Raw genomic sequence first — 126,545 nt, forward strand, 5'->3', positions numbered from 1 at the left:
GTGGGCATTCCCATAACTTCTTTCCTGGCCTGCCTGGAAGGAGGGATAATAAAGATTCCCTTTGAAATGTCTTGTCACACAGAAGGAACACCCTGAAACAGTGAAAATGGCTGACAACAAAATGAACCCTGTGCTGGGACAGGGATATGATGAATAATTCACCCCTTTTTTAGGCAGTGACACAGACAGCAAAGCACTGTGCTAATCTTAGTTAATTTACAAAACAAATTTCCCACACATGAAGCCAGAGGGCCTCTTTGGAGACAGAAATGACATCCCACTGTTACTGGGAAAAATATCATCAACCATTCTCTCACAGACACTGAATTACAGGTGTCCAAAAGAAGGCACTTTCTAGAGAAAGTTTCTCAGGTCCATTGCAGTAATTTCTTTCTTTGTTATTCTACAAGCAGTATTTAGTCTGTTCCTAAAAGCCATGCATACTGCTGTTCTCATGACAGCCACAATTAAGAATTGTGCCCAAAGAGCCTAACTTTTATTCTACACTAGCAAGAACTATTATGTTTATGGCTCTGTAAGCCCAACCTCCCTAGCACACAGCTAAAAAAGATGGCAGAACTGCTTATAACTCAAAATGAGGAAACCTACCCATGTCCCACCACGCAGAAAGGCCACCTGCTACTTTCCCCAGCCCTGTGCTGAGGCCTTTGTCACGCTCTGATACCAGGACAGACTCTGATCACCATTTAATAGGCTGGGAGTAACTGCTAGGGTTGTAATTTATCACAGCTGACTGATGGCCATTTCAGTTGTCCTGACTGTGATCCTTCTCCAGCCTATGCCTTTGCCTTACATCTCATGCCACATTACCCAAACACCAATTTGTGCTCATTAATCACATCTAAAGCTAAGAGAAAAGTGAATAGACACAGTATATTAATTTCTAAACAGGCAACACTGGCTTGCAAAGCTCTAACACAGCACTGTGCTCTTTTACAGTCCCCATAAAGCCTGTACTCCATCTCCCAGTATCGGTGACCCCCCAAGGGAGGAGACAGGCAGAGCTTTTGTTCTTTAACATGGGACTTAACCCAGGCAAAGGAAGGTGAAGTGTCTTCTTGTAAATTAGGTCTGATGCTTTTTGTTATATGTCACTTGTACCTGTATGCATTTATGGGACAGATTACAACTGCACTGCACAAGAAATGACCTTGCTCCAAAGAATAAGACAGAAACGCAGAAGAACAGGGGATATACTAGGAATGATCTTACTACAGTCACCAAGGGCAAATTCATGGAGTCACCAAGGCCTGGTTCAGTGCTTTCCCCATTAGATTACACTTGTTTTCTAGTAATAGTCTGACCATGAATGACTTAAACAAGAAGTGTGTTCTTTTATTATCAAATATACCTTTTTTTCACATCGTTCTATTTAGGAACTTCATTACTAGCAGGAAGCACTATATCTAAAGCATAATAGGATATGAAGTGCACACTTTCGATCACTGCCCTCAGTTCATCTCAGGTCAGCAACGACTAAGCTGACTTCTCTATTGTGTACAACAGGTGTTCTTGATATTATCTGAGTTTCACAGAAAACAGGGATCTTCATTTTAAAGACAGTGACAAATACTAACTGATCCAGCTGCTGCGGGTATAAACAAAAACTACATGACCAGAGCAAGCTAAGGAGATAGGCAGACCCTCACCTAAATTGATGGTCATCATAGAAAAAGAATGAAGCCACTGCAGAACATTCCACTCTATCTTAGCAACAAAATGGTTTAGGTGGGAAGAGATTCCCTCTCGACCCAAGCAGCATTCCCAGAAAACATGATGGTTATTACTAGAATTCATCAGAAGGACACGGAACCAACCAGCCAAGATCTAGAGGCAAGAGTTGGATGTGCAAACTGTTTTAAGGGGATGAGGCAACAGAAAAGCACCACAGAACTCCAATAAACATGGAAACAGCTGCACTACCAGGGGCAGTAACGAGCACTAAAGCTGAAGAAAAGCTTAAGCATCAATTAAGACAATTAGGCATCAAAACCTTCAGTGATAACCCAAACCAGACACTTTTTTATTTCCAGACCATTTTCTTTCAGTTTAATTTAGAAACCTGTTCAAAATTGCTTTTGCCCAATATTCAGGGGCTGTACCATGTTTTGACTCTTCAGTTTGATTTATTGTTTATACAGGAAAATGGCATTTCAAAGGATTTATCTTTCTATACTTCCACATTAAAAAATTAAAAGGTTTCAGTATTTCAAAACTGCTGCTGTCCAAGTCACCTCTTACCTGTGCAGGAGACAGCAAAGGTCCTTACGAGGAAAAAGAGGTTATGTGTAAAAGCTTACCTCAAAACTCGAACCATGTGCTAAGCAAAGCTTCCACACCAGTTTGGTCACTTCCTCTTCAGTGACTCCCTTCTCAGTTTGTTCCCTTTCATAGAGCATACTGGTCACATATAGATCCTCAGAGTCAACTGGAAAGGCATAAGGAAAAAATCAGAGACATGGTGGTTGCTGGCCATTTGCTATGGTTAAACCTAAATCTGAGGGAAAGGTTCTCTCTCAGCCATTATTTCTATATGTAAGAATCTCTCTAGTCTCAGTAAAGCCAAGGAAAGAACATGAATTTCTACAGTCAGGCTGAATTCAAGAATAGAACAGCAACAAGTTCTCACAGGCAAGGCACAGTCCCAGGATTTTTCTAGGAAATACATTTATTTTAGCAGAAACATTGTGTTACCTTTCTTGTACAGGGTCTCTGTTCCCACTTGAAAGAGTTTCAGTGAGGACTGTGTCTGTGTCTTGGCCCCGCTGCCCTTCTGAGAGAACAGTGTCACAAGGTTGGTCTCAGTGCATTTGGCCTCCGCCACTAATCCATCCTTACTGTTCTGAACACATTCCAGTTTGGAGGACAGGATCTGCTGCTCTGACTGAGAAGAACAGATTTTTCAGGTAAAATCTTGATGACCTATGTCAGCCTGCCCATTCCTTTCTCTCCCAGCTCCATGGATGATTCTAGTCCTGTGATACCATGTGTAGCCTTCGCACAGACCTGTGACATCCCACAGCCTGTGGAGGTTGAGATACTCTTTATTTTCAGATTATTTTTTTCATTGCTGAAATGCAACTGCTGCTAACTTTCAGTGTCAAATGTTCTCAACTCATTTCACTTCACAACACATCAGTGTTAAGCAGATCCTTTTGGTCAGCAGAGTTGAGAAAAACAAAAGGCTGGTAAATTATGATTAGCTAGTAAAAGAAACAAGTAATATTCACCTAATAAAAATGGCACAAGATAAAAAATATCGACTGTATTTGCCATGAACAGTGGAAAGTTGGAAGTGTTACTTTTAGGAAAGTTTCTAGCTTTTCAAAGTTTTTTGGAGATAACTTTCTCTGCACAGTGTATTTTTTTAATCTACATCTATTCTTCTCTTTCACACTCTACTTTCAGTTTACCACTATAATATATTCTAATGGCAGAGTTTAATCCACCTGCCTAATAACTTCTTGCATTTATATTATAATGCTCATTTAATGCAAATTAAATGCTCATTTAATGAAAATTAAAACATTATAGGGACAATAATATTCAGCATTTCTTTGCTAAGAATTCAAGTTTGGGCAGACACACGCTGATAAAACTTAGCATAAATGACTATTTTAAAATGCTTTAATTTACATTATGAAAAATATTGCCACTTTCCCTCTCCCAGGAATGCCTGACATGAATTGCAAACCTGGAACTGAGACTCTTCAAATTTAAAGGAAGAATCAGTGTGGTTTCCCAACACTTACTGACACATGAGGAAGAGCAACAGACTGCACAGAGGTAAACCCAGAATACCGGTGAGAGCAGAGGTTTAAGTCCCTTGTCTTGACAAGATTAGGACCCTTTCGCTGGTACCTGGTGGGGCATATTCCCAGAACATCCACCTAGCAACAAATGTACAGTGTTGAATTGCACATGCACACATACAATACAGACAGGTATTACAGATTATTACAAATAATTTTAATAGTAGTTGCTATGGGATAATAACAATGCAACACAGACCTAAATGCTCCCTTCAGGACACTGGCTTTACCACAAAAGCCATGGAAAGGCATGTAATTTTAAAGAGCTTGGTCAAACTTTGTAATAGCCAGGGTTTGATGATTTGTTTAACTCCACACTGTTAATCTGAATCAGATCATTTACAGATGTATGCTTTTACAGATGTATGCTTTTTCACTTAAGATTTCATGGGTTTGCAGGGGAGCAATAATTCAGGAGAGCATGCCTACTCAGAAGAAACATAATATATGGATGTCCCAAGCCTTATTGCAGAACACCTATTCAAGCACTGATATGTAGCAATAGCACAAGAACAAGGCAGTGCACATCGTGCTGCAGGCCAGTTTAGAGAGTGCTCTTCACAACTGGAGTGCAGCCACTGAGATATCTCAGCTGCACTCATGGAAACGCACGGGCAACAGTTGGGAGCTCTGGACTATTTCAGTGTAACAGCAGAACTTGAACTTGAATATTCAGACAAAAAATTGCTAAGATCTCTTAGCAGTCTGATCTTAAAGCCTCCTGAAATGAATGAAAAAAGTCATGATGAGTAACCATGAATAATGAATGTTGTATTTTCCCCAGAGAGCAGGTAAAGCACAAGCCCTAGTGTTGCAGCTCCTCAGAGAACACTGCAATAAACAGCTTTTCCTCAGATAACAAGGTAGAAGATTCCAACCCTCAACAAGAATGCAAATTATAGACAATTTTATAAAAGCAATCAGACAGCCACCACTGGCTGCTGACCAGTCACCAAGCAGCAAAAACTGTTAGTTATTTAAAAAAGGAATAGAGTTTACATACACAATGGCTAACAGCCACCCCAGAGTGTTACTCTACCAGTGGTCTCACCTCTTCGACGACTGCACTAGCCGTGGATGCTTGTGACGTCTGCAGGACACTGAGAATGCCTCGCTTTATGTTCAGTGCCCAGGTCTGTTCACTCCTCACAGGACAGAGCTTCAGAATTTTCCCATCATGGAGAGAAAAACGAAGAGGATGCTGTTCTAGTATTTCCCTGCAATACATTAGTTTATAGTGTCTTCCTTCAAATAGCGGCTGCAAGTCAGTTTATTACATTAGAGTTAGATTTTTCGGCACAGAGCTGTTCCTCTACAAAGGATCTGTCTTATTTTTTATCTCCATCCCTTACAGTAAGCCTCTGTTCTTCATGAATTCACCCTGACCCTAACAGCCCTTAAAAAAACCCACAAAACAACCCAAAAAGTATCAAGATTCCAACACCTGGCAAATTCTTTATAAGTAACTATACATAATGGCAACAATTCTTGTTTAATATAGGAGAGAAATACCATTCAGGTTCCCCTCTAAATGGGGAAAAATAAGCCATCCAAAGAAGGAATTCTGCAATAGCCCGATGGTCAACTCCCATACTCAGTTAACTCAGTTCACCTGTATATTAACTCAGTTCACCTGTATATTAACTGTGGAACTAACTGATTGGTTAATCAACTGGGTCACAAAGACAATGTAAGAGAAAAACTTCTAATGTATGAACACCTGGACAAAGTCTCTCCAGAGGAAGAGACTGTACACATGGAATAAGGTTTTCTGAACTCCTAGGCAACTGTGGTTGCTATGTGTGGAAATTACATGCATGTTCAGAAGACAAGCTAGACCAGTGTATACTCACAATAGGCTGAGGCAGATGCTAATAAGGTTCACTCATCTGAATAATTATTTCAAAGAGCCAAGTTTCACAGAATGCTTTCTTTGCTACCTCTATTTTTTGGCTTCTTTGCAAAGAACAAGACACAACTGCTCTTACCCCTGTGGAAATCCTACAAATAACTTCACAGAAGATATGTCTGTACCCTGATTTACACTCTGATGATACCACTACCAGTACTGTGGAAGACAAAGCTCTTCCTGGTGAATATAAAAAGCAATGCATTTACTTGAAACTTGCACTTTTTGACCCTTTGGATTGAGTCAATTATCTTCAGTTCTCAGTGTTGTTTCAAAGCTGAGAATCCAAGTGGCAGGACAAAGAGGAAGATTATAAGGCTGAGCTTAATCAGACAACAGAACTGCTTTTTTCTGAGGACACAAAAAGCATCAGTTCTCTGGGAAAATACCAGACCTCCACAGGTTTTGTTTTTTTTTTTTTTTTTTTTTTTTCTCTCCTCCAGAGACTTTTTTGTAAGGCATCTTCGCCAGAGCCTACACCTTTGCAAATCACAGGGAAAGACACTGATGTATTTTATGAATGAGCTACTGAAAACAAAAACATAAAAGGAAGAAAAGTACAAAAAGACAAATAAATGCAATTTAAATACCCTGGAAGAAAAACCCCAATGTTTTACATTGTGGAAACCCTCCAAACCAAGAATGTCTGAAATATACTTCAAAACTCAAAAGTCTGTAGAAGTAGCAACTCAGAGAACTAGTGAGCAATCCATAGGCACTGCTAGGCAGCTAGAGGCCTGATAATTTGTACCCAGAATAGCTTCAAAAATACAACTAGACTAGATTACAAGTTTTTCTACCTTAGACTGTCCATTTCCTTCAGAGGCTTCTCTCTGGATGAAAGACTTTTCTTAATTTGTACATCTTGCATCTAGAAGCAAAGGTTTTACATCAAAAAATATCATTGTCAACAGGAACTAGTGGACTTTGTCAAATAAGGATATCTGCACAGAATGTCATAGACTATGAAAACCAGCTCTGTGTTGTGAGCATTGTGACCGCAATAGCCACATCTTCAGGCTGCATATCTGAGATGGTTTCCTGAAATTTCCTCTACAAAGAAGTTTAACTCACCATTAAATACATTTTTACAGCACTATTATATCCTTTCATTTTTAAGCCAGTAGGAATCACCTACTCTGGGGTAAAGCAGGAGCCTGGATAAACACAAGTCTTTTCTACTCCAGTTGAGAAGCAAAATGACTGTGCATCTCAGCTGACCCTTGAGACTGTAGCTGGCAAAGTTCTCAGTATTCAGTAGCCATCTCACAGTTTACTTTTACTGAATTCAGAGGAGAAAATGCATACTTAAGTTCATTATGGAATTTCATAAAGTACTGGCAATTTGGCTGGTTGTGGTAGGGAAGGACTCTTCTCAAATGGTAGATTAAAAATGGTGCTGCTCTGCCCCATTTTAAGTACAGCACAGACCACAACTATTTTTTTTATCTTCTACTTTTTTTTTTAAGACAAAGCATTCACCTACAATTGTTTTGCCTATCCTAGGAAGCCTCAAATTATGATAGCTTGAAGTTGAGTAATCTGGCCACTGATATTGTGAGGCAGAAGAGAGTAATTCAATCTGAAGACAGCATCCAAATTATCATTTTTCATGTAAAATCAAAGGGCCACCAGTTAATTTTATCCATATGGCCATGGTAGGACTGGGATAACTATCCTATTGGTTGCCCTCATGTATGTGTTTATAGTACACGTCAGCCCCCTGCAAAGCTCATGAATTCCCTCTCTGTTAACCTGAAAGAAAAACAAGGCAGATGAGAGAGGTTTATTTTCCATGCTTCCCCTGCTAAAGCACTGGAGTTCTCAAACTGGCCGATGGCTGGGCTCACCCCAGGAAGAGGTCTGTAACTTGAAACGAGCGGGTTGCTCTTGTCACTGAGAGAGGGATCTCCTGTTGAGATCAATGGAGTGTTACAGGACTGAATTTTACACTGTGCTAGGAATGGCACCAATCCAGCACATCCTACAAATTTCTCAAGTTCTCTTTAAAGAGGAGCTTGCTATTTTAAAATTACTGCTACAGATATGAAAGTGCTTAAAAATAAACCAGGTTCCTTTCAAAGGGACTAGCTTCATCTCCAGTTCTGCACTTCCTATCGTACTTCTTCACCCATGACAGTGAAACTTTCATGCCACTCAGGAAAGAAAACAGTAATTTGTTTAATCTGGCCTTTAAAAATGGCAAATACTTAATTTGAAGCAGTGTCACATCAAAGCAACTTTGAAGCTCTAATTATGAGACCCAGAAATGAACTGGTATTTAATGACAAGAAAAACACATGTTTTCACTGTAGCAGTAATCCCAAAGAAAGATACGTTTGCACAACTGCTCATCCCAATCACTCAAATGATTATGACAATACTCACTTTCAAAACCATCCTGCAATTCCCCAATACTTCAATGATCACTGTGCTCTCCAGAGAGATGCCACTGCTTTTGTAAATGCTTCCTGGCAGGAATGTACTGGTGACTGCTGAATACCTGTAGCTGTATCTAGCTCTGTTGGGGAAGGATGATGCAGATGCACCATGACCTTGGAAACAAACAAAAAAAATCTTGGTTTAGTCCATTAGGCTTCCCCCTCCCCCTGTTTTTTTCCTACTTTTTAAAAGTTTGGCCACTGAAGTCTGTTAAACAAGGGGCTGGATGTTCAGAATGTTCCCTTCCCATTTGGACTTAAAATGGAAAGAACTAGGTTTCTGAAAGCACCCTGCAAGCTAGGAATAGGTCCTGTATGGAAGGTGGAAAGAATTCTCCTCTTTCCTGTTCACATAACCTCACAACTTCCATAGCGGTAGAAATCTAATATGCAAGAGCAGAAAAGGAATGCAATGAATTTATAGCATGATGCTCTTTTTGCACCTTTCAGAGAGCATCAGTGCAGGACCTTTGCAACAGCAAGAGGAAAAAGATCTGTTGATGCATTCAGTGCTCTTCATGCCCATGCTGCCTCTCTCTTCCCTCAGATGAAGATGACAACATCTAGGAAAAATGACCACTGTTCTCCCATAACTGAGAGATGCTTTTTCTCTGTGGCACTGCAACACTCCAGCACTTTCAATGACAAAGCCACACAGTGATGAATACTGAACAAATTAAGGGTCTCTGAGCTACACTGTCTGAGTAGGGCACTAAGAGGCCAGGGCAGGATCTCCATGGGAGCAGAGCATCCATGTGCTCCCCTTGCTGTTGCACTGAAAAGCACTTTTGCACATTTAAGTACCTACTGGCAACAAAAATGAGAAGCGTAAGTTACAAAGTACACTTCAAGCCATTCAACTAAACCTCTCCAGCTCATTTCAATATCCTGTCTTCCCACTGGTTCCTCCTTTACAAAACTGATGTTTTGCCCCTACTTATTGAAGGAGAATCTTCATGCTTCTTACAGGCTGGGTTTTGTCTTGCACTGGTTTCATAGTTTGCTTAGCCCTCATGTCTATGGGTTTTCTGAGTTCACAGAACGCAAATTTAAGGCAAATCTGGGCCTGGTAAAGCTTAGTGGAACTTCTCTGATACTTCCACAAACGCCAAGCAGACATAAGTACCACTCCTCCAAGAACACAAAATCCCTTTTGAAGGGGACGTTTCAAATCCCTCCTTCCTCACGGCAACCTGAATAGAGTCTTGTTTTACTCACCTACACACCCTGCAAAACAGGAAGCTTCAGAACTCTCCAAGGATCCTGCAATGACAGGTAAGATAATAGAAAAGCACTAAAAATTCATGTGCAGCTCAGGACAGCCCTGCTGCTTTTCTATTACAGTAAAGTAAGTGAAACCAAAGCATGGCCCTTAAGAAAAAAAAAGAATCCACAAGAGTTTTGCTGCCAAGTATCCAGGGACAGGACTTTGCTCTTGCCCCTTTCCACACATCTGTATACCCTACAAGCACACATGAGGAAGGAAATGCACATTAATGCACTGTACTCCCTCACATCCAGAGGCTTTTAACTTTATTGCAGTTAGGGAAAATTTCTACTCAGCTAAGATTTTCATTGCACGTGGCCATTCAAGAAATCATTCAAAGTAGCATTTTAAGTATCATTTGAAGTGGAACAAGAGCAAGCTCTACTGCCCAGGGCAAACCTTTCCAGCACAAAACTGAGGAACACTTAAAACATCAGAACTCAAGGGGGGCAGTTGGTTAAGACATCCTTTAACACTGGGAGCCTGTTCTCCAGCATGACTTTCATTCAGACTTTGACTGGGATGGCAGCAAATTCAAGGGACACACACACACACAGATGGAACTGCTTCAGATTCACATTGGCATGAACAGGGAAACAGTTGGGGCTGCTATGTACAGAGCCTCCACTCCTTCCCTTCACTCTGTGCACACACATCTGCCCAGTAAACTAATAAGGCTCTCCCTCTCATTCCCTGATACTGAATGACCTTAAATAAGCCTGGCAAAGTTAGGCTTACCAGGTCTGGCAAGCACTGCTAAACAACATGAAAGTCCCCAATGAACTAACCTGAAGAAAAATTCTGTTTTGACCGTGAAATTTTTGCCATGCCTCTGCAAGCACGGTGACTGGGCACTCAAAGGACCACACTGATAGAAATCATGCTTCAGCACCTCAAGCAAAATCACTGCAGATTGCTTTCACCCTTGGCAACTACACAGGTACTATGCTGAAGACCAGTCTACTGGTGCCCATCTGTTGATAAACTGTTGAGAGAGGAGTCCCGTGACGGACACGTGTGACATGCACATAGCAGGACCCGACCCTACACTGCTAACTCTCCCCAGCACTCAGCAAGCCCTAGGTACTGAGAGGAACCTGGCAGAATCAGTCACATCCCAGATGCTCATATGCACTCCAGTGATATATGAGGAAAAACCAAAAGCAAATAGGTGATCCTGACACACTTCAATATATGGCGCTTGTATGTACCACAGTGAAAGAAAATGCTACTTTATTAATAAACCATTTATGATGTGATTTAATGAGTATTAAAAACATTCAGCCCTAACTTGTTATTACTGATAAATCTTTTTTAAAAGTAACTCCCACAGTAAGTCCAATCACCCCCAATCTCTATGCGTTACTAAATGCTAATGAACCACCCTGTTAAGCTATAACAAGCATTCCTGTGTTGCTCAGCTTTGTCTCCCACTGGAGACAGAAGTTAAAAGAGCCTCTTTATTCTGGTTCCATGCTTTTGGATGTTTTATACATGCTATGTGCCTGAAGGAAAAGTTCTTACCAACTACATTTAAAAATCCACATTTATATTATTTATTGAAACCGTATTTTCATATCATTCATATCATTTCATATTCTTAGTCCCTTTTTTCTTTTAATGTCAAAACTATGAGCAGGAGGAAAGAAGGGAATTCACTGGATTTGTAATGAAAATAAGAAAGTGTTTGTTTCTTCAGCAGATATACATCTTTATTCCCAAGTTAAAGAGTAGACTTACATTTCTCTTTACTCCCATGCTCATACCCTCCTGCCAACAAATGCTCCTTTTTATATTGCAGAATTAATTCTCTCTTTGGAGCTTTAGACTACACATTTTTGAAGTATGAATAACATGTTCTTTTCAAGCAAACTTGGTCCTAGTGCTACAGATACCTACAAAAATAGGCAACTTGCTAGCACAGAGACCAGGTCATGTAACATATGAGAATTATATTTATAAAAAATAGTAGTCAAATGATATCTATCTATACATATAACACATACATTAACTTTAACATTCCAAATATATTGCATCTGTAGAGAAAGATAACACTTCTCAGGTGAAAAAGTCATGCCTAAGTATCTAGTGGGTCTGGTAAGAAAAGGGCTATCTATCCCACCCTTTTCTTTGAAAAGGTGGAAATAGGCAGTGTTAAGGGCTTTGAATGGAGAAATCAGTACAAATTATTCAGGAGCTTTGAAATAAATATGGTAAGACAAACTTGGGAAATTCATCTCTGTTATGTAGCATCAGATTTTTAAAATGTTGAGCATGCCTCTCACAGACCAGATTTAAGATCTCTCCCAGTTCCCATGTGGATACCTGAATGCTGCACTCCTAGGTTCTAACCCTGCTTATCACAGAGAGTGTGGCAGGCTGAGCACCACAGACCATCTGGCACACTGATAATTTTGTTAAGGTGCCTAAAGGTAGAGATTCTGCTCTTTGCTTTTTTTCCTTTTTAAACTTTAAATTTTCTTCCATAATTCATTTTGGCTCTAAAACCAGCTTGCACTTAGCTCTTTTCAGCTGACAAGCAACAAAGGGCCACATCACTGCCATTCCTGACCTACTCACACTTCTTAGAATCCTTCATCTGCCAAATACCACAGTGAGCACAATTCTAGAACACAACAGTACCGTTAGTAACGTGACAGGTAATGAACTGATTGGCACAATCTCACTGTCTCTGTTGCTTTCCCTAGTAGTGCTGAAGGAAGATGTGCTATGGAACTGCACTGCTTTATAGGCAGGGTACCCTCCCACCTGCCCAGTACCACCCAGAATGCTCAGTAAAGCAAATTGCTACTCTACACTGAAAATCAAGACAAAGCTGCTACAAGAATTACTGCAAACCACCAAGTTCTGACATCATTTACACCACCTAAAAAGTTTTGCTTGCGAGATCATTCCTTAGCACAAGTATTATGCATTGAGAGAAATCAATCTTAGCAGAGGAAAAAGTTTCTTCTACTTACTCCCTGAAGCTCCTGCCACAAAAGCACAGAGTAAAACGATGGCCTGCAGTCCCATGGCCATGGTAGTCACCTCCTCAGCTCAGAAGTTAACAAAACCCCATCAGTTCTCCTCTCAAAGGCACCTCTGAGCAAGGCAGTGAAAGCAAATTTCCTTCACAAAGCAGGAGCTCAGTGTTTCAACTCCCCTCTCCCAGGCAGAGGAGGGGCTCTGGGAAGGCAGACTGCAGAAGGGAGGGAGAGCTGTGCAGTAAGAGGGACACACACAATCATCTCATCCAGTCTCTAAGAGCATTTCAGCCTTTTTGCAAAAAGAGAGAAGTTAACCTATTAGAAATTCCACAAAAATGCAAGGAAAAGAAATTAAGTATACAGCATCACAGCACAAAGGATGCTTGGAACAATCCCATGTGGTAAGTTTACAATAAATAATTTTTTTTTAAAACAAAATCACACTAGGAATTATTCCCCAGTGACTAATCAATCAAAAAGTAAATAGGATGGAAACAAGTTTTGAGGCTGAAGGCAAGGTGTTTCTACTGGGAGTAAGCAAGTTCATGGGAGGCAGCTCATCCCCCTGACTAAAATCCCAAACAGATGAAACTGTGTAAATACACAAACCCACATAACTACAGTGCTTCTGGTAGCAATCAGGTTTTAACACGTCAGACAAAGGTCTTCCAGGGTTCACTGACCTCATCATTAAGGCCCTCCAGTCCTTCTTGAGGGAGATTCACCATCTATCCTGTGTTCTGCTGACTAATTCTTCTAGAACTGGGGTTCTAGCCCGGCAGGCTATGGCTGTGTTTACTCCTCACATGCAACAGATCGATGATCATCCCAGAGGCATTGTCCCAACTCAGCTACACTCCAAGGCCTTCTGAAGGAAGCTGCCATGGACAGAAAAAGATCTGTTTTCTCCTGCTGCCACAGCTTAACTGGTTTACCCTGAGCTACTCTTTACTTCAAACCAGACTCACAAGCACAACTCCGATAACAATCTCAGCCATCGGTACTGCTGTCCCCTACTAAGCTGGTGCTGTCACAGCCTCTTACCTGAACTTACTTCTGCTGTTGGGTAGCACCTGCTCAGTTCAAAATGTTTATTGTTTTGTGTATAGGGAAACAACCCACATGTGCCTTCCACACATCAATGACCACTAAACAAGATGGGAGACAGCAAGTGATGTCTACGAGTTCATGAAATACCCCATGACAAAAGTTGGGTCCCCATATCAAAATCCCCGATTTATCAAATACCAAAGTTGTGGCCAGCTCAGGTCTGAAACTGAAGGGAAACCCCCCCCAAACCATACAGATTTCATATAGCAGCTCAAATTTCCTACGATCAACCCAAAGTGATAACTGAGAAAGCCTTCTTCAATCTCCACTGTGACTTTTCAGAATATTCTAACTTTGAAACTGCTTCAGGGATTTCATTGTGGAAATTTTGTGACTTGCTGGGTTTGTCATTATTACTTTGCTGACTATTCATTCTAATTTTTCATTTTAAGATTACATCTCATCTGGACATAGTACTTGTTCTCTACGTTATCCTTCTCTTGATCTGTATCAGCAATATGGACAGAAGCAGGTAAGTCAGTAGCTGGGCATCGATATAAAAACATGATTCTTTTACTGGAAAATCGCTATATTGTGACAGTTCTTTTCTTGAATCACAAGGTTGGAAAACACCTTTGTGGTCCTCTACTAAACCATATCCCTGAGCACCTCATCTACCAATCTTTTAAATACATTCAGGGTCAGTGATTCAACCCCCTCCCTGGGCAGCCTGTTCCAGTGCCCAGTAACTCTTTTGGTGAAGAACTTTTTCCTAATGTCTAATCTGACCCTGCCCTGGCACAGCTTGAGGCCATTTCCCCTCATCCCATCACCTCTTGCTCAGGTGAAGAGACCAACACCCACCTCTCTACAACCTCCCTTCAGGTAGTTGTAGGTGGTGATAAGGTCTCCCCTCAGTCTCCTCTTCTCCAGGCTGAACACTCTCAGTTCCCTCAGCCGTTTACTCATATGATTTGCCCTCCAGCCCCTTCCCCAGCCTGGTTGCCCTTCTCGGGACTCTCTCCAGGACCTCAGTGTCCTTCTTATGGTGAATAGCCCAGAACTTGACACAGCACTCGAGGTGCAGCCTCACCAATGCTGAGCACAGGGGCAGGATCGCTGTCCTGACCCTGCTGGCCCTGCTGTTTCTGACACAAGCCAGGATGCCATTGGCCTTCTTGGCCACCTGGGCACACTGCTGGCTCATATTCAGCCTGCAGTCACCCAACACCCCCAAGTCCTTCATTGCCTCTGCTATTGCTTGTTCTCCATTTAGTCTTACTTTTAACTGTTTATATAGGAAGTTATTTCCAACGTATTTCATATAGTTATTGCAAAATAACCTACAAGCAGAACACCTGTGCTGAAAGTGGGAATATCAGAATTGGCATTAGAGGGAATTTCCACATTATTGTGACTCTCCTAAGAGCCTCAGAGCCCAACAGCAGCAAGTTACAAGCACTGTTTGTGTGCTGAGCATTTGCAGCCCTAACCTCATACTAAGGACATTTGTGATCCATTGGAGAGGCCAACATAAACTCCTTTCTAAATGAATGTGACACTTTATATAATAAATTTTCCACTTCATTTACATTAGCCTCACATATGGCACCAACATCTGGAGCCTGAAGGGCACATAAATAGGTGATTAATTTTAAGCATAATCACACACCCAAAATTAAGCATGTGCTCAAGTCTAAATGCTTTCTTGGAACAAGGCTGTTTCATGAGTCATTTCACCCCCTACCCTATTCAAACATCAGGATGTCTTTCAGAAACCATTTTGTCTCTAAATAGCTAGAGTTTCCTTAGAGAGCAGGGGGTGGGTTTGTCATTAAAAAAATTGATAAAATCTTCTGTTTCAGTTACATTTTTAATATTCACTCAGAATAATTCATGCAGGTCACAGGTAACTCCTTTCCCACATGGAAGCAGCTTTAGGAAAGAGGGTGGCCAGGAAAGGTTCTATGAACTACGCTGCAAAACAGTCTGCGTGCAAAGCCCCTGAACCAAAGTGGGGTCTAACCAGATGGACCAAAAATGCCAGACCTGTTCACAAGACTGCAGCACACGAGACTTTGGGATGCCTCAAAACTGCTGCTCACGTGCAGGCCAACACCACCACACGTCTGTCTTGTCATGTGGCGAGCATCTATCTAAGAGGTTACACAACAGGCATCACAGCAAGAAAACTGGACTCTTCTGGTAAGCTTTTGGTAAGATGCCATAGAGTTTAGCAAGAAACATATTTTATAGCTTTACGATAAATACATAACTACAGATACAAGCACTGTGATCATAACTTCTAGAATAACAACATTTTAATGAAAAAATAGCTGGTGTGACATAAAAAGAAGGTTCTCTAAGAACTAGCAAACAAATGTTCCCTAAAGATTCAAGTGGGAGCAACAGTTTTGTAAAAATTGGCCATTAATGGTTCTATATATACAAGTATAATCTTGTTAAATGTAAATGATCAAATAAATGCAGAGACACAACACATGCTTGAGTAGAGTTAAGAGAAATTCTAGTGTCTGGAAGAACAGAGCAGCAGCTATTCAGAAGGCTCCATCATTAGTCACCAGTGATCCCAGTGTCCAAGAACCAACAGGTCCAGCTTCAGACATCACCACAACCAGAGCATAGCTCCCTCTGATACCAAACTGAGGGTCAACAGACAGCAGTAACGCTGTGAGCCACAGGTTGAATACTGACATACAACACCTGTGCAAAATAGCAGCTGCAGGGAGTTCCTGTACGTAAATGTTAACTACAGAATGAGTTACATGTCAACATATTAAGAGACCCACAGGTCAGGTCCACGTTCATTCTCAGCTTCAGGCTGCAATCCCAAGGCATGTTATGTTACATATGGGGAGGCGTGCTGGAACTGGGAAGATCAAGGATTTGGGATTTGTCTTAAAGAAAGAAAACAGAATTCAATGTTTCCTGGTAAATGCATCTGATTTTCTATTTTGTTCAGATTCTCTTGCTCTGCTTTTTTATTTAGAGCTGAAAAATCACACTTTCCAAAATAATCAAATTTGCATTTTAATTTCAGGTTTAGCTTTGCAGCTTCCCATTTCTTAAGGAAGAAACTACTTAAAAAGGAAGAAAAAATATCCTATTGTAGGTGCATAAGCACTCTCAAGAAACTGTAAATCTGAGTTCCCTTGAATTTCAACTATTTCATACACCAAAGAAATTCCCAAAGAAAACTCTGGGGATTTTTCTGTCAGAAACATTTCAAATAGCTTTTTTCAGTAAATCACAGACTTGGGGCCCTTTGTATTGAAACTTCGAAGTCAGGAATTAAATGCCTGACATGCAGTAGACTCTCAGATGAAGCCAATCCTTTCAGATAAAACACAGCGTAACATTAGTGCCCTGTGTACCTGACTAACTTGACTTGTCTGAGCGGGTTGGTAAGTGGAGGATGCAGCCCAAGACTGAAAAATAAGCTCATCTTTTAAGCATTTTTTTTCCCTACCTCCCTCCAAATTTTATTTTTCTTAAAAAAAGTCAAAACACCACCCCCAAAACAGGCAGAAAAGAACCTCACAAAGAGAAGTTTCCACCGGGGTGCTGTCGCTGTCCTAGATAACTAAAATACTGAAGGAAAGAGGGCACATGTGCTGCAAAGACACTGCTTTAATCACACCTGGGAGACCAGCACTGGACAACGTGGTAGGTCGTGTAAGTATGTATCCATTTTAATGGATATTGCACTCACGTTAGAAGATTAATTTGACCAAAAATACCTTCTAGCACACCACAGAGCAGAGATGTCTGCAGACACCTGGAAACTCTACGCTAGTACAGCCAAGAAAAGCCTTCACAAGCCGTCACAAACCGGTAAAGCTCTTCTAAGCAAATACTCTTGTAAAACTCACGTTCCTCCCTAACAGGCAGGAGCAGGAGGCCAGTGTCCTGAGCCGGGGCTCCGAACTGGCGCCTCTCAGCACAAACCGCTGCCTCCCGCCACGGCGGCCGAGGGCTCCGAGCTCACGCGGAGCCCCGAGCAGCGCCAGGGGCCGGGGAGAACCCGCTCCCGCCCACCTGTTCTCACAACCAGCGGCTTCCTTCACCGGTTTTACCAGACCTGGCGCCTACAACAGGCCCGCGAGGCGCGGGGAACCCCTCTCGGCCCGGAACGCGGCCCCGGGCAGAGCGGCGGGGAAAGCGTTGGGAGACATCGCTCCCCTGGGGAAGAACAGAACAGAACAAAGCCCGAGTTCGTTTCCAGGCCCTTTGCTACGAGGCCAATGAAGCCACGGAGGGGCCAACCGTCTTCCCCAAGGCTGTGGCGGCCACTGCACACCTCCCCCACGGACCGACCCCAAACCCACCCCTTACCCGGCCGCCGGCGCCCGCCGCAGAACGGAGGCGAGAAAACTCCGCGGCGAGGAGGGAACGCGGCCCCGCCGCTGAGGCGGCCCCGCCCGGCCCTGAGGCGACCGCAGCCCCGCGGCAGCCTCGCCGCCCTCGCGCGCAGGAGCGCCCCCTGCCGCCGCCCCCGCCCCTACCCCAAGCAGCAGCGGGGCCGGGGCCGCGGCGCCCACCCGGCCCCTGGCCGAGGGCCTGGGCCCTGCGGGAGCTCCGGAGGTGCCTTTTTTCTCCCCGCTTTGGTTACAAAGGCCGGGCTGTCGCATGACGCAGAGCATCCAACCGCAAAAGGGCTTTCGAAAAAGCCTCCCACTCACACTCGGTTTATTCTAAACTTGAGAACGACTCGTTTTAGCATCCCCAGCCCACAGCCACCTGCTCCAACAGGCTCTAGATTTTCTTTAAAAAGCCCCAATCAAACAACAGGGCAAAAATCAATTATAGTGCCAGAAGCCCTTCCTTTGAAGTCAGGGGGGTTTCAGACGCATCTTTCTGGTGTCCTGGTTTGAGAAATCAGTGAGACACTGACTGGAGAATTCCCCACTCAGCACATGGCACCTGAGGGCATTCACCTCACAAGAACACAGGGAAAGTCATCCTACAGACAATAAAAGCCCACCACGTCGCAGCTTCATAGAGAACATAGGAACACGGAGGTTACTTTGTTATAAAACACAGCTCAGCTAAGCACACCCTTGTCGCAGGGCCGAGATTTGATTCCCAGGGTGCACTCCAACACTCACCTTCTGCTAACGAAGTTGGAGAATAATCAGCTGAGCCTGAGCACACAAATCACAATTCATTTCTTCAAAAAAGAACTTGTGGTTGAACTGTCACAAGTGCTTTCACAAGCACGACAATAATAGCATCTTCTGGAAACCACTCTGCGCTTGCTTAACCACCCCCTTTTGTAAGGTTATCAGCTGCTCTTTACTTCTTTTAAAACAGCTTTTGTTCTTGGATCCTCTTTGCATGACAAACCAAATTTGATAACTTTCTGGCACAAGCCTCATCAGAATTCACTAATTTCAATCATCCTGCAAGTTCTGTCAGGTAAAAATGCAAGTCTGATGGAAATAATACCTTCAAACCCAACAGATGAAATGCATTGTGCTGGAAAGCTCCTCAAGATGGAAAGGGAAGGCTTCACCCAAGCTTGTGGTGAGGTCAGAGGATTTCAGAGGACCAACTGCCCTTGCTTACTTAGCTGCAGAAAGTCAGCATGCTGCTTCTGCATGCATCAAGAGGAGAAAAACCTATTTGTTCTACTTGCTTATTAACGTATTAACCAAAATGTTGCTTAATAAAACCAATAAAAATCAATGCATTAGAACAAAAAAAAAGTATTAATCTTGCCTTCTGGTATTTTCTGCATTTTAGGGAAAAAAAAGTGCTACAGACATTCAAAAAGCAAAAGCAGGGTGTTATTTCATGATTACAAGGGATCATTTCCAACTGAACGTAAATTTGATACCTATTTTTGCCCTACCAGTCACTAGTATGTGCAAATGTAGCCAGATTTAGGTGTGTTTAACGGTGCTGCAAATGAAAATCTTACCCAAAGGAGTTTTAACTGAAAAAAAAAGAAGTGCCTGAGATGCAGGGAAACAACACGTTTTCATTGTGGTTCTGCCTGTAAACAGTTGGTCTGCAGGCCAGAGAATGCCATTGTCAAGAGACCTGGGCCACGTGAGACTTAAAAATTTCCTCCTGTGATTACATTTCTTGACTTAATTTTAACATTTCAGCCATTCATGTGTTTGGAAACACGACAAATGTTAAAATTTTCTGACTCCAAGCACTAGATAGGAAAGGCAAAGTTTTTATTTAAAATAAAATCAGGTTTAAAAACAAACAGTAACTTCACTGTAATCAAACACAAGGCAAGTTATATCCTGTATTTGTCTGTCTAAAATAAGTCTAACAAAGCAAGTTACTTTGGTGCTTTCTGTAGATAATTCCCTACACAAGAGAATAAACACAAGTTTTGTATTTGAGGAAACTTAAGCATAGAAGAGGCAGCACAGTTTTGCAGAATGCTCAATTAGCTGGAATAGCTACCAAAATTGTGTCCTATTCTTACTCCATAAGAGAGATGCAATGGCCTGGGCTTGTGAAATAAATCAAAGAAAACACCACATAATTGTTTTTCTGGTCAGGTTTCTTCTGCATTCTGGTGCCACAGTCTCAGATCTTCCAACCATCACTTTGTAGAGAACGGTGGAGCTCAGGGAGTAACGATTTGAGGACTCACTCACCATAGAATATGCACCAGGATCAGACTGACACAGGTACTAAAAGAACTAAAAATCCTCCCCAGCACACAAGCAAACATCAAGTTTGGAAACACTGCATGCTTCATTGCTTCTTCTTGTCTTTCTCTGATGACAACCAGACAAGAAGTAAATTTTCTGTGGAATCCAGGGACAGGAATAGGAACCAGCTTTACAGTAACATGTGACTTGTGTGTGACAGTGCCTGTGTCATCAGAACAGGTAATTCAATGGGGAATCACTCACACCCTTAAAGAACATCAAAAGCATTACAGTAGTGCAGCAGAACCCAGAAAACACCAGCTAGTGGTGTCATCAAAGTGTAAAGCTGTGAAACTAACAGCTCTTTATCTCCATCATCTTCCTGACAGTAGCTACCAAAGTAAATTCTTCTGGTACAGGGAGATGTATCATCAGTAACTTTTCCCAGATAGACAAGAATGCCATCAAACCACTGCAGACTGACCCAGAAGTAGCAACAGTTTACAGAGAACTAATTAACACAAGGCCTATAGCTTGTATTTGTGATCCACGAAACGCCTGGATTTCAAGCATGATAGGTTGAAAGACTTCTCAAAAGTTAACTTAGACCAAATACTTACAGAAGGCACATTTGGCAAGAACAGCAAATGCAGGATTTTAGATTTGTATTTATTTTAGCTTTTTATTTTACAGAGGTTAAAATAACGTTAGCATCACAGGCTTGTTTAAACACCTGCCTGCCTTTTCTAGACAGGTGTCACTCAAATGCATCAAGATGTTATTTAGACCAAGTCTGCTTAATGCATGGTAAAACACTTCAACCTCCAAAGCCTAAGTCCCCATTTTGTTTATGATCATTGTCTTAAGTATATTCAGTTTCAGAAAACACAACTTGTCTTTCAGAGAAACTTCTTAACAAACATGTTGCCTTCTTAATGAAGAAACAGTAATTAACAAATAGTTCAACAATTAAAAGCAGAGGTCCTGTATCTGTGTTTTGCAGGTGGAATTCAAGCCTGAAGACAAGGCTGAGGTTTGTTTATGATCTGTTGACATATGTAAATCTAAAAGGAAGTTTTCTAATGCTACAAGTAAGGCTCTATACGCAGTTCCACTGGGCTGGAGAGAAAAGAACATTTCACAGACTTGTAAATCAGCAATAAAAAAACCCCAGCAACACAAAAAATGCAGAAAAAGTATCTATTAAAAATTCCTGTACAAACATCTTTACTGCAGAGACATCACTAGACTTAAAAACTGGCAAGGAAATTCAGTTACTAGATTGAATCATCATTGATGCACAATAACCTGAGTTGTCCATTTGGTAAAGAAGCCTCCAAGAAGGAAGAAGCCTTTAGGTTTGGTTCTCTTTCAACTCAGAAAGCTTTAAAGTGAATTTTAGTGCTTGTGAAAAGATTCCAACAAATCACTTTTGTCAAAGAAGGGCACCTGTTGCACAGTTAAGCAACTCCCTAACAGTTTGTAAACAGTGCTGTTGCAAAAGCATCTACACCAAGCATGAGACTATAGTCTCTCCATGGGCATTCTCCTCTTGCTCTGTGCTGAAACTGTAAGCAAGCACACCAGCATGCAACATGACTGAAACAAGATTAACTGAAGAACATCACCAAACTGTTTTGCATAAAGCAAAAAGGGAAAAGATTTAGTTGCTATCAACTGGTGAGGGTCTGAGTGGCACATTAGGTTACATATACTTTTCACAGACCTAAGGCAGAAGAGTCCCCTCAAGCAAATTTTTGTTGAAACATGGCTTTTGTTGGGTTTCCAGTGACAGGATGCAAGAAACCACTAAAAGTTTCCATGAAGATTCAGAGAAGACTCATAGAGGTGGTAACCAACTTCACCAATCAATTAGGCATTTTTAAACACTGCCTACAAACGTTTGTAAGAACCAATAAGAGTTTTGCAGTTTGGACAGGTGTGATCCACATCCTTCAGGGCATCGACACAGAAGGGAATTAAGCAGCAGCCAGCCACACATCTGCAAAGAAAAAATAAAAACCAAACCCAATGTTTTACCACTTGTTACATACACAATAAGTTAAAATATATTTCTTGCAAAAGCTGGTGCCATGAAGCTTTAGGAAGAACACACATGGCTATACAGTCCATTACTCTAGTGTTCTAGAGCTGTGTTAGGGTACTACAGGACATAAATGCAGATATAGACTGTTTGAACCATAAAGGGTCAGGTCCCAGACAGGATGAGAAAACAACGAAATTGAGAGCTTTGTCACTCATTAGAGGTTTGTCACTCCTTAGAGCTATAAAAGGTCACGTAAGAAGAGAAAAATAAAGCACAAATTGGAATCCACCTACCCCAGCAGGCAGAGGCCACCACAGGACAACCAAGTCAAAGCTCCTGAGTCATATGAGAGACGTGTCACTATCATCTGGTTACAGGAAGGGCAGCACACCTGAACTGGGCGGTCATAAAATACTACTGGCTGCTGCTGCACATACACTGTCTGAACTGTAACTGAGGAGAGAAACACACTCTTTACTTAATGGGTAAGGATAAAAGGACAGTTAATCAACTACTACTGAGCTAGAACCAGCTACTACTCTGAAATATTTGAGGGTCAGAGCAAAGAAATGCACGAAGAGCACGAATGTATCATGGCATTTCCTAATGCAGATGCACGGTCTCAAAGGTAAGTCTGCATTAAGAACTGCAGAGCGCCAAGTGGCATCATTTATACTAGTGCATGCTGAAGCATTTCCAAGAACTGATTCACCTTATGCCCTTCAAAATTATTTTTTGAATGTGGGGAATACCTGTGAACCCTGCTCCTTTGCACAACACCTATTACACGGCCACCTGACACCTCCTTAACATGGGATACAGTAGAGTTTTTCAGGCCTACCATGGTTACTCGGTGGTGGGGGCTGTCCCACGTATGGAGGAGGGTTCATTCCCTTCTCATCTGGTTTCTGGCCAGGTGCTGGGACAGGATAGGGTTGAGGATAGTTCACATTGATTCCTGTTGTCTCCTCATATGAAGGTGGTGCAGATGGGATAGGGTTACCACTTGGTGCAGACATTGTATCTAAAACAGAGAATAAATAACAAAACCAATTATTTATTGAGGGCAACTGAAAACTGACTAGGGTCTGTTCAGACACACAGCAAGAAGATAGCTAGATTAAAATGCATCTTTACCAGCATAAAGTTTGTTTCTGACAGTATTAAATATTAATCTGGTTTTCATTGTTGTTGCTTGTGGAGGATTCAGTGCAGACTTGGTTGTTGGAGAAGGGGCACAGCTGCACAGACCTGCTCGAGATGGCATAAGTAGGGTAAAGGTTGGTTCAAAGTCAGTGTGCCCTTGGGACCAGCTGCAGGCAGTCCTGTTGTCTCAGAAAGAGGTCTTTCTCATAACAAAATGCAACAGAATGTAAGCAAATGTGTAATAGAATGTAAGCAAGGGCAGGACTGCAATTGATTAGCTGGACCAATGATGAGCTCGGCTTTGCAATATTCAATGAGCTAATTAGCTACTATATTTAAGCTATGATTGTGTGATTAAAGTTTGAGACAGCCTGACGAACCACATGGTGTCCGTGTCTTCCTTCTCTGACAGTTGCTTCCTTCACTCTTCCTTTTCACAGGATAGTTTTTATACATTTTGCCACCACTAAAAAATTGGAAATGCTAAAGCAAGGGTATGAGGCATCTTTATTGGTGTATTACACTACCTGGCAGTTTCTCTTAATTTCCAGTAACAGTATTTCAGATCCCACCCCCTCTCCATTCTGTTGGAAAAAGAAGACAGTATGATGGGCCACATAGTAGCTGCTAACTAATGAGAGCCTGCTCTGTGGTGAAGCTGAAATACTTAAAAAAGACTGTTTATGTCTGCTGTGGTTTTAAATTTAAAAAATATTTATACTGAAGAAAAAAGAAACCCCAATTAAGTACATCCAACTTAACTTGAAACTCAAGTACGTCTAAGGTGGCCATTTTTGCTGCTTACCCAAGTTCCAATGAATTTGCTAAAGCAACTTTCCTCCACCAACTGTTGCTTCATTACAGAGTGTAAGAATGCTAACCATTGGCTTTTCCCAAACTAGAAATTACTGATTTAAATGCAAGACTTCCTTTCTTTCTCCCTGCCTACCCACTTCCTAGTCTGCCTGCCAATGCCTTTGTTGAGCCATTTCTCACAAAGTCAATGCTGACTAAGAACCTCCCCCTTTTCCTCTTCCTCCTAAGGACCACCAGACAGCTCCAAGAACCACACCAGTATTGCACAATCAATCCCTCTGTATATACACAAGTCTCTTCATCCAGTACAATCTGGGAAGGGCAGGCTGTATTTGGAATATTAATCCTGTATTCTTACGGTAACATAGAAGCTATAACTGACCATAGCACTGGGAAGAATAAAAGGAATGATAAATTGTACTGACAAAAAAAAAAAAACAACCCAAAACTATATTAAGAAATAACAGTACCCCAACACTACAGCATTATTTTCACAGCTTGTTGCTTTGAAAGCAGCAGCTTGCTGGATACATGCAGTGTCTTTTGGTGCGAGGCACCAGGCTTTCTAAGCTTTACAATTCCTCCCATTGTTCATATCACATCTTGGGATGCCACTGCACTGCATGATAACAACAGGACCCAAATTTACACAACATGGCTAACTTGGTAGTCACAAGCTTCAAAGAGCTGCAAAGTTCACAGCCCAACTTCCTTATTGTAGGGGGAAAAAAAGAAAGAAAGACACCTCCTCCCAAAAATAGGAATGTAGTTAAGTGCAGACACAAGCTGATTCAAAGCTGATGTTAAAGACCAAAGGTCAGTCCTGGTTAAACTCACAAAGCCACCCAGGGAACAATCCTTTCCTTGCAAGCTACGCTGGGGATTTCTGCAATCCAGAAACTATGTGGTAAACTGGCTGCCTAACATGCAGAGTCACTACACAAAAGGACAAGGAAATGAAGAGTGAAGAAAAAGAGTAACTTTGTAGTGTTTAAAATACACCTCCTTCCACTCAAACGTATCAGATTCTCATTCAGAAGAACCGATCACTTCAGCAGCTAGACTGCAGAGAAGGATCCAGCAGATTTACCAGACTAGAAGCTCAAAAGAAGCTTATTGTGCCATGAAAATGGCAAACACCATGCAGGGATGTGTAAGTTTCCTTAAGCACAATTGTAACTGAGTTTCCTCAGTTTCAAAAGACCGGAGAGAATAATGAAGACAGACAGGTAGCAATGAAGAAGAGCTAAACAAGCTCCTTGGAGAGCAAACTTTAAGAAAAACTCAAAGATCAACAGACATAGGGAAAAGCATAGCACTAGATAAACTGGCCAGAGTTGTGGACCCTTCTTCCCTCCTGTTCTGAAAGTTTTTCAAACAGTTACATGTATCAGGAATTGTTACGTGGATTAAAGAATCTCTTCACCTCCCTTGCAACTGCCTTTCTTCAACACCTGTGTTTGAAAAGAAACACGATGCTCCTTCAGTTTAACCACAGGCACCCCGTGCCAGGACTGAGATGTTACAACTGCCCAATTCTGAACAAACTGTGTGCAGGCCAAACCCCTGCCCCTACAGCTCATTCTAGAACAAATTGGAAACCAATTTACTTCAACACGCTCCCCCCTCACAAAACCAAACACCAAATCAACCAGGAGTATAAAGAGTTTATGAGTATCAAACCTAGTCAAGTCTCAGATAAGATAGTAACTGCAGTAAACTGATACAGCAATAAGCATTAACCCAGGGATTAGACTGTATTGAAAACAAAGGTAAGAGGCAGAAAGTTTTTTCAGCATTTTACCTTAACTTAAGCAAGATTTACAGCCTGGGTAGTAAGTAAATTGCATGTTATACTTCCCTATTCAATTCCTTAAGGCACTAAGAGACTTTTCTATAGTTTCCATTTCACTTTTCTCCCTGCAAATAGGTACAGAGCAGCTTATAACTTTAATCATTATGTTATACAGAAACATTCTTACATAAATTACCACTGGTACAGATGTGTCTGGGAAGACAAAAGATTAGCATTACAAGCCAACCCCAGATCATATAAAAAGTGACAAAGAATCTTAAACATCCATATAGGATAAGGAAGACCTGGACTGGTAACACCCTTAATAAACTGTACCCAGCTACTTACAAAACACCAGCAATTTACTAATTGAAAGATAAACAGGCACAAAAGCAAGTCGGTGGCAGAAGCAGAAACCAAACTTTTAGGTTCTTAAAGCAGACTCTCAAATATGTCAAATGGAAAGACTGTTCAGTGAGAGGTACCTGACTGCAAGAAAAGACAAAGGATAAGGTGGGTAATGGGGAGGCCAAATACACACAAAAAAATTATCTGGAGGTAGCTTATATGCAAACCATTAGGCAACATTAAAGGTATCTCAAACCAGGATATGCAAACACTGAAAAACCAACAACCACACTAAATGCAAGACCAAGTTTTTTTTTACACTGATACACGAGAAATTTCCATTTACATCTGGAAGTTTCAGGTCCGATCACCACTAAGCACAGCGAAGCAGCAAGTGGTTGTAGCTTCTCTTCCCAGACTCTCACTGATTCAAGTCTTTAGAAATGCAGGCAGTAAGACAAGAACTAATGCCTTCAGCTACCCATCCTACATTGTCCTGTACTTCATAAAAAGCCTCTTGCATTCCAGGTGCACAATGATAAGGTGGTCATTGACTCAATGCACTCTAACTCTGGGCAGATGCACTCTAACTTTGGGCAAATCAATGACTAAACTCCAGAGAAAAACTAGTAATGCAGCAAAACCACGAGGTCCCTCCTCTGGATTTTGATTTTTGGTCCATTTGTTCAAGCAAAAGAATCACAAATACTTGTGGTTGAGCTGTGAGCACTTTTCTCAACCCAAATCCTTTCCTTCACGCATTGTAACAACATCGGCACAGGGCAAAGCACCTTTCCAGCTCATTCCTTTCTGCAGAGGTCTGTTGCTCTACATACAGAGCACAGTTGGCATAAAGGGAGGGAAAAGGCTGGTAAAAGCCACAGCATTCACAAACCATTCTATGCAAACAAAGCACTGTCTTGCCAAGTTCTTCATCAAGACAAACAGGCGTTACAGGGAAAGTAAGAAAGAACGTGTGTTTGTCACTGTCCAGAAGCTACACAGGTCTTACTTCCAAAAACACTGGTTGCCCTGTGACAACCTACACCAGCAACATCTGCCAGATAACACATATTCACAGGTTAATTTATGCCACTGTCTGTTCTAGGGGCAGATTTACTGCAAGAATGTCAAGGCCCCATTGTCTGTGTCATGCTCCATTCATGATGCAGACCAGTCAGAGTCAGAGTCTGGCTCATGGTGCCTTTCATGCAACTTCACCTAGTGATAATCACCATAACTACAAACTGTCCTCCCCACACCTAAAACTGAACAGGTATTTCTTACCATTTTCTCACCATAGGATGCATCCCCCACCTTCTGAGTATTTTGTATATTGCCCAGACTGGTATGGTAACATGTATAGTTTAAACCTGCAGCCTCTTCTCAAGACAGGACAGAATTACATGTCCTGAGAATGCAGAGAAACACCTTTTGCCCAAGGACAAACAGGGTGATAAAAAAAAACCAAACCCAAAATGGGAGGGGGAAGAAGTCAAATGTGGAAAGGGAAGTCAAGTCATTCATGCCTTACCCAACAATTACAGATGAATCATTGGGCAACATTGTTTTCATCTCAGCTGCTTTCCTGACCTGCACAAGTGCTTAGTAGAAATGGATTCCACAGCAGCACACAGGTAACAACAACAGTACCTCAAAGACACCTGTGGGTAGATGATCTCTCTACCCCATCCTCAGCAGGAGAGAAGAGGTCTGTGCAGTCCACACGAACACACCATGTGAGGAGAAACTTATGTGCAGAAGTATTGCTCCTGGGAGGCTGGAGGAAACAGTAGAGTCATCCCTCTCTCCTTGTCCAGCCAAACCTGAGCCTGGAACCTGCCTTTTAATGCAACAGCAAGTACTGCTCTTCTAGGAATGGAAGAGCAAATACACTTACTACCTTACAGAACAATTTTCCTTATCTGAAATCTTCCTTACCCACTCAGGCACAGACCAAAAGTGCTCTGCATGCTTTTAAACACACTGCCTGAGACAAACTAATTACATCTGTATTTGCCTCAAGTCCTTCTGAAACGAACTTTAGTATAAAGAAAATACCATTTTTAAAGAATGCATGCCTGTTATTTATTTTTTTTAAATAAAAGATAAGCAATGGTAACTATATCAAAGTTTGAACTAAGAACATTTTTATTGTTTGGTATGGATTTAACCTTTCCTGGTTTTATTAGAAGAAATTAAAATCCTTAAAACAGTGCAATAGCACACTTCCTAAATCAATCTAAGACAATTTCTACCAAAAGAAAGATCCAATTTACCACTTCAGCTGGCTACTGCTATGGAGTGAGTTTTCAGCCCTATCAGTTCCTTTGCCTCACCAGCCACACAACAGCTAGCAGTGCAAGGGGAGAGGGCAACAACATTCATGCAAGGGAAGGTAAGCAGATCATGAAACCAGACCAAACATCTCAGACCATCTGGTTTTACTTTCATAGAATATTATTCCAAAACTCAGAATCAATACACATGCCCTGTCAGAGGGACATTTCCATTTCACATATTAGGATGACTTAGAAAAGCAGCGCGTAGTTAATTTTTACCTCATGCTTTAAGGAGTGCTGCTGGATGTGAATTTATCTGCACATATTACATCAAATTGCCTTCTAGCCAATTTTTACTGAGAAGTGCAATGCACTAGCAGAGATGCCATGCAAGACAAGGTAAGGACAGGAAACTAAAGTAAGCCTGTATCTGGCTATCCAAGAGACAAACAAGGTGGTGATATCATCAAGAAAGCCTACTTTGTGTAAGAGCAGAAGTGATTATTTTCTTCCATTTCTTAGCAGTTTTAATTTTTATCAGGGACTTTTACTGAATGATGTATGTTGGATGAAAAGAAACAAGATGTACATAAATGTGTGTCAGGGAAGGCAGTGGGCCTGCCAGCAACCTGACTCTCCTCACAGAAGACAAAGGCCTTGACAATATCCTCGCGTTGCCCTGAGGCAGGAAAGTTACTCACGCTGAGAGGCTTTTGGTAATCACATTCCCAAAACATGGTGGCCTTGAAGACAGGGGCACAGACTGCCCTAAACCAAGGAGGAGTATTTGGGAGAAAGTGAACATGTCATGAACCATCTATAATAAATGGTTGACACAGCAGGCGTGCAGATAGTTTTAGGCATCAAAGGTAAACTAACAGTGTTTAGCTATAAGATATGCTTATCAGAACCCATTATAATTACTAACCAATCAGCTTAGTGTCAACATGGTGTGTAACCAATTAGCAGTTTTTTAGCTGGTCATGTTTGCAGTGGCAAATGTATATAATCTGCTCAGTAAACGGCTTCACCTGAATTCATATCAAACTGCACGTTGCTCGTCGCCGGTCTCTGCAAGTGTTTTGGTGCAAGGCTGCAGAACCCAAGCAGGGACAGACTCACTTCTACCCAGGACAAAGACACAGTGCTCAGCACTGCCTGTTGGGAGTGCAGCAGAGGAGCTGGCAGAAAATGTGGGGTGGGGGTAAGGCTGCAAAACAGCACAGCGTGTGAGGGACTTCAACTGAGCAAAGGAGCAGACACCACTGAGAACAAAACCAGAAGATGCACGTGGTTGCCAGGAGCACAAGACCCAAGCCACCATCTCCCTGCCATTGCCATCCGACTCTGAAAGCTTGCAGCTTGTCTCACCAGCTCCTGCCAGACTCTCTATTCCCTCCCTGGTGCTCTCTTCCCAGCACAACCGCCTTCTCCTGGATAGAACATCTGTCATGTATCCTCCACTGCCCCATTTATTCCAGAAGGTATGCACCTTCAATTTGAAAGGCATTACCTAAGCAGGACTCAAAGCACTGATTACAGCACAGCCTGCACTAGGATGGGAGAGAGGAAGAGAAACATGGAGTAGAAAGTCTCAGATACTAAGAGAATATAAATAGTTTGACTTACTTGGATTGTTGCACTTTTGTTACCAACGGCTATATATGACCTGTGGTATCCAGGAAAGCAGCCACTGAGAATACCAGGAGAACCTGTAGGCTACACACAAGGGCAAAGAAGAGATTTGTTGGAAGGAAACAGAAGCAACAACTGGACAGTTTGTTACTATAAGCAAACAAAAGGTGGCAGATAATGCAAAATTTCCCCAAAGGGAGCACAGCTGGCTGTAAATCATTCTGTAACAACAGAAGCACGAAACAGACTTTGGAATAGAAAGCTGTGACAGAATACAAAGTCAAAGGGCCTTGAACAACCTCACCTAAGTAGGTCCTAAGCAGGCAGCTGATCCAAATGACTTTGGGAGATCTTTTGTCCAAACCAAATTAATTACTCTCTAACCACTCAGTAAAAAGAAGTTTGGTTATGGTGCTAGAAAAAGATGGCAAAGGTATAGTTCTGTTTTTATGCATATACTGAAGATGAAATACTAAGGTTTGTCATAACTCATGCAAAACATCAGTCAAAATCTAAACAAATTTATTTGCTTCAATGACTTCTTCACTGAGGACAATTCTCCAGAAGACTGCCTTAACTGCTAGGCTGCTGCCAGAGCAGCAGTATTTCATGCTGCATATAGAGACTGGCAGCAACAATAGGAACTGTCTGGCTAATGAATACCCCCCCTTCTGCCCCAAGTACTGTTGCACACCTTGTGGAATGCAGATTCTGGATCAGTATCTTGGTATCAAAAGGAAACTGGGGTTTATTAGTGGACCTGTAATTTTATTATTTTTTTTCTTACTTCACAAGACAGAAAGAAAATCTGTATTTAAGAACACTGGAATTTCAGGCCACTTAAGCAAAATTCAATTTCCTATATTTTTGTGAGATGCTCCTGAAACTCCAGTCTATCATGGTTCCACACTTTGCAGTAAGTTTTATCCTTTAGTCATAACCAACTTCTCTTGTGTCTACATCATCCTTTAAGCAGTTATATATCCTACTGTTTATCTTACCTCACATACTTCTACCACCATAACTTCTCAAGTTCTCAACCACTCTCTTCTGCCTGGTAAACCTCTGTTGCTCTTCCAGTGTCTACGCTGCCTCCTCACCACTCATATCTGCATTTGTCCATGCCAGTACTGCTGCCCTCCAGGATTACTTATCTCTTATCTCTCACCACACACCAGCTGAGCGAGCGCAGCTCAGCTATGCAGCCAGTCGCCCTCAGCGCCTCTGCAGCAGCACAGGCAAATTCCTCTGCTGAATCAATGGCCAGCACTGACTTTCCTTACCATACACACGATCCACACACCTGTCCATGTAACAAGAGGAAAAAAATAAATCTAGAATTGTTGGTTCCTGCTCTGATAAGCTCTTTGTTCAGCCCTCCCCCCAATTACCAAGCAAAAATGTCTCCCTTAAACCTTCAGTTATGAGGATATGCTCTATGGACACACATCTCCAGGCTGCATACCTCAAAGAAAACAAGTGTTATTGCTAAACAACTGAAGTTCATTTGCAATCCATTGCTGCTCTTCTCCTACCAAGTCCATTACTGTACCTGTTGCTATGGTCATTCTTCACAGTTTTAAAATAGGCCTTAAATAGCATCTCTGGATTTTATACCTTTTCTGTTAATGTCTCTCAGGGCAAAAAGCCCTTTCAACACCTGAAAGATGCTCCCAGACAACTCTACAGGTACAAAAGACAACCCACAAAGAATTTCAGGCTTACGTATCCTATTAGGGATGGAGTCACTCCATCCACACAAAGTACAGCTAAGACAAGACCCAATGTATGAGCTTCCCAACAAGCCTCTTCACTCTCCTGGAATGCAGAAAAGTCTGAAATACTGCCAACTGTCTTCCTTACAGGACACAGCTTTCATCAGGATTTCAGTGAAGTCTATACACATTTCTATAAAGAACCTGCCACAAGTTTGTACACTCTTCCAGGCTACACAGAAGTAACCTGCTGCACTGCACACGTGGCAATCTATCAGTAAGCACTAGTAATGTTTAGACATTTCTGGAGTCTCTGGTCTTCCAAGCAAGCTAAGCAGAAATGTGGCAAGGATTATAACAAAGGAAATTGTGTACTCAGTCCAATGTGAGTTTTACAGTGGCCACACAGGAGCTGGTACAGGACGGATGTGCCTACAGGCATGCAGGAACACTTGTGATAAGGTATCACTTCCCTGAGCAGAGGTGCTTTCACACCATTCTCATAGTCACACCACAGCTTTGGCACATTGAAGAGGGAACAGTCAAAGGTGACTAAACTCAGTAAGTTTTTGCAATCCTATTTGTAGTATCAAATATTCCACAGCTGTATTTTAGCAACCACTGACCTCCTGTTTTCTTTAGAAAAAGGGAAAGTTTCCCCTCGTGACTAAATTACAGAGCTGAATGCTGATCAACTGGCCCCAGCCACAGCTCCTGCTGCTGCAGACACTGCACGACCAGAGACCACCATCCCCACCTCTTCACTGAAGAACGAGTTCTAAGAAATCAACACCCTCTCAAAATTTCAGAACTGTGATGATCGTAACTTCCAGCATGAACACACCTACTCTTGATATTCAGTATTCAATACATACTCATCGATGTTGCATTTTTCATCTTACCACTGACTGGTTTTGGACAGCTGGTTCAATTTAAAAATTGCTGCTATGATTTTTCTGCCTTCTCACTTTGGTTTTTTTCCCCTTCCTGAAGATAGATGCAAACAGGTCTCAGCTCTTTGCAGCACTTGTAAGCATCCCAACCTCTCCCGTGCCTTCTTTTTCTTTTTTAAAGTTTCAAATCTGAAGCACAGATAACATTTACCAAGTACTACAGTGAACAGTATAAAACTAAAATGAAGTATTGGTCCCTTTAAATTATCAAAAGAGAAATTCCTAATAAAGAACAAGATGACATGAGGATTACAAAATAATCTCTTCAAAACACCACTTCATCTTTTCAACTTAATTTTGCTGATGTCCCTTCTGCTTTAAATGTCAACTTTGAAGAGATTTGAACTATTAGTTCATACAGCCAGTGCAAACATGTGTCTCGCAATCCTGGGCACTACTGAAGATTAGCCTGGGGACAAAAGAAAGAGAAGGTAATAACCCACCTCTCTGCTTTGTATGGGGGGTGTGGGGGGAGGAAGGAAAATAATGACTTAGAAACACAGCTTTCCTAACCCAGCTTGGCCAAACAAGTACGGTGTTGCCCTTCCCTTACTCTTTATCTCTTCCTGAGATTGAACACGATTCAATCCCTCAAATTAAACAATTCCTACTCAGACCTCTTCACTAGAAATCCCAGGTTGCTCTCCAATGCTGCTGCTGGTAACTATAGGGGCTCTCTCTGCACAGCTGAGTTTTAAGACAGCTGCTAAGCGGGAGTACCTGGAATGGAACACAAGTTTCAAAGGCTACCTTTTGTTGGTGGTGGTGTTGTTAATCAGGCAGGACATACAGGTTTATCAGAGCACTGGGGGCTCAGCACTGCACAGCAGCTCTAACAGCACTTTCTTGGGCCACCATCTTGGTTATCTGAACTCCAGACAATAACTTCCTAATTTACCAACCTGCTGAGAAACACCGAAGTTGTGCAAATTTCTCCAGCAGTTGTGACAGAACAAAATGAAAGAGGAATCACAAAGACTCTGGGACGTTATTATTTTAGCAAGACAACCAGTGTCAGTCTAGTCACACTGCATTTTACACCGGCAAAACAGAAACGGTCCCAGACAGCCCCTTCTCCCCAGCGGGAACGGCTCACAGGCGTTTAGTGTTGTTATTTTTACCAAGTCACCAACAATCTCGGAATAACCCGCGAGCGGCTGCGACTCGGGTCGGGGTGAGGCCGGTAAACTGTCCTCCCCCCGCCCTTGCCCGTCCCCTCTCTCTCCCCTCCGGGGCCGGGACTTTCGGGAATAGCTGCTGCTGCGCCGCCCTCCAGCCCGTTCCCTGAGGAAAAGGCCACTTCACTTCCCGCTCCAGCCCGGCTGCCGCCTGCATCAGCTGAGTTTCTCTTCCCTTACCGCCCAGGGCTCCGGCCCCACACCCGCAGCCAAGACCCGCCGCCCACGGCCTCTCCCGGAGCTGTCTCCAGATAGTCCCGCCGGTGCCGGGCCGCGCCCGCGAAGCCCCGGCTTCCCCCAACACCCCGGAGCGGAGCTTCTGCGGGGCGGGACCGGCCCGCCCAGCCGAGGCAGCTTCCCCGTCCCGCAGCCGAGCCGGGGTCGAGGGGGTCCGGCCCTGCCTGGGCGCCGCGGTGGGGCTGGGAGCTGCCCCGGGAAGGGCAGAGATCGGGCCCGGGAGCGGCGGCCGGCGCTGCTCCCCCCTCCCACCCCCCGCGAAAGCCGCCCTGACAGCGTAGCAAAGCCCCCTACCAACCCCCGGCAGCAGCCAGGCTCCGGGCGGCGCGACACAGCCCGGCGCGCCCAGCGTCGTCCGCGACAGCCCCGCGACCCTCACCGCTCGGCAGCGGGTGCGCAGCTGCTCCGCTTTCCGCTCGGGCGAAGCCACCCTCCCGCAGTGTTTGTGCCGTCCCGTCCCCACCCTCGGCTTCCTCGTCCCCCTCAGCACCAGAAGCGAGCGCCCGCGGGGGGTGTCTCAGACGGGTAAGTCCGCAACTCCGGACCCGGGACAGCGTCCACCGCCCCCGGGACAGGCCCTGCCCGGCGGGAGGCGCCGCTTCCCCGGACCTACCGGTAGCGCGATGGGCCTGCCCGAGCTGCGAGCAGAGCTCTACTTGGGAGCTGGGCGTCTGATCGCTGGCGGAGAAGGAAGGGGGAAGAGTTAGTGGAAGTGCGACAGGACTGACTCACACTGCCCCCTCCGCCCTGACCAGCAGCCGGCCGAACCCGCAGCTCCTGCCAAGAGGCTCCAGATTGACAAATAAAACAACTTTCCCGTAACCGGCGTAGTTTGTCACTCCATCTATCCAGCCTAACAGCTCAAATACATGACAAATTACTGGCCAGGTCCCGGAAAGGGGGCCAACAAGGACTGCTTCGCCCGACATGGTTTAGGTGAACTAGTTGGCAAGACCTAGTATTTATATATTTTAATCTACTTGAGACTGAAGGGAGTCAGGAGCCCCTGAGGGCTCAACACGATTGTACATCTGGCTGAAAGCTTCTAAAAACTGTTAGTCCTGGTTTGGTGTTTAAACCCTTTTTTGGACCTCACCAAAGAAAGAGGCATAAAGCTTCAATTCAAACCCCTCCTGTCGCCAGGATTCAGGTTTCCTAGGGCAAAAAAAGCTCTTTCTCCATGTGACAAGACAGTGAGCTCTGAAGTCACAATGACCTACTGACCGGCCTGCAGGTATGGGTGGGTACTCAGATGCTGGAGTATGAGGATCTGGGAGCCTGAATTCCCAGCCCCCAGCATGCGAGGGTTGATGGAGCAGCACTCAGTCCTTCCTGTGAGTTAGCATTTGAACCTGAGAGCAGAACTAGAGTTGGAGGTGTTTTGTTATCAAGAAATCACATTCTGTATTATGATATTTCTCTCAGGAGCAGAATACAAGTAATTTTGGCTCTGGTGCCCTGGCTTAACTGAAAATGGAATAATTGTTCTCTTTGTAATTAAAGCTTCTCCCCCAGGTGGCTGTGAGTGGTATAGAGTCACAGGAGAGAGAAGCCATGACTGAACACATCTCCCAGGATGAAATAAGACACAATGTTCAACTGAAAACCTTCTTACTCCAACAGCTATGCTCTCCCATGCTTTTTACATAGATTTAGTCAGAGGTTGGCTCATGCTACAGCCTTTACTCCTCCTTGGGGACCTCAATAACATCGCTCCCTTTTGCTCTATTACGTGTCTACCAAATGTCCAAATACAGAGGGCAGTCAGCATCCTCTCACTACCCCTCCTCCTTTCCACCTATTGTCCAGTTCATCCCTTTCCAGTCCTTGCCGCCTGGCACTGGGAGAAAGAAGCATCAGCTTTAGCCAGTGTGTCGCTCACCTGCCAGCCTGCCTGGTTTAGGCAGAATGCACACCTAGATCAGCTTCCCCAACAGGGAAGTTCCCTCTCCTCCCACACAAGTTGTCTTCCTGCAACAGGCCAGGTGACTGGGTGTGGACACAGGCAGCACCGACTCACTGCATGCTTGAGGAAACATGGCTAGACTTTAAGTTAAATCTTTATTACCTCTCCCTATGAGCTGTGTACCTGTTAAGATATTTTTTGTTCTGAAGATTACAAACATCATTTGGTTTAAAAAAGTCGTAAGAAAGAAAGGCCACATGGCAATTTCAGAAGCTTGAAGCCAGAGTGCAGCGTGCTGTAACTAAGAGAGCTCTGCTCCATCACCTGGCCAGTGGCATGGTGTCCTAGGCAGCCCCACCTGCTGTATTTGGCTGTTACACTTTTCTCCACCCGACTGAGTCATCAATAGGGCTGCTAATGGCATCACAGAAATGGAAATGTAAACAGAATGCTGTGTATATTTTGTCATCGCACTAATTGCCTCTTCTGTAGTACAGAACACCAGTACTTGTCAGTTCCCCCCCACACCCCCATGATGCATGCTAGACTTAGTAGCTGTTGCTTCTACAACAGTAAGTTTTCAGCAAAGAAACTAAACAAAGTTTAGAAGCTTACATACACTTAAAAGCCTGTTAGCCATATTTTACATACTGTAATACGCCCTCAATATGTAAAGTAAGTAAACCTTAATGTCACCTGATTTTTCTTCTGCCTGGAAATCACAGGACTTGCACAAATACAAATCAATCTTTCTCTTATTGTTAGTTTGCTGTACTGATTCGTTGAGGCTAGAAAAGCATTTCAGTGAGTTCTGATCGTTTTAATAACATGAGGTACTTAAGGAGAGTTGTGCCATAATACAGTTTCAGACCACTAGTCCATGTACAAGCACAGATTTACAGAGAAGGCAAGGTAGATGCCTTAAATCAAATAATCTGGAAAAGAAAAGGTTGTTTTTCCCCCCACTGTTGCAATGGCTGATACAAGTTGCAAAGCAAATAGAGCAAGAACTCCAACACAATTTGAGCAGTCAGTACAAGCAAAATACAGCCATTCATTTTGGTACAGCAATTACCAGTCAATGACTTGACCTACAGTAACAGCTAAAGCCAGTCATAGGTTTGCTTTTCAAAATAGAAATATTTTAAAAGATAAATAATAAATTTGTAGGGTTAAAAAAAGTCTGACAAACCAAAAAGCAGTCCCATCTAGAAGAGTAACACTTCTACATGCATGCACAGGACTAGAGCTGTGAAAGTGAGATTAATGTCTTGTTTTTCCCTTTCAATAGTTAGGTAATAAGCAAGTGAAACAAACTGACTAAAGTAGTAAGAGATTCTACATATTTTGATTGCTTCTAGAAAAAAAAACCTGCCTGACTTTCCAGTAAATACATTCAGGACAAGCCTCAATCTTTACAAGTCATGTCACCTGCATTGTATAACATGTCCAACTGGTGAGCTACTAATCCCATCTGGTTTAAGAAATAATGCATCAGATAAAAAACAAAACAAGACCAAAACCCACATCACTACAAACATTAGCACAACTTGCTATTACGTTATTTGCTTTCTAGTGACTTTGGTGTAATTTTCCTTCTTCAAAATTGACCTGCATTTTAACCAGTAACAGTACAGTAATAGCACCCTTACTGTTAATTCCACGAGTGTAAATCAATATTCTGTTCTACAGGCCCAAGGTACAAATGAAGATGTTCTGCTGCCTCTCCAGCTAATGGCAGCTGAGCTTCAAGAAGGACTTGCCTCTCACCAACTTGCCCAGTGACCGTGTCACATGCACTTTGCAGTTCACACCTAAAGCCTCAAAGCTGAAAATGTACCACATTTCACTGTAAGGGGGATTTTCACACTGCTGACATCCTCAAAGTACTGGAAATACTTAGTTGTCATGAGCTGGACACAGTTTGCTCAGATGAGATTCAGTTACCTAAATTACCCTTTCCAGAGTCAGTGGGAACTTCACCAGACTGCCACAGCTTTGCAAATACGATTGACAGTGGCTTAAAAACTCCCAGTTCCCTCAGGACCCACAGATACACCTCATCAGGTCCCACGGTATCTGGGTTTTGGCTGGGATAGAGTTAATTATACAGGTTTGGATTTAGTGTGAGAGCACTGTTGGTAACACGCCCATGTTTCCCAGTTGTTGTTAAGTTGTTGCTTATACTAGGTCAAGGACTTTCCAGCTTCCCACGCTGTGCCGACAAGGAAGCGCCCAAGGAGCTGGGCGGGAGCTCAGCCGGGGCAGCTGACCCACACTGGCCACAGGGATGTGCCCTGCATCATGTCCTGCTTGGTGTACAAATTAGGGGGCAGGTGGCTGGGGCCCTCACTGCTCGGGGATGGGCTGACCATTCCTCATTTGGTATAGTCTATTATATCCCTTTCCTGTCATATTAAACTGTCTTTATCTCAACCCAAGAGTTTACCTCCTTTTCTAACTCTCTCCCCCATCCTGCTGGGGTGGGGCAGTGAGTGAATGGCTGTGTGGTTGCTTGAGCTGCCTGCTGTGCTAAACCAAAACAGCCTTTCAGACCAACTTCATTAGACATTAAATTTGTCAACCCTATGTCTCACCCCCTCCATCACTTTTGTTGCATTCTAAAACTAATAGGAATTGTTAATTAAGAAAATCCAAACAGTTTAGGTATCTCCAATACAACCAATATGGCAGTTAACATGAAGGAGATCTAGAATCCAATTCTTAAATGCACTGTGATGTCTCCTTCATTTGTTACTGCTGTGGGTATGTCACTGGCTCCTAATTCCTTATTTGGCCAGGGCTTGCTGGGTTGAGGTTTTGGTAAAAACAAATTAAAAAAAAAGCCAGCCTGCCTCCCTTCCTTCCTTCAAAATCAACAAGATGTTAGGTATGACTTTTACATTTAACAAAGTTAATCATATTTCACCTCTCTTTTTATTACAGTGATTTCACTAATGCAGTCTGTTTTATCTAGGAACTAGCTGTAGCTATCAATATTATCTAACTACAGAGAAATGGACAGTACATTTCACCTGCTAGAAATGGAGAGAAAGCAGTGAGAAACACTCCCTCTGTAATACAGCTGCAGTAATCTGAGATGCTGTGCAGAAGGAAGATGGCATCTCTCAGAATCTCCCAATATCACAGAATGGGTGAAAACTACACAACACTGGACCAAGGAGGTTTTGATCCCAAACCAAGTACTTGGGTAACTGGGAAATGCCAATGGGAACTTCACGCTACTGGTGGTACTCTGCCTGCACTCAGGCCATGAGGAGATCATGGAGATGTGCTGCAGCTCCTCCAAGGACCATTTCAGCATGCTGCTTCTAGAAGGACTCGCTCACCCCTGAGTTTAGGGGAGGCTGGGAGTGCTTTACCTCTGCCCCAGCTGATTACAAACCTGAGTCCGTGCAGTGCTACCCACCATGTTTTCTGATACCACCAAGATCTATCCTCTAGCACAGTCTAGTCCATGGTAGAAGCTGAGAACTCAGTTTGGCCTGGGCAGCTGTTTAATTCCTGGGAGAAAACATCTCCACACGCAGGGACTGCGCTGTGCTGAACAAGAAGAGCTCTCCCAGCAGGTCTTTCTCAGCAAGTTGCTGGCACTTGTCAGTTATATTATATTTAAGTACACAATAACAGGAGAATTGTACCACCTGGCCCTGGCTCCCGGTCAATAGGATTTTAATGACTGGATTGATAATTAGCTGTCTTTATATTTACAAAGGGTTGCCACCTTGTGCAAACAGCTCGAGAGTGTGGTGTGCTTTGATACTGGCCTACGCAAGGCAACCTGCACCCCAGGCTGGATGCAATTCATATCGAAGTCACTTCACTCTGGGCGTAACGTTGCACTGTGTATCTGTGGATATACTGAAAGGATATGAGTAGTATTTACATTTTTTAACTAAATAAAAAGGACACTGAGAAAACTGGATATGGATTTAAAATTGAGTGGTGCTACTGAAATAATCCCTAGGATCAAATATTTACCATCTAAGAGGAATACCTTGAACAGAAGTGCCCTCTCCAGCCAAACTCTGTAAGAGTAAGCCATGTCACATCTATCTATTCTTCACACAAATGAAAGCAGCTCATTCAATTTTTCCTGGCAGGATTTTCAAATCAAGCTTTTGACAGTTTGTCTGGGCTGGGTAGACCAACTAGACTGGTCTTTACTTTGCTCTTAGTGACATTTCCAAAACAAGGCACCAGTACTCCAGGTGAATTATTGTACAAGCAGAACTGAAAACAGAAGCAGGACTTCTTCTTACACCACAGAGAGTTATTGAAACAGGTTCACATGGCCTTTATCATTTTTCCTTCTAACAGCGTAGAAATGCTGCCTCACCCAATAAAACCCAATGCTTGTGACCCAGTAAAACTATCTAAACTCCAAGGACATAAAAGTATCTTTATATAGAGCATCATAAATAGTAAAAAAAAAAGTAGAGATAAAAATAAATATCACTGCTACATAAGCAAACGTGAGGTTCTTCAACAAATTCGTAAGATGTTAAGTCCTTCTTTGGAGCTGCTCTATGATCTTTTAAGTCCTCCAGCCAGCCCAGGACCCCTGAGAACAGAAAAAACTACCTTCTGTCTGGTAGTGCTCTTACAAGGGAAAGAAGTTAATTTCCCAGTTCTTCTTTCTTTCATCTTCTCCTGCACAGCAGTACCAAACAGGACAGGAAAAGCCAAAACAGTGTTGCTCAAGTACAGAAACACAAACCCGACGAGCACAGATCTAAAAGCATCACCTTGGAAATAAAGATGAGAGGACTCTGTCCTTCCAAGGTGTGCTTTTGCAGCTGGCTGCCACCCTCACCAACCCAGCTTCTCTCTGCTCCCTGGCATCTCCCCCCTCATCTCATGCTAGGCATGGCATCTACTTACATCATCCTTATGGCATCCTTTGCTGCCCCTTGCTCAGGCTTCTGATGAAGTTTGTTCCGCTCCTCCCTGCTGAGGAGGATGAAATGAGGAATGAGGAAGTTTCCAAATGAGGAAACTTTAGCACTGTGCTGTCACTGGCCAGTCTAACAAAGCCACAATTCTGTTCTGGTTTGCTGTCTGCAACAGGTAAGAATGGAGATGGTAGACAATTTAATTCACATTGCAAATCTGGTTGTCTCTGCTTTTTGTGTCCCACTTCACCTCTTTATATTTGCTTCAATCTCCTGGATGCATCTTGGTATTTGGAAGCTACATGACAAACAGGGCAGTATCCTTATAATGAACGTCATCACTGGCGTGTTTGTACCACAAAGGAGAACTTAACCCACACATCAGCATGACAAATGTAATGTGAAAGAGGAACCTGTGTCACTGCACAGGGCTCTGCCAATCACTGACATCTGAAATTAGAGATCAATGAGACCACATGTATGTTACCCAGGGAAAGAAAATATTTGGCTGCCAACTCAGTGATATACCAAGTCTGGAGAGTATGAAATAAGCCAGAAGAATCTCTCAAACTTTGGTACCTCGCTCATGCCCCAGGACCTCAACAGGCACGGCTCTGGGGTGCTTGCTGAAGCCTGCTGTTGGCAGTCCTGGAAGAACCTGATTAATTTCTTGGTGCTGCAAATACCAAAACACATTCTGAAGTGTATACATGCCTGTACTTCAGAAAACAAACACTGCCCTAAACATTTAGGTTTCAACTTTAAGTTTTCAACTGCTCCAAGCTGCCCAAAGACCCTCTAAGCACATGGCCTGCAGAAGTAGGAATGTGCAGGAGGGATGCACCAGCAGATAGAGCCAAGAAGCATTCCAGCACCCACAAAGCACAACAGCATTTTCCTAGTCCTCACCTCTGCATTTGCAGTGCTGTCCCTTAACAGGAAATGCATCAGGCATTTATTGCCACAAAGGAGGGGGGAGCAGAACCTTGGGAAGACAGGGCTTTAGGCTGTGCCTTGCTGCTGCACAGTTCACATTTTAAGGCAGAACAAACACAACAGTATCAACTATATCAAGTACAGAACAGTAATACATAATATATAATCACATATAAACTGTTTCCTTGCAGATAGGAATCAACAGCTCAGGATTAGATTAATAATGCTGCTGCCCCTTTCAGGTTTCTGGAAGGATTTTCACCTTCCCAGTGAATTTGACTTTTCCCTTGCTAGCTAGCCTGCCAAATCAGTGACCTATTATAAAGATGCTCTCTTTCCAGATCCACAAAACACTCAGTCCCAGAAACAGTGTTTTCTCATACAAAAGTTCTATTTCTGAATCTCTAAAGCTCATTCAGAGCCTCCTGGCATCAACAATCTTCAAAGCAGAGCCATAACTAAAAAGATTTAACTTTAGTCCTACAGCAGATGTAAATCATCTGAGCTCTACTGATGTTGAAATATAAAACACTATTGAAAAATGTCAAAATACAATTACAGGCATCAACTTTACACTTGTGTTGTGGGTTGTCCCCGGCTGGAGGCCAGGGCCCACCAAAGCTGCTCTATCGCTCCCCCTCCTCAGCTAGAAAGGGCAGAGAAAACACAAGGAAAGGTTCGTGGGTGGAGACACAGGCAGATCTCACTCACCACGTATCATTTATGGGCAAAACAGATCTGACTTGGGGAAAAAGGTAATTAATTACCCATCAAATCAGGATAATGAGAAATATATTCAAATCTTTAAAACACCTACCCCCATCCCTCCCTTCTTCCCAGGCTTAATTTCACTCCACTTTCTCTACCCCGTCCCCCTGAGCAGCAAAAGGGGCAGGGAATGGGGGCTGCAGTCAGCCCATCACACATTGTCTCTGCCAATCCTTCCTCCGCAGAGGAGGGGTCCTCGCACTCTTCCCCTGCTCCAGAGTGGGCTCCGTGCATCTGAAATAATAACAGGTCTGATACCTGATGCATGAATATGGAGTGCAGCCACACTGATTACCAGTGGCTTCAGGGTGTACTTTCACCTCTCCTGTTCCTCTTTGTAGTTTTGTAGAACAGTGAATAGCCCAAGACAGCAGGATCTGCAGTGAAGAGTAACTGCGGGCTTCAAAGGCCCCATCCGCACTCACTTGGGAGCCCTCAGGTGTGAGACTGCCCGCTCACACACTCCTTCCTTCTCTCCTCCTTTCCTCTCCTGTAACTTGGGTCACTCAGCTGTCCTCCACTTGAGGATACTTGGGTGTCTTACAACCCTTACGAGCTGAGGCTTCCTAAACACAAGGCCGTGACTGTACCATGCTCTGGGTCATGCACAGACCCTGTGAAGCACACTGGCATCCCTTTATTGCTGGAGACTACTTATCAAAAAATGACTTCTGGAGCAGGCATCTCCCATTCCAGTGCTACAAACAAGGATCCTTCCTCACCTGGAGAGGCAGGTGCTCTCCTGCCTGCAGCAGGAGGCAGCTGCCGAACAGACAGCCTTTGATTCCTTCTTCTTCACCTTTCTTTGGCCTCTCCAGCTTCAACCACATCAGCTCACAGGCAGTGAGTGATTCCACACACCCGTCCCTTTCCGCCTCTGGAGAGCAAGGCCTGGCAGAGACAAGCCAGGCAAGCCTAAGGCGGGCGCAGCCAGCGGACAACTGCATCCTCGGCACGGCCTCTGGGAGAGGAAAAGCCGCCGCCCGACCCGGCTGCTCCTCCCGCAGACACGGCCCTTTCTCCGCGCTGCTGCGGACGGTACGTGCGTCTAAGGGGCAATCAAGCGCCCTCGAAGGCCGCTGGTCGCCTTCAGAACAGGGCTCGGGGCTCGCCTGGCCTCGGGGAAGGTACTGGAGCCGAGGGCAGCTGCGCGGGGCAAGGGAAGCTCTGACGAGCAGGGGTGCCGCCTCCCGCCTCTTTCAGCTCTACCAGCTCTCGAGTGATTCCCCAAAACTGCCGCCACCCGGCACGCCTCGTCTGCAGCACACTGGGAGCCTGAGGCGGGGGGAGGCGGTTTAAAGCTTCCCGCCCCGGCGCCCACGGGCTGTCAGTGGGCGGGAACGGCGACCGCCTCCCCGCAGGGCCTCGACCCCTCTCGCGGCGGGGATGGGCTCCGGGCGGGCGCCGTGGTGCCGCTGGCTGGCACCGCGCCTGCGCAGACCGGCCACCGCCGCGCCGCAGTAGCGCGCGGCCGGCACGAGGCGGCGGCCTGGCGGTGCCGTTAGCGGCAGCGCCGCGAGCTCCAGTGCCGCCGGACCGCGCGCCACCGCGCACGCGCTCGGGGGAGCGGGAGAGCTGCCGGTCCCCGGGCGGCCCCTGCCCCGCAGCCTTCCCTGGAGCTGCGCTCGTCGGTCTGTCAGGGAGCGGTCGGCCGGTCGGTGCGCGCCGGGCTGCGGGTTCCCTTTCTGGGGCACAGGGAGGCAACCGAAGGGAGAGAAGCCGAGCGTGGGTAAGGCCAGAGCCTACCCAGAAAGCTGTGGGAGGGGAGGAAGCAGAGAACGTTGTTGCCCACGGCAAGGTGCCCAGGCTCGTGGAGGGCTCGGGTACACCCCAGGAGGTGAGCCGAGCGTCCTGGGGCACACCAGAACAAAAGCGGGGCGCCTCAGAATGCCCTCAGGCTCCGAGGGCATCATCAGGTAAACTGGGGCCTGCATGGTGCACCTAGATGAGCAAGGAGGTTCCCCCAGGGCAAGTGCAAGGCCTTGTGGGTGTGGGAGGTGTTAGAGCAGGAGGCTCGTGTCTGCCAAGTGTCACCAGTCACCAGTCAGGACTACACACTATCACATTCTCTGCATCTCAAAGCTGTTGAGCTGGAAAGGTACAAACCCACCATCTTGCATAAGCTCAGCCTAAACAGGCTGCAGTTTTGAGCATCCCTGACACTGGAATAGAGGCATGGATTGCAGAAAGGTAAGACGTGCTGCTCCTGAACAGCACGTCCTGCTGCTGTGGCAGCAACAGAACACTTACAGGCTATGAAGCAGGATGCTTCCTACATTTTTGGGACGTGGAACAGAGAAGAATGGAATGGCAAAGTGATTATATGTCTGACTGGAACAGCATCTATCCTGTGGACTGTTCTGCTGAACCAGTTTCTTGGTATCACAGCCCCTTCTCCACTGAAACCATAAAGGACAATCCCAGCGGTTGACACCCTGAAGTGATTAGGAACAATGTAATTAGATTGTGGAGGAAAACACTGCTGTCACATTTTGAGTCTCTAAACACAGCATAGCTCAGAAATAAAGATCAAAATTTTATTTCCATGTTGGTAATAAAAATAATTCCATGACTTCTGTAAACCATTGCATAAACGCTATAGTGTAGAAAAGTTTTAACAAGTGTTAACAATTTTAAACAGTTCACTACAAGTAAATGAGTAATGAGTATGCATTATAAATAATATGTTTTGCATTAAGAACAATCTCATTCACAAAATCATTTCTGTCTGTACACTCAAAACATTAACGGCTTCCATAAATTAATATGAGTAGAAATTCCGTATTTATTTAGGGTCTGATGATGACCACAGTTACACAAGCATAGTGTGACCAATAATATCACTACCTATATTTAATACTAGGATACTCTGAATGGCAATATAGAACAAACCAAGTATGTCTTTAATAATCTGCTATTCAAAGAAGACTAATAATAAGCCTATAACATGCAGCTTGGGATCTATCTGTAGTTCGCGTACTTCCGGTTAAATTACAGCTCCGAACTGTAAAAACCCTGAGAAATCACAATTTTAATCTATTATTCCCCAGGCTAAAGTAACTGTGACAACAAAATGGCATTCACATCAAAAATTATATCCTTACATAAATTAACACAGAACCTTGTCAAATACCAAAGTGAATCTTGAAAATTCCGTTCCGTTCGCTTTACGCAATTTGTGAACTCAGCAAATTACCCTACTGCAGCCTCACTAAAACATCATCTTAATGTATCCAGTTTCTAGATAGCGTATATAATACAAGGACAAATACTTACAGAGGTCAGCTTTCATTTCTGACTTCTTCCAAATAGTCCTCACTGTGTATATTTTATCCTCCTCCATTTTAAAGTACTGCTGTACTATTGCTTTGCACTTGCAGCTGACTTGCTCTCGTAAGGTACAGCAAACCCTGCTTGTGATTTCTCACAAAAAGAATTCAGTGAAGAACAACTGTATTATTTTCTTAGGACTGCTATGTATGATGATGCATGGTTCAAGTGATTACCTAGAGATTCATCTAGAATCACAGCAAGCTGCCCAGTCTGAGAATTTCACACATAGGTTGGTTTCTTTGGTATGTGTTTTTTCCTTGTCCATAGAATGGTTTGTGGATAGTTTTTAAATGTGTCTGTAATTCAGCACCAAAGAAACTTACAGGGAATACCTGCAACTTTTGCAGTGCTGATACTGTAACAGGACACACATTATCATTTTCAAGATTCATCGCTGTAAAACACAAATCATACAACTTTAAAAAGCAACAGACTAAACATAGTACTTCATTTCCCCTAGAAATCCAGCACACACAAACTATGAATGTTGGTGGGATGATTCACACTGCAAGTGCTCTTTACATTCCTTTTTTTGTTGGTGTTCTGAGATTACAAAAATCACCTGTTACTACAAAAAGAAAAAAACCCCAACAAAACCAACCCAAAACAATAGCCCTAAGACATAGGCAAATGCACTACAATACACATGGAGAACTATAAACACTGACAAGACAGCACAAAACTGCGCTTCTCGTGGGTAACAAACTGCCACCTGGCTGCATACAGGCAGCACAACGTGGCCAAAGCTGGTTTCTTCTAAAATACCAAAGCAAAATATCATTAAAGATATTTATAAACGTTCTTGTGAGCACAAGGGTTGCAGAATGCTGTTCCACACTAGATAAATACAGTAAATTAATGGCCAAAACAATGGATTGTTTAAAAAATACGTAACATTTCAATTGATAATTGCACATTATGCTTTGATTTGCTCACTGTTTAAAAAAAACAACCACCCAACAACGCCCCCCACCCAAACCCAACAACAAAACCCTTACGTAACTAAGTCTGCTTTAGTCCAAAATGCTGTTAAGGTTGAAATCCCAGTCTTTGTCACAGACTGCACAGACGCAAAGAATACATTACTACCTACAGCCAAGCTTGGTGATCCACATTCCTTTTTTTATAAGTCCAAAGCTGGCTACACCTTTAAAACAGCAATATCTTATTTTAGGACAGAAAAGTGTGTTTGAAAACGCAAATAGAGCCCAATTTTATACTCATCTCAGTACAAACATGTTAGAGAAACTGTGTTAAAGTCGCATCAAATCACATTATTAAACCCAACTTTGGTATTTAAAAATTATCTTCAGACAAACTTTTGAAACAGGAGCAAGTAGAAATATATTTTAATATTTTATCCCTACTTCTCCCTTCCCAAAAGGTCATCAGTGCTCCTCCAGATCGACAGGTCTTAGGAAAGCAGCAACAAGTCTGTACATTTAGCTCTCACTGAAGAGGCATAATGATTTTTTGCTAACTAAAGCCCTCGTACAAAGAACGCTGAAGTCCAAAGGAGAGAGTGATTCCAGCACTACTGGCTGGGCTGACACAGTTCTAAAAGCTCTATTTCAACAACAATAATTTTAGTTTACATTTTGTTTTTAGTTTTAGCATGACTGACCTTTAAAGAGATTAACTTTATCATTGCTGCCTGTGTGAACTCACTTTTTGTACTGAATACAGTAACACAGAGATACAAATCATGTAACACAGTAGTAGGTCATTTCAATCTAAGTTGTACTAGTGTCACACCTGAATTTAACTGAAAAAGGAGTAACACAGGCAATTATTCCATGTAAGAAAAATAAAAATATACAGTGTTAACATGCAGTAATTAATTAACTTCTCCTCCTGAATTGCATGTTCCCAACTCCCAGGATGAAGTAAGGATATTACCACCTTTTAACAGAATCACTGTGTCAAAGTGCCACTGCCTGATTACAGGCTCAAATAATTTTGTAGTTCCTTCCAAACACACATCACTTCATCACTGAAAAAAAGTGTATTTTTAAATATTTATAAAAGCAAGAGACGTATTCTAGTTATTGTCAAATGGTTCAATACAAAATGAATCAATAGAAATTCTTTGCAAAATTCTTTTTTTTTTTTTTTTTTTTTTTGTCTTCTGCCATTTTCTAGGATGCTGGGCATAGGCACTTGGTAACGGGACATGTATCATTTCTGCTCCCGATGAGTACCACGCAGGTTAGGAGATGTACAAAAACTTTACAGACTACAAACAGCTAAACTGAGGGAAATATGCAAATGCACAGCTGTTGACTAAAACATCTGTTTCACAAAATTGAAAACACGTCTTTGAATATGAATATCCTATGTGCCTCACTGGTTTTGTCTCTGCTGGTACATTTATAAATACTACAGTATGTGGTTAACTTATAAACTGTAAAAAAACCTAGGTAAGTTGTAATTTCTATTTAATCATATTGTGATTTAACAGTAAATCCATGTGAAATATTTAAAATTCACAGTACACATTTAACACATCATATTATTGCATATTAAAAAATAAAGATACGACCTAGAAAGCAGCTTGAAGCAATTTACAACATATCTTCTAACAAAACACAATAATTAAAAAGTGCTTTTATATTAATCAGAGTTTTCCAAACATCCAAGTAAACATAGTGTTAGACCGATTCCAAAATACTGGCTCTGGTGTTGCACACACAGCAGCCCTGGCAAAGTCTGGACTGCTGAGTGTGTAGTTACTGTACCTACGTATCCATCCTCTGTTAATGGAAGTAACAGGTATCAACACTTCATTCAGGCATTATGGTACGATTCATACAAAGTGATTACAGTGCAAATGAACCTAAGTAGCTTGTGCACTAGGAATGTGAGTGGAAGTCACAAAAGGCTGCAATGGGATTGGGGGAGGAGGGGGATGAAAGAACCTCAAGACTACAGAACCTCATCAAATGATGGAAGTCAGTATGTAAAGGTGAGCAAGCCCTACTCTCTATCTTAGAGCATCTAAGTCCCTCACATCAAAATGGAAATCAGTCTAGCACTATTCAGCGGATTAATCATGAGTGATATAATTCTGATACAAAATACAAGCCCATTAAAATTATTCAATTCATGAACATGATATGAGTACTAGGCCTCTATGTTACCACAGATTTTTTTTCTTCTTGCAGCAGGGACATTCTTCTTGTGCAGCTGCACAGCGATCACAGAGTACATAGTGTTGGCATGGATTCAGGATAATGCTACGGTCACCTTCCTGACATATGATACACTTCTTTGACTGAAGCTGAAAAATCACCTGTAAAAAGATGAGTGCACTCAGTAAAAACAATTCAAAAGTGTACATTTGTGTTCTAGCAGCTTTACAGCTCAGCTGGCACGAGTAAACTTCTAATTCAGCAGCACAAAGGGCGGTATCTTTGCACGACAGAGAGCTGAGGTCGTAAGATCAGGGCACATGTAACTTTTGAAGTAGCAGCTGGAGGAGCATTGGTGCTTTCAGAAAGGGAAGCATGTAGGGTTGAACCTCTGGGCCAAAATTTTCCTGCATAATTGGGATGAGTGATACAAATTAACAAAAGAGGAAATAAGCCTTTTTCATTGTCAAATACTCCTTCATTTTGCCGTTTCAAGCCCCTGTTACATTTTCTCATGCTGTTGGAGATGTTCACATTAAGGACAAAATGGAAGCATCCCAAGTGTGTGATACTTGAATAAGGCTGCTAACACAGACTTTGGGCAGGATGTTTACAACTGCAAACGTCTCCACACCATAAGCCTTATCAACCCCATAAAGAAACCGGAAAGCATTTGAAAGCCATGTTAACTTTTGAAGAGCAAGACATGGTTTGGACTAAGAGAAGCACCCAGAATGTGATGTGTGGCACTGCCTAAGACACAAACTTCCTCCTGGAAGGAAGAGATAGGTGAGAAAAGGCCACAGTGGTAAAGGAAACCTGAGAAACCGAGGAGCTGGAAAAGCTAGCAATAGTTCTGATCACTCCAGCCTGGCTGAGATGACTTCCATTCCAGGATGCAATGACTTTTTTGGGAAGAGGTCGCAAGACTCTTTTGCTCCTCTTTAAAATCTCTTAGGAGACAAACAACAGGGGTCCCTAATACAATCCAGAATCCTGTAAAGGATAACAGGAGCTTGGTAACTAGCTTGTTATGTCCTCATCCACCTACTTCACTAACAAAGACTTAAATTATCTTTTAAACTCTTCTAAGTGAGCCTGGCTTTTTTTTTTTTTTTTCCCCAAGGCTGTAGTTCATACTGATACAGATGGCACTGTACTGAACATTCTCTGAGACAGAGAAGACACTGCTGAACTCAAGCAGATACTACAGCATGGCAGACTGTCCCAGCAGTGAAAAGCTTCACTTGTCTGGACAGCCCCATCCCAGTCAAAACAACAAGAACTGATGTCATATATGGTGTCACTGCCCTTTGAGATTGCAGGGAGAAACAATGTGAAACCACATCATGCCCCACAAGGTTTGAAGTGTGGTGCCTGGTTTTGCCATGCCCTCAATCTGGCAGCAAAGAAACATCCTAAATTTTGGCCAAAAAAAGAGTCTGGATTTGAGAGGAAGTGAAATACAGCAATAGGCTGCTAAGGTGATTAAGGGCCTGAAACGTCTGACATTGAGGAGAGGCTGAAAGAGCTGGGACTGTTTAGCCTTGAGAACAGATGGCATCTTACACACCTATATAAATACCTGATGGGAGAGAGTAAAACAGATAGGGCCAGACTCTTCTTGCTGGTATCCAGTGAAAGAGGCGGCAACGGGCACAAATTAAAATCCAGAAAATTCCATGTAGGCATAAGAACACTTTCTTACTGTAAGGATGGTCAAACACTGGCAAAGATTGCCCACAGAAGTGGTGGATTCTCACCTCTTTGAGACACTCAAAACAATCAGGCGAGGCACTGAGCAACCTGCTTGAGTTGACCCTGTTCTGAGCGGGGGGTTGAACTGGATGATCTCCAGAGGTCCCTTCTAATAAGGATCCTATGCTCCAAGTCTGTACTGGCCTCTCTGACTATAAAAACTCCTAGCAGGGAACCTCATCACCTACTTTCTAAACAAGTGAAAAGCATGCAAATATTTCCATTTATTTAAGGCAACTATTTATACCTATTTAGGTAGTGCCCAAAATATTTGGGGTAAAAGCTGGTTTTAAATCTTATTCTAATCACCCCAAGAATTCTTGTGAATCACTTGTAATTTGAGCAGATAAAAGCCATAGATGAATCCATTAGGTTGAAAAACCTGAACTATCCCCTAATTCCAGAAAAGAAAGGCTTAACACAGAGAGCAATGTTGTTCTTTAAAATGAAACCTGGCATAAATTCATCACTGAAGGTTACTGAGCTGCCAGTTTTGGTTAGCCATAAATAGTTAATGCAGATGAAGAAACTCACCTCATCTATTGTTTCTAAATCCAAGTGCAGCTGACTTTGTAAGGAGCGAAGCTTTGGCAAGGGGATCTTATCCATGTCTCCGTAGTTCTTCACATAAGGTAACGCAGTCGATAGACAAGCAGCTAATTGTGCCTTCAGCCTTTTTAATTTATTTTCTACTTCCTCCTTCTTCTGAAGAGCAAGTTGTTTGTCTGCATCTGCGATGTTAGCACGCTCTTTGGCTTCTTGAGCCTCTTTCTGCCATGCATCACATGCCTGGGAGAAAGACATTTTCAGAATATAAAAAAAATACATTTTTAAAATTAACAACAGAAGAGCAAATTCAAAAGCCATCTAAGATGCAGGTAATCTTTAATTTTAGACATAACAAGGCATTTGCTGTCTATTTAATGCTTCTCCCACCTTACCCTACTTTCTAATTAACAACTCAGAACTGAGTTTCTTTGTCTTAATGCAATTTTAGGTATGTCACTGTTACTTGTCGGTAAACAGCCAGAAGCCTTTCTGGAGTTCTATAAATGGAATGCATTTTAAATGTTAAATTCATAATTTAATGTCAAGAGACATCAAAACTGATCAAAATTTAGTACAGCTACTTAGCTACTCCTTGTCACAGAGTGTCCCTGCCTAGAGAGGCAGATCAACTTTCAGAAAATGAATTGCCCTTTAAAAAGCCCAGTTTCCTTTATGCCACTAGCTCACTTTGAGGGTGGAAAAAACATTCCTTTGACAGACTGTTATAAAACTCTGGGTCCAAGGACAAGAAGATAGGCAAAAAGGAAAAGTGTAAGGAGTTGCTTATTTGTGAAAAAAGAAAAAAACAACCCAAACCCCAAATTACTATTACCATAAATTAGCATACCTGTTTTACTTGTTGCCAAGATTCCTCCCATTGCTTTAGTTTTCTCTTGGCATCATCAAGTTCCTGTCTAACTCGAGTCAGCTCGTTCCCACTGGTGCTGGAACTTACTGAGGGGGTAGTGCCACTGCTTAGTACTGGGGATGGACTAGGGGAGAAACTCCCAGTTACAAAGTCCCAGATGCTCCCTGTAACACCATTTAAGCCTGTGAAATGAAGGCAGAAAAAGAATCATCATTCCGCACATAGTGCTGCAAAAGGTTTCACATGCAGAACTGATGTGCCACATACACAAAATTTTTACTTTTATCAGCAAGACTCTTAATATTTCACTGCTTTCAGAAAAGTGCCAATTTCGACAAGGTGTACAGTGTTTACAGAAATGCAGGAGAGTTTCTTTCTAGCCACTTCTAATAAAACACAACAGAGTTCATAAAGAAGATGGAAGAGTGGGGAATTCATTTATATTCTAAAAGCTTTGCTCCTAGCAGCTCATGCAGCATTTTAATTCTTCCCCTTTCTCTGTTTTGTATTTTCCTTTAGCACAATGTGGCAGCTGAAATGCATTCCTGCTGCCTATATGCCAACTGCTGTGTTCCAGCCCTTTCACATGCCTGTAAATATCTCCTCTTCCAAGAATTTTTTCCCCCTTCACTAGGAACCAAAGTTGACTCCTTGAACTGTCTCCCACGTACCACTTATAACTCCATTATCTGTAGTGTTACCAGGAGTGTTTTCCATTCCAATAGCTGGGTTTTGTAGTCCAGGTTAAGTCATAGGGAACATGCAAAGTCTTGAACTGAACATTTCTGACCTGGCATTGAATTCCCTCCTGTCACACACAGAGCACAGCCTTCGACTTACTTACCTAAAGAGTTGTGAGAAGAGGCTGAGGTGCCTAACATACTATGTTCCGTCTTCAAAGGCTGAGGCTGCTGGTGGTGAGGAGCCGTAGTGGATGAAACCAAAGACTGAGACAGCGACTGTGAGAGAGAACTGAGTGGAGAGGTGGAGAGGGATGATGATGAATGTAACGACGAGGACCGGACAAGAGAGCCTGGAATATTGACAGGTGCTGAACTTCCCAGTAGCCTTTGACCTGTGTATGCATCAGGGGAAAAAAAACATTGAATTGTTCCAAATCAGTACACAGCTCTCTGCAAATATCTTCCTGAAGAATAATATAAAATGTAAATTACATTATATACTTGGTTCAGTAGCTTCTAAATGTCAATTGTACTTAACTCTCTGTGAAAAATGGGTTTGAAACAAAGGCAAAATTAGCAATACTTTAATAAAAAAAATAGCATTGTTCAGAAATTCCCCAAATGATTATAATAAAAAATAGGTATTAAAAAAAGGATGTTGAATCATGCAATTACTTAAATAAGTACAGATGCAGTGCATTTTCCTGGTCAGGAAACAATTCAATATTTACTGTGAGGATTTCACTCATAAATAAGTTTGTTTGAATAGCAACTAAAAATGACATCACCTTTTCTTTTAAAAATATAGCAGTCAAATGATTATATTTAAAGCAATGGTCATGATTCTAGTTTTTGGGTTTTGCTTAAAACAGGCATTTTCATTTGTTGATGTTCCCCCCCCCTCCTTTATCCTCCCTGCTGTCTCTTCCCAGCACTGCTCTCCTTTGCTGTGTGTTTCTCTCCCAGAAGAGGCCAAATGGCTGAATACTTCCCAAGAGACCTTCAGCTAAATTGCTCCTTCCAGGTTAGATTTATATAGAGATTATGTCCTTACCTTGCAAGGACTAGGGGCCTAAAGGTTGTGTTGTGGTTTAATCTCAGCCAGTAACTAAGCAGCACGCAGCTGCTCACTCACCCCTCCCACCTCCCAGGGAATGGGGAGGAGAATGGAAAAGAAAGCCTTGTGGGTTGAGATTAAGACAGTTTAATAGGGTAACAAAGGAAGCAGATAGTAATTATGATAATAATATTAATAAATGGATCCTTTGGTGTGTGTATAGACATACTTACACACACATGCAGGTGGTGCACGAATGCAATTGCTCACCACATGTGGAAGGAAAAAAAAAACCCAACCCAATGTCCAGTCTGTTTCCCAGCAGTGACCCCACCTCCCAGCTTGCTTCCCCAGGGACATTCCCCAGCATGATGTTCTGGGGCAGGGAATAGCCTTTTGGCCAGCCTGGGTCAAGTGTCCTGGCTGTGCTCTCCAGCTTCCTGGGCACCTGTCAAGGCCTGGGACTTGGTGTAAACACTACAACTACCTAGCAACAACTAAAACCAACTGTGTTATAAACATCATTCTCACCCTAAATCCAAAACACAGTGCTATGCCTGCTGCTGCTAGGAAGAAAATGAATGCTCTCTCAGCCAAAACCAGGGCAGGCTGCTAGGTCCTTCTCCTCAAGAACTGTCCCCACTCCCCCTCTCAGCAACCATCTAGCCATGGAGGTGTTTGTGGGTGCCCACAGCTGCCTGCTGCCAGACGTCTGCAGCACTCAACGTGCAGGCAAGCTCAGGCATGACACCTTCCTGCAAATGCATCTCAGTCCTTCCATCAGCTACTGTGCCCATGGGACCAAGTCATTAAGCACATTAAAATATTCTAAGAATGGTAAGAAAGAAAGGTATTTTAGATGAGTATAATTTTACAAACTGGACCTCTTACTTGCTAATCCAAGGTCACTGCCTTCTTGATCTTCTAATTCTCGATCTATAGATGCGACGTTCACATCATTAAAATGCAAATCTAAAGCAGAACCTGTGAAACAAAACATTGTATCATGAATTATCCTTAAATCATCCATAAAACTATCATGACAGCTGAAATGAGGAAACTTTATTTGATTATTTTTGTTAGTATTTCTATCACAGAACTCCTTCATACCTGGGTCATGATCTTAAGCATACTACAGACACACAGTGAAGGGTGTCCTCTGTTCTTTTCTAAAAGGGAAAACTTCCATATATAAGATAATACAGCTTTTCAAGCTGGTGGGTTGAACAGAAGATAATGGAGAGGTGGCTATGTGGATTTTCAGTAAGTCTGTATCACTTGTTGTGCTCAGACATACATCAACAGAGAAAGAGGAAAAATAAAATTTGGATAGCTATGTAAATATATGGGGTTTTCTTATTGAATAAAAGCAGGTATTACACCTGAAGAAAGAAAGGCACTGTAAATGCCCCTCACAACAGTCAGCCCCTGGGATATGTGAGTTACATATCAGGGCACAGAGATGTAAGGAATGTCAGAACAGTCAAATGAAAATGTGCAATATTTTAAAATAAAGTATCAGTATTCAATTTAGAGTCAACAGTTAGACTGTCTTTTATTTTAAGGCTTATGTTGGTCTGAGATTCCTCTGGACAATGCCAAGAACAAGATCTTGGCAGCATACGTCTTGCTATGCCCACTGCTTATAAAGTGTTGGAAGATAGATACTTTTTCCCTTCTTCCTCTTAACTATTTTCTGCACAGGAAGCAATGTACCTTACCTCTCTGCACCTATCTATACTTTAATTAATGCTGAACAACTGCAGAGTCAGGAAAGCAGGAGAGAAGTCTGCATAAACACTGATTTTACAAATAGGAAAGTGACTATCCCAGGCACTGTGGTCAGTGGTAGTGATCCCCTTTGTACAGAATGTTTAGATTTTATGGTGAAAATCATTATTAAAAAATTGGCACAAAGCCTAAATGAGTTGAAAAGGGGCAAACAGAAATAAAAGACACACTGTCTTGTGTAAGAGCTTCCAGAAGATCCAAAAGGGATCACCTGATCACTTTGGAATTGGACTGATTCCTCTCTCATAACCTACTCCTGAACAGTGGTCACTGTGAACTGCAGAACATCTTTGGCAAAGTACTAGACAGTGCTAAAAGTGCTACAAGTCAGAAACAAAAAGGACCATCTGGATCATTAATACAAGCTCAGTGCAGTGTTAATGTGTATAGGCACTCTCTACTGTTGACTATGCTATTTATTTCATAGACTCCAGGTCTCAGAGCTCCAGGTTACATATAAAGGGAGTGACTGACCCAGAAGCAGGATCCACAGAGCAGTGCTCAGCAGGAAACTGCCTAAGCTGTGCAGAACAGAAAACCAGCCAAGAGATGAAGTTCACATACTACACAATGATTCTCACAAGGATACCTGAGAGTTAAAAAGCTCTCTCTGAAGAGTTACTAGCTTGGGTCTCAAAAGCAACATGACTTTATTAGTAAGGAGCTGTGCCCAATCAATAATCCCTATCTTTCAGCAGTACTGACAAAGCAGCTTGGTGCCCTACAGTCAGAGGGAAGAAGCTCTCTGCATTGTCCCTTTGGCCTGAAGTTAGGTTCCCTAGCTTTTCAAAGTCTTCCAGCAAGAACCTCTTGGAGACAGGTGCCTAAGCCAGTCCTCCAGTAAGGAGGAGAGAGGTGCCCTTCTTCTATCTGACGACTCAAGGCTCAGAGTGGCCACAAATGCTTTGTGAAATCCAGGTTAAAAGTCCCTCTTTCATACCAGGTTCTGGATCTCCACTGCTTCACTGTGCCTTCCCTAGCTCTGCCTTTTAGGGTAAGGGCCTTTCATCTGTGACTGCAGCCTGCCTGTCTTGCCCTTTCACCCATGTGCTCTGGGAGTGCCTTCCAGAGTCTGGGGCAGTATGTTCCCTTTCTTGTTCTCATGCTCACCATCTTGTTACACTCACCATCTGGCAACTGCCAACCCTCACAGCACTGTTACATACAGTAGGTTTTCTGGGGAAGTGACTACCCCTGGTGTGAGATCCATGCTTCCTTTCTCATCTTCTCCAACTCCTGACTGTAGCTTTTGATTTAGAGGGACTAAACAATATCTATGGACACAGCTCAACAACCAACTAGCACACACCACCATCCACTGAACAAAGTGTGCTCTAATTAACACTAATTACATCATAAGCAGGAAGAGCCCATAAGGAGTTTGGGATGTTCTTGATAAAAACCCAGAGAGACCCAGTCCCTGCATTGGAAGGAATGCCCAAGAGAGGATGGTCACCTGCCCTGCCTGTCACTTCTCTTCCCACCCAGCTGCTGGGACAGTTTTCTTTCTCTTTCTCCTCTCTCTCTTTCTTTATGTTCCTATATTTATCTGGAAATAATTGTCCCCACAATGTGCCATCAGCTGTGCAACCCACTAATAATCAATCTTCACACATGTGAACCTGTCTCAACATCCTTTGTGCAATGGTGCCATGCACCCTTGAGTGCCACCTCTCATCACCATCCTGCAGAATGTGCTGGGAGAGATTTTCACCAGGTGAAGATGTTCTGCTTTCTTTGAAAAACCCCCAAAACCCAAAAAACCCCACATTGTCTCATAAGAGAGGCTTGAAAATCCCATCATTAGCACCATTGTTATGTTTAAACAGTTATTTTCAAGCTCCTGCAATACCCCACATCACCCAGATGTTATTAACATCTGAAGGTATTTGCATTCTCTGGCTCAATATGTTGCAACACAAGGATGACAAGCAGGAACGAAGCACAATGAGGCTGACATAAATCATCCTGCTCAAATAATAGATCAAATCTAAGCCTGCACCCTTACTCAATCACTAACCTGTCATGCTCTCCTCATGTGAGGCTCTAGCAAATTCTGCCCCACTCATTCACACAGAGGACTGCCATGTCTCCTTACTGTTTATTGTCTAGGTTTTTGGAAGCTCAACTTCTGATACCTTCCAGCTCTTTCAGATTCCACCTCACATGGTGGAAAGTCAGTGCAGTGTAGGGAGAGAAAACAGCATCTTGAGATCACAACATATATGGGAAGCAAATGGAAAGACACCAATTTTCCTTGAATGGCAAGCCTCCCAGACAGGCAGAATCCCCGTGCCTGAGTGTCCAACAGAAAGCAAGGGAAGCAAACAAAACATTCCTGGGGAGGCCACCAGAGCCTCACACACATTAGGGTGCAGTACCAGGCTGCAGATGCCCCCTAATGTTAAGGTCCCACCTTCTCCCTACTACCACTTCAATGCTACCCATTCCCTATTTATTCCTCTCCAATTTGTCTCCCTTGACATTTTGCTTATCTAATGTCTATTCTCTTAATTTTGTTTTTCAGGAGGACTTCAAACACCCTGCAGCTTTTATGTTTTCACATTATGCTGCTTTCTTTTACCAGAGCAAAACCAGACAACTCAACCAACCTCCCCCAAGCCCGACTCTGACAGGAGTAGACTGCAACAATACACCTTCCTCCACTCCCATACACTCCACTCAGTTTTCAACATATTGTCCAAGCCTCAATGTAAACACTAGATCTGCCTGGTGCAGATGCTTATTCCCAACTCCCCTGCACCCTTCTCTTCCCCAGATCTTGGGGGGCTATTAGTCAGGGAGCAGAGAGCACTTGGGGCTCCCTATGAGATCAAGGGCTACAGATCCCACTGTCTGACAAAGCTTCCTGCCCTTGCTAATGTAACTGTCCTGCATTTCCCCATATCCTTTATCCAAACTCATTCATCCTCTTTTCCCACAAAGACCTAGCCCCTTCCCTTGCTGCAGCTCTTTTGCTATCCTTTTTTTTTTTTTACATGATTCTTTAAGCCATCACTTCTTAAAACAATACTATTTATTTTCTGCTCTATTCAGGTTGCATACAACACTTTATTTTCCTGTATAGCCTCAAAACTGAACTCTGGAAAGAAGAATTTATATATATAAATATGTGAAATGAAAGGATTTTCAAAGGAAAAATACCAAAAGCTGAACAGTTATCATAAAGTATGCTAACTTACACATGCATGAGACATGTATTTTATGATTCATATTCTGTTAACAAGCATAGTATACTCAAAACTGTTTTAGAAAAGCATCTGTAGAGAGCAGAGGCATATTCTAACTCAGAAGAATCAAGAGTCTCTTCTGCTCAGTAATATAACCACACTGGGACATGGGAAACACTGCATATCACTGTTTAAATGACTTTGCAACATTTGTTCAGTATATCACGATTTAAAAATTATACTGAATTAGCAGCACATCCAGCATACAGAAATTAGACCCTGTTTTTTACTGCTGTATGAATAACTTGTTACAGCCAACTAGCCTCTACTTATTCCAGAAGAAATGTTTATCTTGACAAAAATGTGATTTCATTCCATGGTATTTCTTAAAATATTAACTGGGAGCCAATGAAATCATATCACTTGCAGAGAATAGAACCTAAAATTCTGCTCAATGCTGAAAACTAAAAATCAGTTAAAATTTATTTTCTGTTCTAACACACAAATCAGCAAAAAACCCTTTAAGGAAAACAAGCTACAGACTTGTGAGACTGCAGGAAAAGATCCATCATTCAATATTCTGCATAGATTTCTTTCCTGAAAGAATTAAAGGAGCGAACGCCTAACTTACCATGCTGAAGTGCTGACTCACTGTCTGCAGTCTCCTGGTCGCTGCTACACATCGATTTAAACACAGAAAGCTTCAAGTACACCAGCTAATCACAGCAACTCCCTCATCATGTGACTTATACCACAGAATGTGAAATAGAGCATCTTTCAAATCACATTCCCTGCCACAGCCTCCCGAATAAACCGCATTCACTGTACAAGTGCCACAGATTTCAATGAGCTGGTGGGTAACACTAAATTTAAGGGGAGCAGCTGATACACTTGATGGCAAGACTGCAGTTCAGGGGGATGTGAAAAGGCTGGAGGACAGGACTGGCAGAAACCTCATGAAATTCAACAAAGCCAAATTCAATGCTGCTGCACCTGGGACAGAATAATCCCTTGCTGGGGGGCAAATGATCAGAAGGCAGCACTGCAGAAGAAGAGTTCTGATGAATGACACATCCATGCTCTGTGGTGGTACAAGCTAACAGTGTTTTGGCCTGTATTAGTAAAGGTGTAGCCAGCAGGCCAGGGGAAGCCACTTTTCCTCTGGATCTAGCACCAGTGAGACTGCAGCAGGAGTACCACACCCAGTTGTGAATTCCCAGTGTCTAATTATTATGGAAATACTTATCTCCTCCTACCATTTTCCACACAGATATCCTAGCTGGTCAGAAGCATGGGAAAGGCTCTGGGTTAATGAACAGGAAATTTTGGAAGCAAGCATTTCCCATAATCTGCCCTGTGCAGCCAGAAAGCAAGGGCTCCTCCTGTCTGTGTCCCTTCAGATCTGGACAACACAGTGTGAAGATTTTGTCCATGAACATAAAGATACCCAGACTAGAGAACATGCATTCAGCCAAAGAAACCTCTCCCACTTTCATGTGAACATAGTAAGATCTGTAATTGCATCACTGTAATGGTAACATTAAAAAAACCCAGATTTAATCATCCCACCAACAAAAGTTGAGGAGACTCTACTGCTTCAAGCAATACAGTGAGTTCCATGATGAAGGTTTTATACATTTTTTAAATCACTGGCCAATACCAATGCCAAAATTCCATGTTAAGTGTCCTATTTGCTCATTCTTATGCTCACTTTGGAGACCTTGTGAAAAAATTTTACTCTGGGTAAAAAAATTCAGATATTGCTTTTAATTACATACAATAGAGCAGGCATGGACACCATCACTGCCTCTACCCAGAAGCTCTTTGAACCTACACAGCAAATAACACAACAAAACATGTACAACTGGAGATTAAATGTGCAGACTTACCTATTACTGATTCAACTGTGTTACTGCCAGAGTAGAAGGGGAGGGCTTTGGCACTGATAGCAGAGACAGTTGTAGGAGATGAACTATCTGATCCAACACTGGAGGCCAGGCTGGAAGTTATACTTGAAGCAAGTGGGTTAACTGCTGAGAAAACACTGAGATGGTTCTGTTAAAAAAACCCAAACAACATATGTATCAACACACAAACACACAGATGTATGGACAAACATCTAAAATAAACAGAAAGTATTTTTAAAAGTAGTTATTTTAATTCTTAGTGACTGAATCGAGCCACACATCCTCTCTTTGCCTTCTGTGTGCCAAGCAGTGATTTTGTGCAGTAGCTACTCTCCTGATTTCTACCACTACTACACAAAATTTCTATATCAAAGCTAGCTATAGTGGAAGAGTGCAGTTGAAAATGTCTGACAGCAACTGAAAACATCAGGGTGTTATCAGCACTACTTTCATTTTAACACCCAAACACAGCATTCCATCCCCTGCTACAAAAGAAGTGAACTCCATCCTGACTGAAACCAGGACACCCTATCATTGGAGAAACATGGTATCAAAGTCAACACAAGTAGGAGAGGCAATCTGGTTCCAAGGAGGGTAACTCCACAACCAGGTTCAGATGGAACCTCCTGTGTTTCAGTTTGTGCCTGCTGCCTCTTCTCCTGTCACCAGGCACAATTTTTCCTTAGACTATGCTGTAACATAATTAATTAATGCAGCATCAAAAATTATCACAAAGGCCAAAATATTTACAGCATTTAGCTTTTGCAATACCTGTTTATTGTCTTGTTCATTTATTTTCTGCTGATTCTCAGCTGGGAAATTTCGATGCTTTGCCTGAAAGAAGAAAAATTCCTTTAATGAACTTGATGAGTCGTTGCTGTAAATGGCATTACTGCTTTATGAAGGGTCAGTGACATCCCTGTAATGACATCTTCAACAGACTGACTTAATTTCCCTCACTGCAGTCCCATATGGAGAATTAAATTTTAATCACCATAGAGTAAACCAACATGGAAAAGGAACAGCAGTTGCAACTGTTCCCCTTACATGCATAACTGAGCACATGCAAGCTATTTCTGGTCCAAAAACTGAGTAGCCATGTTAGCATTTTGCTGTGGCAGAAACAACATGTCCCAAATGCTCACGAGCTGGGGGATAGTTGCCTGAGAGGCTGGTGAGATAGCAGCCTGAGGTAGCCGAAAGTTTAAATGGAACCGCCTAGATTTTCCCTTAATGCTACAAGTAACAACAGCAAAAACATTCCAAATATAAGTGCAGACCTTCCTTGAGCACAATTTTGTAATAAGGTAGCTTTTGAAACAAGTGATACATAAATAAAAGGGAATGCTAAGCAATTTCTCTTTGCCCACTGTGTACTTGCACAGCAGAATCAAAGGATCTCTGTCCTATTAAGGCCAATAATCTTCAGTGACTTCCTGAACTGCAATAAGCTCTGCAAGGTGTTCTCTGTCTTCTTGGGAAAAAATGGTTCTTTCTGCTGCCTTTCAGCACTCTTGTTGTGTTTGTTCCTTGTTTTCCTTGAGAGATTCCTAATCTGTAGTGTAGTGAAACGTATTAATCAGTTGCAAAGTCTGTCACTGCCTTGCCTCTAGACAGTCCAATGTGGTCACTAGCTGGCAAGCACACGATGCTTTTGCTGCTGAGACACATTCTTTGCAGTGGCACATTGCTAAATGTGACCAAACCAGCAAAATATATCTTCAATTCATTTCTCAATTATTGCTGTCTTGTGTCAGGAAAGCAGCCATGTGATACTGTAACTGGCTTGCTTCCATGACATCTGATCAATGAGCACTCGATCCCTATATTGGGTGATGGAGATCTTTCCTGTCACAATGATCAGCTAACACAATAGTCTGTCTGAGAAACTGCATGTAAGAACACAATCCTGCCTGGAGAACTTCAGAGTAATGGTCTCCCCATCATCTACAAGTCACCATTTACAAAAACACCTTCCTGCCTTGCATTCTTTTTTAGTGTTTTATTTCTGCAACTCTCTGTGCATCTCAGGTTAGAGACACCAATTCTGGCAAGTCACAGGTTTGCAAGAAGGCTGATCAGCTTATTTAATGTGCCATTGAAGCTCCTATTTTCAAACAGTTCATTTCTGACAATTCAGAAGTCTAACCTTTAGCTCCAATGGGTGAATCCTGGGCTTTTAGGGTTTTTTCCTTACAAGCCAATAAAATTGTTTCGTATCTCCGAAAAATACCAGCCTTCCCTCCCTTCTGGCAATTGCTTCTATCATTGCCTGTTTTCTCCCTACCTCCCAACTAAAGGATTATAACTCCTCACCAACTTAAGTTTCAATCACTCTCATTGCTAGTGCTACAAATCTCTCTCTTCAAGAGGTTTGTTATAGTCTATCACCTATGAATTTACTGCATGACAGCTGAGCTGCAGTGACTTTGCATGAGTGTTCTTGACCTGTGACACCTGTAATTTGAATCAGTTTAGCTCACTAAAGAACAGGGTTCCAAGCTCCATGTTCTAAATTACCAAAACCCAACGCTGATACAGGAGGCAGACCACGTTTCTGCTGAACCTGATTTCACTTGACTGCACTTGTACTTCTAGACCCATATTGTTCACATACCTGATCTTCTCGTTCAAAGCCTGGTGCTTTTGGATAGCTGGATGTTGGTGAAGAAACACCTGATGGACTAGACTCAGAACACAGAACGCCATTTGCTAATGATCTCTGTCTACAAAGAGGTCCAAGGGGTGATAAAGAACTACTGCTACCAGAACTCGATGTTACAGTTGGACTTGAAGAACAGGAAATCTGTAGAAGACAGAAAACAGTGTCTAATATTCTCCATGATTTGGTCTTAACTTTACAGCTACAGTTTCCCTCTGTAACACAATCAGTTGAAATGATAAATTAATTCCAGTCTTATGTAAATACAACACTAACTTGGATTTATTTGGATATATTTTTGGTGTTACCTTAAAAAATATGCAGATGACAAAATTAACACAAAACTATTTTAAATACACAGACTTGAAAAGGAGATGCATTTGTACACACCAGAATATAGCCTTGTTTGGTCCCTGTGCACAAAATGAATCACATGTGGAGATTACTTAATAGATATTAATTTACAATAAAGGAATATTTGATTTCCTGATTTCCACACATTCCTGTATTTCTTAATTTAAAGTTTAATGTAAGCATTATACATAATTTCACTTCTTTAAACAAACTCATCCAGATCAAGCTGAGCAGTTCAAAAATAAAAAGACATGTAGAATCTTGGCAAAAAGCATCCCAGGCCTTGTCTGTAAATCTCAAAAGACTGTTTTCCAAGATTCTTAAAGTGTTTATTGATTAATAAACTAACTTTTAAATATCTAAAAATATTACTGAATTTATAATTTTTAGTTCTGCTGAACATTTTTCAGAGAGTTTTAAACTTCTAAAGTAAAAGGCTTAAGATGAAATCTGTAAGTAGGTCTAGACAATTCTTTTGCTAGAAGTACAGTCCTGATCAACCAGAAATTTATTGATTAGGTCCCAGCATCCTGGGAGGCACTGTTGGAACTGCAGGCATTCCATGCTTCTACATTTTTAAAGTAAACTAGATTTATAACTAGACTCACAAAGGCAGTATGGAAATAGTTGCAGCCCACATTTATGCCTAACAGCCCAGTGGTGAGAACACCCAGTGATGAGACACATTTTAATCCCTTCTGTGCTTGTTTTGGAACAGAATCTGCCAGCTCTCCAGGAACTGATCTAAACTCAATAATGGAGTGAAATTCTCCCAAAGTCGCTTTCATTTGCTTAAATACAAAATACACACTGCATCAGACAAAGAAGTGTATCATTTACTGTTAAACTCCCAATTTATGGTTAACACTAATGCCTAATTTTACACTATGCTCCAAAGAATATGAAAGCATTTTAAAAAATTCAGGATTTTAACAGGAGGCACCTCTCTCCCCAGAATAGTATAACCTCAAAATCTCCCTCCTCAGGAACAGAAACCTCAAATTCCCGTGAATCAGGTAGAGGACAGACATAAATCTAGATGCAGTATTAACCATGGACAGAAAAACCCCTACCTCCAATAAATGCAGGCCCTCCACTCAGTGAAGATTATTATCTATGCATTCTCTCTCACCTATCCCTACAGACAATCTCCTTATCTGTGCAGAGGTCTGTCATTAGCTTGCTTCTGAAATCCAAAGACAGCTTCTCTATACAACAGTCTGCATTGTACATATACCCTGAGAGCTGACAGAAGAAGAAGAGTGGACACCACAGCAGAAATAACTAAACTGATAGCCAAAGTTTACTCAGACAAAATTCCTTCCACAGTCAAAGGCTGAAGAATTCGTGTTTTGGCCACAAGCTTGTTACAACACTCAACATTTCTCTTTCTGTTGCCATTTACTCAAAATCCAAACCTGAGGATTGCCCCTGTGCATGGGGATACTAAACTTGCACAAAGTTTTTTCAGCACTGAAATACTTTTCTTTATGCTAGAGAGAAAAAGAAAAGGAAGAACACTGCCAGGAACAAAACCACTACTCTCAAGTGAAATTCATGGACATTTGTTTTGGTGGATAAAAACATGCTAAAAGTTAATCTAAAAGGATTTTGAAAGTTTTTTATGAACCACAGAGTTACATCTTGTAAGTACACTTAAAAACTTACTTCTGGTAGCACAAAGCTGCTTAAGGCAGCAGACAAAGTTGCAACATAAGAGCACTAGACAGTGCAGACAGACTGCCACCTGAAGAAAGGTACTAATTTAGATAAGCCACTGACTCAGTTTAAGGATGAGCTCCCTAATCTGCACAGAATGTTTCTCAGATGCATATTTCAACCAGGCAAGCAACACATAATTTTATCGACACAGGAAGATGTACGTCGTGGCTGCTCTCCTACAATGTGACCTGCTGAAGATCAGGGAAAGAGGAAGGAAAGGAAGATAGCCATTATGGGTTGGTTTCTTGTCCTTGAGAGCTACCTGCAGACAACAGAGCTGTTGTATTTTTTTTAGGCAGCTGCTTCTTTATTAAGACAGAGGCACAAACAACAGAGGCTAGAATTCATAGTTGCCTCAAGTCTGGAGGAAGCCTTTGACATGATCTTTGGCAACAGTCCTACCAATGTAACTTAAGATTTGTGGCATCTGATTTTCTGAGTGAGGGATAGAGGCCCAACAGACTTAAGAAGTCTTCAGGAACATGTTCCTCCTAATAACGGAAATGTGCTGTGCAGTGTAGTCAAAGATGTAAGCACAGGAAGGACACAGTTCAACCCCAAAAGGATTTAGAGTCTACTCTAATGAAAGACCAGTACTAGGTGACAATCCTCACTGGAAAAGAGGCTCAGCTGTAAATCTCTGCAGATTCATTTTTAAGCTTAGCTGAGCTCTGCAGCTGGATACATTTCTGGTTACTTCTCACTTTCACAGGTGCTACAAAAGAACAACTTCTTCAATTTTGTGTTTCTGCTCAAGTCAGTAGGATGCCCGAACATTTCTGACACACCACAAGTCAAGAGATGCCAAGCTTGCCATAACAAGGGTCACAGCCTCATGATGTGAGGCACAGAGCCTCTTGGATTCTTAGAAAGCAAGCATTTGTGACTATTCTTCACTGCAGCTAAATTGCTTAGAAAAAGAGCATGCAGAACAAGTGATACATTCTTTCCCTCAGCTCAGGCCTACTCTAGGCCTACTCTAGGCCTTTGCTTACAGCTGAACTGCTACAATGAAAATGACAAAATGTACCTACAAAACTTGGTATTATTTCCTACAAAACCAGAAGGTTTTTGGGTTTCTTGAGCTGCATTTCATTTTGTGGCTTTACAAATACTGTTATATTGCCTGTGTTTGTGGGGGGTGGAGGGGAAGATGACAGGAAGAGGAAACGTCGGTATTTGAAATTAAGCTGTAAAACTAATTTTGCTCCCAAGTAACTTATTTCCTTCCTATGTCCCTCACTGTATCAGAACACTAATTCCACAGTAAAGGAAGCATGATTCATCACCATTTTTCAGACTTAGACTGTACCCATAATCAAACTCAGCTGCATTATCACAGCTTAAAGAACTACCCTTTACCAAATGAGTGTGATAACTCATCACATGTGTGCAGTCAAACCATCTTAGTTATGAAGTAAAACAGACAACCTGAGGCTTAATGAAGATGGCAGAATGTTCACACTGTGTGTGCAATCAGGATGAGCTATCACAACCTTTACTGCGACTGAGCTGACGAGCACTGACATCACAGCCAACATTTCCATTCCTTTACTCTTCAAAAGGAAACTATGACATATTGCTCTAAGCCTAGAAGGGCTAACAAACATTCTATAATGAATAAATGCAATAAATCTTTGATATATATCCTATTTCATCTCCAGAATAAACAGCAAGATTTCCTATTAATTTTGCAGTGTCACCAACTTGAACAATGTATGCAGACAAATTCCATCATACAGCTAGGCCTTTGGTCTGTATCATCACCTAACTTAGGCACCCTGCAATTAGCTACCAGTAACAGAGACTTGATGTGTGCAGAAGATCAGCAGTATAATCCTAAAGTGTGAGCTGAGTGTGTTCTAAGGAGTGGTGGTAAGATTGACTTTTTTTCTGGCTGAGAAGTGGTTCAAAAGAATATTTGTTTTGTATTGCTATAACTGGAAAGCTAATCAACCAGCTGAGAAAGCACATGAAGCAGCAACTATTACTGTGGGTGCAGCCAATGACAAAGCCAAGTTAATCCAATCTCACAGCCCTATAAGAAAAACAGACATAGAAGACCATTTGGGTATGTTCTCTTGCAATAAACTTGCAGGATATAAATAAGAACAGTTGAAACTAAGGGATGAAAATCAGGTGAGGCAGAAGTTTACAGTTGAGAACACTGCATATGAATGGGATGCAGAGCCAGAGAGATTATTTTGGCAAAGGAGTGCATGGCATTTTGGATGATGAAACATTACCCAAGTAGTACATCAAAGTTCAAATGCTGCAAGCAATGTATCTGAAACATGGATCAAGCTATTACAAGACTTCTAGGCACGGAAATATTCAAGTAACCTATTCTACTATCATTTCCCATAACTGAGGAGTTCAGAGAGATGAATTTCACGAGTGCACCAGAAGAAACAATAAGGAAGACCCTCTTAAAGTTAAATAAAGAGTGAAAGAAATGTATGTCCTAAAAAAGGAATGGTCAGAGAATGGGTAATAAAGGAGTATTCCTTCTGGCAATCAGCTCTGAGGGAGCTGGGCCTCTTCAGCTTGGAAGAGACTGAGGGGTGACTTTATTAATATTTATAAATATATAAAGGGCGAGAGTCAGGAGGATGGAGCCAGGCTCTTCTCACTGATGGCCAGTGACAGGATGAGGGGCAATGGGTGCAAGCTGGAGCACAGGAAGTTCCATGTGAATGTGAGGAGAAACTTTTTCCCTGTGAGGGTGACAGAGCCCTGGGACAGGCTGCCCAGAGAGGTTGTGGAGTCTCCTCTGGAGACATTCAAACCTGCCTGGATGCATTCCTGTGTGATTTAGTCTGGGTGATCCTGCTGTGGCAGGGGTTGGGCTAGATGAGCTTTCAAGGTCCCTCCCAACCCCTAACATTCTGTGATTCTGTGAATCAGATGACACTGAATAGAGCACAAAAGAGCAGTAACAGTTAAGAATTAGTAGTAAGAGCTGAAAGTAAAAGTTGGTGTAAATGTAGCTCCTAAAGAATGCATATAGGATTGGGAAAAGGATGACTGGATTTGTGGCTACAGTCCATATAAAGACTCCAAATCTTACTTAAGGCACTTCACAGCTCTGATGCAACATGAGAAAAAACAGGTATGCCAAGAAAACCAACCTAGGACTTGTTAGAGCAATAGAACAAAAAGAAAGAGAAGAGGTGATGACAAGTGTGGAGAAACAAGTACTAATTTAAATGAAAAATTACAATCAAGGGAAATCCCATACCACATGGGCAAACTGCACCATGGAGATTAAGTACATTTAGATGATACAAGTGGCAGAGTACAAAGCAAAGACAGACTGGAGAGCAGTCCTATCTATGATCAGGAGAAGGGACTAATGAAAGTATGGTGTTACAGGCTTCAAACCAGAGGGCAGAACATGGAAGTAGAGAAACACAGACGTAGAAGCTCTCCATGGAAACTGAACTCACACCTACCAAAAAAGGCTGAAGAGTAGATTATGTCCTGACTGAAACGTTAAGGAAAGAGCAGCAGAGGAATGGGTGATGACAGTCCAACTGACAAGGCAACTTAGATGCGACATAAAAATACAGTACAGGTGAGATATGAAGATATATATATAAACCAGTTATGCAGCCTCCCCCACTACTGATCTGGATCATACAGAATCTTCATGGACTTAATTCTCCCAATAACATTTATACATGGGGCAATGTATTACAACATTCTAGAAACAGGGACCTCAGCAACTTGCTCACAGCCAAAGAGGAATTTCATGGTCAAGTAGAGAACTCAGTTTAGGTCTCTCAAGTGCTACATCATCCTTTTCCTCTAGAAGCAAATAAACCAGTAGGATATTCTCCCAGCATACTATCACAGGATATGTGAAAGATGTTTTGGAAGGTGAATAGGGAGATTTTGGTTTGAAGATACTAAGGCAGAGAGGCAGAGAAAGTCTAATTTCATCATGATAAAATGCAGTAAAATTAAGTTTACTCAGGACCAGTGTTTGACAGTGATAAGAATGAAGGAGAGGACAGAAAGACAGAGAGGTTATTGGTACAGATATAAACCAGAAATCTAAATAAAACACTGTGATACAGAAAATGAGGGGAGGCAGGAATACAGGCAGACTACTTAAATACTAAAGTGAGGCAGTTTACAGCAGATGGAGAAAGCAAGAAAGCCACAAAACTCAAGAACTAAACATGGACAAACAGAAGACAAACGTGCTAATGAAAAATCAGCTTGAGAACCTTAGCAACAACAGAATTACTTTCCTAAACAAAAAAGCAGACCCTCTCTCAGAACCTCTAATATACAGAAGCAGACTTCTGCACTAGAAACCTAAGACAAAATGTAAGCATATTGGTACCTTTCTTCTCAGCCTACAGGATGGCAATGTGAAGCTACATGAAAGAAACCCAGGAGTTTTAACAACTGCAGTATTTATTGGCAATTCCTTTTAAACATTATTTAAAATATGTCCTTTTATCCTTTTTCTAACTAAACACTATAGATCAAGAGTGCTGTAAAGCTAAAAGTGGAAAATTCTGGGGATGAATGTGTTGGTACTTGTGACTCTGCACTGCAAATAAGGTAAGAAAAAAAGCCAGTCAGGAGAGAAAGAGAGAGATGTCACTATCTTTAGATATTATTTTGGAACAATCATAAAACCTATCAAAAAATCTATTCCAGCTGATACTAACAGGAAGATAAAAAAAGCTCTGCAATATATCTTTCTTCTTCCTGTCCTCCATCCTTAACTGATGAAATTTGCTAATATGAACTACATTTATCACCCTTGCAATGAAACACTTGTCTACCACCAAACACACTCTATGTACTACTACACCACTGTAAGAAGCTTTATGATAAAGCATGTTCAGGTAGAAGATCAATTAATTCCTAATGTTAGTAAATCAGGGCAGAGAAATGGGCTGGGATCAGGCAACATCCTCCATGAATTAAACCTTTCCTACAGGAAAGAGAGACATGCAAATTAAACCATCCTGCAGTTGTATATTTGATTAACGATGATGTTCCTCACTGTAGCATTCAAAATCTTGCATCTAAAGAGAAAAAAGCAAGAACAGAAACCACAAATAATACATAGTTAAATCTGGTGCCAAGGACAGACATTCCATTGAGGCTTACAGTACCAGTTAAATAGCTCTGCCTGACATTTACTACAGCTATGTTATTTTATTGAAGTACAAAGAAATAAAAAAAACAGACTTTTAAGAAGTAAAATAAACATTGTTTATCAGCACAGTGATTATTAATATTAGTAACTTTTCCAGAATTATTTCCACTTACATTTCCAGGCTGCCCACTGCTATTTGTAATGCTGTTTGTGGAGTTAAGACTGCTGCTCCATTCATTTGCAATTCCTATGCTGTCTGTTGAAAACAGGTGAGTGCCTGGCTTTGATTGACAACCAGTTTGCAGTATGACTACATTCATGGTGTCCTCTGTTGAAGGAATCCCCAACAAATTACACATAGATTTGATACTTAGCTGTGTGAAGTTAACAGTAACATACCTAATACCAAACACAGCACCTGTCACATGGAAACATCAATCACACACAAGAAATCTCTCTCATTTTCTTTAAATATAAGCATAAAGACAAGGTACAAATTATATAATTAACCATTATGTACTTGTGGCTACTAACAAATGTGATAATCTTACTTACTTGCTCCATCAAAAATTGGTGGGAGGTAAATTGAAATTCATATATTTAAAGTATTCTAGATTTTGCTTTACTTTCCAGAATCTCTATCACACCAGGATTTAAAGACAACATTTTTCTAACTCCTGACTGTAAAGGTAACAATGACATCATGATCATAGGGTACTTTGTGTTCTTTTTTCCGGTCTAGAACCATCTGACTTAATCATAAAACAATCTGAAGACAAGGTGTGCACTGTACTATTTAACTTACAAAGGAACAATAACCCTTGAGAAAGTTCACTTTTAACTTGTATGTAGATTGTGACCAATGACTCGTTAATTTTCATCCCAGAAAATTCAACCCCACGGTGACTGAACAGTTACTTTGCAATTCTTCAAAGGCTACTTTGTTAAACCTCTGAACATCTTGGATATTTGATTCTTTAAATGTGTGATATATTAAGGAGATTTAGACTTCCAGTTTCACAGGCAAATGACAATTCAACAAAAAATGTTTACTTTACTAAGCAATTACAGTTAATATCATTCTTCACCTCATAATCCATGCACAAAAGAAAGACATCAAAGTAAGGGAGTCAGGACTGAAAACAAAATTTCTTAATAAATTCTATGGATGGTTTTTTTTTCATCTCTAGCCACTACTGCATTTCTGAAGGGGTAATGACAAACTACAGGTAAAAATCAACTTTAAACAATAAGTAAGTGTTAGAATGTACAGATGTACAAGCCATAGTAGGAAGCAGAATGAGTATCAGATATGTGGACACCTCTCTTCAGTGGAGATGAAGATTGTTTCTAACAATGTGGGGGTTTTCTACCTGGCATTTGATTTATCACAGCACTGTGGCCTATGTGGTCCACTGCTTTAGCAAATATTTCCACTATTGTGTAAATGACAAAAATAGGGACGTGGCTCACAAAAGAAAGAGGAAAAACTCTTAGCAAGTACCATGATACAGACCAGTCCAGTCCAGCCACAGCCAGGAAAAAGAAAAGGGAAAAGCAACTGTAGGGCTTGCAAGGATGATGTCATGAGACCCTTGCACTATCCTCCTACAGCATGAGAGTGCACAGAACAGTTGGGAAGACAGAAACAGATGCATTTTTAATAATTTACTCTCACTTTGATGACATATTATTTAATTGTGTAGCTGCTTGCCCAGAGCAAGTCCAGTCAACCCTCACACTGTCCTAGGAAAAGCACTGATTCATGGTCTCTCTTCATTCCCTGACACATGTTCAGAGACTCAGGAATTCTCTCAGAGTTCTGCAGATTTTTGAAGAGTACAAGAATTTATCCTACTAAGTAGAAGAAAGAACAGGGCTGGAGTAGAGGATTTACATCAGATTAGAAAGATATCCCTTAGGGAGATTGGTGAATTTGGATTTTCTTTCAGCCTGCTTTATTTTTAGCCTGGACAATGCTTAATATAGACAATGTTTAGACATAGAAACCTTGGTTATTGTCAATGAGAACTTCCTGTGAGAATGATTCCTTTCATAGGAATCGAGCATCAATCAAGACACACAGAAGTAGATCATGATGGGGTCTCAAAAGAGGCAATGAGCTACTTCTGATGTGAAGAAACACAGCTGTAGCATTTTGAAGAATTGCTAAGTCTTATAATAATGGGCTGCTTTAAATAAATATAGGAGGTTATTTAGTAAAATTGATCATCCCACAGAAGTAAAGAATCTGATCATGCGACAGATTCTCAGAAACGAGCTGTGGGCAGCAAGAAAGACACTGAAAATCTTTTAGGTCAGCAAGTGACACAATAAATGGTTGTACAAAACATCATATTTGCCTACATAGGCTAGACAGGGAGAGCAGAGTGCTATTACTTATTGTTAGAGAATCAAAAGAGAAATGCTACTGAATTGCAGAAATTTTGGAGCTTTCCAAAATTGGCTGAGTATCTCATCCCTCTTTCCACCTCTAGAAGCAGAAGGCAAAGAGATACGAGCAGACCCTTTTTTTTTTAAAAAGAATAAATATGAGCTTTTACTGATTATATAACCAAGAAAAGCTACATAATAAAAAAAAAAATCTAGACCCTATAAGACACCAGTTACAAAGAAATGCTTCTAGGTCTGCCTTGCATCAGAACTAGAAAGATGGCACAAGGTTGCAGCAACTGCACATTTCACATTCTGGAGTGCAGGAAGAGCGTAGGGGTACTTAGGTTGATACTACTATTAGAAAGAATCTGATGATGCATACCCAGAATTAATCTGTGTAGATGCATAACAAGGAGTTGAGTGCTCTCTTGGGAAAAAAAAAAGGTCCCTCTTCCTTTTTTTCTGTATATAACAGCTGGAGTGCAGTGAAGATGGAAGTGGATTATGGAAAAGAAGATAGCTGACAATTTTCTCTGTGTCCTTTTCAGTTTAGCTAAGGCCCTAAATCTGCAAATACTCACAAGGATGTTTAACTTTTACCTGAGAAGTTTACCATACATTTCAACAGGACAGATAATATATTTTAAAAGGTGAAGTGTGTGTGCAGAAAACTGCCAAATCAAGCTCAAAAGCTTACAGGGACAAGCTGCATTTGTAAAGAAAAGCACCTCCTGTCTTACTGCTGATGAAAATCTGATGCTTATAAAGCAAAGTTCCACAGCAGTGTATGGTATTAGAAAACATGGGCTGGATTTCTAAAACCAAATAACCTTAAATGTCATTTCTGCATGAAAATGAATGATATTAAGTACATTCTGTTACTGAAACTTAGATATTACGATTCACTGTTATGAACACTGATAGAAAGTAACAGTTCTTACTTACTTTCAACATGTGCAAATGCACAAAAGGGACCACGTGGGCAGTACCCTGTCTGGCGCATGTCATTGCACTTCGTAGACTTGTAAATCTAAACAAAGCAGAAGGGGGGTTAATCTAAACCTGTTTGTTATGTAACAACAAAAGAGTTAGAAAAATGTTAAACTTTTACATGAAAAATTCTGCATTTTCATGACCAATATGTGCTACACAGTCTGCTCAGAAGACTCAGATCTTATGATCATTGTAAAAATTCAATAGAAGAACTTTAAGAAAATTCACCATGAGACAACAGAACCTTCCCCCTCTTCTGTACATTAATACACAGTAGGCAGCACGGAGATTTTAGGTTTTCCATGTTGCATAGAAACAAGTGAAACACCAGAATAAATTTTTCAAAGTAATTTACACCACCTCTAAGAAATCTTGCAGGAGAGCAACAGGCTTTTACCAGGTGGTTCCTCCCTTAGGACACCTCTAATATTCAAATCAACCTGCCATTCTCTAACCTGACTGGGTGTGTGAGAACTGAGGCTATACTGATTGTTCATGACAGTAATGATTATTGCATAAGTTGCTAGTAAGATCCACATGCAGTTTATCGCTCATCTTGATGATCTTTGGATCTCACAAGGCTGAGAGGAGGGACTGACAAACTCTTACATTAGAACAATATTAAGGACGTATTGAAAAGCACATAGATTCTTTAGAAAATTATTTCTGTGGCAAATAGCAGAGAGATCTTTTTGGTTCTTGAAGGTACTGTAGTCTTTGGCTTTCAGTGTCAGTTGAATGATTCATAGCTCAGGAAGTAATAATTCTTTGTTCAGAAAGCCACTTCTTTGGCATTTCTGCATATGCTGTGTAAAAAAATGTTTACCTTGGACTACTATCTTAGACCAAACATGAAAAATGAAACTATGTATTTAAAAAAATCAACAACTAGTTCTGTAAGCTCTTTATTTTAGAGTTATTTTAAGCATCTTAGCTACATTTTCCTCTCATAAGTGATTCTGAATTGAGGCTGAAAAATTAGTTGCTAGGTTCACTGCTAGTTCATGCATAACTCAAAGATCTTCCAAAAAACTAAAGTAAAATGCTAAATCACAAAATTATTACTGATGCTTATCACTCTTCAAGTAATTTTTCCTCAGACACATCAAAAAACAGCCCTGCTGTAGGAGAGTATTCATCCAAATAATGCACTTAAACAAAACAGTGAGACTCATCTTCACACCAGTTTCACTGGGAGCTATCACAGATGTAAAAAATGAAGAAATCACTTGTGGATACCATACCTGAACTAGGAAATGAACCTGGGCCCCAGCAAAAAAATACCTTTCCTGTTCCTATAAGCTACCCAGCTGGTGTGGTGTGCCTTCTGGTAAATGCTACAGATACAAGAAGTGGTAATGTAGATAATGTCAAAATACTATTGGGGCAGAGCTCACGCCTCAAAGACTGATTCTGGAGATGGCCACATCATCTACACATACCAGTATTACAAGACAGACAGCATACTCAAAGAACTAAATCATCAGAGAAGACTAACTTCCCAGCTACCAACACGTCTGCTATCTGTCAACAGCAGAACCAAGAGATTTCTTCAAAAAATAGTCATTGAGCCAAGAGGCAATGACAATAATCTTCATTTGAATTTGGTAAAGAATGAGTATAGGAAAGCATCCAATAACAGAAGGTAATGTTGGATAAAGTGAGTAGTCACTCAACTTAAAGGACATAGAAAAGTAAGGCTGAATTAACGTTACTGACATCAAGTAAGTAGACTGAGGAATGTAGGCAGCTGATTACCACCACTAAATACATTGAATTTCATTATGAACAGAATAAAATCAGTGCTTTGACTCCTCAAGTCAGAGGTACAAAAGCTGGGTAGAATTTCTATTCCAACCACACAACTGGATAAAAGTCAGAGATGGAGCAGAGGAAGGAAAGGATGACAGGGTATGATGTTGAATGAAAACTCTTTCAGTGCAGGCATGCTGCAAGTTTCTGTGAAATCAAAACCTAAACAAAAATTAGGTGAGGTGATAACACTACCCCCACCAAACTGCCTTGGTTATCAGTAGGAGTTATGTTCAGCACTATAAAGGCAGCACAGCTAATGGAAACAAGCAAAGACTGAGGTGACTACAGCTGATGTGGAAGCAAATCGTTGTCCACTCAGGAAGAGGAAGTTAATTAGGTAACTGTAACATCAGACTTGTTTAAAAACTGGCAAATAAGACAGATGCAGTTAAAATGTTATAAAGCCAACACCTCAGAAGTAGCACATACAACTGAGGTATATTAAGTACAGCTCACAGATGTCTGAGACAAGCAAAAATAGCTGATTCAGGCTGCTGCATGTCCACTAATTATTCTGTCTGTCACCATTTAGATTAAAGACAGAAAGAAATGGGATAAAATTAAAAGTTCCTTTGGTAAAATCACATGATGGTAGACTCATCATGTAACTTTGATAAATGAAAGGTCTTTCTCTAAAACAGAAATGTAGTCATTTTAGCAAGGACTTCGATTTTAAGTCATTAATTAAGATAATGAAGAACTTGACTTCCTAGTGTTAGGTATCTGACGTTAAACTGACTAATGGACAGATAACAATGAATGGTATGAAAGATGAAGGTAGCAGACAAAATTAGTAGCAGAACTCAATGTTCAGCCTTGTGACTTATTTTAGCACTTTCATTCCTAGCTTTGTTATAAATCAAAGTTTGAGAGCAACACTAAGACACCCTTACTACAGAAAAGCGATGGAATATAATGCAGAAGAATTAGGTGATCTGAAATAAACCTGGACTGCAAAATTTCTAGTAATCAGGACAGTGAAATTCTAGAGCAGCATCTTGAGAGTAGAGATAGCTGACACCTATTTAATACAAAGATGCAGCCGGTCAACTTATTGCAGGGAATGTACAAGAGCATTGTGCTGTTTCCATTAACTGGCACATTTAATATTCTCACAGTGTGGCATGAGAATTAAACCTCACCATACTGCACAGCATTGCTGTCTCCCCCAGCATTTCACCATTACACTCAAGCACCCAACAAATTTACAATGACTGGGACTACAGAGGAATCTAAAATCACCCTGTTTTTCTGGAGAGTCTTACTTCAGCTGCTAAGAGAGTTTTCTGTACTTCTCCACCTCCTGATCCAGTCGGTTTCCTTAATTATTTGTAATAAAGCTTTTAAAACTAAGTTTAAAACAGAAATTTGTCCCAAGTTAATGAGTAACAGTTACTGCTGTGGTTTCATTACCGATCCAAGAAGTTTGGTAAAAAAGAGAACACATTTATTTATGCCCAAACCCAGAGAATATTAATTAAATTCTCATAAGCAGTAGAATAAAAATGCCTCACAGTGAAAACCATAACAGCACAAGTCACTTTCTTAGCAAAGCTTGTTTTGCTTATGCAAGTACCTCAATGACTGAAAGTGCTGAATGACATACCACATTTTATTCATTAATAGTATATTTTATCAATAATCCATAATAAACTTGAAATTGCTAAATATAAGTACAAACTTAGCTCTTACCTCAGGATGAAACTGTTGCTCTGTACGAGAATGACAGTATTGACAGCTATCCCCACTTTCACATCTTGAAGGTTCACCCCACTCATCTGCATGTTTTACGTTGGGGCAAGGAGTGGACCTAGAAAAAAGTGATGTCCAGAGCATGTTTGTATCTACTGTCTAGGAGAAGTCTCACACAATTTTCCACTAAATCTCAGAATCTTATATTCTGGGACCCATAAAGTTGCAAATTCTAAGAAACACTGACTTTTCTGAAATTCTCTGACTGAAAGATGAGCTAGTAGGATTGTATTTATCTTCTATTTAATGACATTTATTGTCTCAAGACTCTCAAGCAAAGTCCATCAATTCTAAACCTTGTATCAATGTACAAAACACCATGAAGAAATCACAGTGTGTGAAAATTATGTAAAATGATGTAATGATAAATGATGCAATGCCGAAAAGAGAGGAGATGCATTAAATTTGGTCCTAAAAACTGCTCTGAAATGGAAAAATATAGAACAAAACCAGAAAAAAAGACAGAAATTATAATCGATCTTTTCAAAACAAAGGTTTGACCTAGTGATTCCAATTTTTGCTCAGGATTATAGAAACTGTTTTCATTCTTTGCAAGAAAGCAGGATATTTCCATTACAGCTTCATAGTTTGTGTCTTCAGAACTGTCTGATCATTCTGAACAGAAGGGTTTTTTTTCCCAAAAACCCCACCAACATTTAGCAAGGCTATTGGGAAAGATGTGGGGTTTTTTTCCATTAGGAATAACCAATTGCACTCTAGAAGAACCCAAACAGATCAGTCCATTAACAACTGACTGACCAAGAAGTCTATTCTTAATATGTATTTATGTACCTGTATTTGAATTTTCTGGGATTTCGTCTTCTATCTCGACTATTGTGATAGTGTGGACATGCATAGCCCTGGCGGCAGAGTCTGGGTGGCTTGGTACATTGTTCTGTCTTGTAGCCAGCTAATACAAAATTTGTGTCTGTAAACAGGTCAACAAATGCCTTTAGTGAGCTTAGATATCACACTGCTTTTTGTAAAAAAATTATGATTCACAGACCCCTCCATTCTTATAAACTCAGGCTGATCCCTGCATTTTCTTCAAACAAAAGCCTGACACATTCTAGCACATCTTCCTTGCTTGTATATGCAGTAGCAGTATGACAATAAAGTACACAAAGCAAGCACTACCAATCTACTGGTAGAGAAACTAACAGGAAATTCTGGTTATATATATATTCAGCATTTTGAAAATTAATACCTGAAAAAACATTATTCATTTTGGTAAGACAAACACTAAAAATGTATACAATGTCATATCTGGATTTCTCTTAAGTTTAGTGTTGACAGTCCTTATTTCACTAAAACTGCTTCCATGTTTAGGCAGTAAAATCTTCCTGGACAAATTCTAGAGCCTTTTCTCTACCTTTGCCTCTGTCTCTAGATCTTTGGTTCCAGGAATGAGGAACTAGGAGATGACAAACAAGGTTCTGTCTAGAAATAGAAAAATTCAGAAAAAACAATGGAGCAAGTAAATAAATTAGAAGATACAATTTTACTAACTGAAAGCATGGGTTTGTGAGGAGTAATCATGGGAAACCAATCTAACATCTTCCTAAGGAGGGAAAATGCATGTAGGTAAAACAGAAGCAGTCAATGTCATGTAGCTTGACTTCAGCAGACCTTTTAGCCTGAGATGTTCTCAAAAATCCACTGCAGAATATTGTAAGACTCCTGTAGGATTTGTGGAAAAGTAGCTGAAGAAACATTCTCCCAAAGTCATTAATGATATATTTTCAAACAGCAAAGACTATTTATCAGAGTATCACATGAGACTATTCTTCGTTCAGACCTTTTTAATAGTTGCATTAACGACTTGGGAAAATAAGGATGGAATCACTAATTGGGTCATTTTCAATCCCCAGAAACTTTATGCAATGTCTCCATATTTACAAGGATTGACAGAAATCATACAACACTACATAACACAGACCTGTTGCAATGCAAGGAATGTAACAGAAGTGCTTGTAATTGGTCAATTTTGCTGTCATTTTACATCAAACACCCCAAATTTTTTGATCTAGAACTAACAATTCAGGTCTATGTATTATTATATTATTAGTTCTTAAATGGTTTAAACTTAGCTGATAGCAGATCTAAAAAAATATAAAGGGGAGAAGTACCATATAATTATCTCCCCTTGAATTCCTCAGAGACAGCATCTTCCTGTGCTACTGTCCACAGAGGAATTTTGTGGAAGTAATGTACCTGGCAGTCTTTCTACAGTCAAATTTGGACAAGACCTCTAACAATATCTGAGTATCTTAGGCTACAAAACAAGCAAGTCTAAACCAAAACCATGAGAACCAACTCTGAGAGCCTTGGGAAAATTAGGGCAATTGCATTTACTTTAGAAGATCTAATAAAATGCTTTCAAAGCATTCCTGTATTTTAGTATTCTGCTCCTATTTTCTGTTTAATATTCTACCTCATCCCTGTTAGTCAAGCAAGAATAACAGTCCATTAACTAGTCTATTAATGACTCAAAAAATTGAGACTCTAATCATTAATACTATTTAGCATGAGAGGATCCTACTCACTTTTAAGAACATTTACTCAATTGACACAGATTAGCAACACTTGCATCAAAGAAACTGAAAAAGATCTGTTAAACATTTTCAAACAAAACATTTTCAAAATGCAAACTGAATATAAATGTGACAGACAATACAACTTGTTCATAAATATCCATATTTTAAAAAAAGCATTTTGAACTTCTCCCAGATGAAGACTCAGGATTAATCAAACAGCAACAAGGAAACAGAGAAAGGAGACTGGGTAACATTACCCTGCCATCTTGGATCTTCACTAAGGATCTTCTCAATCATTGCCTGGCTTGCTAAAATTCCTGGTTGCAGATCTGGAATGCCTTCACTGCATCCTAGCTGCCCGTTCTGTAAGGTTTCCTGTGCCTGAAGTTCCCTGAAGTGGGGAAAAGAAAATAACACTGCTAAACTGTGCAGCTACAGTAACCCTATCTGTCACAGGCATAATCCTGCCCATGTCTAAAAACCTCTGCCACTTAATCCAGCTCTTAAGGAGCTTAAATTGTAAAAAAAAAATTAATTCACTGTATTTCAAACCATTACTTGTGCTGAAGCTGGCAAACAATCATAAAGAATAACCATGCCATACAAATCAAAGAGAACACATGAAGGAACACTGTCATTATCAAAGAACACAATGCTTGTGCCAGCAATGCCCACCTGCACCTCTGTACGCTGGCGTGCGGACACACGGAATGCCCTACTGATTTCTGGTACTCCACTGCCACAGAGAACAGAGCAGAACTAAACGTGGTACAGAAAGTGCACCAAGGGTGATCAGAATTACAGAACTCCTCCTCTCTGAGGGAGAGCTCAGTGCCATAAGACTCTTGGAAAAGTTATGACTGACTGAAGGTGAAGAATCCAGCCACTGAATACCACATCCCATAAAACTGCATGAAGTATTTCTGTCTCACTGTAAAATTCTGCCAGAAAGTTTGTCAAGACATTCAGGACACCTAGCAGCAAATAACAAAGTTTATGAGGAAGTGGAATCTCTTTTACAAGAATTTACAACTGCTTTGCAAGTAAGCAACCACAAGCTTGCTGTGAGATGAGAATGACCAGTATGAAACCTCTATCAAAAATCGGAGACGATCTTATTACACTATTTTAGTAAAATGAAGCTGTACAGAGATTCAACAATGGCAAATCAGTACAAAAGACTAAAAAAATAAATACTAGAGCATAATTATATTTGGCAGACTTTGAAGCAATGGAGAAACAAGGTGAGGAATCAAACATCAGTGGTGGATCTATTGTACTCTGTGAGAATCAAGGGCTGCTACTTTCAATTGGCACTGTCTTCTCCAGACACAAATACTCTGGGAGCTTACCTCCTGCATCGAAATACTGCTACTCAGGATCTCTGCAGAGGAGTTTAAAAGGAGTGGTGCTTTATAATGTAACTAATTATGATATCATTTACATATAGTTTAAAGAGCTTCCCAGATCCCAAGTATCCTCCAAGAAAGAAAATCTCCAAGGGAAAGGAAAACAAGACAGATCCAAACCCAAGACTAAAACCTTTCAAACAGTCAGAATATTTCCTTTACAAATTCAGAAAAGGTGCAAGCAATGAGAAGGAAAATGGAAGGTTCCTAGAGAGTGCTTTTTCCTTAAGGTGGATATGTAGAAGTGTAAGGCTATTAAGGAGTATAAAGTTAGTCTCTGCATCAGTGATTCTACTGTTACTTCTGCTTTTTACTTCAAATTAAGAAATCCTAATATCTGTGTCCATCATAGAACAAAAAGATCACCAAACTAAAAAATAAGACCTGATCATTTGTGTTTCCTTGAGAATGCCTGAAATGACAATGGCACACAACTGTTTTTCACAACCACTGAAGAACTTTGAGGCAGTCTATTTGTAGGTTCAAGCCAAGAAACACAGGTTTCGACCACAAATGTCTTCAGCTCCTCTTGATGTCAATCACCAATTAACAATCACCTAAGTGTACTGAAAGACACTTAGAGAATGGAACTTGGTTTCAATCTTGCCCTGTACATTGGTTCCTCACTCTAACATCATATAACAGATTAGAAGGATGCTATGCATTCTGTTTTCAGCCTGACATGGCCTCGTGCTGTGTATGCTAAATGAAGAAAATTAAAAAGAAGAGAAAGAGAACAGGCAGATGTCTTGCAAAAGCAGCACCAGCTAGCTAACTGAATAAAGCCTTCTGGAAAGAAAAGCTATATATAACTCAGCAGTATGTGATCAGGCAATGCAGAAGTGAATGCTGTGGCAAAATATGAATTTAAATACTTAGGAAATTACTGAAAAGGCACTAACTTTCCTAAAACTACGATGAAGGGAGAGTTATCATGTCCCAAGAGATGGTTTAGAATAAGGGATAACAAAGGTAAGAATGTATGATAGAAGCCATACCAGCTCAGATCAAAGCTTCATCTAGCCTGGAATCCTGTCTCCAACAGTGGCCAATAGCAGATGCCTAGGGAAGAGTATAAGAATAGGGCAAGCATATAGTGATACTTCCCTGAAATGCTCATCTAGCGTCCAGTAAGAGATACTTAGGACCCTCCAAGGCCTCAGAGCCCTCTCAGAATTGGTATCCTTTCCTACTGAGTATATACAGGCTGCTTTCTGTAGCAAGAGTTCCCTTTCCACCCACGTATAATACCTCCCAACAACACGTTTACTTCCAGCTTTGGCCAAAGCTAAAACTCCTACCTACCAGTACTCATAAAGCACCTCCTTTCAACAGTGACTTGATAATACATTAGAGAGAGGAAGAAAATAATACTGGTATCTTATACATGAAAAAAAATCAGAACTAAAAAATGTCAGTACACAAAATGTCAAGCATGCAAGCTGAGAACCTGCAGGATGGCTTAAAAAAAACATAAATTTGGGATTGTAAAAACCACACACAAATTTATAAGGCGTAAATGACAAAAGGCAGAGTATCTGGTATTATATCAGTCATGAGAATCACAAATTTGGCTCTAGAAATTGCAGGTTACAGAAGCTTTTGTGTTCTTATGTTTACAGTCACAGAAGCAAGTATATTTTTCATGCAAAGCATACTGCATTTTTCTGGTATGTGGTGATAAGTGACATGTGGCATTTCCTGCTAATTAGGCTGAAGAATTTAAACAAGACTACCTTATATCATATACTGGTGGTCTAAGGTCATGCGGACCATGGGCAAAGGCACAGTGAATTCCATTCTTCACACAGTGACCCCGGGCATCTGTTTCATGAATGCACGTCCCAGTCTTGTAGTATCTGAGATGATACTTCCTTTCTGTATCCCCTGTTGTTCGATGCAGGTAAGGGCAACTACATAATAGAAAGAGCAAAGTCAGAGCATTGGTTTGAGCTTTGTTTTTAACAATTTAATTCTGAAGGATGCTGTATCTCTTACTAACTTGTGACAAGTAACTTTACAGGAATCTTTGAATGTCCCAAACAAACCACCACCACAGATCAGCTTCAAAACAAAAAGTATTTAATCTATTTCTTAGTGTCTGACTTTATAGCAAGCTGGCTCATAAAGATACTACTAAATCTAGCACCCCGTAAGTGACATCATCATGTGAGCTAAGGAATGACTTCTCCCATATTGATACAAGTTCAAACCATTTCTACACTAAGAGGTACAAGAATTTATTTTCTTTAAATGTTATCATCATCTAAAATCAAAGAGTACTCTTAGCACAGTAATTTTTTTCTGGCCTGCTCTTTATAGAGATGGAACTTACTGAACAGTATCAGGGGAAATCTAAAATTATTCTTCTGTTAAAAGAAAGAGAACCATTTTTACAGCAGTGGTACTAATAATTTTTCAGACATGACTATGTGAGTTACGGTTTCTACTTTAAAATGGCTAGCTTCATGTGTAGATTATAATTCCAACAGTAAACATTTAGAAAAAAAAAGTCTCTTCTCTCACAGTTTATTTCAGTGTAATTAATTTTGGCCTCTGCTGGTTTTGAAAAATATTCATCTCCAAAAACTACTTTTTCCCATCCCAAAGTAAAAAGAAACCATGACAAAAAGCTTAAAGAGTGATACAGAACAAGAAATGAAAAGTCCCACAGAAATATTTAACTCTGAATGGAGGGAGAATAGTGAAGCACAACTAGTCTTTAATGTCCCTAAGAATTTAGGCCATCTTAAGCTTTAATTACTATATTATTAAAAGTTTATTTAGAAACTAAACAAACACAATTGTTTGCAAACATTTGCAAGCCTGGAATTTATATATTTAGATGAAAATCATACATTTTTCCTGCTGTGCTAAACACCTGCACCTTGTGCTGGCCCAGAGAGCGATACTGTTCACAACCTCTGGGAATCATGCAACTTCCTTAAACCCAGCACTCTGTTAAACACAATGAATGGGCTGCAGCTAGTGATTTGCACCTATCTCTTTAAATCCCAACAGATGTAACTAGTGGAAATACTACTAGGCATACCAAATTCAGTGCTCCGTCTCATTTTGTCAGCGTAAGGTGGAGCACAGCCTGCACTCAGATCTGACAGTAGCTCTTTCACACTTCTTGGCTCTACATGGCAAGACAGACAGGATGCAATCTTTGCTGGACCCACTGCAGTGCCTCAGCTGCGCTTTGTGAGAAATTAACTCTGTGATGTGTGAATACCATTGACTGCAGCCCTCCTGTTCGGCTACAAGTGCTCCTGACAGGGAAAAACAAGAAAACCCATGAAGTTAATGAGATCCTTTTGCCTGCACTAGTCCTGTACAGGACTCAACTAGAAGAAACGCCATCTGTGGCTGTTTCTGTTACTGCTAACCGCCCCACCTCTAGCAGAATCTTGGCTCATTCCTGTTGGAAACAAGTATTACGTGTCTTATCTTCCATGCAAGAAGCGAACAGGTGTTTACATCTCATTGCTTGTCTCTGAATCCATGGTTCCTTATCAGAGAGCAAACATTTCTGCTTAAATAGCTGCACTTTTTCCCTGGAGAAATCACCTTATCAGGGGAGATCCCCCCCAAAAATAAAAATGGAAGTCTTCAGTTATTCTTAAATTATTGTTTGCTTGTTGCTTTTTGACAGATTGGGGTTTTTTTAAAGATAATTCAGTGGAATATATACACAGCTTGCCAGCAAGCCAGGTACAATTTGTGGTATGCAATGTGAGAGAGGGAGAAATATTCCAGTTACAATTTTTCTCACAAAAAGACAAAATGGATTCCAAAAACAAGCTAGGGAAGAAATATGAACTGTATCATAGAATCACAGAATGGTCTGGGTTGGAAGGGACCCCAAGGATCATACAGTTCCAAACCCCCTGCCACAGGCAGGGCCACCAACCTCCAGGCCTGGAGCTACACAAGGTTGCCCAGGGCCTCATCCAACCTGGCCTTGAACACGCCCAGGGATCGGGCATCCACCACCTCTCTGGGCAGCCTGTTCCAGCACCTCACCTCCCTCTCTGTAAAAAACTTCCCCCTAATATCTAATCTAAACCTTCCCTCCTTTAGCTTTAATCCATGACCCTTGTCCTGCCATTATCTACCTTTTTAAAAAGTTGATTCCCCTCCTGTGTCTCTGCTCCCTTCAGGGACTGGAAGGCTGCAGTGAGGTCCCCCCACAGCCTTCTCTTCTCCAGGCTGAACCAGCCCAGCTCCCTCAGCCTCTCTTCACAAAGGAGGTGATCCAGCCCCCTGATCATCTCCATGGCCTCCTCTGAACCCTCTCCAACAGTTTCACATCTTTCCTGTATTGGGGCCCCCAGATCTGGACACAGGACTCCAGATGGGGCCTCATGAGGGCAGAGCAGAGAGGGACAATCACCTCCCTGTCCCTGTTGGCCACCTATCATAAGACTTTTACTTCTGCTAAATTAAACCCAGGTTTGTTTGACCTAACACTCAGTACTTGTGCCACACATAGCTAATGAAATCTGAATTTCACTGAAAGCACAGGTTTCCTTCTGCACATTGTGCTAGGTGCCTAAAGAGTTCCGTAACAGGTAAAGTCTGCCTACAGAAGCTATCAGAATGGTTTAATGAGACTATCCAGTGTGACTGGGACAGTATGTCACCTGAATTTTGCCTGAGACTTGATAAGAACAAGGTAAGGGATAGTTCTAAACATGCCTCAGGGGGACTAAACAGCATGCAAACCTTAAAGAGCAAAACCGATGGCAGCAAGTTTGTATGTGTACATCTTACATAAAAATGTTAATTAATAAAACAGATATGCTGTTAACCACAGGCATCTTGATCAGCTGTAGTTCATCACAGGATCATGAGCCAGGATGGCAAAACCCCCACTAAAAGCAGCTTTTAGATGGTAGACAGTACTTACTCACGCATAGTATTAACTAAGCCAAGGCACTGAAATATGCACATACGTTCTACTCCATGTTCAATAAACTGGAGGTATGTTAGATCGTACCTTTACTTTATAAATGAAATATTTTAATGGAACATAAACCGCTGTAAAACATATTTTAAATGGCTGATTTTAATTATAATTAGATTACATGGCTGCAAGCTGATCCATTTGCTCTTACCATAGCTTGGTACTAAGGTTTTTACTTATTACTTATTTCTTAGGAACAAAGATTGTATTAAAAAAAAAAAAGAGAGAAAAAAGCTGTTCCCAGGCAGAATAACAAATCTATTTCATGGCCCACATTTCTACAGCCATCTTCTAGCTTAAAATAACTGTGCTGAATCCCAACTTAGAAATCGTGAATCGGTAAAGAACATTACTCTGTATTTTTAAGTTCTACTGGAGTCTACACACAACACTAAACTATGAAAACCAGCCTCATTTTCTGCATCCAGATCTCCCACAGTAAAACTGTCATTGCATTATTCAAAGTAAGCAGACGTATAAACTATGAAACAGAAGATAAATTCACAACACCTTGAAAGGTTAACTGATCACTGAAATGCCTATTTCCTTTTCACTCTTAATTCACATAATAAACATTCCAAAGATACCTCTGAAGAATAAAACTGTTTCAGATTAAAGGCTAATGCTAGATGTTAAGTGCATGAAAACAATTACATAGTTCTACCTCTGTTCAAGCTTGAGGCAGTGACATGTTTCTTCCTACAACTGCTTGAAGTGCTATTCTGTAGTAGGCTTCTGTAACTGGTTCACTCTTACAGCAGTCTTGCATTACATTATCCAAAATCATCTCCTTTAGAATCTGACATCAGTCGACTCAGTGGTTGAAAAACACATCGGATAGGTGAAAAAATTTGTGAAATTGGGAGGAACACTATTCACTGCTCCAAGCACACGCCTTGAACTCTGCAAGTAATCTAGTCTTTCTCACAGGCCCTTCCTTAGAACAGCCTGTTTTAATTTGCTACCCTTAGAAAAGCCCTTTTCAAAACAGCTTTAAAAGTCTGGGCTTCCTTTCATTCCAAATTGAACTTTGGGAAGAAGTATCACAGTCAAGTCTGGGTGAAACCAACAATTTTCACTTTAACTCTTGAAAGTGTGTTCCTAAGAACAATTACAGGTGTCATCACTCTCTCTTTCTGCTCGTTTTCTATCAACTCCCAAACTGCATTAAGTCACTTGGATGAGCAGAACAGAGAATCAGAGACATAGATAAAAGCCAAAGAAGTAACAACATGTTGTCACAGATAGCTTAAAACAAAGGTGCCCCAGCACTACTGTTTATAACCTATTTCTATGAGAATCTGAAGTTGTTCCAAATAAAAGGCTAAATTTTGGGCAGAAAACAGGGCCAAAATCTACTCTTTGGCCAATTCTGAAACAGGAACACTGCCACAGTGTAAGCATGTCCTCAGGAACATTGATGTTTTCCTCCATTTTTTTCTCCTGCCACGACAGACATACTCTGGCATCATCTATCTTTAAGACACTTACCTTTCTCAACTATTTGCCCTTGCATGCCTTTTCTTCTCTACCTTAACTTCAATCTGCTATCAACTTACAGTAGCTGACTGCCACTCTTCGCCACCAGTTCTCAGGATCAGATCTAAAATCAGGCCTCCACAGGTCCACTGAAACTTCTCTCACTAGTGTCTCCAATGATCTTGTTTTAGAACTGAGTCGAAGAAAACATGAGTCCATTTTCTCCACTTATATCTATCTTTGTTTTCTTAATTTACTGTCTGCCTTAATCAATTTTTCTCCCCTTGAAACACTGTTGTCCTTTGTAGCATACTTTCCAAGTTCAACACTCTCCTACACCTGTGGTAAGGGGTCTCACAGGACTGCAGCCTCAGTCCCTGCTCTTATCCTCCTATGTATCTGGGCGATTTCACTACAAAATACAAACTTGAAACCCAACACCTCTTTGCTGGTAACTCCTAAACCTATCCATTTAATTCAACCTGTAAGCATGACACACTAAAAACAAGGTATGAATCTCACTACTGAAAACCAAGGTATGAATCTCACTACTGCTCTCCTTTCTGGCGAGTCCTCTACATCTCCACAATGCCCGACAGTGTAATCACCTCATCTGCCATTTAGGATCATAAGCAGGGAGTCATCTTCAGTAGGGGACAACCTTTCCAATTCAACTCCAGCAAAAAGGTTTCCATTTCATATCTCAAGTTATTGAATCATCTCTTATTTGCTTCTAACAATCAACTCTTGCCCAGGTAATACTCTTTTAAAACACTGCTTCCTTTTTCCATTTTCAGAAGCAGCTTCTATCACTCAATAATGGAAGGTCCATTGTTGTCCTCAACCAATCCATGACATGAGCATCCATTACCCTCATTTGTTGATGTTCAAAGAACTGCCCATGCTGCCCCAGGACTGGCAGGAGTGCTTTGCAAACACCTGAGAAGGTAATTAATTGTTCTCTTTTCAATCATCCCTCAGAGACATTTTTTACTGTTTATATTGCTCAGGCACGGTACTCAACATTGTCCTGCTGCCTAGCACGTATTTGTTTACCTTCTCTTATCTCTGTCATGTAGTTTGTAAAGCCTCTGGGAAAACCCCACCTTCTCTTCTGTGGCTGCAGCCTGCACACACCACCTGACCCGTGACAAGTGCTGCTGTAACACTACAGCAACCAAAAGAATTAATCTTGGCTTTTTCAAACAGGTGACCAGCATAACTAGGTATTTCCTGGCTGTTTTCTGTTGTTTGCTTTGATTTGTTTTTTGCCAAGTCCTTCCCTCTACCACTGCAGGTGCAGGCAGCTGCTCTGACATGACTACAACACACCCAGCTCCTCTATGCCTGCCATACTGTACCACTTGCTCAGTCCCCTCTCCCCAAACCACTACCCCTTCCCAAGTTCACTGAATACCCTCTAATGCCTTTATCTAGAGGACACATGTCCATGGAAATGCAACACTCATGGGCTAGCCAGACAACTAACAGTTACTCCTTCCTTTGCTTTTTCACTGGAAGCATCATGAAACATTCTCCCCATCAACCCTCACAACAAAACTTAGGTAAGTTTAAAATACTGAAACCACCTCTACACAGTACAGTTTGCACCCCCTGTCTGAGCTCAAAGCAGTCAGGAGAAAAAAAGAAGCCCAACTGGGGAGAGAGAAAAAAAAAAAGGGAGGGGGGGAGGGAGGGTGCAGCACCAATACTAGCACAAATGTGCAGGAACCACACTACCAGAAAACCACCTCCTTATGTTACACTTTAAAGATTGTCACAGTGCAAAAGCATAGTTCTAACTGTACGACAGCCTAAAGAACACATGCTTACAGAAAAGTATTATCTGCCAAAAATTGATAAATCACTTACAGAAATGCTTTCAAATACACTGCAGCAGGATTCTATTGATCATTTTTGCTCAGGAGAAATCAGCACCTCTCCTTAATGTCACTGATAATACTGTAAACACCTAGGACTGAAAGAAATCACTTACTCATCTCCATCTGGGCAGATTCCTGTAGTCTCATCATATTTTGTACAATAAACATCTGGACTGTAGTTAAAAGTCCCATCACGCCTTCGTATAGGTCTACGACGACGCTGATTTAGGAAATGCCAATGAAAACAGGTAAATGGTCTGTGCTGGGTACACTTGTGCTGCAAAAATAGGGGGCACTGCTCTGTCCTAAATTCCTTTAGATACCTAAAAAAATTAAACTGTGTTACAAGTTTATCTTATTGGAGGCACATTTTTACAGTGTTAACAGGGCACTTGACAATTCAGTGCACACAGCCCATGAAAAATCGTACAAATGTACCTGCACACAATTTCAGTTCCTAGGCACAAGTTACTGGTTAGCTGTTGAACACAAGTGACTTCACCGTTTATGACAGATGCATTACTAATAAAACACAGCGGAAAACCTGGTAAATTCTACTATGTTTTGCAACTAAACTAAAATCAAATAAAGACATTAATTTAAAAAGCACAGTATTTAGAACATTGTCCTAAGTAACCACCAAAAAGAGATTATAAATTCAACAAGTTACTGGAACGAGCATTCATATCTCTTGCTACCACAACATTCCCAGAACGGGGACACGCTATAGGGGAAGCCAGAGGGTTAAAAGAGCCTTGTGAAGGTTATCGGGGCTACAAGAGGAGTTCAGCAAACTTTTTAGCCAGTTACATTTGTGTTGAGGCAGTCTGGGGTCTTTGAAGGTTACTTAGGTGTTATTAAGACAGTCCTTCATTAGCATGCAGGGCATGGAAGCCAGTGAGGAAGTCTGATGCTTCTCTCCCCGGGACATCAAGCGCATGCCAGACTGGGCACTACTGGGGCATCTGTCAAAGGGCACAAGACAGCACTTCTTCCCCTTTCAGTTTACGTATCTATTAGCAAACTTTGCAAGCTCGTTACAGTGATGGAGTATTGGCAGAGGAAGGGATATAGGGGGGTTTTGCAGGAGAATCTTATCTAGTTCCAGGAAGTCTGCAAAAGGGTGCAGGATGTGCAACAGGCTGCAGGGGAATCGGAGATGTAGGGAAAGGATTAAGTAGAGGAAAATAGGGCGTATTTTCATTCTCAGTTGCTTAAATTGGCACATGGGGGATTTAATGACAGAATTACAAAGCATGTTTTTGCGTTTAGAGCAGAATCTCCAAACTACACAGGACTGCAGGGGCGGGGGGAGGAGGGGGCAAAAAAAAGAAGGGAAAGGATTTCTGGAAGTTAAGGGCTGCGGGGCAGGCTGTAGCTGTACCTAGGTATTGGCTACATTCTTGCGGGCTTTCCCAGTGCTGAAAACAGGACGTTACAAAAGCAGCGATACGGAGAGGACCGGGAGAGGAGGAGGAGGAATGCCGCGGTTCTGCCTTTGCGGGGAGCACACGGTCCCACACGAGCCGGGCTGTCAGCAAAGCCGGGGGGCTACAGGGGCTGTACGGCCCGCACCGGGAGCGCAGGGCAGGCTGGCGGAGAGGCGGCGGGCTCACGGGAGCGGCTTCTCCGCGCGGGAAGCTCTGAGGAAACTGTGGCGCGAACGTCCCGAGGGCTCGGGCCGAGGCGGGCTGGGGAGAAGCGGGAGGGCTGCTGCCGTGGCTCGGAGGGGGGCGGCCTCGGACGCGCCAGGGCGCCGCGGGGCTCGGGGTGCCGGCGACGCCGGCGGGTCAGAGCGCGGAGCGGAGAGGCGCGGCCGCGGGAACGGGCGCAAGGCGCGGAGCACCGCCGCGGGCGCTCCGCAGCCAGCCGCGCCCGGGCCGCCTCCATCCGGTCGGCACGGAACGCGGCTTCCTCCCCGCGGCGCCTGGAGCCGGAAAAGGAGCGCGGCGGCCGGCCGGGGCCGGGCGGTCTCCTCCTCGCAGCCCCACCGCCAGCGTAGGAGGCCGCGCGGAGCAGGCCCGGCAAACGAGCGGGCCCTCCGCCCCGCGTCCTGCGGCCCTCCCCGCGCGGCGCCGGGGCCCGGCGAGCAGGACGCCTCCAGGACGCGGTACCTACGTATAATGCGTCGGCTGCTCGGTCTGCGGGGACCCACCGGACCCGCCGCCCCGCGACACCGCTTTCGAAACCGACGGCATCTTCCCCGGGCGGTCCGCAGCGCGCAGGCGCGGCCCTGCCCCCTACAACGCCAGCCCGGCGGCCCCGCCCCACGGGCCTCCGCCGCCCCGCCCCCGCCTGGCACCGCCCGCCCCGCATCGCCGGCACCGCCGGAAGCGCCCCCCGGGAGAGCGGTGGGGGGGCCGGGAAAGGGCGCGCAGGGCCACTGGCGCCCAGGGCTGCTGCGGGGGCTCGCAGGCTCCCCAGCACCTTCCCAGCGAGGGACCAGGCGGACAGCTGCACGGGTCGAGAGTCTTTATTGAACACCCGTCACATCACCCGAAAGCAGGGCACGCCCCGCGGGGCGGCTCCGCGCCCCGGCCCAGGCAGCGCGTTGCCGGGGGAGAGCGCAAGCTGCTGAGTCAACAGAAGCGAGGTCCAGGGTCGCTCCTCCTCCAGCCACCCTCCCGCGTGTGCCTCACACGCACCGCTCTGCTGCGGTGGAAGTTGAATCCCAAAACCAACCGAAGCTGGTGAGGGCAGGAAACCACCCGCACCCGTTCACCGGGCATCAGCTGCTTCACCTGCTGGGTCTCCACAGCAGAATCAACAGCCAGGGCGGTGCTGCTTCTTCAGGCCAGCCAGCCGTGCTAGGCGAACACAAAGCCAAGGCAGAGCCTCGGCTCTGGCTCCCGTCTTAGGAGCTGCTGCCACACTTGAGTTTAGTGGTTTGTTTGGGGGTTCGGTTTGTGTTTTGTTTTTTAGTTAGGAGTTGGTGTATCATAAAACCAGCTTAAGGGAAAAAAACCCCAAACCTCATACTTTGAACGGGACCAAGTTGGAGTTGTAGCTTGGACTCATCCCCTCCAATTAGTCTCCAGCATGCAAGTCTGAATACCAAGCTGGAGGAAACAATACTGTGTTGTTCATCGGTGAAACCAGAGGTTTCCTCCCCACTAGGATGCGAGCCAGCTACTTCCACTCCCTGCAGAAACCTCTCCTACCAGTAATCACCTAAATCTGGCATGCCCAGGAAGTCCTAGTCCAGAAAACAAGCACTGCCTTTGCATTGTGGAGAAGACAAGTTCTCCGTTATTTAGTAAATTACAAAAAAAAATATAAATCAGAAGAGAATCGCATATTAATGAATCAGACACTTACAGTTGTCTCCGAGATAAGCTGAGCACACCCTGTGACTACCAACGTGCCAAACGAAGGTCACCTTCAGCCGCAATTTTACGGGCTTACTGCTCTGCTACCTTAACACACCATGCACCTAGGAAAAACCATCCGTGGAAAAGTGATGGGTTGTAGGAAACGATCCTCGAGTCCAAGCTGATCTCATCCCTCCCGGCGCTCGCTGCCGGTGCGGATCTCTGCGGGGAGCAGCAGCACCCGCGAAGGAGCGGAGCCCGCGAGGAGAGGCTGCCGGCGGGCTGGAAGAACAACTTTTCCCGTTAAAGCCTCCGTGCGGCTTTTAACCGGGCGAACGCCAGCAAACTCCTGCCCGCTCCCTCACGGCAGCCGCCCTCCCGCCCTCACTCGTCCCGCGGCCGCGGGGCAGCATCGCTTTCCTGGGCCGCGTCTGGCGGCTCCGCGCTCTGACCGGAGAGGATCCCTTCCAGCCGCTTGTCGATCTCCGTCTCGCCCCTGAACGCGCACCAGAGCAAGAGCCCAGCGCACAGAAGGCTGAGCGGCAGCACCTTCACCCACGGCCTCTCCTCGTCGCTGCCCATGGACCGGCTGACGCTCCACACCCGCGGGCTGGCCTTGCTGGCGGAGAAGGGGATGGCCCCCCCGTCCTCGTCCTTCTCGTTCGCGTCCTCCGGGCCCCGCCGCCGCGCCAGCCACCTCCGAGGCCCGAGCAGGCGCAGGGACGGCAGCGCCCTGCAAAGACACGGGGGTGAGGGGCGGGAGCGGACGGCCCGCGCCCCCTGCTCCGCGCCCGCCACCTCACCGCCAGCGGCCCCGCGCCCAGCTCATCCCGCCGCACCGCGCCGCGCCGCCCGGAACCGGAACCGCGGGGGCGGCGCCAACTGGCGCGGGAACGGCCGCAGGGCCGGCGCGGCGGGACTGGAGAGCCGCAGCGCTAAAGCGGCGGGGCCTGGCTCCTGCCGGGGCAGGAAACCGCCCCAGCAGCCGGTGCGGCGCTCACCACGCCTTTCCCCCCCCTCAGCCCCTGTCCGCCCGCTCGCCAGCGCCGGCGGCAGGTGTGCGGAGCGCGGCGCCATTGGCTGCGGCGGCAGAGCGCGGAGAACGCCCTGCGCACAGAGAAGATGAGGCGCCCCGCACTTGCCGCCTTCCACACAGCGTTCTGCCGCACCGGCCTCGGACCATTCTGTATTTACCGCCCCGGCCGCCGCGCCCCACCAACAGAATGTAACAGAGCTGGGCCTGGACACACGGGATCGGCAGATCTCTGCCCGCCGCCGGCCTCAGCAGCGCGGGTTCACAAGTCTCAGGGTTACAAGCAGCCCCGCTCCCTCACGTTCCCTTTGCTTCCACGCAGAATGTTCCGGGAGTCAGGAAGCCTCTCAGGAGGTAAATCACCGTCTGGCCTGGCTGCTGCCGCCCAGGTTCCCTCACACCAGGTCGTTCCAAGCCCCCGTGTCGCCGTGCAGGTGCTCGTCGTCCTTGGAGCCCTGAGGTTCGGTTGGCACCGCAGCTCCCGGCTGGTGACTCACATGGTCAACACTGGCATTTTCAGCTGTGAGATGCAGGTCAAGACATCAGTTATTTCTGCCCTTAAACACCGAAACATCTTTGTCACAGAATTCACTAAACAGTCGTGAAACAGCCCACCTAGAGCCACCTGTGAAGTCTGCTTCCCACTACGCAGTAACCAAATGAACTACCACACGGGCAGAAATACTGTGGAGGTCACATAACTCATGGTTTAAATATGCAGGGAAAGTGTTCTACGAAACTTCTAATGTGATGATTTTCCCCAGAAAGTCGCCATTTAAACAAAGCAGCAGAGAAGAAAGCTGCTCAAAACAAAAAAAAGGGAAAGAAATTAAGTTATAGCACCAATTTCAAGCCAATTTCATTAGCTCAAAGGTTCATTGTTTTCATGAGGTGCCAGTTTTGAACTTAAAAGATGTAAATACATACGTTCAGGGAAATTAAATCCTCCTTAGACAAGTAGCCCGTGCAATAATGGGCACAGTGGAGTGGAGGAATGGGGTGGGGGAAGAACAAACAACCACCACAACAGAACCAAAACCCGACTTGTCTGGAATTAATCCAGATCAGCCTTCTTCATGGCCTGCACCAAACAGCCTTTCCTTTGAAAAACTGCATGGGAGATGGGACTTGCTGAACTAATCAAAGAGAGAAACAAAAGGTGGCTAAGAACGGACAAAACCAATCAAACAGATAGAGAGAACACTGCAAGTGTCAGTGAAGAAGTCAGGTCTTCTGGCTGACTATGCAGAAGGTGAAGTTTCTGAAAAGATGCTTGTGTGCTACAAAAACTGTAACACCAATTTCCTTTTTCTTTGCCACCTTAAATACTGGAGACAAACTTCAATTACAACAGCAGTCAAAATTTGTCTATGAGCTAGAAATTTCAAGTCATCAACAGATTTTTTTAGGGGCACTGTAAGTCCTCTAGCATAAGACTTAAGTACTTATTAAACACTTTGTCTACTCCATGGACAACAATTATTTAATCCTTGCTGCAAGCAAAACCAGCTTTTGGGTATTCACATTCTGAATGGACAGTAAGGAAAAAGAACGACACCAAAAAGACCCACCAGAATTTCCTTTGTATGCAATCCCATGCTGACTTAGTAAATCCTGAAGCCTTTTTATTTCTTCAGAAAGTTGCTTGTATTCCTAAAAAAGAAGCATGCATTTAAAATTACTCTCCAAGTGCATACAGCAAATGGGAGTTTATAAACAATAATGGGCCTGTGCACAGCTGTTACAGCTTTTGATTTTTAAGATCTTAATGATATATTGCTTATTCCAAGGACAAGGTTCCAATTTTATAAAAAAGATATATTTTTCTATTCCCAAAACAGGAGACAGCTTTTTCCAAGTGTAAAGATTACACTCTATACCTTACTGCACTTCTCCAGTGTTTCAAATTCCAGACTTGTTTTCTTATTCTGTTTCTCAACTTCCTTTTCTTCTGTTGCTTTTAGAAGTCCTGCTTCCTCAAAAATCTCTTTCAGTAACTTTTTGTATCCCTGGAAAAGAAAGTTTCCAAAAGACAACAGATCAATCCACTTGACTCTCACCTTTGCTTGTCATTTGCACTGGCTATTCCAAATCCACAAGTTTCACTGTAGAATAAATGCATCCATTGCAGGAGGGAAGCTGCAGAAGCCAGGTTTGGCTATTGGACAGTAACTGTTCCTTACCAAATAGAGTTGGAAGACATGAACAAACCTGGTCAGTTATTAGTTCATCGTACAGAAGCTGCTCTGCTTCGTCCCACTTCCTCTGTAGTGCTTCAGTCAGAGTTGGATAAACTGAAAAACATTAAGTCAGACCATGTAAAATCCAACAGCACTGTCCTGCATGACTTGCAATGTCCTCTAGTAGCATGCAAGAGTATTTAGTTTAAGAGCTCAATGTTTCTTTGCAGTACATAATCTCTGCTGCTTTCAAGAGCTGGCATTAAACTTACATTCTACTTCACACATTTAAAGCTCCTGGAGAACACCACTGACCAAATTTTAAAGCAGATACTACAGGGCTGATTCCTACAACCAGTCCAAGGAAAAAACCCCAAAATCACTCACTGGATCTACACCAGCAATAACAAGAATTAATTTGAGAAATACCCGTTACAATGATCAGTATTTAAAACACCCTTCATGTTACGTTACATTTAATAGTCATTTACATCAAGTTACAAACTCAAAAACATAAAAATTTACACTCTGGGGTTGACATAACCTACCAGCTGCTCCACACACATACTTTTCTTACCTAGAAGAGAGTGGGGATGGCACACAAGAGGAGTCTCAAATGTCAGAGAGTAAACGCAAGTACTCGGCTCGGACACATAAGCCAATTTATTGCTCTTTCCACAAACAAGATGAACCTAAGGTATGAGTAAAAGCAAAGCTGAGTGAAACACCTCCACGTGAAACAGGACCTGCATTGAGGATGGACTAGCTGCATTCCAACACTGGCGACTGCATTTCTGCACACACTGCCATGCCAAAGCTGCAAGTGCTGTCACCCCCAGGAAGGGAATCGTAGCAAGCATGTCTTCAGGTTATTTTATCAAATGTGGACACTGCTTCCTTTAAAGGGAAATGATTCCCCCACCTACCACTGCTCCTTGGACTCCCAAGCACTGTGTTTCCAACAAGGAGAGGGCAAAGGAGGGTGCAGAGGACACCTTTCAGAACCTCCCCTACTACAAGGATAATTCACTTAAACCTTGGCTCAACCAACGAGCAGAATACATGTCTAGCCTGTAGAAATTTGTTTTTCATCTTTAGCCTTGTGGCACCAGTATTTTCTGTCTGTCCAGAACAGGTTACTGCACCTTGGTCTGTCTGCTCTTAGTTTCACACGAGTCTCCTTCCCTCATCCACATTCCCACAAAGGTGTTGTTGGCAATTTCCCATTCGTGCCAGATCCTGAAAAAAAAGGCCATTGTTTTAACTGAAGTCACTGTAAAGAAAAGGTAAACACAGGAACAAAACCAATTCAATGGAACTCTATAGACTTCATTTTTGTGGTCTTAGTATTTCCATCTCCAACAGCCAAGACCTATGAGCAGTGTAGTTTGTTATTCAATGCTACTTTGGGAGCACAGCTTTAGACCAGCCTTCAGTCTGCACATTTTTGGTAGGTCTACAACAAGTATTTCACTACCTTCTATTTAATATGTGTAACACAACCACCAGGCAGAAAGCATTCATTTCATTTTGTAAGGTTATACTCAACTGAAAGTGAAAATAGTTAAAGACATGAAATCTTTGTTAATTTAAGCTGTAGTTACATACTACTGAATTTCCTACATGAGCATATCACATCTGCCATGGCACTGGTTATTAATCAGCCTCCAGCTATGATAGGCTAGTATTTATCAACAAGAATATAAAAATCCAAGTGTTTCAAGACAGGGTATTTTTCTGCATAATAACCTGGCAACACCAGTGACCTAAGCTGACTGATAAAAGAGTCTTAATTTTAAAACTGCCTCCTTTTGGACAGTCCATAAAATGTTCTGCTAACAACACAGATAAAACCAAGAAGCTCACCCTAAAATCCCACTGTAGGCATTCCATCGAAAAGTCTGCTCATGCTGAGTGACATTATGGAAAGGACAAAACTCATACTTGTACCTTCAAGGGAAAAACAAAAAAAAAAAAAAAAGAAGAAGAGTTTCAGACTGAAATAAACCCCTAGTTTGTTTCTAATAAATATATAGAATAAAATATCCAAATCCAGTACTCACGTGGATTCCACAAAACTGAAACACTTGCCAGCAAGTCTAAAGAGATGTGCAGGGCCTAAAAACACCACAAAATGACATCAAGGTGGAATAATGTTTTGGTCAAATTGAAGCAATTACTGTGGTGACAAAGCTGCAAGGAGTGGGGGACAGGTTTAGCTTCCTGCTGTTCGGGGGGAAATGTGTTTCCACATGGGTCACTCTAAGTGCCCACTAGTGCTGCAGCGTTTGCATCGTGGTCTTTAGCAATTTTCATCTTCAATACCAAGCGAAATAGGAAAGCTTCTGTCTATTGTAGGGACAAGAAACCCCCATCTAAGCAGATGTTTGGAGGTTGGAGCTGCAAGAGGAACCATCAGCCCAGATCTTGCCAACATCTAACACTGAAATCACGAGAACTCTCTCCTGGCAGCCGCCTGTTCCCCAAGTCCCCCAAACTCCTCACGTTTGCACTGGTACAGCCTGTTTGTTCAGAACATTGGCAGTGCCACATGTTGAAGTCTCACCAAGACTCTCTAACTAGATATCCCTTTTCACAGCTGGCCTCCACTGACCCAGTCCACGACAAACCTTTTGCTGACAGACAGGTCAGCGATTCCACTTCTGGTTTTCCTGGCTGTGTGATCTTGCATTTCATCCCACAGACTATCGTAGGCTTGGCCCAAGGGTTTGCCCCTCTACTACATCTGCGATCTGCCTCAGTGATCAGGATGATCTCCCCACAGGGGAAGAAAAGAAAATGTAGATGTCCCTGAGGAATGCACTGGAGTCATGCTTCCACTCCCTGGGCTGATGCTCTGAAACAGACATTACAGGAACTATTGCCTCCACTGTCTAGTAAAAGAAAAGAACGAGTAAGGTTCCCATGTTAAAGAAAAGACCATGTGAGACAGGGTTCCGTGTCCTATCTGCCAGTTCTGTACATAGTGCAAATTTTTGGCTATACCTAAGAAGGATTTCTAACATACTGTTTTTCCTGCTATTTTTGGCATTTCTCCATTCAGTGTTCTATTACTAATCCCATGCCTGTTTCACTTGTCACATGCAGAATTTATTGCTTTATCTTGGGTTTACCAAGCACGACAGAAGATGTTAAGCACCATCCTGTGCAGTGACTGGCCCCATACCAAAATGAACAAGGTTTAAGGCTGTACTTCAGGTTAGCAAGAGACCAGGGTCATCTCCTTGTGCTTATCTCCGCATTCAGTGTTTATTTTATCTACTCTCCTCCATACACCGTCTACAGTTTTTTAGATTCCTGTTTATTTTGCTAAACCTGTGGGTTTAAACTGCAGCACTGGGCTCTGTGAGCAGAGCCCAGCCTCTGTGACTTGCTCCAAGACTACTCTCACCACGTTTTTAAAACAATCTTTGAGTATTGAGCCCTATCAGATGGTGGGGTGACTTTTATATGATAATCTCAAGGACGGCAGAGATTGTCTCAAGAAGGGAAAAGCTCAAACCCCAGAGACCGAAGCCCACGGGCAGCACTGGGACAGAAGCTGTGCAAACAGCACCGGGCCGGGGCACACCAAAGAGGCTAATCTCGGTTTTAACTCTTCAGAAGCACAATGGAATACATGTGCCCGTGCTTATTTCCCTCATACAGTGCCAAGGAAAGTTAACGGCGTGACGGGAGGCTGCGGCTAAGCGAGGAAAGCGGCTCGAGGAAGGCAACGCACGTACCCGATACTGCCGACGGGGACATCTTCGGCTGCAGCCTGTTTGTCTGAGGCAGGAACGGGTTGTTCAGCCTTTCAGGAGAAGGAAAGGAAAACAGTCAGGGCCGAGTCAGGCACCTGGCCACGGCTACACCCCGCCCTGTCCGGGTGTCCCCTGCCCGGGTGTCCCCTGCCCGCACCCACGGGGGGTCGCGCGGGCAGCGCCGAGCCCGGAGCCGGCAGAACCGCCCTTCCCCGGGAGAGCAACGGGCGGGAGCGGCGGGCGAGCGGGCGGCCACGTACCCGAACGTGTTCGGCTCCTCCACGATCTTCATCTTGCCCGCCGAGGCGAAGAGACCTGTGGGGCAGAGAGCAGTTGGCTGCGGCTGACGTGCCGCCCGACCCTCCGCCGCTCGACCCCCCGCCGGCCCCCGCGCTCACCCAGCGCCGCGCCCAGCGCCGCCAGCAGCAGCAGCAGCCGGGCGGCCGCCATCGCCTCTTCCGCTGGAAACGGAAGGGCGCGGGGCCGCCGCTCCGCCCAGCCGCCGCAGCATGGAGCGCGGCCGGCGCGCAGCGCCGCGGAAGGGCGGCCGGCGCGGCCCTCGCAGCCTCGACAGCTTCGCGGAGGAAGCGGCGGCCGCGCTGAGAGGTACGGCAGCGTGCTGCGGGCTCCGGGCCGGGGGGCCAACCGCGGGTCCTGCCGGGCACTAACGCCTTCCTGCTGCTTTCAGCCTGCCTGGAGAGCGAGGGGGCCGCGGAGGGGCCGCCCGCCGAGGCGAAGTTCCCGTGCCCGCTCGCCATGTGGGAGCTCGGACACTGCGACCCCAAGAAGTGCACCGGGAGGAAACTGGCCCGCAAAGGGCTGCTCCGAACCCTGCGCCTCCGGCAGAGGTTCCCGGGGCTCGTCCTCAGCCCTCTGGCCACCGAGTACGTCTCGGCAGCGGACAGGTACGTGCCCGGGGAGGGAGCGCTGGGTCCCCGTGCCGTAGGGAGGGTGTGCAGGGACAACGCGGCCGAAACGGTGCTGCTGAATACACTGACCGTCCCTGTCACCTTACACTGATGCTGGGACAGAGGAACAGAGCCATGGAGTCGGGCTCTCCACTGGTACAGTGCTGAGGCGAAAGGGGCGCCAGAGATCCCAGCGAGAAGGCAGAGTACGCGGTTCTGGAATCCTGGGCCTGTAGCCACTGTCTCCCTTGTGACTCCACGGGCAAGTTCCTTGGCTAGAAAACTTTTGCTGGGGAAACACTGAGACTTTTCTTCAGCTGTGTCTGCAGGTTTTGATCTGTTAAGATGTGTCCGCTCCCAGGGCTGGTCTTCAGAGGCTGGCAGAGAACCTAAACCTGCACTGGGCTGTGCTGTCAGGAATGAGAACGTTTACTTGTAACCGGACTCTTCTGTCACATTGTTAAATGCAGAATTTTCCACTTTCAGTTCGAAACATGAGGTTAAATCGCTGGTGCCACCAGCACACCCAGAGAAGAATCACCTTACTCCTTCTCAGTGCACCTGTGTTTCTGACTGATGTAAAGCACTGACTGGCAGAAGGGGGGTTGCACGCCGCTTTGTTGCCAGGATAAAGCAGCAAGTGTCATTTATTTCATCAGTAGAGTGGTAACAAGTTTTCCAACGCAGTGCTGTTTCTTTTTCCAGGCATGTGGTTGCTCAGAGTGGAATTGCAGTCATTGATTGCTCCTGGGCCAAGCTGGAAGAAACCCCCTTTAAGAGAATGCGGGGGAGTCACCTGCGGCTGCTGCCTTACCTGGTGGCTGCAAACCCCATCAACTATGGTCGGCCCTGCAAGCTCTCCTGTGTGGAAGCTTTTGCTGCAGCTTTCTGCATTGTTGGTAGGCTGTGTCTGATGTCAAATGCACCACCAGCAATTTTTAGATCCTTAGTTAATCAGAAAAGGTGATCTGCAGTAGGATGAGCTGTATCGTTGTCCCACTGGTCACCACTTTGTTGGGTTTGGAAGCAGATTGTCCAGCTTCCTCCCAGGTACTTGTTTTGGGTAGCAGCGATGTGCCTGTGGGGTCTTTATGTCAGCTACTACACAGGACACACAGACTGATGATCCTGGTTTTGTCAGGTTGGCACTTTGTGTTAGAAAGACTGAAAAAAACCAGAGTGTGAATCCTTAGGCACCTCTGCCTTAATGAGAGGCAGCAGCTGTCTGGTAACAGGGTGGTCTCTGGGCACAGACAGTTGGGCCCTCTTGTGAGGTTTTGCAAACTCATCCTAAAACCTTCTGAGAACTGAAGAGACAGTCTGCTCTACTGCATACAAACCTCATCTTCTGAAAATACTGTATGTACAGCTGTTCTCTCACTGCAGGACTGTGGGAGCTAGAGCTTGACTCATTCAGGACCTATACAGAATATTTTTATGTAGAAGACTCTGATCTTTCCTGGGACTCAGATATTTCAAGTTTTAATTTAAAAATATTTTTAATCTTTTAAAAAGTCTGAATCCTAAACCCCCCCCCCCCACTGGCAAACATCTCCTATTGTATGTGCAAGTATGTACCAAAATTAGAAACCTGTAAGCTGAGTGACACCTCACACTGAAAAAGAAAGCTGATCTTGTATTTTCTGTTTTAGGATTCCCAGACTTAGCCACCATTCTTCTAAGGAAGTTTAAATGGGGTAAGACATTTATTGATTTGAACAAAAACCTCTTGGAAAAATATGCAGCCTGTCATTGCCAGGAAGAAGTGCTGAGAGTTGAAAAGGAATTTTTAGCCAGTGTCCAAGAAACAGAAGATGAAGAAATAGGTAAGGAAGCACACAGACACACCACCCTCCCCTTTTCCTAACTAGTTTCCTCACAATCTGTTCCTTTAGTCTCATGAAAATACTGGCAAGGTAGAGGATAAAGAGCTTGCTGAGATGTCGCTCTGTCTTTATACTGTGTATTCTTCTTATAAGCAGGTTTGGTTTTCCCAACTCCAAAAGATGACAGGTACAGCAATTTAACACATGCAGTGGTGTTCACAGCTGAGCTCTGGTGCAGCCACCCCGATTAAACTAAGGATAGCAAAGAACTCAGAAGGGAAAACGGGTGCTTTATCTACAGATGTGAAATGCAGAGTGAAGAGTAATAAATGAGAACTGTAAGAGAAACACAGGCATATAGTCTGACAGCAAGTCAGTTATACATAAACCTAATCAAGATGTTTAAAATCAGGCCTGTAAAGATAATGACAACAGCTTATAATACCCACAGTAGTTTATTCCCAACTTCAAGTAACTTACTGGTGATCCCACTATTTCAGGTATCGTGACAGGTAAGTGCTTGGTCTCATCCAAAGCAGCACAAAAAAATGCCAGATCAGATCATCTGAGAACAAATGAAGGGAGATGCTCTTCATTGTTGTCCTTTCATAGTGGTTAGGTCCCCTGTTCACAGGGGACCAGCTGCAGGGAGCAGGTCAACAGCCTGTAGTTTCTCTGAGCTTTGATCTCATGCCCAGTTGAGTGAAATGATTCTGTTTGGTGCAAGCCTAAAAACTATGGGAAACTGAAGACAGATCTTGAGAGGCAACTACTACACCAACTTAAGCACACTTCCACCCACACTCCTGCATTTTCTGGCTGGCCTGCAGTACCAAAGCTGTCCTTGCCTGCTCAGACTTTTCCAAGCTCTCAGTTCTCTCCGGTTGTGTAAGCCAAAATAAATCTAGCTCTGCCCTTACTCACAAGAGTCAAACCTGCACAGCTCCCTCCTCAGGAGACATGAGCTAACTAGATGACCCTTTCAAACTCAGTCATTCTGAGAACATGCAGGTTTTCTTACCAAAAGCCTCACAAACCTAAGGGTACAGACCCAGCGCCCCTGAAGAGCTACTGAACCCCTGGGGGCTGGGGGCGCAGGAAAGAGCAAGAAGACTGGGATAGGGGAGGCAGAACAGGGCAGTTTTCTCTCACCACCCCTGGTATCTGACCAAACAACTATGGTAAACTTCTCAGAAAGCTGAACCAGACCTGGGCCTTCCCTTCCCTGACAATAATCTCCTCTTTAATGAAAATAGAGGTAGATCTTTAAAATACATCTTCACCAACGTGTGAATTTTCCCCTTCTTTTTCCAGATCCATTTGATGTTGACTCAGGAAAAGAATTTTCTAATCCCAACAGACCAATCAACTCACCAGGGTAATGAAAATTATTTCAAATATTATTTTCCTTACTGTAAGTTGTTTTGCTTTTGTAATCCTGAAAACTGTTTCCAGACTTGCAGAGAGTGATGAAGAATCTGAGGAGGACAGCACGAGCACTTCAGATGACAACGAAAGCAGTGATGAGAGCAGTCCAGAAGATGATGGTACTGTAGAGCTGCTGCAACAACAGCCAATAAATCAACTGTCTGAAAAGTAAAACACAAACAACCGCCCCTACAAATCACAAGAACATAAAAAAACCCCAACAGTCCCAAAAAGTTGTAACATCCTATATAAAGATATTTTTTTTTTGTGAACAGTTGTGTGGCTTGTTCACCTTGACTTGGTGCTTAGCGAATGCCTTCCATGAAGTGAACCACAGGCTCAGTGTGGGTTTATAGGTCTGTTTACACACATGAATGCTGTAGGTTATTTAGGTTTTGGATTATTGTTTAGGGAATGTCTCTTATTATGTAAAGACCCCAAACCTTAGTTGTAAGTTAACACCCCTCCCTCCCCAGGTATTCCAATCAATAAAAACTACCTACAAAGTGGTTTACAGGGATTATTTTTACCTAATAGTATATTAAGTAAACTCTTCTAACCTCTGGACTGTATTTCAGCTGGCAAACATGACTAAATTAGTGCCCTGCTCAGAGTCCCCACCCTGCGAGGAGCCGCTGACTGGAACTTGCCGTGTATCTCAACTGCTTCATCTTCTGTAGGGCAAACTGCCTGCCTAAGCTTCAGAGGAAGAAGCGCTTCCTGGAGCTGCATTAACATGGCAGGAGGCAGCAGCTTTACATGCCATTTATTTGCTCTGGTGGACAGTCCTGAGCAGCTCACAGCATTTTGGCACTTTAGGAACAGTAACTGTTCAGCCCAGGGGCTCGGCGGTGCCACGTGGCTGCCTCCTCATTTCCTGAAGCAGCTCTCTACCTGAAGTCAGGTGCACATCACCTGGCCCTTAATGGTTTGCTTCAGTAACAGGACCTTACTCCACTTTTCCACAGACCTGACAGGCTTGCACAGCAGAAGTACAGCTGTTCTCTGTCCAGCAGAATGGTCTCTGAATTTCCGGCACCCAGCTGGAACTTCCTTAGGCTTCAGCAACCCTGCAGCAGAACTGGAGGTACAGAGGACAAGTCATCACATCACCTTCATTGATACAAGTCCCTTCAGTTCACAGCAAGATTTTCACCTCTTACCTTCTTCCACTAGAGATTAAACACTACCCCTACTGGAGCTGGAACTGGGAATCACAGCAGCAGTTTTAGTGGTACAAATACTTGATTTTCCTTAAAAAAAGCAGCCCAGGTAAATTAATGTTACAGGGAATCTTTTCCTTTAACTCAGTTTCTCAGTTACTTGTTTTCTTCTCGTAAGTATATGAAGTCTTTCCCAAATCAGCTGTTGTAACAAGGATTTTTAGGTAGGGGCAAGGAAGCAATCCTGCACAAGCCATTTTTTAAAGGGCTGAGAAGAATGAGGGCACTAGCTATTCTGATCTGGGGGAGAGTGCTTGTGTGTTATAAAGCTATTGTAATCAAATGCAGGCAAGCAGAACAGATCTGAGATCAGAGCTGTGTCATACTTGAAATAAGTCTCTAGCAGTAGCCATTTTTTAACAAGCACTGAAAAATCTCTGGCTCAGATGGAACAAAACTCTTCACACTTCACTTGCAGAATGATTTTGACTAAAAAAACCCAATAAAAAGCCCAGTGAAAGATTAATAGAGGGCATATCAGCTTGACATACAGGAAAACAACTTACATAATTTAACTGATTTCCTTTACAGAAGGAAACTGTAATTGCACAGAGCACACCCTTTTCCTCAAAGCTATATATACACATTAAGAAGGCACAGAAGTATTTCTGATAAACAAGTACCATTTAAAATCCCCTGCAGTCCTTGGACAGCTCCTATTACTGTCTGTATCAGCCTAATGCTCCTGCTATTTTATGTTAACGTGGGCACACCTGTATGCTGGTCCCACAGACAGAGGAAGCAGTTGGTCTCTCCCTAGTCAGAGCTCTGTAAGCTGTTTAGGGATCAAAGCTGAGCAGCTGCAATTACCACAAAGAGCCAGATTCACCTTGGGGTCCAGGCAGGGAAACGAAAGGAATCCAACATCTAAACAAAAGGTAAGTACAGCATCACAGGCCTTAAAAACAGGACTTGCACTGAATTGTGTTCAGAGCCATTTAAATGGCAGCCTTTTAATCATTTCAATGAAGATAAATGAAACAAAGCCCTTTATATAAACAGTTTATTTACTCTAAACAGCAACACAGACAGAACGCCATATAAACACAAAGGAAGTGATGCAGAATAAGGATGCTGGCTGACTTTGGATCTCAGAGGCTCTTAAGCAATAACAACCTAGTTTCTGAAAGATAGAAAAACAAATTCAGGGAGGGAAGGGGGAGGAGGGCATGATTTTTTTTCATACAGCCAGCTAGAGGCTAAATATAGTTCTAACATTTTAAAGCATGCCTGCATCAGATAGCAAAGTAACTAGAGATACTAGTGAATTTATAGAAGTATAAAAGTTTATAATTTTACAGCAGTTGAAATACTGACATCAATATTAAAATAAAAGCAAGTTTTACATAACAATCAAAAATACAAAAGACTGAAGGAAGAGACCCTGTATGAAAAAACTGGGGGCAATTCAGCAAATTTAGAACTGTATACAAGTTGCGAATATGGAAAATGGCACACATACAACCCCCTCCCCTAAGTGGATATTAATTGTACAGAGCAACATTAGATTTTGCAAAAGTTTTGTAAACAAGTTCTTGCCAAATAAATCCCTTCCTTAAGATGCTGCATGACAGAAGCTTATGATGGTGCAAACTTCTTGGCTTGTGCTCGAACCCTCTTTTCATATTCCACTCTGTTTTGGCTGAAGAGAGAGAGAGAAAGAGCAGTTACACCTTGAGAAATGAGAAGCCATTTCAGAGTTGGTATTCTTCTGTTTCTCTTTGATATGAAACTTCAGCCATTGCTGAAGGCAAAACCAGTAGGAATTAACTGAACACTACAATACATTAGATGCTTTTCTGGACCATTGGTCTCATGGTTTCCTTTGTTGGGAAGCATGGTGCTATTTAACTAGTTACTTGCCAAACGTCATCAGATGTAAAAATGACTGTACTGACTTCACACTATGCCAGTCTCAATGGACAGGTTTGTGCCTGCTCCTTCCCAAGGCCACCTCTACCTTACACACAAGCATTCATACTCATCTGCACAGATTTCCATTCCCCATGTAAAGATCTGAGAGCATTAACAAGAAATGGCAGCATCCTAGCAGCACAAAGGGGTTGAGGAGGGCAGTTCACTAACAGCTGGTGGGCTTCCTATGGCTTTGAAGCATCATCTGTACAGCTCTGGGACAGAGGGACAGTGTGCTTTAGAAACAGGAAAATGAAACCAGTGTGATATCTTCAACTTTTCTCTCTGCTGACCCTGCCTCTCTGCTAGCTCTGTCCTAACCTTCACCTGAACAACACTAACTCAATGACACCATAGATCACTAGGTCACTAAGGCCAGCGTTCACTTGCTGCAGACTGACTGAACAAGCAAGTACTCCTGCAAGGAGCTGTGAGCAGCCCTCAAGCCTTGGACTCAACACACAACAGCAAGTTCTTTGTATTCTGTTCTTGGGCCAAGGATGACAGTAGCTTAGTAGAGCACCCAGCTACATCCAACACCCTGTTTATATTACCTGTCAGAAGTGTCAGTCAAGAGCTAAACAAAAATTTGTTACCATTACTCTTGTGCCAAAGGCAGTTTCAGCTATGAAAAGCTTAAAAAAAAAGCAGCAAATTGTATTCTCAGACACTAACAGTTTAAGGGAGGAAGAAGAAATGAAGCCAATCTTTGTCACATCCAATGAGCAATTACCAGAGAGTGAAAGTACTCTAGTTTCTTCTTTTGAAGAAATTATAAAATTGTCTTTTAAATGTTATTGCATTGTTACATGAGAACCCAACCTAGCTGTTCAGTCTCACACCCTCACAAACATGCCTGCCAGAGTAGACTCTGCAGGCCTATTGCAGAGGTTACCCCATCAGGAGTGCCAGTTACAGAGCAACAGCACCAGAACAGTCCTGAGAACAAGAATTCTTCTTTTGGATACAAAGTCTAGTTTTGAAGTTTAACAATTTGACTAAAAGACATCTAGTTAAACAACTCTGCATCTTCAGAGCACTTATCTATGCCAAGTCACAGGTGCATACACAGTCCTGCTCTGCTGAGCTGCTTCTACCTGTTACTCAAGCAGTGAGATACAGTCTCAGACTGCAGAAATACAGTAACCCACCTGAAGTACCCTACATGTCCTAAAGACATGAAGAGGATAAAAGGGAGACTATATACATTTCAAGTACAAGAGGTGTAATAGTTTCCTCTCAATTCTTTTCTAGAAGCTCTTACCACAGAAGAGATTACTTTTTTCACACATACATGTGTGTGGGAGCTGATAGAACCCAAAACACACGGACTATTTACACATGCAGAAAAGGATCTTCTTCCTGCCCCATGTTCCCTCAGAGCAGCTTTTTACAAAGAAAAGGAAGAAAGGAGAGGAAGCCTGCCTCATCACTACTGGTTCCCAAAGGTGCTGCCTACAACTGTGGCCACTGAATCTCTTCCATATGCACTCAGTCCCATCAAGACTTCAGTAGATCTTTAAAAAAAGCCAAAACCAAACGCTGAGGATTTAATGTAAAGCTTTACAAGACACACAACCCATCCCTATGTTCCCTTTTCACTCAGATCCTATAACACACATTTCTGACATAGCTCAAAACACCATTTTTCAAACTTGGCAGTCTGCTGGAGACTTGATTTTCTGTCCAGAATGGCAATTCTATATTCCCATCTTGGTTATTTCAGTAGCTGTCAGGGCCAAAAGCATTTGTTGAAAGTGTTTGCTCCCCTAAAAATTAAAGGCCAGCCATCCAGTTTTAGCAGTGGGAAAATGTTAAGATTAAGCCTAAACAAGAACAACAAAAAAGTACTTTCTAGCTCACAAATTATCCCCCTTATCCCCCTTCCTAACCAATGCAAACTTCATTCTGCTAAAGCAAAAAGCTTTCTATACTAAATCTGTTCTTCAGGGAGATCTACTTTTCCCAAAACACAGCATGAGAATCATGGTCTAGCTGAAGGAGTCTTCATGCTTTATTGCTGTCACAATACTATTAATAGTTCTGCCAGCCTATTAACTGTGAAGTTACTGGTTTGTTCAAGTTTAGAACAAGGTAGGCACCTCCACAGGATGCTGCCATGAAGGTAAGAATATCCCCCACATTGTTCCTGAAAGCATTTCCATGTTATACTGTAAGTAACAGACAGCTGTAGGCAGTATGACAGCTTTCAAGCTGATAAGTAAAGATACTTGCCAGTAAATTGTGTAAGCCTCTGCTTGAGCTGGGTCTTGAATATTTGGTTCATTTAGAAGTTCTTGTATTCCTAACAAGATCTGTGGAGGAGGAACAGAAGTAACACAGGTGTGCATATTACTGAGACATGTTCAATTTAACACCCCTCAGAGACCAACTGTAGAAGCACACACATAAGCAAACAAAGCAAATAAAAGGGCCAAGAATATATCTAAAGTACAATTAATGACCTGTTTAATTGTGATTGCTGGCCTCCAGTCCTTGTCCTCCTCTAAGATGGAGAGGCACACTGTGCCTGAAGGATACACGTTTGGGTGGAATAATGGTGGTTCAAATTTACCTGAGGAAGAAGAGAGGATTACTTGCACACAGCACTAAGCTTACCATCAGTTAGTTTAGATCAGTTAAAAAAACCAAGGTTATTAGTACTTGATTTTTTTCTTGGCTCAGCCTACACCTAATGCAGGAACTCCCTGATGTCTGTGCTATCCATCCAGGCAATGCAACACTACCACTGTGATCTTTTGGTTTTGGAATGGAAACTGACAAAACAGTTTGCAGTAGCTTTGCAATAAAGAGACCTTTCTAAGCCAATCCTGTCTTTACAGCCTCACATACTACTACATAAAAGAAAGACACTGCCCTTCACTTATGTCTTCTCACTTTAAAATAGCAGAAGTCCCATACAAAGAACATCAAGTTCCTAGCAATTCTCCCAGTTTCACTTTTCCTTTATGTATAATTAAGAGACACTCAACAAGAGGAACCAAGTTTAAGCTGAAAGACTGACAGGAGGAGTAGGCTTGTGCAGCTCCCCTTCTGCCACACAATCTATATTCTGGCACTTCTTTAATCTTTACAGAACTTAAATGCAACAGCCACCACCTTGAGTAACATCATGAACACTTGTTTAGCAATATAGGAACTATCTACACATTAGTGCAGTTTTCTAATCCAGCTGCCATCACAAGTGACTCTTGCTTATGAGCTGCTGGATGAAGCTCAGTAGGAACTCAGAAACTGCACTGGTAAGAAGTGTTACCAGCCACACACACATCTTCTTTTAAGGCACAACTGTTCCTTTAACACCTCCAGGATGTGCTAGTTGGTATTTCTCAAGTTATTAATGCTAAACATTTTCTAGTCAAAAGATATCCTTCCCCTTGTATCACATGTATTTAGGTGGTAATGAACAAAAGGAGTAGCCAAGACAACTGACAGAGTTCAAACACTGAAATGAAATGAGAAGTGAACTGCTGTCAATCACTAATGTTGGTTTGAAACAGTAGCCAAGTCAAGAACCAAGAAGTTAGGCAAGCCAATAGATGTTTTCAGATTCCCAAAACAGGTAGGTTTAAGATGGGATAAGGAAAATTAAGAAAACACCAAGAAAGCCAGGTATTTGGAGATGCCTGTTGCACACAGAACAAGACTAGACCTATGGTTCAGAACAACTCCATAAAAAGGTTACAGTTGATAGAACTTTTTTAAAGTTTCATGCAATCCACCTTCTTGGCTTAGAACAACAACTCAACTGTAAGGAGATGGAAAGGGATTTGGTCTAACCATGCCTACCTATTAGTTTCTAAAGAGTGATGATCAAGCAGCAAACACTTCAAGTGGTGTTTTTGTCAAACCTTGAGAAAACCCACACTGCAGTCCACCTCCCCTCCCAGTGTTGTTGTATTGAGTACTTAACCAATTTCATCACAATTTTCTAACTGCAAAGTACTGGGTGGGGGAAAAAAAAGGCAACTTCCCTTAAAAAAAAAAGTAAGAAAGTAACAGCCATTCACAGAACTTTGTGGACTTGCTAAACATTGTTCTAATAACCTGTGTTTTAGTCATTTTACTTACATTTTGGGGGTGAAGAAGGGTAGTCATCCTTGAAAAGCATCCGTAGTTTAAATAAGCCTCCTTCCCATGGTGTCTGCAGAAAGTTAACACAGGGTTTAGATCACAGCAAAGAGGAGTCAAACTTGGGGAAAAAAAACTTACAAAGAATTCAGTTTCTCAGGCAAAGCACCAGACATCCTTCTGCTGCACAGCAGCAAACTGCTGCCCTACAATGCAGCACAGATTGAAACAATGTAAGGAGCTGAAGAAAGAAACCCCTGCTTCTCCACTTCATTACAGCTAGTAAGAGCAGCTGAACAAGCAACAGTCAGGATCATAAGCAAGTAAAGTTTCCACAGTACAGAGAACACCACTTCTAAAGTTTTACATGATACACATGCAGTGAGAAAGGGGGTACTATACCCCCACCTAAATTAAGTCTGAAAAGATAGCATGTGGATACACCCCTAAAGGACACAGGATGTAATCAGCTCCTATTTTGCCTCATGAGATGTGGCTAAGAAACCCACAAGTGAACAAAACCTTGGGACAGCACTGTAGTACTGCTACAATTACTATGAGGTTCACTAATTAACCCTGTCTGCATTTGGCAGCAACTAGTCTCACAGATGCCATCTTTCTGTGTAACAGAAATTGTAAGTGGCTTTTTATCCCCACCAGAAGCCAGGAAGAGCACTGGTAAGAGCAGTTACTGTGCTACACTCAAAAGGGTCACATAAACAAGGAAAAACATCTATCAAAAGACAAAAAAACTGTTTCAAATATATACTTCCTTGTCATCTTACTTGGAAATAAGGAATTTTAGGGAAAGGGACAGAGAAGCACAAATGAAATCAGATAAAAAGAAACAATGTCAGAGAGTTCTATTCTTTCCCTAATACAAATGGAGAAAATTCCATAAAATCAAAAGCAGTAAGATTCCACGTTGATAACACAGAATTATTTTCCATGAACTCCAAAAAGCTAAACACAGTGTTACAGCACTTCTCCAGGATTGAAAGGTCTCACTATTTTGTGGACAAAAATGGTACTGACACTTAACCAGCAGAAGCAACTTTTGGTAGTATTAAATTGTCAAGCTTTAGGGCTTAACCCAACACTTAGTAAGAACAGAAGTCACAATAAACCCTGGCATGAAGCAGAAGACAATCTCAAGTTTGCTCAGTGCAGGATTCTTACACACTCCTCTGAACCTCTTCAGGTGATTGGTGCTGACAGCTGACCAGGCTCGTGGTGTACCTGACCCACTCTCAGCCCACTCCACCTGGACTCTGAAGCAGCAACAGGACCCAAGCACTTCCATCAAGCCACAGGTCAGTTATGCTCTCAGTTGTCAGTGCAATGCAGGTGCAGGCTTATGTTACTTTTCACCAAAGTGAGAGATTAAGACAGCAGGCATTCTTACCCCTTTCTTCCCTGGAATAGCACACTCCCAGTTCATTAGATTCATTGTGCCATCTGGATTTTTTGTAGGTACTGCTACAAATCCCTAAATTAAGGCAAAAAGCCAAAGGGTGAGAACTTCAGAAGATGTACATAGAACAGTTCATAACACATTTTACCTTTACTTTATTTCTTTTTGCACTACACACTTTCAAGCAGTCTTTTTTTGGTTTTAATAATTTAACTTGTTTTAAAAAATCATCACATCAGGGTAAAGAAAAAACATCAGAGTATCAAAACAACTGAGGAGTCAGGAACTTGACAGCTCTCATACTTACAAATGGATGATCTTTTCTCCAGGCTTTTCTCTCCTGTGCAAGTCTGCTAAGAGCTATGCCAGACATATTCAGAGTCCCTCTAAAACAAAAATAATTGCTTTTAATATCAACTTCTAGTTACAGTGTAAACAACACATTACATTGTCTGCTTACAAGCCCTGCTCACTCAGGAAAATATTCTGGTCTCTGATTTTTCACTACTACAGCCAAGACACACATTTTTGCACACCCTGCTGAAGTTGACATCAGGAATCACATCCAGTTTCCCCCAGCAACCTGGATGTGACCTACAAAATACCCTCCCCACCTTGTGTGTTATATCTGAACACCATATCTTAGCAACAACTTTGACAGGGCCATGACAACAGAAACAAGGGGAAAAGCACTCAGACTTCCTACTTGCCCAGTTGATAAACACGTATCTATGTCCTTACTACACACAAAAGGATGGGCTTTATTCTGTAGGCAAATACCTGTGCTGCTCCTCTTTCTGGCAAACAGGAATAAGAAAAGCTGTTCTTAAACAGCAAATTCCCACTGGAAGCCAGTGTTCTACACCAAAGCAACACAGGCACAGAGCTTACAGAATCAGCTGGGCTTTGCAGCGATGCTGCTATACAGGTTCTCCAGAACAGGCAGCAATACAGGACTAGGCTAAGGAGAGTCTGTGACCCACTCACTGCACAGGGCAGAATTTCAGTTCCAGTACAGATCAAATGATCCTTCTGCACCTTCACTGCTACAGTAACAGCCAAACACAGAAAGCAAGACTGCAGAGAAACAGGCAGAGCACAGGTCAGTGCTGCATTGGAGACAGCTCTAGACACAACAGGAGGACAGGATGGTGCTTTTGAGCTCAGGGGAGGATTCTACATTCACCCAGAACTGCAGCCAAAGCCAGAGTTTATTTTTTATTGTTAAACTGTATCTAAACTCAGGGTTTCATTAGCTACATGGTCAAAAGAAACTCCAATAAAGGTTTTTAATCCTCCTCACTACTGCACTTCTACCCACTTTAAATAAGAGCTGATACTTTGCAGTTGGAGAAGTCTGGCCAATTTGTTCTCAACACCACATGTAGCTAACAAGCCTTTAGGACAACTAGGAGAGGAGACTTCTTCCACACAACAAGGTCACAGAATTAATGCAAGGAGCATTACTACTCTATTAAAACAAACATTCACATTCTATTAACACGTGGATTAATTGGAAGCGTATTGCAGCCCACTACTATAACCATGTGAATTGCATCTCACAAAGATCCTTGTTTCACTTGTCACATGTTCATGCTCTGCCCTTCTGCATGATGTTCACACTAAAAATATTTACCAAGCACTGACCTATTCCATGCAAGTTACATAAATATGTTCATCTGCTGTGTCCTTTGAAGATTAGAAAGCAGCAGGCTCCCAGTGTAAGCATTTACACATCACCAAAAGTGGCTGAGCAGTGCAAACACCTCAACTAAAAGTCTTTATTTAAAAGTACCAGATTAATAAGAGTTTTCTGCAGTTCCTAGGACAGCTGGTATTTCAAATCCCTCCTCCTAGCTTTTTTCAAAGTCAATTTTGCATGGATGGCCATAATCTGTAATTTCAACTTCAAACCAGCAATTAAACTCCTGTCAGATAAAGCCTTTTAAAAAGGGACCATTAACATTCAGTAAACACACACACACACACACACACACACACACACACACACACACACACACACACACACACACAAATCTCCTCTATTCAGCCCCATATTCCCCCAGCATTCCCAACACACACATCTGTGTTCTGGTTATGTCAGACCTGCAGGACTCAGGCAGCACAGCCTGTACACACCGCTTCAGGCTCTAGTCTGCTCAGGCAGAGGAGATGTGGAGCCACTGAAGAGATCCTGTCAGATCAGAACAACACACACCCCTTGCAAGGCCACGGCTGTGAAGGGAACTGCCCTGTATACAGCTGAATTTCAGGTGTGCTGTTAGTACCTGGTGGGCCACTGCAATAGCTGGCAGTAATAATACCAACCTTTCCATAATAACTTGAGACAGTTAATTATGCTTACAAACCCTCCAAATATTCTTAGATAGCTCAGTAACTCAGCTACTTTTTCTGCCAAGAAACATCTTACAGAATGCTCTCAAACATATGCATTGTGCTTCCTGTGGCTAACAGCCAACTAATTAGATGCCCCTCCAGGGAAATGCCAACTTCTCAGAGGACACATAAACAGTGTATGCTGCACAGAACACCACTGATCAGGTAACTTCTCAACTGAAGAAACCCAAGTTTTCAGGCTCTGTATCCTGCTTGCTTTTGCAAATGCTTATGCACTATACTGCACCCTCGTAAGTTAAAGCTTTTCTTTAGTACTATAAATACCTCTTCAAACTGTGAGGCACTTGACTAAGTTAAGCCCTGACTGACTACATCCAAAATTTCAGTGTACCAAGTACAAATTAGAGACAAAGAAGACTGAAAGCCCACTTCAAAACTTTAGATCCTGTTAGGCAAGCATCCCCTCAAAACCAGTCTACTAACAAACTGCCAACATATACCCCCAGCCACCCTTCAGTAGAAGAATTTAGCTTTGGCTGTGCTCCAGGACAAACAAGAGATTGATCATCTCACTACATGTTTTGGTTTTGGAAATTATGTAGCAGCAGGAAGGAGTGAGATGCTAAACAGGTATTAAACCTGAGGATAAAAATATATTCTCATTGCTACTTTTATCTTTTTCAATCATTTCTGTGCATGGTTAGCTTGATTGGGCTGTTCCTCTCCTTTGGAATAGCAGTTTGCCCAGGTATGCATATGTTGCTTAGCTCTTGTAAGCATTTTAAATACTTCACAAATGCAAGAACATACAACCTGAACTAGTTAAACTTTAAAAAAAAACCCCAAACCGACCACTAAAACCCCACAAATACCACACACCCCCCAAGAAAACCACACAACCAGCACCCAAACACCCCAGTTGTTAGGGTTCTTGGATTATTTCTTTAGTATCACAATTTGTTTTCTCTACTTGAGAGGTGTATTGTGAATGAATGGAACTGAAGTCCCAGGGTATTTATGGACAACACGACTAGAAAGAACACAAATCTTTGCACCAGAGGAGTAAATCAGCCCTACCTCACAGGGGCTACACAAGCTTGTGGGACCAGTCTTCCCATTTCATTTGGTTGAATCCTGCCCCCTCACCACCCCCAAACGTACCCCAGCATTAAGAGGCAGAAATGGCCCTTTTACTGCTCTCGACTCATCACAAAATTCACAGAACCTTTCAAACACACGCTGCAGATCCCTCTGCTGCAGTTAGCATCACCTGCTTGGGAAAAAAAGCCCCATCAAAACCAACACGCTCACCGTGGGCACAGACTCCGCGTGCCAGCACAGCTCGTCTCACCCATCCACACCCCCTGATGGGAGCCAGGAGGGAACCCACTTCCAAACACAGAAGTCAGGAGCACTCCTGTGCCGCAGGAGCCACAATCACACCACAACTCCGACCCGTGACAGGGCTTTAAACGCCTCAGCAACACGCTCTCCAGGTCTCAAGACCTCTCCGCACCTCTTATTAAACCCAGGCACGAGAACAGCCCGCCAGGACTGCCACCCTCGCATTTTCACTTCGCAGGTTACGTACTGACACAGGAAGAAGTTACCAGCCGGAGCGGCCCGCCCCAGAACCACGCAGACTTTGCTTTTGGGGCTGCGGGCTAATGGCAGCTCGCTAACTCGGGGCTGGAAGAGAAAGTCGCCTCCCGCCCGCGGCACGGAGGCGGCACCAGCCGAACGGCGACCGGGGCGGCGCGGAGGACAACAAAAGAAGCGGCGCAGCAGCGAGCCCGAGCGACCAGGGAGCCCGGCCCGGAGCGGCCGCCGCGGGCCCGAGCCCCGCCGGCCCCACGGCAGGCCGCTGGTCTCGGGGGCCCTGCGAAGGGGCCGGGGCCGGTGACCGGGGCCTGCCCAGGGGCGCACCGGCGCCCGCCCGCTGCCTCCTGGGCAAGCGCTCGTCGGGGCGGGGACGGCCCCGCGCAGGCCCGGTGGCGCCCAGCGCTCCTCGGGGAGCTCGGCCCGCGGCCGCCGAGACCTCCGGGGCCGGGCCGCGGGGCCCGCCTCAGGCGGGCAGCGACGCGCTGGCGGGCCCAGCCGCGCGGCCGCCGCGGCAGCCGCCGAGGGCCCGCGCGCCCCGGCCCCCCGCGCCGCAGGCGGCCAGCGCCAGCCCAGGCCCCGCTCCCCAGGGCCCCGGGGCCGGCCGCCCGCCGCGCCAGGCCCCTCGCCCGGCCAGGCCTCACCGTGATCGGCCGCAGCACCCGCGCGTGTCCCGGATTGAAGCGGCAGCGAATGACCCGGATGTTCCCGACTCGGCTCCCCCCCTTTGTCTCTGGTCCGGAGTTTCCCTCCCTCCCTTCTTCCTCGGTGCAGATCGCGACCGCGCCGTATGTCCCTCAGCCCGACCCGTCCCCCGTCCCGTTCCCCCCCCTCCCCCCCGCGCTGCGCCGGCGCGATCTGACCCTGAGCGCGATCCGTTCGCCACGCTTTACGCACCCCCGCGACACAGGACCCGGGGGTGCCCAGAACAATGCCTGAGCACGGAGCCCAGGGAGGGATCCCGGCCGGGCTCTCCCGAGCCCGGTCAGCTCCGTCAGCCCCTTCACTCCCACAAGCCCCCGCGGAGAAACCGGGTGAGCCGTTACCTCGGGCACCGCGAGCGTCACCGGCGCCCCGGAAAGGCCTAGATCCCTCGCTGGGCGCTAGCGCGGGTCTAGCAGGCCGCGCCTGCCCCGGGACGCGCTCAAGCCTGGCCGGGTCCCACCCACTGTGCCCAGACGCGCCTCTGATTGGAGGACGGGGTCTCTGCCCCAGGCAGGGCTCGCCCGCTGATGGGCGGGCGGGGGAGCCTGTCAGAGGGAGCGGGGGGCGGGGCGCGCGGCGGCTGCCCGGGGGAGCGGGCTCGGGCCGCTCGCGCCGCGGAGCGAGGCGCCGCCGGGGGGCGGCAGCGGCCGGTCACCCTGCGCGAGGGCCGGGCCCCGGGGCCCCGGGGAGGCTCCCGCGGTGCGCGGCCGCTGCCCCCGGGAGCGCCGGGACGGACCGGCGCGGGCTCCATCGCGCTGCCTTTGGCTCCCCCCAATGCCGAGAGCCGCGCTCAGCCCTGCCCGGCGCTGCTCGGCCTGTCCCGAGCCAGGTCTTGCTGAGCGTCAGAGCTCAGAGCAGCCTCCGGGGACTCTCTGCTCAGGGCAGCGGTCGCTCGGGTTTGAGCTGCTCCTCGCCAAAGTGCCCGCTCAAGTCAGGGCCCCTCTTGGCCACCGTCCCACCTGCCGAGCCGGCGCCGGCGGCAGCGGCCGCTCTGGTACACTCGTCGATTCACAGAGTCACACGGTTGGAAAAGGCTTTTGTGGTGACCGAGTCCGGCCGTACCCGTCCTCCGCTAACCCGTATCCCTGAGCACCTCATCTGCCCGGCTTCTCAACACATCCAGGGTCGTGACTCGATCCCCCCCGCCCCGGGCAGCCTGTTCCAGCGCCCGATAACCCTTCTGGTGAAATTGTCTGCTCTGCCCCTGCCCTGGCACAGCCTGAGGCCATTGCCCCTTGTCCTATCGCCGGTCACTTGGGTGAAGAGACCGACACCCACCTCTCTGCACCCTCCCTTCAGGTAGTTGTAGGTGGTGAGAAGGTCTCCCCTCAGCCTCCTCTTCCCCAGGCTGAACACCCCCAGCTCCCTCAGCTGCTCCTGGTAAGGGTTGCTCTCCAGCCCCTTCCCCAGCCTGTGTTGCTCTTCTCTGGACTCGCTCCAGGACCGAGTTGTCCTTTTGGTGAGGAGCCCAAAACTGGACACAGCACTCGAGGTGCAGCCTCCCCAGTGCCCAGTACGGGGCAGGATCGCTGCCCTGGCCCTGCTGGCCCTGCTGTTTCTGACACAAGCCGGGATGCCATTGGCCTTCTTGGCCACCTGGGCACACTGCTGGCTCATATTCAGCCTGCAGTCACCCAACACCCCCAGGCCCTTTTTGGCCAGGCAGGTTTCTAGCCATTCTTCCACAAGCCTCTAGTGCTGCAAGGGGTTGTTGTGTCCCAAGTGCAGGATTCTGTACTTGGCCTTGCTGAACCTCAGCCCATTGGTCTCAGCAGATCGATCCAGCCTGTCCAGAGCCTCCAGCCTGTCCAGAGCCTCCCTACCCTCAGGCAGATTGGCACTTCCTGCTTGCTGCACCTACTTGAGGAAACCTGTCCAGAACACCAGGCAACAGAGCTGACACAGCAACATCTTGGGTTTAGATCTCAAAAGTCTGTCACCTAACCTTAACCTCATTGTAAGTGGAGATGGAAGAGGACAAACTGCTTCCAAAGCTTCCATGGACACATTTGCCACAGGTATACACCAGGAAAGAAACCTCTTATTCTGGTTTGGGTCTGAGTTTGTGCCTGGAACTGTGCAGCTGCTGACTTCTCAGCCTTTGGATTCACCTCTGGGGTGAAGGCTGCCCTTGGGCTCCAACTCCTCCCCGGCAGGCCAGCAGTTTGAAATACAAAAAGTGACCTACCCAGAAACGTGTAAGAGTTACTGTAATGGTTGCACCTTCCTATAAACCCAGATCCTTGGACCACCTGCCCTATTCTCATCATTTAGCTTCTCTCCACAGGTTATTTAACAGTAGTTACGTTCTCCTGGAGCAGACAGTTCCTGCTCACGTTTGTGCTGCAGCCAATGACATGCCACAGGGACAGAGAGCAGGGCCCCTGCCTTCCCTCTCCTGAGCACGGATACCTACAGCAGCATCTGCCTTAATGCAAAGTGACTGGTTACAGCTTGGCCTGTGCTTTTGCTGCTGTTACATATAGCTATACCAGAAGGAACTATTTTCATCAACAGGAAAATACCTTAATTTCCCCAGCAGGTCTATCTGAAAACCATGACTTTTTTAAGTGACAAAGTCTTTGGGGTAGCAGAGGAGGATACGTTTCCTCTCCAAAGGACAAAGTATTTCTGTTTTGAACCACCCCACAAAAATGCAACTGCATTTTATACCCAAAGTGCTACACCAGCAATATCAGTGTCAACGCCGATTTAGACAAGAAATATTTAAGACATCAGACTTTAAAAGGGAAAAAACAGGTTTATTTCATGCAGTTTACAATATGCTAGTGTTATGAAAAGGAGGTTAAAAAAATACCCACACACATTTTAATTCTACGTTTGTTTTAAAAATGATGGTTAGCTGTAACCATCTTCAAATGATTTGGGAAGCCCTAGCAGATTTTTATCCAGGGAAATTCCATGGATTCAGTTTCTTGTCTATGTCTGTGCTAAGAGTTTTGGCCAATGCAGAAGCATTAAACCCAGATCAAAACTCAAACTTTGCTGCAGTAAGAACACTTCAGAGATAATGAATTGGCACAAAATAAAGTGTTATTGCTAATCCACTATCCAGGAAATATCATGTTGCAAGTATGGCCACTTGATACCAACACAAACAGCTGATGCACAACTAATTTTGAGACCAGTGATTTGTGAGGAGGGAAAAGAAAAAAAAAAAAAAAGCATCTGTTGAATGGGGTAAGTGGGCTGAGAGTCCGTAGGAAAGAGATTTTTCATAGCCAGGCTCAGCCAAGGCTCCGGACAGAAACAGGTGGAAACAGTTGCCATGTGCTGCTCCTCTGGTTTGGTGATCCTCTTTCAGTTCCAGGTAGGCAGGCTGGCAACTTTTCTCTTGCAGTGCCTTGGCACTTGCTTCATCTTAGCAAGTACACGTGAGCCAAGCCGAGTTTCAGTAAAGTTGTGCATAAGCTTTTGGAAAATCTTCAAAAGGAGCAAGAATCATGCACATAAATACATTAACTCTTACATTTCAGGTGACCAGGCCTGGAAATCTCAACAGGTATATTAGGTCAGTCAAAATTTAGGCTCAGCTTTCAAAGGCAAGGAGAGCACTGTCACAGAACCTCCCCCGCTCCATCCACTCCCAGTGTACCAAAATAACCTCCTGAAGAGTTTCTCTCATTACAGCAGTTAACACCACACAGCATCCTAAAGAGAACCCTTTGGTGGGCCTGGAAAGCTGTCTGCAGCGCTGCCTGCCCACTGAACTTCTGAGAAGCCTGTGCCTTAAGCCCCAGCTGAAGTGAAGGAGAGCTGAGTTGCAGTGAAATATTCAGCAACAATCTCCTGGGGCAGAGTCTTCCTCCCAGTCCCTCTATTGCCAGTGCTGCTCACAGAAGCTGTTAGAGCTCAGCGCAGGCAATAATAAAGTGGTGGGCAAGCGTCCTGTTTCCTCTGGTGCATTCCTTCCCAAGCTGGAGGCTGGAATTCCAAGCCATATATGAACACTTAGATCTGCAATTGGTTCAGCCATTTGTAAAAATTATTTCAAGAGTCCGTGAGCTGAAAGAAAAACAGACTAGCTGCTTTATAAACGCTGTGTGTCTCCAGGACTTCACATCAGCCCTGGAAAGGATTTTAGCCCTTAGCATTTCTGCACTGAAAATGGAAAGAGTTCCTTCTGTCTGACAGTCATGTAGGCAAACTGAAGGGTAAGATCTATTTAGCCCTTTAAAGACAGCCCCTGACTGTTGTGAGCCAAAGAAAATACATGACACTGAGTTCAGCCAGCCTCCCACATCACTTTTAAACTGAAGATTTCTAGTATAATCAATAATTCTACACACAAACCCAGGTAAGATCCCAAGATCATTATTAGAGCTGGATATAACTGCAGTCTGATGAAGTTCAGGCAGCATCCTCAGACCATGGGCATTTCAAAATTGGTGTTAGAAAAGGTACTTCTTCAGTGGCCATGGCAGTTCTAATCCTCCTGGCCCGAGCTAACAGGTACTGTTAAGGGCATAACAAAACCTTCTCTCTTCTCAAGGGCCCCTCCTGTCAGGGCTGGCTGAAGAAGGTGATTTGAAAACCTGAAAGATGCTTTTGGCATGGTAAGAGAGAGAATAAGACAGGAGAATGACACCTTCTGATCTGATCGCATCTCAAGGGAACAAAACCCCAGGCTTCCTCTCCAGCCTCTGATCCCCATGAAATGCCCAGTGCTTCGCTCTTCTCTCAGCCCAGCTCAAGGGTTCCATTGTACCTGCATGACTGGACAACACACGTTATAATCCAGTTTCTAGGTCATTTCATGCAATCAGACACCACCACATTTTCACATCCCAACTTCATGTTTGTGATACTAATAAACATTTGTAATTAATGTGTGTTAATTTGCTGGTGGCAGCTCTCTACTGCCCAAAAAGAGAATGACAGCTCCCAACAACCTCAACAGATGTTCACAGAATACAGTGCTCCTTTCTAAGCAGCTGTTTTCTGAAAACACCATCATCCTACTCAACAGCCCTGCTCCCTAAGCATGCCTGAAATCAAGTTTCTGTTGTTTAATCTGCTAGAAGTTTTTTTGGGTGTTTTTTTTTTTCCCTCTCCTGGGAAAAAAGCCCCAGAACCTCTCAGAGAAAGAGGGGATTGACTCAATTTTGGTGTCTTCAGGAAACAGTCCTGTCTCTAATCAATCAAACTGCGTTCACATCGCTAGAAATGGAGCTATGAAGCTGCTGTCTAGAGAAAATCTGAAGACAAAAAAGTTGGATGGATAAATCGAGCTCAATTTCTTAAGCAGTATCTTTTACTACTGCTACAATGAAAGATGAAAGGAACTTTTATCATTAAGAAACCTAGCTGAGTTTGAAAAAACACCAACAAAACCCAGTACATTTTCCAAAATTTTGGAGTATCTGATTCTGAGGAGTGTTCAGGAGAGAGTGGATAGATCAGGCCTTTCACACACAATTCCCATTATCCATAGAAACCCCACAGTAAGTGGGAGAAAATTCCAGGTCACCTTTTGTTTAAAAAAAAAAGTATTTCCCATTTCCTGTGGGAGCTGCTGTCAGACTTGACTTTTGGACAGTTATTATGAACCAGGTGGCATTTACAGCTTGGAGGCCTCAGAATGACTTGTTCACTGCAGATAAACTGATTTAGTTACTGCTTGAAGTAGTCAAAAGCATTTAATATAAAAATGTCACCTCCAATACAGAAAATCAGCCTGTGATAAAACTTCAGGCCAGCAGTATGCTGTTCCCTAACTCGAAGCAAGGAATTGCTATGGTGAATTTGAAGTTCTCAGTTTTTAAACAAGTTTTGCAAGACTTTTTCATGTAAAAGCCTTTAAAGAATTTCACTGAAAAGCCACTTTTCATGGGCTGAAGTTATCTCCTGCTCCACCTACAACAAGCCAAACCACCTCACTGAGTATTTGTGCAGCAGGAGGTTAGGAAGTTTCACCTCCCACAGAACTTACATCTTCACATGAGAGGTCACCTTGATGAACTCTGAGGATTTGGCATCTCTCCCTCCCTGTTTACTTACATCTCTCCGTGCTCAGGATGGTGAACTCTATCCTGGAATACTGTATGAAGAGCAGAGAAGCTGTGTGAATCCAGAGGTCCTGCCAATGGCTTTTGCAGAACATACTGAGCTTTTCAACTTCAGCGCCGCAGCGAACCCACCAGCTTTACACAGTCCTAGGACATTCTTGAGGTAAATACTCTCCAAAGACAGAGAAGAAAGGACTCCAGTTTAAACTCCAGTGGTACATCACCTCATCCTGCAAGATCGTAGCAGATGAAGCAACGTGTGCAAAACCTGGTGATGGAGATTGGACTCTAATGCAATTACCTTGAGCTGGAGCTAACTTTATTTGAAATTACAAGAGTCAAAAAGAAACCAAACTTATTTAGGGATCAATTCATAATGCCTTGAAAAAGGCACACGGTAGCACTTCCATCTACCTGAAAGCCCCACACGTTCACAAAAATTAAAGCAATAATGACATGAGCAAGAACAGGAAAGTAGTTAATCCAGGTGGTCTCAAACAACAGCATATTTTAAAATAATTTACAAGGTACCTGCCTATTAAAGTTGTTTTTTTTTCTTTCTTTCTTAAAATCTTTGTGAGGTATTGGAAACAAAGTGCAAAATTAAAACCACTCATTTCCCCCAAATTTGCTACAATAAAGTAGGTGGCAGGTTGTCTCACCATAAAAGCAAGTCTTGAAACTGAAAACACTCCGGTGGGGAACAAAAAACCACCATACTTAGAAAAAGCCACCCTTTTACATGTTCTAACTTTGTTCAGTTTGCTCAGTTTGATACTCATGCTTCGCTGCTGACATTCTTGAAAATTTCAAGTTATGAAAGAAAATATTGTCTGTTTTGGGTTAGAGAAGAGAGACAACAGGAATGCTGATTCAGAAGGATCATCTTCAAACAGTTACTTTAGGCATTAGAACCCACTTAGGCCAATGCCAAATTACTCTGCAGAGCACATCAAGAAAACAAGAAGAAACATGGCTGCAATTCCATGAGCTAGGGGGCTCACAGAATTTGGTGGAGTCATACTGTTTAAAAACACAGTGACTACTGCAGCAGAGGAAATGTTTTAATATGCAGTTAACACAGACAACTGTTACGCTCAGTTTCAGATACACAAGATAATCTCTTACTATTTCGGGGAAATTTGGGTGCTAAATTTAAGCTGATAAAATATGGGTGCCTAAAAAAGTATAAAAGTATAAACATTTCCCCCTACACAATTACATTTTTAGTAAATTCAATTCGATTTTAACATCTTAAAAAAAGACAAACATCTTATGTGTTGTTGTGGAGGGGCCAGCAGCTTCCTGTGCAGACCACATCCAAGTCGCAAAATGCATTACAAACCCTTTCAAGCATTAGACACAGGGACAAAACATTTAGCCCAATGCTTAACCTGCTTAGTAGAAATGTTTTTTTTTTTTTTTACAAATTGTTTCTGCCAAACTTTTATCAATGTATAAGTCCTCTAAAAAAGGAAAAGAAAAAAAAAAAAGGAAAAAAAAAAGAAAAGAAAAAAAAGAGTAGACCCTGGATGGCTGAAAATCAGGCTTTGTGTAAAGGAGCATATTACCTAGAGCATATGCATCAATTCTGAAGTTACTGAGAGTGAAAATTGTAATGTCTTTAAAATTCATACCAATCTTGTAGCTTTTTGAAACTCCCTTCCACTGCTTTCATAAGTTAATGAAGCCAAGTTTGATACCGTCAATTTCATTAAGTGTTTTAACGATGTGCTAAAGATTTTGCTCAAAACATAGTGTATTAAAAAGCTCCAGTCTTGTGTATTAGCCTTCACCAAGGACAAACCAATAAAGCTGCACCAGATGGTTTCAAACAGTGTTCTTTAACTGCATAGTTGAAACAGTATAGAAAGAGAAAGATTGATTATAGGTATCCTGAATGTCTGAAGTAATAAGTTTTTCAATTGGATGAGCTTGTGTTCACACTCAAGGTTGATTTGAGTCCCAGAGATCAGGGTCTAGGACCAGCCAGCCGCATTTCTGGACAGACTCCAGCTCCTGGAAAATCTCGCCGTAATCCACAGAGTTCAGCACTTACAGGCATTTTATAAAAGCACAACCACACACATGAGTACAAACATCTCAAAAGAAAACAGAATGTTCAGTTGTTCATTCTAAGTGAATTTTGATTCCCCTTCCAAACATCTGGCTAAGACTGGAGCGTAACTTTTGCAGGAGGAGACTCTTAACAGAAGGAACTCAGACGAAGGCCATTTTCTCTGAGCTTAGTCTTCCCTTTGGGTATTAAAATATGCTATAAATCCAGTCAATATATACACCCTTCCTTTAGGGAAACCTTTTGTCTGTGGTGTAACCTTGTACGTGCTAGTTTCGGTTGATCTCCCAGGCTGTCATTACATAATAGAGTATGTCACAGAGCCATAAGGAATGTGCAGTATAACACAGTCAACTGGGGCTGCCACTGATTCTGAAACAACGTAGGCCCAAATGTTTGAATTTGTGGGCTGTAATGTGTGTGTGTGTGTGTGTTGTGTGTGTGTAGCACCAATTACATTGTCCTTTAAACGTTTACAATTATTAGTAGGAAAACGTCTCCGAACCG

General features: G+C 43.2%; 6 protein-coding genes across 8 annotated transcripts; 1 reads left to right on the forward strand and 5 right to left on the reverse strand.

Moving 5' to 3' along the window:
• Positions 1 to 20,779: 20,779 nt before the first annotated feature.
• LOC311197269 (lipopolysaccharide-induced tumor necrosis factor-alpha factor homolog) lies at positions 20,780 to 23,197 on the reverse strand (the record flags this gene model as incomplete). The annotated part of the gene is made up of 3 exons (XM_084271004.1): positions 20,780 to 22,133; positions 22,472 to 22,631; positions 23,020 to 23,197. The coding sequence occupies 3 exons, from the start codon at positions 23,195 to 23,197 to the stop codon at positions 22,025 to 22,027; spliced, it is 447 nt and encodes a 148-aa protein (XP_084127130.1). The 3' UTR covers positions 20,780 to 22,024.
• A 26,081-nt stretch (positions 23,198 to 49,278) lies between these two features.
• Positions 49,279 to 92,375, reverse strand: UNKL (unk like zinc finger; the record flags this gene model as incomplete). Its single annotated transcript, XM_084271133.1, has 16 exons — positions 49,279 to 49,434; positions 51,566 to 51,820; positions 52,428 to 52,630; positions 53,293 to 53,523; positions 55,080 to 55,172; positions 61,060 to 61,225; positions 61,849 to 61,911; positions 63,695 to 63,883; positions 71,114 to 71,268; positions 74,283 to 74,367; positions 77,838 to 77,955; positions 78,690 to 78,825; positions 80,692 to 80,825; positions 83,580 to 83,756; positions 90,291 to 90,500; positions 92,296 to 92,375. 16 exons carry the CDS (start codon positions 92,373 to 92,375, stop codon positions 49,279 to 49,281), a joined length of 2,451 nt encoding a protein of 816 aa, XP_084127259.1.
• A 1,098-nt stretch (positions 92,376 to 93,473) lies between these two features.
• UQCC4 (ubiquinol-cytochrome c reductase complex assembly factor 4) lies at positions 93,474 to 94,321 on the reverse strand. Its single transcript, XM_084271034.1, has 2 exons — positions 94,292 to 94,321; positions 93,474 to 94,221 (listed from the first exon to the last, which is right to left on the reverse strand). Exons 1-2 carry the CDS (start codon positions 94,315 to 94,317, stop codon positions 93,873 to 93,875), a joined length of 375 nt encoding a protein of 124 aa, XP_084127160.1. The 5' UTR covers positions 94,318 to 94,321; the 3' UTR covers positions 93,474 to 93,872.
• A 335-nt stretch (positions 94,322 to 94,656) lies between these two features.
• On the reverse strand, positions 94,657 to 100,930 carry GNPTG (N-acetylglucosamine-1-phosphate transferase subunit gamma). The gene is made up of 11 exons (XM_084271176.1): positions 100,864 to 100,930; positions 100,726 to 100,780; positions 100,448 to 100,515; positions 98,765 to 98,819; positions 98,568 to 98,651; positions 97,847 to 97,940; positions 97,279 to 97,393; positions 96,733 to 96,815; positions 96,402 to 96,530; positions 96,093 to 96,174; positions 94,657 to 95,041 (listed from the first exon to the last, which is right to left on the reverse strand). Exons 1-11 carry the CDS (start codon positions 100,913 to 100,915, stop codon positions 94,917 to 94,919), a joined length of 942 nt encoding a protein of 313 aa, XP_084127302.1. The 5' UTR covers positions 100,916 to 100,930; the 3' UTR covers positions 94,657 to 94,916.
• A 25-nt stretch (positions 100,931 to 100,955) lies between these two features.
• TSR3 (TSR3 ribosome maturation factor) lies at positions 100,956 to 104,899 on the forward strand. Its single transcript, XM_084271175.1, has 6 exons — positions 100,956 to 101,071; positions 101,154 to 101,370; positions 102,079 to 102,272; positions 103,026 to 103,199; positions 104,514 to 104,577; positions 104,655 to 104,899. The coding sequence occupies exons 1-6, from the start codon at positions 100,975 to 100,977 to the stop codon at positions 104,797 to 104,799; spliced, it is 891 nt and encodes a 296-aa protein (XP_084127301.1). The 5' UTR covers positions 100,956 to 100,974; the 3' UTR covers positions 104,800 to 104,899.
• Positions 104,900 to 106,842: 1,943 nt separating this feature from the next.
• On the reverse strand, positions 106,843 to 118,361 carry UBE2I (ubiquitin conjugating enzyme E2 I). Of its 3 annotated transcripts, none has more exons than XM_084271222.1 (7): positions 118,274 to 118,361; positions 113,578 to 113,656; positions 113,262 to 113,345; positions 111,857 to 111,929; positions 110,230 to 110,339; positions 110,000 to 110,079; positions 106,843 to 107,492 (listed from the first exon to the last, which is right to left on the reverse strand). In XM_084271222.1, exons 2-7 carry the CDS (start codon positions 113,641 to 113,643, stop codon positions 107,429 to 107,431), a joined length of 477 nt encoding a protein of 158 aa, XP_084127348.1. In that variant the 5' UTR covers positions 113,644 to 113,656; positions 118,274 to 118,361; the 3' UTR covers positions 106,843 to 107,428. The 3 variants fall into 3 exon arrangements, with proteins under 3 accessions (XP_084127348.1, XP_084127350.1, XP_084127349.1); XM_084271224.1 differs by lacking the exon at positions 118,274 to 118,361 and adding an exon at positions 117,872 to 117,913; XM_084271223.1 differs by lacking the exon at positions 118,274 to 118,361 and adding an exon at positions 115,066 to 115,134.
• Positions 118,362 to 126,545: the final 8,184 nt, after the last annotated feature.

The sequence above is a fragment of the Gallinula chloropus genome, assembly GCF_964237585.1.
Source record: "Gallinula chloropus genome assembly, chromosome: 15".
NCBI classification, from domain to species: domain Eukaryota; kingdom Metazoa; phylum Chordata; class Aves; order Gruiformes; family Rallidae; genus Gallinula; species Gallinula chloropus.

Bases quoted from the DNA above. Each gene is read 5' to 3' on its own strand.
- GNPTG (XM_084271176.1), bottom strand. From the start codon at position 100,915: ATGGCGGCCGCCCGGCTGCTGCTGCTGCTGGCGGCGCTGGGCGCGGCG. The intron at 100,516-100,725 runs GTACGTGGCCGC...TTCTCCTGAAAG, and splicing joins GAGGAGCCGAACACGTTCGG to GCTGAACAACCCGTTCCTGC. The intron at 96,816-97,278 runs GTAAGAAAAGTA...AATGTTTTTCAG, and splicing joins CCATCCCCACTCTCTTCTAG to TTTATCCAACTCTGACTGAA.
- TSR3 (XM_084271175.1), top strand. From the start codon at position 100,975: ATGGAGCGCGGCCGGCGCGCAGCGCCGCGGAAGGGCGGCCGGCGCGGC. The intron at 101,072-101,153 runs GTACGGCAGCGT...TGCTGCTTTCAG, and splicing joins AGCGGCGGCCGCGCTGAGAG to CCTGCCTGGAGAGCGAGGGG. The intron at 103,200-104,513 runs GTAAGGAAGCAC...TTCTTTTTCCAG, and splicing joins AACAGAAGATGAAGAAATAG to ATCCATTTGATGTTGACTCA.
- UQCC4 (XM_084271034.1), bottom strand. From the start codon at position 94,317: ATGAGCTGGGCGCGGGGCCGCTGGCG. The intron at 94,222-94,291 runs GTGAGGTGGCGG...GTGTCTTTGCAG, and splicing joins TGGGCGCGGGGCCGCTGGCG to GGCGCTGCCGTCCCTGCGCC.
- UBE2I (XM_084271222.1), bottom strand. From the start codon at position 113,643: ATGTCTGGCATAGCTCTTAGCAGACTTGCACAGGAGAGAAAAGCCTGG. The intron at 113,346-113,577 runs GTAAGTATGAGA...GCCTTAATTTAG, and splicing joins GGAGAAAAGATCATCCATTT to GGATTTGTAGCAGTACCTAC. The intron at 111,930-113,261 runs GTAAGAATGCCT...AACTTTCTGCAG, and splicing joins CTATTCCAGGGAAGAAAGGG to ACACCATGGGAAGGAGGCTT.